At 39.3% G+C, this 111017-nt stretch overlaps 4 protein-coding genes, 1 long non-coding RNA gene and 1 pseudogene across 7 annotated transcripts in view; 1 reads left to right on the top strand and 5 right to left on the bottom strand.

Moving 5' to 3' along the window:
* Positions 1-19463, top strand: part of olfml2a (olfactomedin-like 2A) — a 27532-nt gene extending 8069 nt beyond the window's left edge. Inside the window, exons 2-8 of the mRNA XM_088301386.1 lie at positions 4030-4293; positions 4699-4806; positions 4920-5090; positions 7775-8006; positions 13685-13972; positions 15224-15409; positions 18578-19463. Of these exons, the coding sequence (XP_088157512.1) occupies positions 4030-4293; positions 4699-4806; positions 4920-5090; positions 7775-8006; positions 13685-13972; positions 15224-15409; positions 18578-19182 (1854 nt within the window). The 3' untranslated portion in view covers positions 19183-19463. The remainder of the gene's footprint in view (positions 1-4029; positions 4294-4698; positions 4807-4919; positions 5091-7774; positions 8007-13684; positions 13973-15223; positions 15410-18577) is intronic.
* Positions 8842-11428, bottom strand: LOC148344664 (uncharacterized). Its single transcript, XR_015844301.1, has 2 exons — positions 11210-11428; positions 8842-9022 (listed from the first exon to the last, which is right to left on the bottom strand). It is a non-coding gene; the product is annotated as an uncharacterized LOC148344664 (long non-coding RNA).
* Positions 19464-40020: 20557 nt separating the features above from the next.
* LOC148344662 (uncharacterized) lies at positions 40021-54545 on the bottom strand. The gene is made up of 6 exons (XM_088307476.1): positions 54226-54545; positions 51001-51110; positions 50695-50913; positions 49431-49570; positions 41280-41321; positions 40021-40035 (listed from the first exon to the last, which is right to left on the bottom strand). Exons 1-6 carry the CDS (start codon positions 54543-54545, stop codon positions 40021-40023), a joined length of 846 nt encoding a protein of 281 aa, XP_088163602.1.
* Positions 54546-55862: 1317 nt separating this feature from the next.
* rpl35 (ribosomal protein L35) lies at positions 55863-59042 on the bottom strand. The gene is made up of 4 exons (XM_088301374.1): positions 58884-59042; positions 58126-58262; positions 57180-57261; positions 55863-56051 (listed from the first exon to the last, which is right to left on the bottom strand). Exons 1-4 carry the CDS (start codon positions 58884-58886, stop codon positions 55902-55904), a joined length of 372 nt encoding a protein of 123 aa, XP_088157500.1. The 5' UTR covers positions 58887-59042; the 3' UTR covers positions 55863-55901.
* A 937-nt stretch (positions 59043-59979) lies between these two features.
* On the bottom strand, positions 59980-89249 carry golga1 (golgin A1). 3 transcript variants are annotated; one of them, XM_088301350.1, is made up of 24 exons: positions 89078-89249; positions 85154-85437; positions 83692-83782; positions 77980-78054; positions 75477-75574; positions 74220-74252; positions 73991-74119; positions 73235-73404; positions 71650-71761; positions 71487-71570; positions 71197-71322; positions 71007-71102; positions 69535-69630; positions 68521-68616; positions 67915-68055; positions 67353-67427; positions 67160-67249; positions 66956-67058; positions 65670-65830; positions 65373-65531; positions 64048-64107; positions 62095-62319; positions 61920-62006; positions 59980-60729 (listed from the first exon to the last, which is right to left on the bottom strand). In XM_088301350.1, the coding sequence occupies exons 2-24, from the start codon at positions 85280-85282 to the stop codon at positions 60649-60651; spliced, it is 2517 nt and encodes an 838-aa protein (XP_088157476.1). In that variant the 5' UTR covers positions 85283-85437; positions 89078-89249; the 3' UTR covers positions 59980-60648. The 3 variants fall into 3 exon arrangements, 2 of the variants coding, with proteins under 2 accessions (XP_088157476.1, XP_088157485.1); XM_088301359.1 differs by lacking the exon at positions 77980-78054 and having other exon boundaries at positions 60144-60729; XR_015844299.1 differs by lacking the exon at positions 59980-60729 and having other exon boundaries at positions 62095-62237.
* Positions 81183-83612, bottom strand: LOC148344660 (28S ribosomal RNA; annotated as a pseudogene).
* Positions 89250-111017: the final 21768 nt, after the last annotated feature.

Below are 111017 nucleotides of genomic sequence, written 5' to 3'. Positions count from 1 at the left end.
TAATGGAGAGTAACGTGCCCTTGATCCACCTGCTGTGTGAAGGAAGTAGAGGATGTTTACGATTTAAGAGTTTGAGTCGTCTGGCCTACAGGGTGACAAGGAGAAGAAACACCTTCATGATTTTAGAGGCAATTCAAAATCCTAAATTCTTTTTACTGGCTCTTTAATGGCAACGTGATTCTCACAGTCCTTGACGAAACCGCAATCCATGATGTAACAGTGCTGCTTCATACAGTACGCAAAAAGAAGGCCTCTGTTTCAAGTGCCAAACAAAGCCAAGAAAGATTCCAGAGAGACGGCCGTATCATATGCAGTGTTCAGCGTTCTGACTAGAATGTTAGTTTGGTTGGCTGTATATTGCTTTGTCCGTCAGTTATAAAGAGGTAAATTTGAGATCCAAATTAGTTTTGTGTGTAGTGTTCTAAGAATACAGACCACGTAGGGAAAGTAACTATCGGGAAAAGTGGTTTTGATCTCTTACTACCAGGACTCTTTGGGTGCAGATGATTAGGACCGTCAAGTACAAAGTAGTAGCAATAATAGAACTGAAATTGTTGGAAATTACACTTTTGTTCAGGATCAAGGGCAAGTAAGGAGTCACCCAAAGTTATTTTCATTAAAGTGGTTTTCTTTAAGAAGAAAGTATCTTGACTGGGAAAAAAAGTAATGGATGGGAAATTGCAAGTCAAACTACATTCAAGAATCCGCAAATTCCTTTGAGAACTTTAGAAAAATGCATATGTCCCTCTGTTGCAGTTGTGCTTGAATTCAGTCAGAAAGTATATGAGGGCAGAAATCGTTGTCTGTTTGGAATTGAAAAACGGTCCAAGACGGCCCAGAATTTTGAAACCAGATTTTAACAGTGTTAATTACCACTGGTTGGGAATTAACGCTGGAGGTAGTCAAAAGGAGCTGAGAATGGATGCTAGTTCCATGTCCACCCTTGAGGATCACGCTTTGCCTGCTGTGTTATGAATGCAATAGAAAGTTTTATGAATCGGAAAGGACAAATAAAAGTCTAGGATTTAGGCAAGGCTAAGCCAGCAAGAGCTTTTCTTCCCCGCTCGAGAAATTTGGTCTGCTAATCCACTCTGTTTTCAAGTGGTCGTAGCAGTTGTCAACCTGCTGTGTTTTCACTTGACATGGGTCAGGTTGGGTCTGGTTCTGCACACAGGAGTCCTGCTCTGCTTCAGACATACCCCTCCTCCTCAGTATTCGTGCAGTAATGGATGGACGGCAAGTCACCCCGCTACTCAACTTCCCCCATTACTCAGCCTGCATTCCTTCACTAATGAGCCTCCAACCCCACCAATCACTGGCCCCCTCCACCACTTTCTCTGCTAAGCCTGCCGTTCCATCGCAAATGCAGGGACGGAGGCTAAAACAAAACTACATTTCTATGTAATATATGTGTGTTCTATGCTTTATGAAAATATATAATAACCCATCAACCCCTTAATATTGTGCATCCTCTAATTAACTTAATTTTGTCATTTAGTTAATACTATTAGCAAGGTCATCAAATCCTTTGATACCTGACTTCATTAACTGACTAAACTGCAATTGCCCTTTCGGGATGTGACATAAAATTCCCAGCACGGGTGTCACAAAATATATCTGTCAAATCCGAAACTACAACTTTTTTTTTAGTACTGCCTGAAGTCTGACTCCCTTTCCCTGCCTTTTCTGCCATACCATTCAAGTAATCAGTAAAGTAACTGTCACTTTTTAAAACAAGTGATCAACAAAATACCTAAAGTTTTAAAGGTAACCGTGGCAACAATGAATAATGGCACCTTTGGGCAGGAAAATATCAAAATATTGCAAACACCTCAAAAAAGACCCAAAAAGATACTATACCGCAAAGGGATGGAATGGACAAATATTTGCAATGTATACAATAAGCAAAAAAATACTATTAGTCAGTGTTCACATAAATCTCAACACATCAAATTAGAGACTATGTTTCTGGTCGTTCCATGTCCGATGTTGCAATTATTGTGTGGCTTGACAACATACACCTTTATGCAAATTATCTGATGGGTCAACTTGACTTCACAACTATCTGATTGGGTGTATCGAATTGTTCGAAATTTTGCATTTTATGGTGATCCGTTATACCGTCATAATTTGCTGAACGATGAATGACGTCTTTTTTTTCCCCCAATGAATTTCATTTGCCCGTAATTACCGTATAATTACCGTATTTTCCGGAACATAGGGCGCACTTTAAAGTCACAAATCTTCCCCAAAACAACGAGGCGCCTTGTAAAGCGACGCGTCCATTTGAACATCACTCTCGAGCATCAACCCTTTTACTCATTGGGCTGTTCGGAGTGCATGTTAGCACACCCTGCTGGTCAAAGTCTGAGTCATCTATGCTCCGAATTGACTGTGACTATACATTATGTGACTATGGTGTTTGGGTGATGGTGTAGGAGAAAGCTGGACGAAAGGGCAGCTGTCCACAATGTTGTAGTCTGTCTTATCATTTATGTTATTGCAAGCAAGAAACGTCCCAGGTTTAGACAACAGACTGCAAAAAGCCCAAAGCACAACAGCACATCTCTCTAAACAGCCATGTGATTGGCTGAGTCTGAGTGGCTCCCAAGAAGCCATTGCTGTAATTGGCTAAGGCTGAGTGGCTCCCAAGAAGCCATTGCTATAATCTTTTTGTGTTATTTCTATTTCTTTTGGGTATATAGATGGCATGAGAGATACATGTTTTGTGTTAATCTTATTTCTTTGTTTCATTGTTTGCTTTTATGCTGTGTTTTTTTTGGTTTTGATTTGAAAACGTGACTCTAAGGAGTGTGGTGACTAGTGAAGTCCCTCCCCTGACGTTGTCTAGTAGATGTATTACCATGACACCTCTGATTGGGTAAAGTCAGTCTTACTGGCAGTGATTTCTAATAGTTTCAGGACATCTGTCGTTGACTTGGAGTGATACTTTTGGCAGCAATCCTTTAAGGGATTGGGTCCTGGTGAACTGGCATCAGCTAGCAAGCTGAGCTCAGCTTGAACTGAGCTAGCTAGCGCGAGAGAGTTGAGTTACCACTAGCTTGCATTAGCTGGCTGAGCCCAGCTGTCACCTGAGCTATCGTTAGCTCGCACTAGAGCTCGCGCCTTGTAGAGCGGCGCGCCTAGTATATGCATTAAATACTGCAATAGCACCCTCAACTGGTGTTGCGCCCTTTGATGCAGCGCGTCGTCTTATGGTCGTAAAAATACGGTATATGCGAATTTTAGCTATTCATGAATTGGGCCAGTCCCAATAACCCAGCGATTACGGGGGTCATTTATATAGATTGGATACATTGGTCCATCTTCTAATCAGATTGGTGATCAGTTATTTATTTTATTTATTTTTTAACTCCCTGATCGTCTTCAAAATCCTGATTGTGTAAAGCCTAGTTAACTTTGTGGTTTTGCTCTCGTTCTTGTTGCTGGTGGTGTCTTTGACATCATATGTCACTGTCCAGTATAAAAGAAAGAATATATTACAAGCTGTTCTTTTACATCGTGTGTTTTTTTTTTTGGGGGGGGGGGGGGGGCTCCTGTTTTTAAGCAAACCACCAGTCAGCACACAATACATGACAAGTGAAGCTCATCTGGATATAAAGTCCTTGCAGTATGTCAGTCTTTTTGTTTGAGGCTTTCTTCCGATTCACAACAGTGAACATTCAAAAAAGAGGAAGCATGCGTGTTCTTAGATGTTGACTTTGCTTCCTTTGCTTTTGTTCTTCTTTCATAAAATATGGAGAATCACTTGCGGTCATTCAAAAGCGCTACAATAGCAGAGGGAATGACAAACGTGAGCATCAGTTGCTGTAAGGCACAGTACTTGTAGTGGTACATGTTGCCTTTCTTGACACTTCAAAAGAATTGTGCCAGAATAATGGGAGAATATGTCATTGTGTCCTTTTATTGTTTTGTAAGGAAATCCATCAAAATGTGTCTATCGCAAAACATGTATCAGTCTGCCTACCCACTGTCATTCATTTTCTGAAATATTATTTCCACTTTCAGATATTTGGCGAGACAGAGCCTGTTCGTATGGTATCCGAGGGCTCCGACTGCCGCTGTAAGTGCATCATGCGGCCTCTGAGCAGGGATGCCTGCATGCGGCTGCGCAGTGGCAGCGTACGCGTGGAAGATTTCTATACAGTGGAAACGGTCAGCTCAGGATCTGACTGCAAATGTTCTTGCACGGCACCACCATCCTCCCTCAACCCTTGTGAGAATGAGTGGAAGATGGAGAAGCTAAAGAAACAGGCCCCTGAGTTATTAAAGGTGAGTCGATTAAATTGAAGCCCCGACTTCTGAAAATGACACAATTTGAATGTATATTTTTAACAAGTGGACACACACTTTCGGATGTGTGTTCTGACTACGCCAAGTGGAGCAAAAGAGCAAAAGCTGACTAAATTTTAATTTTAGTATGAGACCAGACCGTGAAAGCGGGGCCTCATGATCCCTCTGACCTAAACTCAAAGATCATCTTGAGAAAGCTAAATGGGCTCTGAAATTAATCCCTCTGCTATATTAATTATTATAGTAATCAGAGCCAATGGCATGCTAATGTAATTCAGTGCAGTATTTAGTATGTTAATGTTTGTGTCAGACTCAGATGAACTGATTCCACAAAAAAGAATGAATAATTATTTGTAACACTACTTTTATGCGATTCACCACCAGCTCCAATCTATGGTGGACCTCCTCGAGGGAACCCTTTACAGCATGGATCTGATGAAAGTCCACTCATACATCAACAAAGTGGTGTCTCAGATGAACACCCTAGAAGAGGTAGACAACATCTTTCCATTGTGGTTTTCAAAAACTGTTGCCGAGAAGTGTTGGATAGCGACGTTCTAATTCATTTATCACTGCTATTGTAATGACGATGTTACCTTTCGCAGACAATCAAGACCAACCTAACTCGAGAGAATGAATTTGTCCGTGACAGCATGACGAGTCTTACCAACCAGTTTAAGAGATATGACAACTACTCCAACATTATGATGAGCATCAAGAAAGAGATCTCTGGTCTCAGTCTCCAGCTGCTTCAGAAAGATTCTTCTGAGACCAAGGTGCACGTTAGAAAACCAAAACAAAAACTGGTTGTATTTGATGTCTGTTGTACTCCCTCTCTCTCGCATCACCATCATCAACTCTAAAGTAACTCAAGATCATTTATAATGCATATCACATTTCATGTTCTAAACTAGCTGTATTTTTCCACTTGCAATGACTTCAAGTTGGCACTCGTGTCACTGTTCACTGTAGGATCACCATACAGTCCACCCCAGAAGTTTGCCGCATAGATCACAGCAACCTCTCTCATTACCAAATAACCAGCAAGTGGCCATGTTGCACTACTTGGACCACAGCTGCAGATTGATTAATCAGTTACAGGACACACACTGAATGTTCTGCCGCACGAGGTTTAGGGTTGGTTAGTTAGTTAGTCAGTGGTGCTGCTATATGTACGCCCATGCATGTTTTCGAGCATAACCCACCATACTAATTCCAGGTCCACCTCTTCCAAACATGCTGGGAGCTAGGAAACTTATCATGCTTGTACCTGTAGTTTGAGTGCACCTATTGGGCTGTGCTGACAGAGGAACCCTTTTGAGTAAAGTGCACGTGTCGTCTCGTTAAAGAACACTTTCAAACAAACTACATCGGGAGCTAGATTCCATACTAGCCTGTTGAACAGCACATCTGTTGGCCCAATAGGAGTCACAGACCCACTCACACTGCATGACAAAGCTACCAAATAAGACAGACTACAACAACAACACAGGACTGAGTTATGCTTTCAAGTAGGTTCCACAACTTCTGACACCTCCAAGAAGGGGAAATCACAGTTTTTCAGTCATACGAGACAAACGTTTTTCTCCCCAACTGTCCCTAATGAACTGCTCCTCATGGGATTTATTTTTAACGTTAATAGATACTTGTCTGTAAAGATCACTGTCGATCTGTTTCTGAAATACTTTTATAAGGCGCTCAAACATGCCGTGAATTGGGGAAAAGTTGACGTGTGTATCTGATGATATACAGTGCCTTGAAAGCGTTTTCATTACCCCTTGAAGATTTTCACATTTTGTCACTTCAATGTTTTTGTTTTTAGGGGGTTTGGAGGTTATTTGCCTGACAAAGGCAAAGTAGCACATGGATTGGAAATTACAAACTATTTCAAACTTTAGACAAATAAAAATTTTAAAAATGTGGTGTGCATTTTTATTGGAATTGATATTTTTCCACTCAATAAATAATCCCTGACTGTAAACCATCAATAAATTTATGAAGATACTCAAATGAATTTACACACAAATAATATTGATTGATGATGTATTATTGATCATAATTGGTCTCAGGAAATAGATAGATAGAAAGGGCATATGTAATAAAAGCATGCAAAGTGAAAAGTAAAATATGTATTGATAAAGTAAAAATTGACCGACTTTTTTTTTTAAATAAAATTAATTCATACAAATATTTCAAAATTCAGTTAATAGTTCTTCTCTTTACTACATGGGGAGCAATGTTTGAGGTGAATCGAACAGCAAAAAAATAGAAATAATAATTTTTAGTTTGTCCAATTGGAGGTGCCGTAGTGTAATATTCTAAACCATGTCATTATAGCTCTGTTTTTATGTTTGGGGTCAATGTGTTGCTGGATGATGAATCTCCATCTCAATCAAGAGTTTTTTGCAGCCTCCAATTGGTTTGCTTCCAAGTTTCTTCCATTGTTAGTTTTCCGGCACACATAGCACTAAACCTTCAGGCCAAGATGTTTAACTTTGCTCTCCTCTGATCAAATGACCTTCTTCCACATCACCTTCACGAAACAAGTGTATTTATACTGCGACTAAATGACATAAAAGTGGACCGTATTGACTAATTACGGTGACTCCTCAAGGAAATTTATTGCACTGGATTGGATTTAGGGGTATCAGACTACAAAGGGCTGAATACAAATAGACGTCGCAGTTTGCTTAAAATAATGCATGATGGTTGTTCTATCCAATCTTACAAACAATACAACTTTATTCATATAGGATCTTTCATAACAGTTGCTGTTTAACAAAGCCCTTGAAATAGAATATAATATGAAGTAGCAATAATTGAATAACAAAGACAGTGAAAGCAAAAAATAAAATAAAATTCTATTAATAAATTCAAATACAAATTAATGATACTATCGCATGTACAGTAGACACCAGAAAACCGCAGAACAGTGGGCAGTCTCAAATTGCGTCGAAATCAAAAGACTAAAAATGTGTGTTCAAACCAGTTTTAAAAGTGGACAGAGAAAAGGGGGCTTCGCTAACAGGTATGTAGTGGTATAGGAGCTCATAAAGGTAGGCTGGGCCGAGGCCATTTAAAGATTTGAATTTAAAATGCAGTGGGAGCCAGTGAAGAGAGGCCAGAATTGGAGTTATGTGCTCCCTATTCCGAGCGCTAGCTAGGGGCCAAGCAGCAGCATTTTTCACCAACTGGAGACCCTTGAGGGAGGCCAGGCTGACTCCAAAATAAACTACATTACAATCATCTAGCCCAGATGGAACGAAGATGTTTCCTTTTCAATCCACTTCACCATTATGTAGTACTTTGCGTTGGTCTATCACACAAAATCTCAGTAAGGTACACACAAGTTTGTGATTGTAGGGTCAAAAAATGTCAAGCGGTGTGCATACTTTCTCAAGTCACTGTAGCTGTTACTCATTGAAGTACACTTATATGACCTCAGTATTCATGTTTCCAGCATAATAACGATGAGCCCAAGACCAAGAGCGTCATAAAGCCCCCCAGCAAAAAGCCCCCTCCCAAACCCAAAGAAAAAGTCATCAGGCCCAAGAAGGAGATCACCAAACCTGTGAAACCACTGAAGCCAGATCCTACAGCCAAAACCAAGGTGGTTGGCCACCAGCCAGGTGTGGTCAGAGGCATTACTTACTACAAGGCCTCCAAGACGGACGAGGATGAGGTCAGAGGAGGTGAGAGTTTTCATCTTTCAAGTTACACCTCTTCATTGAAAATAAACTTCTTAGACCTGAATTAAATGCAATTGTTATCTGTTATGCTTCTCTTCACAAGGGTCACTAAGGGGTTTGTGCAAACTCCCCACAGATATCGTGCTTATTGTTTACTCCTACTTTTCTCACCTATCGTTTTGTGATCATCTGTGCGTGAGCCACTGTGTGTGCTGAAAATGATCCAAATGATTTTTTTCAGCAATTTTATTTGACCCCACTTAAGGCTTTGTTGGATTAGGATCAAACAGCAGCTACGCAATTAAGATCTTTATTAGCGTAATTTGAAGGCACGTCAATCAGACTACAGCGTAAACATTGTCTGAGAAGACTGTTGAAATTGTAAACTTAACAGCAATGCAATAAATGTATCCATGCTTTGCACATTATTTTTATTTATTATTTTTCTTAATTAAATGGTCGAGACTGCAGGTTTGGATTGCCGCTGTGCATTCAGAGAGCAAGAAATCCAAATCTTTTATTGACAAAATACATGGAGCAAAAGGAATGCTGTGTCAATGGATCGCTGCCATGGCCATGACATGCCTCAGCTTCGCTCTACACAACAATTCTCGGAGACCCTCACATTGCAGAGAAAACATTTCCTGACTCCTTCCAATCCTCTTTAAGTCTAGTTGAGTGAATAGGTATGCTGCGTTTGCACAGGGCACACGCACATGACGCTGTCAGTCCGGGTGTTCTGCCATGTTTGTGAGGCTCAAAGTGCTCAGCCATCCCTGTCAAATCAGCGAAAACTTGTGCTGCATATCCATAATCTCTAACAAAGAGAAGGACGCTCTTTTAAAACGAAAAGCTTTATTTATCCTTAAAGGTAAAGAGCCTTAATGCACTTACTCCCATTTTCTCTGAGAGCTGCCAAGTGGTTCCGAAGCTGTCTGTTGACGACAGTTCCACACCACAGCAGCTGGGCTTCAGCATTTGCTCAGGGGCGTTGTTGGAGGAAGTGTACGCCATTTTCACTGTCAAAATAGCACTTTTCTTTAACAAAATGTTTAGGACTGCAAATGTGAGCTAAACGTTCAACAACAAACATAAATCCTAAATAAACAATGAAGCATTTGCATAAGTAAAACGGATTAAATCACCATTATGTTTCTAGAGACACAACATCCCGGCAATAAATACTCTCTTCATGTGGATCATAATGTTCCCTTTGAGTTGAATGGGTTTCAGAGAGGTGTTTATTTATTTTAGTGGCAATGAAGGCTGTAATTCGTGGTGCTATATATATATATATATATATCAGCACCGCAAATTATAGCCGCCCACGAATGGGTCGGTCAAAATCCAGCTGGGGACATTTATTCCAGGGCCCGTTCCCAGTCTCTAGCTTTCTGTAAAGGAGATGAATGGGATAGAGAACATAATTTACATTCTACACATTTACAATAAGTGTTCCCATTGGTATTAAGCAACTACTTTGTCAATTCCTTCAGTGAAAATGGTGTAGCGAAGACAAATTGATGACCGATTTTAATATTCGGGCTGCGCAGATGGATCAAAGTATCAATAGAGTCGATACTAAAGTGTTGCATCGATACCAAAGCACTAGCATGGATTCTATTTCTTAGCTTTCTCATGGGTTTCTTGCACATTCCCATTTTAGCCAATTACAAAGGTGGGCAGCACCGGTGATAACAGGACAAGGAAACATGAGAGAAAGAAGGATGGTGGAGAGCGAGACATCATCTTTACTTTGCATTTTGAAATAGTGACCTGTGCCAGACTAAGCTTCAATAACATGTGAGCCATGGGTCAGTTTTATGTGAGTTTGTCACATTTTATTACTGGTAACGGATCACTATTTGTATTTTTCGTTTGTACTTTGAAAAGAGTCAGTCACATTTAAATTCAGTCTCAGTTTTAGTCCAGTTTAGACCTCGCTTTTTTCTATCACATTTAGGCAACCTCATTCCATTTTTTTACTTACTCAAGTTTTAGTCGACCATAAGTTGGGCATTTTAGCCTTCATTTTAGTCCAAGAAAATAGAATTTTATTTGTCTTGTTGTCGTCAACTAAATCAGTGGTTCTCAAATGGGCGTACCCTTGGGGGTACTTGAAGGAACTCCAGTGGGTACATGAGATTTTAAATAAAACAAATCAACGTGCAGAAATCCTTTCAAAATGTTTCAGGAAAGTATAAGGTCATAAAAGAACTTTTATTTTCAGTAGGTTATTCAATTGAATTATTTTTAAAAAACGAATTCTCCCCCAAACTAAAATGGTTCGACCCAATTTGCCTCGTGCCAACTCTCGTTACCAGTCAATCACTTAAAGATGCAAACGAGGGAGTGGTGGTTGAACACTAAGTGTTCCGAAAAACCAGAGGGACAAGTGTAAAAGAAGGCCGAACCAGAGTTGACAAAATTCCGGTTGTATGTTGAAGATTATATTTTATTTAAATTTACACCCACAAGTTGCAGGAATTGTGGTTTTTATTTCTGTGGGGGGAGAAACTTGCTAACAGTTGCATGAAGGCAGCGCACGTGCAGTGCCATCTTGAGATGAAATGTGGATCTCACATTGGTAACGAGAAAAAACTCTGCATTCAGATTATCTCAAGATATGATCCGGAAGCCTCTTATGTGGTCTTTGCTCGTAGGTAAAGCGAAGAAGCCATTCACTATTGCGGAAGACACAATAAAAAATGTCTTCTATGATCCAAAATAGGACACTTTTTTGATTTTTTTTTTCTTTTGTGGCTCAATACAAATGAAGTTTGAAAGGTTCTAAAGTTTAACAAATCAGACATTGATGGCATCTTTAAAGTCGTTTTTTTTTTTTTTCAACCAAAAATGTTTTGAGCTGGTCCAGGGGTACACCACTGAAAAAAGGTTGAGAACAACTGAACTAAATTGTCAACATTTGAGTATAGTTTTAGTCAGGACAATATTATTTACGAAACAAAAACTGAGTATCTATAAAAACGACATTTAACATGACAATACCATAACATATTAGTATTTTATTCTGACACTTTTCAAAGTATCGATACTTTGGACAATACTAGTCTACAGCATGTAATGTTTATGTTTAATGGAACCTCATTAGCTGTTGTAATATGCAAAATACAGCTAATCTTCCTTGGGTGCCTACAAGCAAAAGGCAAAACAATATGTGCAAATGTGCGTTAGTCATAACTCACTCCTTGGAATACTCCAGCAGGGTGCTCGCCGCTGAGTTGGCAGCTCAGGCTTTTCGTTCAGCGGTTAGTGCACTTGACATTCAACCCAGGGTACTTTGGTTTTATCGTTTTGAGCATGACCTCGTTACACCGACAGTTGGACACCAAAAAGGAAGCCACTGCTGACAAAAAGAACATTGCTGCTTGTCCGAAGTTCACACTACAGCACATTGACACTCCATAGCGGTGTTGGCAAATATTTTCTGGACTGATGAAACTAACCTTTGGAACTATTTGACAAATCACAAATCACTCCACCTGGTGTAAAAAGGGCACAGTATATCATCAGAGAAAAACTGGTGAAGGAAACGTCATGATATGAATCTAATTTGCTACATCAGGACCTGGCTAGCTTGGAATCATTGAGGAGAACATATTCAGCATAATATGAAGGTGTCTGCATATCAGCTGGAACCGTGTAGTGGGTCACGAGTGATGCAATCCAACAACAAAAGACAAACAAGTCTTAAGTTGAATGGCTTCAGAAAAACAAAATCTGCCGTTTGGAGGGGTCAAGTTAGAACCTAGACCTCAACCGAATTGTATGCTGTAGAACAGGGGTCCTCAATCCTGTTTTCCATCCCTCCCTGCTGCAACACACATGATTCAAATGATCAGATAACCAGCAAGGTCTGCAGAAGCTAGATAACGATCCTGATGATTTGTATCAGGTGTGTTGCAGCTGGGAGAGATGGATAATAGGCAGGAATAAAATATAAATTCAAATGCCATCTTATACTTTTAGCCAAATTATTCTGGTTATATACCCCTTGACTTGAATCAAGACCACATCTGACAATGTTTGTCCCCAGAATGATTCAGGACCCAATGAAGTTGGCAAAGCATGCGCTATTCCTTTGATTACATGTGACAGAAAGTCAGCAAAACAACAAAAAAATAAGTCTAGAACTACAAACCAAGTTATGATATCTTGTCATCCTCTGAAAAGCCAATGCCTCCTGTTCTGACTGCAAGATTAGCTCAATATAATATTTGATCACTAATTAACAAAGCACCATCGATTAATGACAATATTATGACATGTTCTTGAGTTATTTCTCCTCAGCGAAGCTTGGCTTACTGAAGGTTGCCCAAACACTATTATGAATGAGACCAGCGAATTTTAGCTTTCTGAACAAATGCCGCAGGCAGGAGAGTTGCTGCCATTTTAAAATAATCATTTCGGTGTAAAGAAATTGTATTGGGTGATTTGAATTCATTTGAAAGCAAACAAATTTTTAAGAAATGCTGTTTGTAATCTGTTCTGACTATGACTTACCTGGTCATAAGTAGAGACTTTAACATTCATGTTGACCACAATTTGGATGTAAATACCAAATAATTTTAAACTATACTTGATATTTTTGGTCTCTGTAAACATCCAACACACCAGGTCTTGTCAATGTACTAAATGACATGAGATTGAATACTGACACAGGCAAGGTGTTGGTGCTCGTCTTATTGGATGTCAGGGCAGCATTTGATACAATTGATCATAACACACTGTTGAACACGTTGGACTAAATGGAACTGTCTTGCAGAGAACAAATTTGTTATTTTGTGACCATTGGTAATTTTGAGTCAGATTGAATGGCCATGACATGTGGGGGGCAATCCTCAATATCCCCAAATGACAGCAGCTCAATCAACGTATTGTGTCACTTTCGTGAGCAAATGATCAATCAGAATCAGAAATCCCTTTATTGTCATTGTACAGTGTGCAACGAGATTAGAGAGCTGCCTTCTCCAGTGCAATACAACAATAATTTAATTAAATATATAAATTAGATAAATAAAAGTCGGGCTCTGAGATCTGCTGACTCGCGTGAATAACTGCAGCCCAGAGTTCAAAATAAACCTGGTGAAGCTGTATTCAGCCGTTATGCTGCACACAATTGGAATAAATTGCCAACAGAAGTGAAGTCAGCCCAGATCAGAATCAGAATCAGAAATCCCTTTATTGTCATTGTACTCAAGTGTGCAACGAGATTAGCCCTGAGTGTAAATACTCTTAAATTCAGGTTAAAAATGTAGCTTTTTTCCTCAAACCTTTAGTTAAAAAAAAAATATATATATTTTATATATTTTAAAAACCCACTTGTATTTTTTTAATTAAAATTTTTTTTTTAAGTTGTCATCATACATTTCAGTAATTTTTGCAAGATTCTTTTGTTTTCTCTGCTTTGGTTTTGAATGATAACTATAGGGAAATCCTTGTTAGGCGTTGGTTCGTTGCTTATGTGAAGTACATTGTGTTGCTTTGTGTATGAAATGTGCTGTATAAATAAAACTGCCTTGCCTTGTCTTATGACAAATTTATTCAGGAAACAATGACATTTCAAGATCGCCATTCTTTTTGTAGCCACTTTAATTTGTACTTGTTCCTATGCAGTTATGTCACGGGGCTGACCAGCTATTGTTTCTGCTTCTTGTCAGACAACCCAGCCAAATCATACACACGCCATCAGGTCACTGAAACTGAGTCTGAGGACGGCGGCGCTGAAATGGTTCTTGAAACCATAGCAACCGCACCCACTGCATTTCCCACCGGTATCACGCCTACCTCCAATAGGACTGCTTTCATCGCACCTACCACTACCACTGTACAAACCACCACGATTGTCACCAGCCAAAGCACAGCAGCTGCAGAGAGACCTGCGCCCACTATTGTCCTCCTGCTGGACAACAGCAACAACAACAGTCGACCATCTCTCCACAGAGCAGGTTACATTTTGAATATGTTGCATCTGACCAAATTCATTTAAACCCTCTCAGATTATCTTAATAGGTACCAGAAATTATTTTATCTTGGCATACCATGAGTATACCCCTTCATGCATACATGATGATACTCTGAAAGTCATTATTTGAAAATATAAATATAAATAAATAATAATTTAATAATAAATATTTTGTTTCCTCAATTTGAAAATGCGATTTTTAGGCATTGTCTTTTGCCTAAAATCCTAAAAATAAATATGTTGACTTCAACATAAAGAAGTATGGAAATTTTAAAAGACTATTCCGAATAAAAAAATAAACGTGCATTTGTTATATCTACAGTAACTCATATAACAGTTACCACACAAAAAAATGAATAAAAAATGGAACTCCTGTGAATAAGTCCCGTTTAAACAGGAATTTAAACTTTAAATATAACAAACACCTAGTGAGGATGAGCGATTCAGAAAATGGACGTATGCAAAACGCGAAACAAGCACAATATTGAGACCCACTATAGCAGTTTTCTTTTTTTTTTTTAATCAGTCATCTGCGCTTTAATGAGAACCTTGACTTGACACAAGGCTGCTGTGATTTTGGCGCGACTGTGTCACAGTTTATTGATATGGGCGATAAATTGTTTTCACGCACCCCTGGCAATGTGCTCACGTACCCGTAAAGGTTTGCGTACCCTTGGTTGGGAAACACTGCTGTACACATACGTAGGCACATGTGAGCTCCCAACAAAAAGAAACTGATTTTCATTTGTTTTTAATGTTCCTTTCAGCCAATTTTCATTGGTTGTTTGCATCGATGGGCACATTACCCTATTTTGTTTTTTTCCATCCTCCGTCCACGACCTGAGCAGCCTTGCGTGCACCTCCTCCGTCCTTTTTCATAAAACGAATCGTTCTCCGTCGTCATCAGTCTTCTTCCTTTTAAATCACTTCTGTCCTAAGTTTTTACCAGTTATACTCCCCCGGATGTGCTGACGAATCGTTATAATCATTCAATGTCTTGCAAAATATTTGTTTTGTTAGGATGGATACAATCACACCCCACTAAAACACACACACACAAAATTATTGTTGAGCATTGTTTGAATGTTTCACAGTGCAACAAATATTGGGAAAAAGATAATTGAGGATAATTGAGTTGGTTCTCTGAATATGGAATCATACAATAATTGGTAAATATGAGTTCAAACGGGAATCACAGGTCTATATGCTGAATGTTCAACATGTTCTTTTACAGGGAAAATCCTTCACTGCGAAGGGACTCTATCATCAATTGAGCAGCCAGAGAAGCAACACAGTTACGGCCGCAATGAAGGAGCCTGGATGAAGGATCCACTGGCCAAAGACTCGAAGATTTATGTCACCAACTATTACTATGGCAACAATTTGGTGGAGTTTCGTAACTTGGAGAACTTCAAACAAGGTGTGTTTTCTTAGCAATTTTATCACAATGTTGATGCATGAAGAACACAGATGCAGGTGTGATGACTGAAACAAAAAAAAATATTTCTGGGTCAGAAACCATCTGAAGGGGCAAATAGACTGTTTCGATGCCCCCAAAAACTTTTCTTGTTGACGAATGGGGTGACGGTGGAGGCTCAATTTTTACTATTGCGCCGCCGCGACCACCACATCTCCAATTTTAGAGCGCCAAACAATGGCCGCTAGCTAGAAGTCCGGTCTGACTGCAGAGGTGATAAAGCTAACAGTTTTTCCGGCCTCGACTTCGGTTACCAGCGTCTCCAGCTTCGGCTATTTTTTCTTTTTTGACTGGTGACAAACTTCTAATCTCATGTCCCACAAACTATAATGACGTGTCCCTTATTGTTTTTATTTCACCAATCGCCTCAGCGTGAGTGTTTGTGTGTCATTATTTTGTTCATCTTTATTTAGCTGCGTGTGACGTGGAAATTATATTCTCGACACCAATTGGCCAACGAGGGAAAAACTGAGCCTGCGTTGGTTGGCCTGAAGTGCTGACGGCAACTTAGCGACAGAGTGACGATGCCCAATTTGCATTTTCATAAGGGAGTTTCGTGGTTCACTACAGGCTTGGGGCAACTCCTGCCAAAGATTGGCCTGTCCTCACTCAAAGGGACTGTCTCTGGAGACCAAACTGTGTGTTGGAGCCAGTACGACAGTATCTAGTCGGACCCTATCAACATTGCACACCAGATCAACCTCTTTCCCAGACTGAGAGGTGAAATTCCAAGAGTCAGGTTCTGTCATCCCCCCCGTTGGATCACTTACCCGCTCAAACTACACTTGATCCCCTTGCCAGCCACCCCACACATGGAAGAGTCCATTAGAAGACAAATTAGTTTATTTAAAATTCATATTATATTTCCATATTATTATACCAAGACTGCAATAACCAAGATACTATTCTCCAAACTACAAAAGTGTGTCGTTGTTTTGAAGTACAACAGGCACATACACTGCCCTGTTAAAACCTTAACAATAGAACTTGATTGGATGTGGGGTTAATGGAATTAAGCTCACTCTGTGCACGCGCTTTGTGAAACTCCTTGGATCTGAGGAATTTAGGTCTTGGTTGTTTTATTCAGAGGGTGGGAAAATCAACTCCTTCAACATGCACGTCAACCGAGGAATTGGATTACACTCTTTTAAAAAGTTAAGATGATCTGCCTTCACTGGATTTGGCTTGTTGATGTAGATGTGTTTAGACAATGGGCTTTCGAAACTCACTTCCATTCAAAGCATCCTGCAGTGAGGTAAGCTCACAGCTGTTTGCGGATGACTAGCTACCTTGGTGAGTGGCGCTGATGCCTGCTGTTCTCTGACATGTGCTCTGGCCTTCGCTTTGAACAAGGCCCAGTAGGAAGGGATTAGCGGTGTGGGTTGGCTCTGGTGATGTGGGTGGTTGGCGTGTTCAACCACCCTGCTTTTGTCCTTCTTGGACTTCCTATATTATCAAATCTATATCAAACTTCCTGAGGTTGAAAGGTTAGCGGGACCAAAAATGGCACCAGATGTACACGATATGTTGGTTCAGTGGAGAATGACTAAACAAACATTGTTCATGTGACATAATACCAGTTCCTAGTCACAGTCTGGTGTTGCGCAAACATTGTCATTGGCACCGTGATGATAACATTATTATGCACACAACAGCGGAACATATTAATTACTATAATACGGTAGAAGAGGTCCTGAGCTTCCTGAATGCTATGCAGTATGCTTGTCCCAAATGTGTCAAGAGAATTAGATACCACATGGTCTGTTATTTTGACTGATTAATTTCCAAGTTTTAATACCCACAGAAAGTGAATGTGGGCCTAATAAATCATTGCTCTGTTCAAAAGATTAGTCCTCCTTGCCAATGCCAATACCAGTTTTAATCAAACATGTAGTTAATTTCCTCATTCATCTTGTTTGATGGGATTTAAATTTTAATTTTCTGAAACAAATCTACTGTACAACAGTTCCCAAATAAACAATCAGCTAAGAAACAAATCAAGTGTTACTCTCAGGCAGGGTTGGGCAAACTTTTTGATTGGCGGGCCACAATGGGTTCTAAAAATTGACAGAGGACCAGGAGCAGATGGATGGAGTGTTTTGGTAACCTCACCTGATCTGAGAAAATAAAATACATTAATTTTAAATAAAAGTGAACAAAAGCATTACAACAATATATATGTCTTTGAAAAACCACAGTATTTTGAAAATAAAACATTAAGGTTTATTCATTCAATTTTTTTCAATTTCAGCGGGCCGGATTAGAACGTTTAACGGGCCACGGGTGGCCCCCATGCCGTAGTTTGCCCATACCTGCTCTAAGGGCTCTATATTTGTAGCCAGTGCAGGTATGTGCAAGTGTAGGAACTGGTGAATCTTGAGTTCCGTGCTAATGCTTCCCTTATTTAGTTCATGTTTGGGACTATGGTAGATGGCTCTGTGCCATACTGGGCATTGCAACAGACCAAGGGTGTTTTCTTTTACACACCCCGACTCTCTTGACAAGTTGGTGGCTGGAAGTCGACTAAACTTTACACCTACTAGAACCACGTCTAACTGTTGAAGCGGGGAGTGGAATGTGATTTGGGCGACTTTGATTGTGGCGCTGGGAAACACATTCGGAGCTCCGCGGATTTGTATGTCGGAGATGGAAGAATCTCATTTATAAATATGACAACAGCGTGCATTAAACCCTTTGAATCATTGTAGAAATCTATTCATTAACATATTAGTATTCTTATCTGAGTGGGTGGGACTGATCACATATGACATTTACTATCAAGTTGGAAGGTGCTCTCCAACTTCACAGTGGCCAACTTTACATAATCTGCCCGTGGCGGTCTGCTTGAAGTGCCTTATAAATGGCTTTTATGCTCTTCAACCTCCAACATGAACTGAGGCAAATCCATTTCTGCATCCACCATGTCAAGGACTGCCAATTTTAAAGGAAATTTGAATTTAAATTTGATTGTGGCGAAGTAAGTCCGCCACAACGAAGCAGAACTCCCGTTTTGAACTACGGACATGTAAAAAAGCACCAAAACACCCTTAGTGTATATGTGGGTGGTGTGTCGTCTCATCTGATACTAATACAATGTTTTCCCTGCTGTAGGTCGCTGGAGCAACCTTTTCAAACTTCCTTACAATTGGATTGGCACAGGTCACGTGGTTTATAATGGTGCCTTCTACTACAATAGAGCCTTCACCAAGAACATCATCAAGTATGACCTGAAAATGCGATATGTGGCTTCCTGGACACTGTTGCATGATGTGGTTTATGAGGACACCACCCCATGGAAATGGAGAGGCCACTCTGATATTGATTTTGCGGTGGATGAAACTGGACTGTGGGTGATCTATCCCTCCATAGACTACGACTACAACCAACAAGAAGTCATCGTCATTAGTAAACTTGATCCTGGAGACTTGTCCTTAAAAAAGGAGACAACCTGGAGGACAGGTCTCAAGAGGAACTCTTATGGCAATTGTTTCATCATCTGTGGTGTCTTGTATGCTGTTAATGTGTACAACCAAAAGGAAGGAGAGGTGCGCTATGCTTATGACACCCATACCAACACAGAAGCCATCCCACGTCTGGCCTTTACCAACGAGTACTCATTTACCACGCAAATCGATTACAACCCGAAAGAGAAGGTTTTGTATGCCTGGGACAATGGCCATCAAGTCACTTATCGGGTAAACTTTGTTGACCAGTGAGAGCAGCCCCAAGTACAGTAAGCTCACAACATGCCTGCTGTTCTGGACCAAAAGTTCTCAGTATTTTATAGAGTCATTGTCCTAAAAAGACCAAGGACATTCCATAACTTCCAGTATCAATGTACATTATTCAAAGAGCTGACCTTGCTGTGACTTGGGTGGAGACTATGGACATAATCCTACAGGTTGAGTTGAAAGTCAACTGGCAGAGCTCATGTAGATATATTATATCATGTTCATTCATAAATTGTCAGCGGGCTGGCTAACTATTTGAATTGTGGGGGAAAAAAAACAAATAGACCCATTGGCAATGATTTCACACTGACACAACGTGAAATTGACAGACAACAATAAACAATAAATACAACATTGACTTCCTAGTTTTGATTACAAAACAGCATGTGCCGGATGCTGCGGTCTTGTCCAAGTTGATGTGACTTGCCAAAATGTTCCAGTTTTGTTTCATCTTTCGAAGGACCTTCTCACAGAAACTTTGTGGCTTGACCACATGCAGTTCGGCAACTTCCTGTGTCATTTGTTTCAGATTAATTCAGTCAAAATTGAAGCTTTTTCTTTCTATAACCGAAGGTTACCTACAAATTTGCGTCTAAAGAATTTGTGACATCAGCCACTAAAAGGGAATTCCAGGCTTGCATTTAATAGCATGAATGCCATTTTCATAGTTTCGACTGCCTTATAACGTCTGTAAAGGAGGGTGGAGAGTGAGAAGCCAAGAAGGAGGACTATTTGGAGCTCAGATGATTAAGTAAAAGCCTTCATTAACAGCTTTAGCTCTACATGTATTTACGGGACGCTTAGCATGCATGAAAAAAACAAACGTATTTTTTTAAAAAACAATTTTTAACCAATCCATCCATCCATCTTCAACACCTTCTACCCTACTCACGGTTATGCCTTGCTCAACTGACTTCAGGAAAAGGGGGATCGCACCCTGGACTGGTGGCCAACCAGTTGCAGGACACAAAATATCAGGCAAATGTAAGCTAAGCCAAAACAATTGTAATGTTATTCTTTAATGCAAGTAGAAGCATTCGTTTACATGACAGAATGATAACAATTTTTCGTAATGGCAATCGTTGTCAAAACAATCACAAAGACATGAGAAAACAGCTGAAAGCGCTGGAATATGCATGCCAGCCCAGAAGTTGAAGCTGTCTTTTGTTGCAGGAACACAATACTCATGACTAATCCTTCCAGGTGGTACTCCTAGTCGGCATAGATAAGGTTTAAAATTTGGCATGTCTAAGTAATGTAATTCGACTGCTTTGGACAAGCATAATGAGCAGAAATAGTGCAAATGCATTGTGGTCGAACCTTTCTGGAACAATTAAACACGCATGCGGCATCAACAGAAGCCATGTCTTTCAACGTGCCACTTTTAGACACTTAGAAATTCGCAAAGTTTTCACACTGTGAGAACTTACTTTTTGCTTGCTTTCAAAAAAACATCACTTTCAATTAGAAATGTTTTTAAGCAGATCTGATTTTATTATTCAAAAAGTGAAAGCCAACAATTTCTAAGATTTCTTTGAATGGACTGCCAACATTTCAGTCAGCAAAAGCTGCTTGTTTCTGTCCCTGCCATTTAACTCAACCAATAAGATTATTTCTGCTTTCAAATGAATTCCACAACAGAGAAATGTTTGCCAAACTTAACAAGTGACTTTTATCATTGAGTCCGCCCGATCACCAAGCACTTTGTTCATAAATCTCTTGCATTTATCACAATTCCGCCCAATGAACTTTTCTTGATGTGCTTTATGGCATGTGTTATATTAACAAAAACAATCATGACCATTTAGACAAGTTTCTAAGCGGAGGAATTAGTTATTGTGGTTTTCTAGTACCTGAATTCATATTAAAACTACCACAATCGACTGTTTTTCCTCATTTCCATGAAACATTTAGCCTAGAGGTTTTTCAGCTTTGTTGATAGCATTAAATCGTTGTTTGGTAATTGTTAAATGCCACCACACAGGAATGTTGACCTTTAGGCATTGTAAAGCACCACTAAACCTGAAGTGACCAGTGTGCAGGATGCACAATATTGATTTCCAACAGGATACTTGATGCCCCTCTCCATATTGTAGCTTGAAAATAATGTAACATCACCTGCAGGATCAGGAAGAAAAAAAAAAGAAAACTTTGTGAGTTTTTCACTGTCCCTGTTTGTCTGCATCTGCTGTAAGGATTTACGTATTAATTGAACATCGAGCAGCTATACTTTGCCCCATTCCGTTTCAGCTATTGCTCTTTGGGGTTTAAATTACTTTGCAAAAAAATATGAACAGCTATGGATGACGGGTTGTGTGTATGAAACATCATATTCCACGAGGACACGTCCTGGATTCTACACATTGGACCTTTAAGGCTATCAGGCTCATTCTTAACGGCATTGTATGGTGTTCTTTTTGTATTATTCAATCATGTTTACTCTTAACTAATTGCATTGCAACTTTGCAATGTCATGTTTTTAATAATATATATGTCATGAACCTGTTGTATGAATAAAAATTATGTGACAAAACAAAAAGTGTGTTGTGAACCTGACAAATGAGTCTGTGACGAACCAGTAAATTCTGAGTGACAACCAGACGGCCTTGCCCACCTCCTGTTGAGGAGATAATGACCTATGACTCAGATCTTCTGATTTGTAAATAACTAAGTGCACATGAGCTGCGTTGTGGCCCTGTGCTCACTTTGATCTCAATTCCAAATTGCACTGCAAGGAACACGGCTGCGTGATTTCTTGGCAGAAGATTTGAAAATCCCAAAATTCATTTCCATTTCAAGCAACTCAGGAGGGAGGCATTGGAATAAGCCAAGAGCTGAATGCAGCGGGGTGTGGTGGTTTCATGCATGTGCTCTTCATTTATTCTGTCTATTTAAAGATCTCAGCCTTATTACACACAATAATGGAATCATCCATTCATTACTACGAGGAAACAATTTAACCTTGATGAGTGTAACACGATGTGGCTGTCCTATTTGAACTCTGTCACGAAATGTTGACATGTTGTTGTCATGGAACAATGCTGTCCAAGATGGCAGTGATGATGAACAGTGACAATTCACATGACCCGTGCTAACTCCGGCCAGCACCTCACAGAAAAACAAAAGCTCTCCTGTTGCTTAACACCATTCCACTTGATCTTGCTCACATTAGCAGGGCCTCTTGTTCATCACCATGACCATCTTGTCCTCACAGCCGGGGCAGCAACTAAAGCCATTAACCTGGTGTAAATAAAGAAAAAGCCATCCAACCTTGTGTAGACTCAACATTAATTGTAATCAGAATAAAAGAAGAGGCCAAAGTCTGAACAAAGAACATTATGGGAACCAGTTTTTTGATTCCACATTACATCAAAACATGTGAAAAATTAATGAATCACATTTTTAACTCAAATACGATTGCCACTTAGACATGGTGGATCTTTCTGACTGGAGTTTGAATTTTTTCCCCATGCTTGCATACGGTTTCTCTGGCAAATTTGTTTTCCCCCACATTCCAAATGATAATTTAAGATTATGGATTGTCCATCGGGCAAGTGTGAACATTAGTCAGATTGTGCCCTAATTCCTCCAGTCATGAGTGTTCTCCGACTTCAACTAACTAATGTTGGGTCGTTCTTGAACGATACGTTCAAATAGAACGAATCTTTAGTGAACGTGAGTGAATGGATCACTTTCTCAAGTGATTCGTTCTTTGATCAGTTCATTTGAGCTTGGGCACGCGCATGTCAACCATTGCGAATAACCAATAAGCAGCCAGAGTCAGATGGACTTTACTGAACATACTGCCACGCTATTCCATACCTGAATAGTATTCACGGAATTCGTCAGGTAATTTGCCATTCGCAAACGATTCAGTGAGTGAATGTGATGCGACGCATGATTCGGTGAATGAGTCTTTTGAACGATTCTTTTTGATAAACAGATTCTAATGATTCAGTTGACTTAATCGAACTGTCATGCCCATAACTACGACAAACCCTAACACAAACACAAGGCTCGATCTAAGCTGTTTTGCAACACTTTGCGACGTAAAATCTGTGTTTTGCCTCTCAAATGAACCCAGTGAAACACAAAATTGTGTTTATTTGGCAAAACGCAGAGTTGCCAAATGTTATGGAATCATTGAGTGAATGCTAATCTGTCACACATCGAGATAGTTTTCGAATATTAAAAAAAAAAAAAACATCAGAGTGGCCACTCCAAGCAACAAGTGCTTTTTTTGCCTTTTTTTTCTCTTCTCACTCCCTTTATGTGTCCCTCCTAACCAATCAGGGAAGAGAACTCATCTCATGTGAGCCAGTCATCACGCCGAGCTGAAGCATGTTACTGTGGCATTAGCTGCTAAACACAAAGAAGCTATGTTTAGCCGCAGACTTATATATGAACGGCACTCGCGAATGAAGCCCGAGGGCAGCCATCTTACATTGCCACTGTTAGCAACAATGTTTGTTATTTCTTTCACTGAAAACACTGAAGTATTTTATTCTAGCACCCCTGTATGGATTAATGAGAACCTCTCAAAGAATTGAAAAAAAAGTTTGCATCGGCTATACAGCAAGTCTAGCCTTTTCCAAATCTGACTAGGAAGAGCGCACTTGAACTACAAGGTCCGAGTTGCAAAGTCGGAAAAAAAACGACCCAGAGTTCACTGAAAGACTTCAATGTGACGTCATTCGATAATGGCCCCCCCATGGATCATAACATTCACAGATGCCAACGTGATTTGCAGTGAAAGCGGGCAGCGGGTGGAGGAACATTAGAAAGGTGGGAGGCATGCCTTGGAAAAGAGAGGAATGCCGATTAGCCAAAGTAAGACAAAGATGATATATAGATCAGGTATGTGTGTGAATGAGAGGGATGGAGGAGGAAGAATGAGACTTCAGGGAGAAGAGGGTGGAGGACTTCAAATACTTGGGTCAACAGTCCAGAGCAATGGTGAGGGCGGTAAGGAGGTGAAGAAACTGAGCCAAGCAGAATGGGATGGGTGGAGGAAAATGGGTGCAGGTGGTATGTAATAGAAACATCTGCGCTAGGATGAAGGGAAACATTTATAGGACAGTGGAGCGGCCATCCATGACGCACTGAGAGATAACAGGAAACAGGAGGTGGCAGAAATGAAAATGTTGCCGTTCTGTTTTGGAGTAGTAGAGTGAATAGGATTGACATTTTTTTTTTAGGGAAAGCCAAGATTGGCTGGTTTAGAGACAAAAACTTGTCCAGAGGAGCGATGGTGAGTAAATTGGTAGAATGATGATGAATATAGAGCTGCCCGGTATGATAGAAGTACACAGGGAATGAATACATGAGGAAGTTGGTGGAAGACCGATTTAGATGGTAAAGGATGATGTGCAAAAGTATTTTCAACATAATTTCAGCCCCATTTCCAGAAATGACAATGTGGCTGTGCAAGATCCGTGTTCATGCAATGCCACTTTGCACAGCAACACACTCGAGACATGCTGCCCCCCGACTGCACTTGTACTTGCACTTGCAGTTCTACATTTAGTTCTTTTGTTGATTTCTAAATCATGTTATGTGGTGTGTTATTGTTTCAATGTTGAGCTCTCCTCCGTAATGCGGTGCAAACAGAGCAGAGCCAAAGTAGTCTAGTCTTGTAAACAGAACACCCACATGACAAGAAATGAGACACTGTGAGCAACTTCCTCAACCAGACTCTCTGAAGAGCAGGATGTCACACTACAAGAACAACAACTCTGCAGTGCCATCCTGGACAGCTCAAAAGAAAGTTACACTTGGTTAACCTTTTGTTAATCGCTTTATCTAAACGCAGTCGGATGCAAATCAAAGCAAAGGCTATACGTCACTCAATAACAACCCAATTGACTGTTGGCCAGTACCTTTACCTCTCTTTTTTTGCGTGAGTTGGCTCCCCATTCTCAGTAAAGGAGGCTTTCCAGTGGTTTAGGCCAATGAGGAAAGAACACACCAAGGAAAGTCTTTATACACGATTGAACAGAGGTCATTACGCACTGGTCTTGTCCAGACCTCACACCAACATTTTGAAGTAGCGGAACAACTACAAAACATCCACATTCATGGCATGTGAAAGATAAAATGAAAGATAAATTATTCTGGAAAAAGTTACTGCATATCCGTTTTCTGACAGCCGGTATTTTTTTTATCAATCAAATTAACAGGACATGCTGGAGAAATAACGAGCTTAATTTAGTGAGGTTTTTCACGTGCAATTGACTGCTCACGCAAACAGATTTGACAGTTGTGTACTTTTCAAATCAGTGTTGGGGTGGCGAAAGACAGATTTGTATTTAAATTTGGTGAACATATAGTCTGCTTCCTATTTTACCTGACATACAGACAGACAACGTTATGTCATCCGCTTTCCAAGGCTGGAAAGCGGTGGAGAGTGGACCCTTAAGCGCAGACTCAGGAGGTAGGATTGACAGGGTGTTTATTGGAGGCCGTCAAGCAATACACAATAATCACTATAGTGTCGATATCTATGAATTTGTTAACCGCAAGGGTTCTATGATTACAACCGCCGGGAGGGCGAAACGAAAAACGCTGGGAGACCGAGTCACTCCAGGAAACAAATAACGAGTTAACCAAAAACGCTTGCAACGCAAGGTACCGAAAAACAATGCTTACCACGAAAGGGTGAAGACAAAATCCAATTGAAACGGGAAACTTAAAGCGAGCCGTAAATAGCTGAGAGAAAACAAGAACACAAACACGCCAACAACAGAACGAGATCCAATCACGAGACAAACAATCTATGAACGAGAACATGAGCAAGAGCATGAGCAACACAGGATAATAATCCGACGCGGGTATGTCCGCGTCGGCTGCTTAAATAGTTCAGTCATTAGCGTCTTAATGACGCGCAGCTGTGGTGATCGGAAGCGCGCCCCGCTCGTGGCCGCTTCCCGGAGCGGAGCCGCCGGGCCACGCCCACTCGCTGGGGACGCAACAGACGGATCGTGACAGATTCTTTTATTAATTTCAGAAATATTTCAATTTATTTGTGCAACCACACATTTCTTACTTGATTATCCGCTGCCATTTTTGTGACCAAAACGTTGTGACTGGTTAACGTATATTGAGGTATTTGTTACAATGCAATAATTTTTGAATATTTTAGGTCTTTTTTTTTTTATGAATATCTTGGATTTCCATTCATTTTTATTTTCGTAAATTTGAATGAAAAAACATGGTGGGAAACCCACTGACCCATTTTCCTCAATAAAAAAAAATGTTCTTTCTACTGGAGTCTTATTTACTGGTCAAATACATAAACTTTGTTACAGCTGCAGCTGTTGTAACAGTGCTATATTTAAAAAGAAAAAAAGTATTGTATTGTATTGTATTGGGAAGTTCCAATAACTCATCCTGTGTTTGAGCTTTCCAAAGAGAAACCCCCCAAAAAATTCCAAATGAAGTCAGTGTGAGAGCATCATGTGTGACAGGAAACTTGATATTGGATGTTGTACATGGCCTTAGAGGTGTCTAGAGTTTTGGTTTTGGACCAACAACAATGTACGTGAACGACACACCACCCACCTATTGGCTCAGAGTAGCTGACAAAGAAACACAACCGCAACAGCTGCGCTTGGGCACTTAACTACCACACCACATTAGAATCTGCAATCCATCACAATGCCTCTCCTAATTCCAGACAGCAACTCCAGAGAGCAAATTGCAACACCTCATTCCAGCTGTTGGAATCTGAGTCGGAGAAGAAGTGATTTGCTCAAAATGTCAGTCAGTTAATTAGCCTCAGCTGTCAGGTCCAGAACTTGTGAACTTACCAAACAGTAATTAAAGGTAGCCCTGTCTTGCAAATATTTACTGTAATGGGGTTTCCTACAAAATGTTTTAAATGTTTTAAGTCAATTTAGTGAAGATGCGTAAAACGAACATGCGACTTGTGCCCGTTTCCATTTGCTATTATTTTGCAAAGACTTCCAGCGCCATGAGTTGAAGTCATATGAAAGCGTCTCTCTGCCACCAGACACTCGGCTGACTGTCGACTGAAGTGATCATGGACAAATTGGTTATTGAGCTTTCGTGACTTGGAAGAAGTTTGGTCACAATTGTGTCTGTTTTCACTACATACCAAGCCCTCATGAAAAGGAGACAGCTGGGAAGATGGTTTCAACCGCGTGGTTCTTCGTCTGCATGGGATGGGAGGCGCATTCCCGCGGTAATGCTCAAAAGGAAAAAATATTTCAATTTCTTCTTGTATTCAATCCTAACAACAATATGGCCGTGTGATGTATTATCCAGTCAAAAAACCTGCAACGTGGTATCCGCACTTGTTATTGTTTATTTGCAAAACGTGTTCCTTTTATTGGATAACGTGAAAATCTCCCCCCTCGAAAAGTAAAAACTTCTTTGAGAATTGTAGGCCTTTTCTTTTATTTTTGCAATTGTTCACAAGTTTAATACAAATAGGTGGATGGAAACCCACCTAGGGTTTTAAAAACAAAAATACATTTTTTTTAGTTTTGGGAAAAGACACCATTATGCTTTTAATATAAAAAAAAGAAGTAAGTGATCATCTATGCAGCTACATGGAAAGACGTTATTAAGACTGAGGCAAATTCCAGGTAGACGACAGACATGCAATCGGTCAACGGTCAGTAAAGGCAACAACAATGGTGGAGCACAGAAATATATTTATGCTTTCCAGGGTAATCCATCAAGGCGTATGTTTACTAGTGCCATCGCAACCTACTGTGCTGGCCTCCATTTTACAACATTTAAACATTTCCCTCATTCTGTGCTTCTTTTTCGGTCTTGTAGGAAGTGGCTGATCATTTAAGAAAAAGAAAATCTGAAAAAAAATTGAAGATTGTTCTCTTTGAGAAGAAGAAGAAGAAGTGATGTATATTGATGTAGACTGGTGGAAGAGCATGGAACATATTATTGTAAATAAAAAAAAAAATTTTAAAAAGTCTCCGTTAACATTTTTATTCTCTAATGGTAACTACACAAGATTTATGGCAATCAGTTCATCTATTTGGTATAAAACTTAGGTTTGCGGTGTGTTAAAACCTCTCTCCCAGCTGACTTGCGGCAAGAGTCAGGTTACACCTTGTACTGGTCGCCACCCGATCGCACGACACAAACAAACAACCATTCGCACCTAAAGTTAAATTAGAGTCTTCAGTTGCACATTGTTGGAATCTGGGAAGTAATCCGCGTTCCCGGAGGAAACCCTCGCAGGGCTTGGGGGTGAACATGCAAATTCCACAGAAGAAGGTCGGAGCGGGATATGGGATAAGAAAATGGATGTATGGGCGCTCCAGTGCAGAGGTGTCAAAGTCATTTTTGTGAACGGGCCACATCGTGGTTCTGGTTTACCTCAGAGGGCCGTTATCACCTTACCTTATCACTTACAGACAACACATTGATACAAAGCTAGTTTTGAAATTAGAAGCCAGTTATAAATGGCAATATCTCACATCTCAATGTTGTTAAAAGTGAAGAAAATGTGCTAGAAGCAGCAAGTTGAAGCACATGATTTTCCCTTCGTGGGCCACATAAAATGAGCCCGCGGGCCACATCTGGCCCCCGGGCCTTGAGTTTGACACATGTGCTCCAGTGGAAGATAAAGACTAGTCCAAAAGCGTAGTTCAGTTTCATGTATTTGTCAGCATCTTCTGCCTTGATGATAGTTTTTCTTCTTGTTGGGCACATTGTTAGACCCACAAAAACTCTACTTATATCGTATATTTTTATGTTCTTAATCCTCACTTGTCTTAACACACCAAAGCCTTCATAACCAATAATGTAGACTGTGCAGCAGTATCATAGGGAAATTGCTCACAGAAAGTTTTTAACTCCAATTACTTTTATGCTTATGCTTTGCAAGTTTTTTATCGCTGCAAAATATTCTAAAAAATGCAATGAATATGATTATATTCTATTGTATGTGTGAATTCATTGTTGACTAATGTCCTGAAACGGAAATTATTGTATCAACCTCCATCAAAGTGTTTTGGATGATTTCAAGCAAGCACAGCACACTTGGCGCTCAGCACAAAGCTGGTTTCTCCCGTACTGTGGGGAATGCTGGCTTAGTGACAGCAGCCTGAATCGCAACACATAAAGAATGTGGCCATTGTGGTGGCGGTTAAATCTTCTCTTTCAGTCAAGCGCCAACGCTCCTCGTTCCACAGACAGCTGTTGTCTGGAGGCTAAAGGGTACGACACATTTCTACCACAGTCATCTATAATCACACAGGCCTTTATTCTTTCAAGAGCAGCAGCAACAAAAGGATGCAAGCGATCTTGGCGGCATTCAAATTACTAATGGAAATGCTGAAAGGTCCGCGAGAACAAAAAAATGCTTCGCTCAGTCGGATGAGTGTCCCACTTGTGGCGACAACGCTACCACATAACAGTCAACATAAACACTTTGGTTCACACATTGCAAGCGCCTGGTGGTCTGTCACAGTATTTTTGCTCTGTTTGCATCTAACGGCTCGAACGAGCCATATGTGCACATAGGAGCAGCATAGTTATGATCACCACAGGGATGGGAGTCATGTGTCTGTCTCTTCTCTAAGCAACAGCCAAGTAAACGAAACTTCAAAGCTTAGGTTCCACTTTCCATATGTATTTGATGTACTTTGACCCCCCCCAGACATCCTGTGACGCGCAAATGCCTCAGTCGAAAAATTCATTGATGACTGTAAAGCTGGCTAATACATCACAGCATATCAGAGCATGTGTGCGACATACATACTGTTGAACGAACTTGAGAGATACCATGCATTATTGCTGCAATCGTCCGTCCACATGCATTGATGAAAATTCAAACACTAGAATGTTTGTCTTGAGATACCCTCTTGGAATTTAAAAACAAGTCTATATACCCCATGGAATTAGTAAATTGGCAGAGCCATTCAATTTTCACCGCTAGTTTGTGATTTGACTACTTTAGAATATACACCAAAATAAATGCTGGGTTGTTTTACCTTCCCAAGTGCAGGGTTGTGCAATTTTTAATCGGTTTTGGTTTATTTTCAAGATGGCTCAAAATCTCTCAGTGGGTCTGTTATTTGAGCTACTCAACTGATGGGTAATAAAATGTTTGCCAGTTACCTTGGTTTGGTTTGTTAACTTACTGGCTAATTTGCTAGCCAGTTAGGCTGCTAGGTAATTATGCAGTGCAAGTTCAACCTAGGGACATTTGCACAAAAAAAAAAAAATTCAATTTATTAGGCCTGCTACAAAAAGATTTTTACACCACCGATGCACCCTTGCTATGGGTTTTAGTTTTTATGCAAGTCAATATAGAAAGACAAAATCACTGCCAGCTGTGCCATTCCATTGCTGCGTCCAAATTCGTAGGCTGCGTCCTGCAAAGGCAAAATTTGAAGGTCACATGACAAAGTCACGACGGTGTCCGAATTCATGTGGCCAGGGTGCGAAAGACCTTCTGAGTTAAAAATCTGTTTCAGGTGAAAGAGCTAAGTTTAATTATAAATGAGAGACAGAATGAAGTGTATTCAGTTGACACTGGAACTTATTAGTTGTTTTGCACTGATACGGTTAATTGTTTTGTTTGACACAGATGTGAATTCCGTGTTCTTGACTTTAAGTTCATTTGATAAATATTTTGCATACACGTTTATCAAATGTTCTAGTGTTGTTAATTGCATAAATTATGCATTGGGTGCAATATATATATTTATATATATATATATATATATATATATATATATATATATATATATATAAAATAGCATAATAAAGTAGTGTTGCTGAGGTAACCAGCCCAAGAGGCAATCTAGCAACAAACTCTTTAATGAGAACACAGGAAAGATTAATGTCGATCGTAAAGCCCCTCCAGACTAGACAGAACTAGCTACTATATTCATCAAGGGTTACTGCAATATATTTGGGGTTTGGTTTGCACTTGAACAGTTTTTCAGATGTTGGTAAACTAATGTTTTTAGAAATTGCACTGTAATGTTCATCCAACCGTTTTCTGAACCGCTTATTCTCACAAAGGTCGCAGACTCGCTGGGGCCTATCCCAGCTGTCAGTGTAATGTATTAAAAATGTATTTTGCATATTGGTTAATGTGCTCAAGCATTTTGAAAATGTATATCACTGAAAGAAAAAGTCAAGTCACGTCAAAAGAATCTCAAATCAGGACGATACGTAATTTGACAAAAATGAATACCTTGGAGCTGCTCAATTTGCCCAACTAAAATTGCTCTGCGTTCTGGAAAAGGAATTCACTCTAAAAGCAATTTCATTGTTGTTGTTATACATTGTGACCAACATCTGCTGTAATCCCTTTTTTTTACCCTGTCACATGGAAAGGGACCTTTCAGAAATCCCTTTGCTGAGCTCACACAGACATCAATCCAATGGCGCCGATCTTTTTCACTTCTGCGTGAGTTGGCATGCTCTCTGCACATTAATGTCTTGACGTATCCAAAAATTCGATACGCAATGCTGTCTCTCACATGATGTTAAATGAGCATAACCCAAGTAAAAGCGCTCATCTGATGTACTGATGTTGCAATGAAATAGGAGGTGTTAAAGTTTCGATGAGTAATGCTTGTTTTGTATCTAATATATGAGGGTGGATTTATCACATCACCATCTTTCAAGCTTCTTGTTTGAAAATAAATATTGCTTATATAGCAAAGCCTGCTCTTAAAATGTAATCTGATTCATATGGTCTGTAACAGAGAGCCTATGAGCACATATGCTGGATTATGAAAAAATAAGTGAAACATCTCGCGTTGAAAGATCTAAAGAAAGGTCTTAAAGCCGACTTATGACCAATATTCTAGTCATCCATATTCAATAAATCCATGAGTATATAGCGAAAGCAATGATTAATTCTGTAGAGACAGGCAAAAAGTAATTGTGCACCATGTGGCAGCTCTCATCAACATACTGTTCACGACATCAAGTTTGACTACAAGTCAGATGTCTGCTTAGCTTGTATCACTTCACGTCCACCATCCGGCGTCTGAGGAGGGGGAAGCATTCCACCATTAAAACATAATGTAAAGTGGAGATGGGGTCCTGTTGACCTCAACCCGACGTTATGAGTCGGTGAGGTGAATACTTTAAAGACCTCCATTCCCCTGACGAGCCGGCCATATATTTTCAGCTATATTAAAATGACATATCTACACAAACTAATGATAAACCTTTTCCAGATGTGCCGAAAGTCTTTAAATTAATTCATGAGGTCTGGAAGAAAATGAGCACCATACAACCTCTGGTGCTTATATGAGGACCACGCCAAGATTTTGCACACACCTGATTATGATCCTGATTTTTGTTTCTCTGTTACTTGGTTCTCATTTTGTTTGACTTTAATCATTTTTCACATCGTTACCTCACGTATCTACTGATGACACAACATCAGGCGCAACTGGGGGTTCAGTATTTTGCTCAATGACACTTTAACATGGTCACACTGGGCGGGGATTTGATCGCCCAACCTCTGAGTTGGGAGACAACCACTCAACAACTGAGCCATGCTGCCCATTCATTTGCATGAATTACAAATTTGCATCCATCGTGTCATAGGACCAAAGTATTGCTGCAACTGCAAGTGTAAATAACGGTTGCAACAAGAGACTGTATCCCAAAGAGTGGCACTTTTGACCCTTGATGCATAAAAAAAAAAAAAAAAACACAATACGTACTACAAAGCCGTTTCACTATGACAACTGTGATCGGTTGTTACACTAAACTGCACACAGACTTTACGGGTGCCTGTGTAATTGAGACAGAGCAGCTCATTCAAAGCTGCGAAAGTGCTGACACAAACTCCATTACACCTCCATTACGGAATGTCATGCCACTGGTGCAGCATTTTTGCGACCAATGATAAATTCTGCGTGAGCCAGCAAGGCTACATTATAGTGGGCTTAATATTGCAACAATGTCACACAATCCCTGTGTAAAAGAGACTATTGAGTCAGATCCTGAATACGGAATAGCATTTGATGCTTTTCACTCAGAATGTTTGGGTCATGAGTTGGAAGACTCAACCCGTCATCACGGCTAGCTGTTTTTCTTTTTCTTGGAATGATTTTGATCCTAGATATATTTGTAACGGACTGTGGTTTTAGCTTTATTCGTGTAATAAATCTTATTTGTGTTTGATCCCCGGCCATTGTGATACTGAATCCTCAGTTGCTCCTGATTGCATGTCATCAGTATGTAGATGAGGTAATAATGGGAAGCGCTTTGAGTTAGGTAAGAAAAGCGCTATACAAGTGACAGCCCATTTACCATAGTTAGAGAGATAGATTTTGTGAATATGTGAAGAGCATCTCAATATCCGGAACGATAAAAACAGTAAACAACAAATAGATTTTGACCTTTTAAATAAATGCTGGCAAAATGAGAAGAAATTTGAATGGGAATTCGCTTTGATATAATTTCATAACATTCAGATTTTGTCGATGAATACATCAAATGTTTGCTATTTTGTGAAAGAAATAACATACAGTAAATAAAATAATTGTCCTGCGTTCCCAACTCTGGGTCAGAGGTGGACAAGCACAATCTCCGGTCATGGATTTGAAAAGGGAAGGAAACTCTTGTAGACAGGAGGCTCACATAAACGACTGAAGAGGAAATAAGAAAAATAAGCGTAGTAATGAGTTAAAGATCTTTTCTTTTTTTTTCATATTTTTTAAAGTGTGTAAAAAACATTGTCCAGGGTGAAAAAATTATTGGCATAAAGTCTGCTAAAGATAACCAAAAACACAAATTGCATAAGAAAGTTGTACAAGATCAAGACCGAGTGCAGGAAAAAAATAATTGCTGAATGTTGCAAAAGCACAGAAACAACACTTTGTAGAGTTAAGCACTAAAAGAGAATAAAAAATATAGAAAAGGGACCTTAAATGGGTTAAATTATATTTTTCACTTAAATAGATGACATATCTGAACATCCAAGGTCTTCTAAAAACAGTGTTAATATTACAATAGGCAATTTCGAAGCTACTGCTAATCTCTTTTTTTTACCACGTTGTAGAAAATTAATAGAAATTTACCAGTTTGCCTTTTTTTTTTATTTAAGTTTTTTTTTATTACTATTATTTAAAATTTATTTAGGAAACAGTTGGATCGTTTTTTGTTTTGTTTTGTTTTTTTACTAAAAATTTAATCTTGACTGAAGGTCAGTGTGGGTTTAGGGAAAATACAGCCAAAACTTACAGAATACAGTGAATGCAACAAATGAAAATAATAAATTTGTAAAACACCTTTGACACGCTAGATCACAAGTCATTCCTGAGGAAGTGTGGGACACAAGGTGTCGCCTACTCATGCAGAACGCTGTTTAAAAAACTGACAGTAATATGTAAAAATGAATGATATTGTGTGAGTTTCAGAAGGTTATCTGTGGAGTACCTCATAGATCAGTGAAACTATATATATGCTTCACATTAACAAAATTTGCAGTGTTACGGATTTCTTCATGTAGGTCTATGCTGTGCCCTTTTTGCAGATGACACAATGTGGTTAGTTGTGGTTAAAAAAAATAATTATTTTATGTAGAGTAGAAAGAAAGAGAAATTGTCATAATGTGGTTTGACATAAATACCTTTTTTCGCTTAACACCGGTAAAACTAATTCATGGTATTTGGGAATCCAATGAAAATAAAAGGGAATATCATGTAAAAAATTGAAATCCTGAAGAGGTTTTTTGGAACAAAATATCTTGGAGTTGTGAATGATGATAAACTAACAAGGAAACAACATTGAAATATATTATAGGTAGAATTTCTAAAAAAATAAAATAAAATAAAAAAAATAGGAATACTGTTAGATGTAAGTTACTAGTCCGTAAGTTTTCCCTCTCTGTACTATTGTGTAGAGTTATGGAGAGCTACTCACAAAACAAAAATAACTGTAAATATGGTTCTGCAAAAAGGAGCTATACATATTAATAGACTCATTATTATGCACACGCTGACCCACTTTTTCTTAACTCACATGTCAGAATCAGAATCAGAATGCCCTTTATTGTCATTATACTCAGTGTACAACAAGTTTGGGGAGCTCCATTCTCCAGTGCAAATATCAATAAAATAATAATAATAAATAGAAGAGATAAACATAAAAAAACAAACAAGAGTGTCGAGAAAGTGCACTGGGTGCCACATTATGTTCCAATGTCATGAAGTTTGAAGATAATTGATTTTTCTTCATTTCTTTTTTTTTTTTTAATTATTATTTAAATGTTGTGTATTGTATTTCAAATAAAAGTGATACATCAAAATGAGTTGTCCTGCCCACAGATTAGGGTTATGACATGTTTCTATTTGACAATTCCAATCCTTTTGTCTTTTGCTGTTGTTAATCATTTAACTAACCTTTATCAGATTTGCCTTTTAATGATGCTTTTTTTGTGTGGTTTATGCTGAGTGACCTAAAAAAAAAAAAAAATCTAAATAAAATAATCTCATACATTTCACTCTTAGCACACTCGAATCCGCTTTGGGTGGTTGTGAACTATGATTTTGAAATAAAATTCACGAATCCATCGGAAGAAAGCCATTCATTTCACACGGAATTACGACATGCATTTATTGACACCTGAATTCAAGAGGACATTGTTTATTTTGGATTCCAAAGTCAAACACAAACATTCCTTCCAGTGGGCAATCACCACCTCTCACTTAACTCTTCAACAGAAATCGTGACCCCCCCCAACTCTCCCTGCAGAACTGACCTCAGGGTGAGAAATAAATCATGCTGATAAAAGTGGATTTGGAATGTGAACTGTACCATGTAAAAGGTTAAGTTCCCAGAGCATTCAATGCACCAAGGAGGCATTACACTTCCCAAGTATCACATCCAAGTCAAGTTCTTCCACTGGCATCCCGTCGGGGCCTTGAAAGCCTCTGTACAGATTCAAACATTATCAGAAGCACAGACCTATATTCATAACTTACATGAAATTGTAATCATTTATTTACAACACAACAGTCGTCATTTCATAGCACCTGTCTTGGCCATGCGACGTCCAGTCATTTGTGGTTTTCTTTTTTTTTTTTTATTATTATTTTTTTTTTGGTCCAATACGATTTCAGCTTCAAAGTGTTGCCATATTATTCGATCCAACGCCTTCACAATCTCAAGTGCCGGCGTTGACCACACACACATGCACACACACACGCACACGCACGCACACATGACTGAAATCAGATTATTAATTCCTTCTCGGCTTCCTGGTGACCAGTGATGTTCTCCCTCCTCTCATTGGTTCAGCTACCTTTAGTTTCTGATTGGTTGAGCTCTATGTGCATTATTAAAGCTTCATTTACCATGGAGGACGATGTCAGAGCATGTTTGAAAATTCACTTTCATGGGGACACTTTTCAAGGAAAACTCAAGGCTAGCTCACACTGTCTCAAAACAGAAAGAGAAATTTCGGAGTGAACTATTTAAATTTTCAACGATAAAATTGATTGTGAACTGTTATATTGTGGTGTCGAGGTTTTCAGCTGTTGAGATGATGTATTGGAAGATAAATGTTACTTTTTTGGGGCGTGTTGTTTTTTGCTTTAGTAATAATGGTATTCATTCTCAAATATGTGAAATGCTCTTCTTGATGCCGCACATTGGCCTCTTTCGTATGTGGATAGAAATATGTATGCGATGCATCTGCAGCGTGAACGTAGCCATAGTAATATAGCGTTTTTTTTGTACATTTTTTGTGATGACGTTGTGAAGACTAGGATTAAGTTAGTAAATACCCACTGAACGCACAGGTCCAAAACGCACCGCCCATTGAGTTCTAAATGAATATGAAATGTACAGTGTCCATTCTTAGGGCAGCAAAGTATTGAACTCTTTCATCACAACAAGAAGACTCAGGGTTCGGATTTCACAGTATCAATCTGGAACTGCTCCAATATGAGCTGCTCGGGAAAGGCGAGACATTCGGTACGATACTTCGAGCTGACTGGGTGATGTCGCAACTTGTGCACTCCTACCAAACTCCAATCACGGCAACGGGTGAAAATGTCGTCACCGGCGTGGGCCTTGTTTTGACCAGCTGAGTTCTGTTATCTCAATGATTGGCACAGATGGAATTGTGACGTCGAGAAATGTGTGTCTAAAGGGCATCTTAAATTTGGGATTTTTGGATCAAGCCGATTGTCAGCCGAGAAAAGCTTTCATCACAGCCACAAGTCCCGCCTCCAGAAGCTCTGTTGCTTTGTGGTTGGTCCACGCCACAGTTGCACATGAGGCCACAAGTGTTTTAACATATCTGCAACAAACATAACAGTGCAATATACTTTGTATATGATTTTTTTTAAGGCTCTTAAATGTCAACTAATGATTCTCATGAAAAAATGAGACACTGCTCTGCTCAGTCTTCCCCCCCTGTACTGCTATTTTGTTACCATAATGAATAGGGACGAGTTATGGTAACATGTTTACAATGTTCAACACTTGAGGAAAATCTGGACGGGTTTCTCTATCAGGATAATTGCAGCCTTTGAGTTTCGGAAATTTGGAAGCATTTTGAAATGTTCTGGCAGCAACATAAGTATTGCGTTTGCTGCTGTAAAAAAATAGACATCTTTCTCTTCTTTATTTTTTTCTTTTAATTGGGGGCCATATTTCCTGTTCTTGTTTACAGTTCAGCGTGTATCATATTTAACGTCACTAAATCTACTCTTGACGCACAATAAGACTCCAAAGTGTTGTAAACTGCTTCTTTATACCCGGAATATAAAACAATTGCGAGTGTGACACATTTTACATCAAAGTTATGTCGCTGCATTTTGCAGTCGCATAGGCTTGCCTGTAGTGTAACGTCAACACGTGCAATGCTTTGTAGATGCAAGAGAAAAGGGCAGGTGCCGCAGTGGCTCCCACCCACAGAGACTAATTTGGACACTCACAGCTGCGTCTGAGAGAGCCATGATGTCATCGAACCAGGAAAACCCCCAAAACCACAGTGACATCAAGATCCTTTCAACAAGGGCAGCAGTGTGGTGGAATAGTTCCACATTCGCTTGGATACTCAACCCATGGGGAAACCTTACCTCCGTCAATCTATGCAGTCAATTATTTCTCATTTGCTTTGGATGTAAGACTCCCCGCTTCATCACACCAAATTATAATATGCTTTTTTTGGTGTAGGAAAAGTCAGAGTAGTCTCATTTCAGTCGAGTATTTAAAAAGAAACATTTTGTTGAACATTTACTTCAATTATTGCTGCACAAAAAAAATAGAACAGCGCTCATCCGTCTATGTTCCCTGCAGATTTATAAACATTGATGAAAAAATACAACTATGTCAGTGTGCCATCTTACTTGGCTCCCGCAGTAGTTCCTGAACTCTGTCCTTTGATTCCGTAAGTGTTATCTAAGAGGTTCACTGAAATGACACATTTTTCAACATTGAAATTTCAAATCAGCAAATGGCAGAATTACAAGAAATGAACGATCCTCTTTTCAGAAAAACATCAGTCTACAAACACATCTCAAAAAAAGAATGAGTGGATCAAATGGGAACATGACAATTTGCAGTCGTATGATATGAACGAATTATCGTCAAATCAATGTTTTCCACAAACAAAAGCAAGTATGTTACCAAAGGTGATTCATAATCTGCTTGAGCTAAATCATAAACAGAATTTAAAGTTTCACAAAGGAGGGGGACATTTGTCAAGAGTCTCTTTTTTTATTTAGGTAAAAGAGTCTAACATGTGATCCAGTACAAGGCATGAGATTAAGGAGCAAATGTTCAGAGGTGTGAGAGTTATCTCCATTTCAATTATGATTTAAAAAATGATCAAAGTAAAGACTTTACCCACAGCACTTAATCCAAACCCTCAACTTCTGTCCAACACTATATTTGAATTCAGACGAAAACCAAAGCAGTACCAAACAGCTCCAGCGAGCAGCTGGTCAGCATGTCTGGTTCTCTATTGTTTTCTATTTTGACCTCAAAGGATGTGGCTGACGAGAACAACTGGAAATTGAATGTGGGCGTATGGTTATGGAATATTGTAGGAATTGGGAAATGGATGAAATGATTAATTCGGATTGTATATTTTTAAAGAAAAGTTCCCACAAATATTCCAAAGGGTCACGCTCACAATGGGTATTACAAATAAGGTCTGCTCCCAGCCTTTCACTCTAAATCTATGTTGCTGTTTTTTATTCCGAAGCATTTTATTCTTTGACTGTCCCAAGTGCCTGACTTTGCTAACAGCAGGTAAGAAACATTGCTAAGCTGTCTACATTTGGCAGCAGCAGCAAAAGGGCACGTGAAACATTGTCCCCAGTGGCCTGAGGGAAAAAAACACACGCACATGCTTCTCATTACAAGCATGTGGATGAGGCTATGATTCGTTTAAGTGCAAAATCAAAACATTGCTTTTCAGCTTGTTCTAAAAGGTGTGTGCCCAAGAAACATGGCGTGGAAAAGTGTAATCGTTTCATGACACAAAGCTGGACAGATGGTGTTTTTTCTCCCCAGTCATGCAGCTGATTTATTCTATTTTTATTTCTTTTTCAGTTTGGCTATAGACGTGCAGTATGGCGGTATGAGAGAGGTGTGGAAGCAAGATCAGAATTGCTGTGCGATGGAGGAGTTTTATTTTCTCGTAAGGCCAAGCCAACACAACTCCAGAGTTTCTGCGAAAGAGAGGCCAGAATCTCAACCCACGGAACAGTCTGCCTAAAGCTGACTGGAATGACCCACCACACCCCGGAAGGGGGAGAGTCGGCGGCCACAATGGCCTCCACTCCATTGAGGACCCCAAAGGGACATGGAGATAGCAAACTCACAGTTGGATCAGAGACCAAACGCCTGACGGGTGCAGCAAGAGCTTGAAACACCCAGACCAAGCGAAAAATAAAGTACAGTTCAGTTAAGTTTGCCAACAACCGGATCATTAAATCTTATGTCACATTGCAAGATGGTGGGAGCTGGGTCCACTATGTAACTCCTGCAGTCTGACATCTTAACAACATGGCCATGTTATGCATATTGATGTCCACATAAGCCAGACACAAATGTCATAAATTATTTTACCAGTCATCAAACGCAATATATTTTATCCAATTTTGGATATTGGAAACATTCTTAACACATTTTGGTGTCAATCAGTCAATGGGAAGTAGCATGTTGAGCTGCTGTAAAATCCAGTCATTATTTTTAAGTGCTATTATTGAAAAGTGGACTGGATCGGATATCTTGGTATTCTATAATGAAAATATCTTGAAAATGTGGACCGTATAAGATTATAGTAGTTGATGAAAAAAATAACTAAAACTCGGGGGGATTATGAAATAAATAAAAAATTAAAATTCTTCTTAACGAAAATGAAAACTAACTTTAACAAAGTTTTAAGTTTATAAAACTAACAAACTAATAATTATCGCGAAAATGTTCTTTGGTTTTGTCTTTGTCAATTAATATCAAACATGAGTTTTCAGGTTCCATTTGAAATGTTTGGTTTTGCAACAGAAAAGGGAAGGTCAAACGGTTGTTTGAGAACTGTAGATTACTTTATTACACAATGCATTTTTCAAAGAATAAAAACTAATAGACTAATAAATTATTGTTACTAAAACTAATTTGATTTTAAAAAAGTCAAAATGAAATTTAAAAAAAATATCAAATATCTATGATAAAAAATCCCAAATCCCCCTAGAGCCATAGTGAATTGAATCAAACTATACCACTGGTGGGAAAAGGGCTTAATTACTGGTCAATTATTGTTAAAGTTTGCATTATTTTCTCTATATATTATAAACAACTGTCATGGTCTGTGTTTGTTTATTTTGGTTTTGGAATTTAGTTTCATGTTTTTCCTTGTGTTCCTTTCTGTGTCTGTCTCGTTAAGTTTATGGTCTCCAACTGGCCTTGTCGTCCCACTCTCTAGTGTTAGCCACCTTTGTCACTTGACCAGGTGTTCCTTATTGTCTCGTCACTTTGTTTGTATTGTATTAGTCCTTGTCTGCTGTCTAATGTCCTCTGTCCTGTCTCCCTTAGTCAAGTCAAGTCCAATCCAAGGCTACCTTTTATAGTTTTTGTTTGTTACTTTGTACCTTATTGTTTTGCACTTTGATGTTTTTGCTCATTCCAATTTCCTTTTTTGCCTTTTTGTTTTCTTTACATTAAATACCCCTTTAGGTTACTCCTCCTTCGCTTCCCTGCATGTGGGTCCTCCTAAACCGAAATGTGACATCAGTGACTAGGTAACTTACTTTTATTTTTTTACAATTTTCACTGTGCAGATCAAACATTTGCTTACTGAAAATCTATGACATTTAGTGGCTGATCTCAGTGCTTTAACAATTCTCATTCAGAATCAGAATCAGAAATCCCTTTATTGTCATTGTACTCAAGTGTGAAACGAGATTAGAGAGCTCCCCTCCACTCATTGCATCCTATATAGCTGATACAACATCACGGACATTCAAACATACTTGAAACAATTCTGATCTGCACTCCCACACACGAGGGAAGACTGGCACAGTGCGGAATAAACTGATTCCTTTCTGCACTTGTCATCCGTTTAAGTTTTTTAACCTCACAATGGGAAGATATCACTGAGCAGGTCTAAATCCACTAAGGATTACTATAAACTGAGGTCATCTCTTTTGCCGCTGTTGCACACCTTGTGAGTTATTACACAATACAGACGGAATGTGGGTTCATGACCCAGACATCTCCTGTCCTCAGTCAGCACAAAGTAGAAGACATGGACATGAGGATAAACACTAACGGCAACGCTCTCCTCAAACATCTGGAGCCACTTTGGTGCCGGTGAATGATTACACCCGTCAACAAATTTTTTACTTACTGTAATTCTTTTAATCAAGATTTCAAGTAAACTTTGTAGATGAATTGTTTGCGCTGATTCCGAACCTGCCCTAGTTAGTTCCCTATAACATTAGGTTTTCATGAGAAGAATAAGAAAATATCCACATTACTATATGTAATTTAGTAATATTTATGAACTAAGGTTTAGGTTCAACAAAAGGTGCAAATCCACTTAACTTCATTCTCTATGTAAGGGCATGGTTTTCAATTTCAAATTGACACCAATACCGGTCCAATCCAGGCAACAGTCCATTTTAACAAAAGATCAGTGTTATATCCTAAACTATACAGATGTTTTAATATCTGTGTGGTGTTAATGCAAAACTGACTTTCTGTTTTCAACATTGTCCCCAAACTTTCAGTCACTTCTCCAAGTCAGTTAACAAGGGAAGCAATTAGAAAATTGATGGATCCTTTTTTTTTTTTTTCTCAAATCTTGTGGTGCATCCTCTGGTGCCCCTTGGGTGGTGCATACTTAATACACCACTGTAGAACAATATCTTATAAAGACATCATACTCTCTCTGCATCCAATCCACAGTTTAATTAGACCCACTAGCTCCCTGATTCGTCATCTTGGTCATTTTTGTGTTTCTCCAAGAATTCATGGAGGCTCCATTAACACTCTAATCATCCTGATGAAACATTTTTCCCAAATGAGAGTCTGACGGAAACAGCTTCCGCAATGGCTTTGGGAAACTGTCCCATAGGATTTGCAAAGTTAGAAATATTACACATTGAAAAAGGCTGTGGGTTTGTTATGGACCAGGCAGGCTGGGCCATGTGTTTGCCATACTACGTTGCTTAACCGAGTGAATGTAGTTTAAATCCTGGTTTCACTTTGAAGAATGAGGAGTCAAATTAATTGCAGATACATAAAAAAGAAACCATGTGTTACATATAAACTGTCACAGTCTTAGCATGTCCACAAATATGATTAAAGTGTTGCTTTGCATTCGCTTGCAAACACTGCCTGCTTTTTCCTTGCCTGGTTCTGATGAAGCATGGATGAGCAGGCTGAACAAAGAAGGAGTTGCCAGCACAGGGAGTTTCATGCAACTATAACATCCAGTCTCCTTCCAACACGACAAGGGTCCTTTGAAGACACGGCTGGGTTGTCCACCGCACGCTTGGAGCTTCTCGGCCTGCAACCTGACAACAAACATCCTACTCTGACTCAACCTTCACATTTCTTTTATTTGATGTAAATGTAGATGGGCAGAATAGTCCGGCCCTTTGGCCCAGCCGGCCGGACGTCCGTTTTTGGGGCGGTTGGCGACAAATTTTAAAGAAGGGTTCGATTAATCAAATCCGAAGGTGGATTTTAGTCCGACTCACGAATCGGCCCTCGGGCGTGCGATGTGGTCGCGGCCAAATGGGCCACATTTTATGAATAAGGCCAGAGGGTCGAGGCCGGAAGGCTAAGCAGATTGCGGCCAGAGGGGGGACTGACTGGCAAAAACGGGTCAAGTGCCTAGCTCTGCAAATTACACAAACGTAATGTGAGGCTTTTGGTCAACTGAATTGTCCATCGCTCACATTTTAATCCATAAGGGTTAGCTTGATTTTCAGACGAGAAGGTCCAGAGAGCATGACCGCAACGCGAACCCCTCAGGAGCACCGGCGAAAATGGTGCTCCTGGCTACCAACTGGCGGTGGCAAAGACGGCACAAGACTTACATGGACGGCAGGTTTCTGCAACATGAAGCCCATGTCAGAACTGTAAGAAGATCGTAAGCTAGCGGGAGCTAATAGCCATGCCTGCCTGCCTGCCTATGGAGATATCATGAAACATTAGCGTTGCTTAATGTCCGAAAACTACGCCCGGTCGCCACCGAAATCCATACGCCCATTCCTACTATTTTCCACTTCAATCCATTAAAAAAAAAAAAATCAGCACAATATTTTTGATTTTGTGAGGTGGCTTTTCCTCATAGAGCTCACATTTAATGTCAATAAATCCCAACTATTGTGTGGCTTGCATCTATATTTTCACAAGTTGAAATGGACGAGTAAGAATGAGCATATGAATTTTGGGGGCAATTAATCACGCGAGGTGAGAACGGAGCATGACAAACCAAGCCAGGAAACAACACGTATGACAATGCTAGCCTCTGCGTTATGATGTGGGCAGGCTGAGATGGAAAAATAAAAAGCAAGCTGCGCACCAAAATGGGGCGTGCCAATCTGTGGCTTTAGCCAATAAATCACTACAGATTCTTTGAGGGGGTGAATTTTATTATTGACATCATTTTTACAGACCTATGAAATCCAACTGTACACTTAAGTGCCAATATTCAGCCCACTCTAGTGCCTCTTTGGTCTGAGGATTCTTATTATTTCTGTCTTAGTCGAGGGATTCTGGTGCCCTTCAGCGGAAACCAAACGGTGGGTGGCTGACACTGCAGACCAGAAGGACAGGAAATGAAGAACTGAAATGGCTAACCAGTAACAATGGAAGGCTGATAGGGGAGAAAGAACCTGTGCTGAGGTTTGAGAGACAAGAGATCAGCAGGATGTGAATCAGTTAGTCAAAATACAGATGAATGAATTTGCAAAATGAATTGTAGCACTTCAAACTTCTTGGATATGTGTTATGTAGTTTGTTAGTTAAGATTAAAAACAAGACTAAAGTCATGTTCTTTTTCTTTTATGATGCAGAATAAATGATGGAATTACTAAATTGTCACATAAACTACGGTGCATAAAAAGACGTGCGTCAAATGCCACTATGTACTGTAAATGCGTTACTCAAAGTTAAGAGCAGCGGTTATGCAAATTAAGCAAGTGTATCGATGTTAATTGCAAACGAAGGATGCCGCTAAAAAGTTACTTCCATCCAATCCATCCCTTTACACAAAATTCTACCTGTGCAAATTCTACTCACAGTTAGACTGCGCTTTGCGCAAGAATTGTGCTGGGCATAAAAATAGGACCTCAAGTGATTGCTTTGGATGAGTTGAGCTGCTAACTGACCACATATGTGCCTATCCAACCGTGACTGACTTTCTGAATTTGCTCTCAGAAGCTCCCAAAACGAACATTACAATGCATGTTCATCACAAACAACCAGGCGGTGCAGGTGTTCCTCCAGAACTACATCTGCATGGGGTACACCCTGAACTGGTTGCCAGCCAATCATAGGGCACACAAAGGCAAAGAACCGTTCACACTCAAGGTCATATGAAATTTACAAAACTGACTTATGATGTTTAAGCTTGACGAAAGGTTGTTGAACTCAAGGCCACTTCTATAGTTTCTTCATCCATAATAAAAAGTAGAACGGGGGTTTAGAAGTGATGTCATCCTGTTTCCAAGGAACTGCATGCCAGCGGCCTACTTGGAATCTGCTCAAGTCATGAAATTGTTCCATGTAACGGAAAGCAGCCAAAGAGGATGAAGTTACAGAATTTTCAGGGAAAGTGCTCTGTGAAACATCACGACCCTTAGTTTTTTTCCTCCAAGTTCTGAGGGACATACAGTTGAAAACGATATTATTAATAACCGGGCCAAACTTCAGGCTTCACGCTGGGAAAAAAAAAAAAAAACTCATAGCACTTAAAACGCATCCTTTCCATTTCATGAGGAAGATGCAATCTTTTGCACCATTCTCGAGAAAACTGGTCACAAAAAAAAATTCAATACAAAACACTACAACACAATACTTAAATAGATACTATTTATAGTGACATGACGACGGACAAAAGCAAGAATAGTCAGCCGCCTTACTTAAAACAAAAAAATGTCCATAAATATTCCTAAAGAATATGTATATTATATGCATATAATTAACTATTAATTATAAACAATACCATAGGCCTACTTTACATGCAGATTGTGAACAACCAGCAAGAATGGCAGCTGCATCATATGCTAAGACTATTGTTTGGATATATACAATCCACCTTGAGATAAATTGAAACAGAGAACTGAAAACAATTTGCGTTGACATCAGAAGATGAATATGAGGACTTGCCGTTATGGATCCTCTGTAGAAAAATGTTGAGGACAACAATGGCAATACATCTTCTGGACAAAAGAAATTGACAAGGTATGTGTGGAGTCAAACAGCACCAAGATGTGAATGTGAATTTAGCGAAGCAAAGCGCAATTGTGGGATGTAAGGGACAAACTACAAAATTCTTCATAACTCTACGTGAGTAGAGTTTCCAAAAATAAATGTAATATTTACATGCAATTGTCACTTTTCACAATTCCGCAATTGCCAGATCCACCTTGCAAAACAATGAAACTTATTGCAGTCATTATCATCTTTTTGTAAACTAAAATGCACACACACTAACCTGAAAGTAAAAATCAACTTTTAGATGAAGTTCAATTCTATTGTTTTTTTGTTTTTGTTTTTGTGTTTTTTTGCTGTTATTATTCTTTTGACACTGATTCAGTATGCGAAATGACTGAGAGCAGTTTGCATATTGAATCTGGCTCTTTCATTCAAGTCATACCTTAAAAGTACAAATACTGGGAAAAAAAGAAAGAAGGCAGACCAGATATGAAAATCAAATGTATTATTTGGGGAAATGTCATTAGTTTATTTCAAGAAATCCTTACTGTGGATGCTATGATAAACAATTTGTCATTGTAAATTATAAAACTAAACTTCATTTTTCCTTTAAAATTTTAGCATTTGTGAATGACTAAGTAATTTACTATTTACACTTTTTTTTTTAATTTCCTTGTTATTTTTTTAAATGCTAATATATGGACTTTTTACTCCTTACTTTGTCAAAATAGTCTCATTACATTTTTGAACCTCTCTCGATTATGGCAGTGTTAAAAAAACTAAAGGGTTGAAGCAGAAACATTTTGAGAGCTGGAAAGAAAGACACTAAAACAAGTGCAATTGTGAGTAACGTGGGATTGGCCTTGCATGGCTTCATCTGGAGCTCACAAATCTTCATTGACGGAACAAACGTTGACCGCAGCTAAATGAGCTCATATGTCTTCAGAAACATTGTGTCTGCCAATTTAAAGACGAAACCAAATTGATTGGGATTCATCGGGCAACAAGATGATGACTATAAAGGCGCTGCCAAAACAACAGAGGAGTTCAATAGTGGAAATTGTGAAAACTCAATTGGCCGAGTCAATCTCCAAACTTCAATCATAGAAAGAATGCATAATTTGTACTTTAAATGAGACTGAGGGGAGTGAAACGAAATTGTGGAAAAGAAAATTGTCATAGGCTCAGTATCATTAATGCAAACAAAGGGTTTATTATTAAAAGTCTATCATAGCCAAGGCAAAAACCCTTGTCCTTCATATAAATAAGAGATTCAAATGACTTCAAGAATATATATCAGTTAATAAGAGGTGTCTTTTTAGGAGTCAAACCAAATGTTTGTGGCTAAAACTGTTGTAGAGCATAATTATATGGATTTTACAGGACGATGACAGCTATTTCAAAATCCAGAACTGTAACAATATATGTTGTTGTCATGAATGACACCATGGGGGGCAATCTTGCACTGTCATGGGCAGTTGAAGCCAAAATGTGTGACCAGGAGTTGACGCTGAGAAGCTGCATGTTCAAATAAATACAGACAGAGTTGGGCCAGAGCAAGGAAGCTGGATGTGTTTTTATTTAAAGACCCATACTTTAACATGGTGGCAGATTATTATTTTTTTTGACATGTTGCTTCAACCAGAGAAGACGGAAAGGCGTTAACGGTTTGTAGAAGTTAACATGGCAAGACAAGCTACCAGCATGGGCAGGCTAAAAGCTCCAAAGAAGTTGTGTTTAACTCCAGGCGGCTCACAGAAGATGGATGATGTAGAGGGATGAGTTTCAACCTTGTGTTGGATGAACTCCTGCAGAGGATGACGCTGAATGGGCTGTCACTTGTATAGCGCTTTTCTACCGACCGTACTCAAAGCGCTTCACACTATTACCTCATCTACCTACTGATGACATATCATCAGGAGCAACTGGGGGGGCATTAGATATATATATATATATATATATATAATTTAGGATGTCTGATTCATCTCTGTGTGTCCAGTGTGGAGGAGCTCGAAAACCAATATGTTTAGTCTTGCTTGGTAAGCAAGACCAGTGGCAGGAAACCAAAACCAAACTCCTGTAAAATTAGAATGTTTTGAGGACTTTACCACCACATTATTGGATGCAGACGTCCAGAAGTTAGAGGAATTCCAAAAAAATCATAGCAGTGGAGAGCAGATCAAAATGAGGCAAGACACCACATTCAAGTTTGTTTTTTTTTGTTTTTTTGTTTGTTTTTGCTGCACTTCTACTGAGAGTTGTTTAATTACCTTCCCTGGTGGCAAACAGCTTGTTTTGGCCACTTTTCCTGAGTAATGATACAATAATTGTCGGAGAAATGTCAGGACTGATTTTTATTTCCGGTACATTTTTTTTTTTACTTTTTTTTTTACATTCATGCATACAATAGCATTTCCAACCGATATGGGCACTGGGACTGAAAACAACAACAACAGTCTTTTTTTCCAAGCTTTAGATATAATATTTGCAATTGGAAAAAGATGGAAACCAAAAAAGCCATTTAATGTTTTCCTCATCTGACCAACAATGCATATCATGGTTATGTCATTCAAGATTATGAACCATATACTCTCTTCGGTCATCATAAAGTGTACAAAATAAAAGAATAAATTCACTTTACGCATCATTCAAACCAACCACATATTTCACATAATCTGTTAGTATCAGGAATATTCGTAAATCGAGAAAGTTTCAATGGCCAGAGGGAGCAAAAAGATCTTTGACTTCCAGATAAACGCGCTAAAACGTATTGTTCAGTGGTAAAACTTTCCTTGATCTGCATGTGCTTAGTTTGGGTTTTAACAAAACACTTTGAATTTGAGATTTTTTTTTTCAAGATTAGAATGATTATTACAACAGGTTACTCGTGTAAATGAATTTCATATCACCCTCGTCAAAGTTTTTTGACCAAGGGGACTCATGTAATGTGCTCCACTCAAATAATTTACCATCGATTCCATCAACGTAACATTTCACTTATCGGTTGGATAAACCCAAGGACCGAGCCCATGTCTCCTTGAATTTCTCTAACTTTTTTTATTACATGCAGGTGTGGTTGTGTGTTGTGTTTTTTAGATAAAGTTAAGTTGACTTGAATTGAACTGAGTTTGGAGCTTCGACTGTCAGGAGACTTCTGTTTTTGGTTCATGCTTATATGCTTTAGATACTTACCGTGTATGCTGTTTATGTTTAAATTAATATAAATGTGCATCAATTATATTATATTATTATAATTCTAACAGTTTAGGAGTTAACACAAAACACCCAAAGTGACATCTTACATTATTCAAAAGTTAAACCTGCGACACCATCCGGTCTTACAACATTGCTTCAGAATGTTTTATGTCTGTATATTGTCTTCTTGCTGGCCTTTTCTCAGTGAAGAGGTAGCAGATCATACACCACACACTGTGTTCTGGAGCGATTTGAACTCCGTTGCTGCTTCGAAAAGGTCTTAGTGCACAGGAACCTGTCAACAGAGTACAGGACAGAATAGAAAGTGACATTCTAAGAAGAATTTAGCAGTTTACCGAAAGTTAAACAACAATAAGAACTGCTGTCCTTAACCAGTCACCTTATCGCAGTGTGGGGGAGTGTAGGGATTTGTGTGTCCCAATGATCCTAGGAGCTACATAGAGTCATCCGAGGCAAGCGGGTCCTCAGTGAGGAACTAGACAAAGTATGGATGGCTCAAAACCCCTGATGACGAACAATATTGGACCAGGTTTTCCCTCGCCTGGACATGGGTCACTGGACCTCATCCTGGGTCCTGGCATGAAAATGGGACTTGATGGCAAGCGCCTGGTGGTCAGGCCTGCACACCGTGGCACCCATGATCAAACCACCTACGGGAGCAGCCAAGGTGCGATGTGAGCGGGGTGGTGGGAAAACACCACTTGGGTGGTCTGAACCACGACTCTGAATTGTCAGCAACTTAGAATAATTGTTTAAGTCATTTTGATATTTTTGGAAGACGGCAAAAAAAACTTTTAAATAGTTTATATAATTATTAGAACATTTATTGGTAGTTTTTTTGGGGGGGGGGGGGGGTGCTGTGTTTAAATGCAGATTTCAAACTGTAAACAAGATGACAAGTCATGTACTTCAAATCTAAGTCAAGTCAAGTCATTAAGTTACCGAGTCTCAAGTCAAGCAAGTTGCAAGTCCTAATAATCACAACTCGAGTTCCCCATCTCTGACACCACTAGATGGCAGACATGGCTGTGTTGTGCTTACAACTTGCACTACCCTAAATTAGAACATTTTTATTGATTTGGAATGATATTGTTGTATTGCACTGGAGAGGGGAGCTCTCTAATCTCGTTGCACTCTTGAGTACAATGGCAATAAAGGGATTTCTAATTTCTAATTTCTAATATGCATGAAAAATAAAGTTCCTCAATAACATTGCAATTAAAAAAATGTGATATAAGTTCTTGCAATTGCAATGATCCCCCCTCTACCTAGCAGTAATCAGAGTTCTTTTGAAATTGAAATTGAAATTCCCCATTCATAAGCACTATAGTATATGTGGCATAATTTAATCTCCATCTCCTTTTTTAACTCTCTACGTTACACAGACAACATTATTACCAAGTATGAAGTAAGCAGCACCACTGAGAGACAGGATGATAAGGAAGATGGATCCAAGACCCAGATCTCCTATGGCACAGGCATTTGGACAAGCACAAGGACTCTCCACCCAGATTTGCAGGGGCTCCTCCACTTTCAGCCTCTGGTCCCGAATAAAGGATGAAGACTCATTTGGATTACAATGATAATGCACAATTGTAAGTGGAAGTTCATTGGGCCCTGGGACAAGAGGACAAGAGTGGTGCTCTGTCAAGTGAGTGGCTTGAGACTTGAAAAATTAACCCAAATATGTGTCTAAGAGCTCACCGAAGTAGGAGACAGAAAGTGTCCTCAGAGTGTCATTGTAATGGAAGTCATTGCCGTCATGGCTCCCAAAGCTGATGTAGCGGTGAATGTATCGGTTGAACCTTTGAGACCTGTTCTCACAGACAAAGGACTAATACAGTATTTTAAATGTTGAATTGCGTCACATTTTGCAGTTATGCAGGATTTGAAATATGAGAAAATTTTGAATATTAGGAAAACAAATTGTCACGGAACAAAATTGTTTTGGGGCAAACTGTCATAAAAGAATTTGAAAGCATTTGAAAGGCTGTACTTTACTGCCATTGGCATTTACACGACTGTATGAAACAAAACCAATACACTAGAGTTTAATTTGGTCTTTAAAAAAATGTTGACAATATTATTGTTTCTCAGTTGTAAATTGGGGGACAATATATTGTTAAAAAAAATGTCTTATTGTTATGTTGTTACCCCTTGCTATTAGTATTTACACTGGTTAACAAATTTGCAAATTGTTTTCGACCTCTGTCATTACATTTTTGCGCTGATTCTGAATCTGCTCTAATTTTTCTACTGGCGCATCAGGTTTTCATATGAACAATAATACTGTATGTATTAAAGTATCATATTAAGCAATATTTCTGGATTAAAGGTCAGGTAATGCAATAGGTGGATTTTATTCTGAAATGTTGTAGCTATAAATTACAAAGCGTTAAAATCCGTATGGCGGATGATTTTAAAGAGCAAATTTATAAACAAGAAATGAAAATATCTCAAAAACCTGATGTGCTAGACAGTTTTGTTGTTGACCAGTGTTCTGAATTGGTTTATATATATATACTCCAGAGCTTTTCTAGATAAGCAAAGACATAATTTACAAATGAAATAGTAACATTATTTAGCCCCTGTGACTGGCGTCCTTTTCAAAAGCAAAATCGGTTTCCTCCACTTCTTGCTCCATGTGAAGGTCCAATTTATGAACATATCACAATAATGATCTTGGAGCTTCAAAGGGTATAGTTTACTCAAGAGCATGAATTGTGTTTGTATTTTGTCCATTATTGAAATAGCATTTTTGTTATACATCTAGTTAGGAAGTATGTGGTCCAATGTGGCCACCAGTAGCGCTGAGAAAAACAAATTGGTTCACCCTTTAATGTTAAAGGGATGCTTTACTAATATTGCCATTTTTATTTGAAAACAAAAAAGTAAGATTTCATCTACAATACGTAACATTTTTTTCCCATGTACAATTTACACTTTAATGCATATTGCCACTATGATCAATCACGGCTCATGTGAAATTCACAAGCTGAGCCGTAATTGGTTCTTACCTGAGCCTTGAGTACTTGTGATGTCATTTTCAGTCCACAGCAAGTAGCAAGATGTGATTTAAAGGTGTTCATTGTAGTTGAAAGATGGAGTTATCAAATGTCTTGTATTCTAATTATAAACATTTCACTCCTGAAAATGGCAAAATTAGTAAAGTAACCTTTAAGTTGCCAATTCCAGCTGTACACCATACACGTGTCCCAATAGCTAGTCTTAGAGCATAATACGTGTGTTTAGGGGGCCCCCTAGTGGACACCTGCGACTTAATACTAAAATATTAATACTAAATATTTATAACTGATGTCCAGTCGGTGTGTGAATGAATATGGTAATTACATGGCCTGTAGAGTCTTTTTGTTTTGTTTTGTTTTGTTATTTTGTTTTAGGACATACCAACCAAGAGTAACAAGGGGAAAATCAAACTATCATTGCATACAGCTGCAAAGAGCACCAATGCCAGAAATGTTGCTGCAGGATTTAGCACAATTGCTGAATATTCAAGTAACTTTCTCCTCGAAAAGCACCTAGCTAAAAAAGTACGTTCATAATTAGTTTAGATACTTTAAGTAGCTTTTGATGAGTGTCTCAAATGTAAAAACACATGTATCTCCCCTCTAAATCAGTGATTCTTTGATGGGTCGGTCGTCAGAACTCGTATGAACAGTTTATGCACAGCGAGTAAATTACAAGTGCTTGTATTCATATTTTTTCAGAACAGTGCTGAGATATGCCAAGCAGTGGCGCAAAAAGTATGTGTGTGGCATATGCGGCGCAGAGGGGCGCCACGCTAGAGGCGGCGCCAACGCGAGTGGCCCAAAATAATTTTCGGGTGGGCATTTTATGCATTGGAGCTGGAGCCTATCCCAGCTATCTTCGGGCAGTAGGCGGAGGACACCCTGAACTGGTTGCCAGCCAATCGCAGGGCACACAGAGACGAACAACCATCTGCGCTTAAACTCATACCCAGGGGCAATTAAGAGTGTCCAATCAACCTGTCACGCATGTTTTTGGGATGTGAGAGGAAACCGGCACCGGGAGAACATGCAAACTCCACACAGGAAGGCTGGAGCTGGGATTGAACCCATGACCTCTGCACTGTGAGGCCACCTTGCCACCCTAAAAGTCTTATATTCCCCACAAAAATGTATTTATAAGGCTACACATAAAGAAATTAAATATTTATATATTTTTTTTCATGATGTGTCTGCATACCCCCCAAAAAGTAGGTAGTTGCCCCCCTGTTGCCAGGTTCCCACAAAGACGATCCAATATTGAGTGACTTCTGCTGTCGTCACACGAGCTGCGGATGCCATAGGTAGCCAATATGCTTTTGAAATTGTATTTTAAAATACTGTCATACACTGTCCATGTATTTTCAAAAGCTATTTTAAACAAACAAAAATAGATTTGTCGTTCTTCACGTTTTTGAAACGTGTTACAAAATTATTGTGTCAGTCTCACAAGCCTAGCTGCAAAAGTGCTTTGTGAGAAGCGAAATTGACTTGATACATTTAAACAATCACAGCCAAATCATATGAAGGTAGAAATAAATATGCAGTATAAGATAAATATGAATAAAACAAAACTACTGTGTAGGGTGTTGTTAAACTTTTAGAAATGAGAAATGTGTATCCATCCATCCATTCATCATCCAAACCGTTTACTCTCACAATGATCTACATTATTGTGAAACACCATCATCACCCAATAGCAATTTCAGTGAGCAACGTTAAGACATGTCTGATGCAAAAATGAGTTGGCAACACTGGTAGAGTTCTAAGAAACTAGAAGTAATTGGAGGGAGAGAGGATATGGTTGCATGGAAATTGCATCTGACCGTGGAATGCTGCAACATTCAAATATTTGTAATTTGTGATTATTCGCTTTTTGAATCTCAGCAGTGGAAGTTGCTACCTGACAATGAGACATGCAGCAACACCGGTACAGTCGCTTCCTGTCAGGTCCTCCGGCTGTGAGAAAGGCTGGCAAGGGCTGAAGGTCAACAGGAACTCGGCATTGACTGGCCCGTCGTCGGCATGGAGAGGCGACATCCGCCCCAGGAAACCGTCAGCATCACCCATAGCTTGCAGGTTTATTACGCCGCTGCCATCCTTCATGATGCATTTGCAGTTGTTGACTCGGAAGCAGCCGGTCTTCTTGGTGGAGGCCAGATGTGGCCACACAAATAAGGGGAACACGCAAAAACAGACAGAGAGTCTGAGGAGAAAGCTCATGGTGGCTGTCGGGCGGACACCAACAAACTGTGTGTCGTTGGTTAAGTGACGGGCAGTTGACAGTACAGTGTTACGAGGAAAGTAATTAGAATAAAGGTGGCTGTCATTGCAGACATTCCTCAGGTCCACTTTGCTCACAACACCATCTTTCAAAGAGCAGCGTTTTTGGTTCAGGAATTACTTCACGGACTGCGCATGCATTTTTGGTACTAAACGACTCGTACAAAAGGTGTTTGCCCTCCTCTCAAATTCTTAACTTTTTGTGTTTGACATCATCAAATAATCGTCAATAGCCCACAAAGATAACACAAACAAACACAAAAATTCAGTTTTTAAATGATTTGACAATAAAACAACTATTCAAAACTTCCTGAAGCCTGTGTGAAAAGTACTCGCGTAACGTTGATTATGGCTAATTACACTTTTTGAAAAACAGTTCATTTGCAACCGACACCACAAAAAAAGAAGAAATCACTCAGAAGTTAGAACTAGTCCGACTAAATAAAGTCAGTCAAAAGATCGCAAAAAACAGGCCATGATCCCAAGAAATTCAAGAACAGAGACTAAGTCTGCTAAGTTACAAAGCTATACCTTAAGCTTTCAGACTCCAACAAACCACGGTTGTTATTGAATCTAATCATTTTACTGAATTGAACTATGTCATAATCCACATGACAAAGTTGCAAGGGGTGCTGGTGCCTTTCCCAGCTAACTATAGGCGAAAGGTACACTACATACACCCTGAACTGGTCGCCAGCTAGTCGCAGGGCACACACAAAGCGTCACTGATTCGGAACTGACCCCACATGAATCAGTGACTTGTGAATTTTACCATAGAGTGATTCCGCCTGAAAATGTAATGCTCTTGAAAGGCATCCTATCCCGCGCATGGAGATGGGTATCACATATTTTATTGGAGAGCTTTAGGAATAACCCAAGAGAACAGCAATGAGTCACAAAGCAACACAGGACGTCGTCTAAAGAACGGTAGGCCTCCCTTGCCTTAATTGAGGTCCCTGTTCTCGAGAGATTGGGCGAAAATGGCATCCATGGCAAGGTAAAAACCACTATGGCCTAAAAATAAAATAAAGGTACATCTTAATTTTGTGTTAACAGCAAAGTATGGAATGATCAACCCCAAGACATCAGGGAGAATATTCTATGAAATCATTTTAATGTATTGCATTAGCAGCGAATTTAGGCACCAAGGACTTTTTTGGGGGAATACACTGACTGACGGCTATTCACATTCTATTAGTATAGTTTTTTGCAGCAAACATGGCCAACCAAGTGAACAGTGCAAATAGGACAAAAGGCCCGTCTTTAACCAGTTTTATTTAGCACATAGAAAACGCTTCAAGCTTTGACAGCAAATTTGCGGATTGAGTAAAGGAGATCTTTCTTCTGCTGTTTCTTTGTGCGCAGACTCTCTTCATGCTTGTTGAGGCGGCGACGCAGAGCTCTGGTCTTCTTGGGCCGCAGATCCAGGGGCTTGTACTTCTTGCCCTAAAAATCAATCAAATAAGACCTGATGCATTAGTAACTGAAGAGCAAGAAAACTTTACATTCGTATGCAAGTGTGTAAAGAAATATATAAAAAAGGTTGTGGGTATATAATATTCCCCCCTCCTCCTCTCCTAGTATATGACAATTTGTATGAGCATGTGAATGAGCATATGAACTGTCATACAGGTGAAAAACCCCCATGTTTCATTGCCTAAAAAGTCTGCAATCAACCAGCAACTTTACATGTTATATTCACCCCACAGGGGCAATTAAATCACAACACAAACAGCAATATTCCCACATATACACTAAGTAAAAAGATTGCCGTGGAAATGTATTAAAATTACAGCTATAAAACTACCTTTCATGAAATTACTTTTTCCATTGAACACAATCCATTTTCAAACAAAATCCAAAATATTTGGTAAAGAAAAATTTACCATGTTAAGTCCAAATAAATGTTAACATTCTCTTTCTGTTAGTGTCCCATCACCGGTGAAATATTTTTTGAACAAACCTATGGGCTAATCATGGTGTTCTTGGGGCTAACATGTGCCCAAAGGCACAATTAAAAAAAATAAAAACAAAAAAAGGACAATGCCCAACGGAGCAAAAAGGCATCCCTGTTTGCACAGGGATTCTTTCGTCCTGTTCACTCCCCTCATTTCTTGTCTTGGAGGTGGAGGTAAAGTTAATTGGAGGTAATTAATTTCAAAGAGGTGGCTCCTTTACCCAACTCCGCAAACAACAATCGTATTGTGCCCTGCTTAAACACTCCTGCACCCTTGTTGGTGACAGCCAGTATTAACGGTTATTAAAACACTGACTTTTCATCGTTCTATGCCAATATACACTACTAACATCATGAAGTAAAAACAAAAGCATAGCACTGAGGAAATTTAACTAATCCAAGTAAGAAAACGTAATGAAATACAATGCAAACAACAATATTGGAATCATTGAGACTGCAGTGCATTTAGGCGAAGTATGGTTATGAAAAAGATTGACATAAGGCCTCAGATTTTTAGTAAGCGGGCATGCTCAACAATTATCATAAACAAGATTGTCAACGTGAAACCTCCAAGTCCCATGCAGACATGTTGGTGCAAATGCTCATTCTCAGTTCACCTTGTAGAATTTCCTCAGATTCTCCTTTTGAGTCTGGTTGATGACCGTCAGGACTCTGGCGATAGATTTACGGACAACACGGCTGCAAAAGATAAGCAAAGTATAAACCAGTGCTTCACACTTATAGTCCGTTATTTTAAGCCAATTGGTATAACGTTGCTGCTTCTGTTTAGTACAGACACATATTGTTGCATCTACTAGGGATTATGGAGATATTGATCAGTGAACTAACATTTATTAACAACCAAACAGTTTTTCTATTCTCGTAGATGACATAGAAGCAATAAGAGTACACTCATTCTCTTGCAAATAGAGTGATATGGTTCAAGAACGAGGAAAATACATTACATTAAAGTGCTTTAAAAAATTTAAAATGTTCCTCTAATAGTGATTTTTTTTTATTCAGGTGCATACCACATTTTGATCGTGTAACTCAGGGGTGGGCAAACTTTTTGCCAAGATGTCCAGATTTGGTGAGGTGAAAATGTGTACCAACCATTCAGCTTCCAAGTCACTGGGTAGTGACTCGATACTGAAACAACAACCTGAAAACAGCCACAGTCTCTTCGCAAACTAGGCTGAGACAGTTGTTTTTTTTTCCAGATAAAAAAATATTGCAATTTCCTTCTCTTATTTTTTTTTTAATAAGAGCAGATACTAGCGGGTGTGTTATGCCGTGATTCACACGTGATCAGTCAACATATCAGGACTACAATTGGCGTTAGCCAACAAGCAAAAAATAATTGTTTGTGGCGGTGCTAACTGTATATTAACTCAGAATGCGACGGTCTCTCAATTCTCCACACTACATGAAAAACGGTGTTAAGCCTAGTCATTGTTATCTTATCTTCCACCAAAACCTGTTCATACTGAATTGATCGCATGTTAACATGGAAAGCAGCATTGCACCAAGTCATCTCAGCAACATTAATTTCAGAGTACTCACATCTTCGACAACTTAGACGCAGCTCCGCCGGTTACTTTGGCCACACGGAGTTGTGACAGCTCATTTTTCAGGTCATCCAGCTGCTTGAGCAGTTCCTCCTTCTTCTTACCACGCAAATCTCTTGCCTTGATCTTAGCCTGGGTGAATGAGATTTTAACAGAATGTCAATTACAACTCGTTATAATAGGGCGTATGTTGGAGCCTTGACGGCTTCAAATTAACATAGCTCTTAAGGGGGAAAAGGATGCAGGAGGATAGCTCAATGCCCAAAATTGACATCAAGTCTCAGTCTTATGGTAAGCAGTAGTGAATGCATCAACAGAACATCAGATCAACACTTTTCATTTCCGACTAGAATGCCAAGTGAAGCTTGCGGATACTTTGCCCCCTTCACACGAGCGCTTCGGTGTCGACATCACATGTAACACACATCGTTACACATGAATGACGTATCGGGGCATACAATTCAAAACACACAATTAAATTAATGGCCGTGCGCGAGTCTAAAATCAGCTATCGCAACATGAAAATAGTTTTGACGCTAGCAAGGCCGTCATTACATTAGCAACTTAGCTAAGCGGCGCTAGTGCCGTTTTTAAATGAGCATTTTACACACTGTCGAGTGTAGCCTACTTAGCCAAACACAACCACACGGCACTCTAAGTTGCTTACGCGCTTATATTTGACATCTGTTATTGAGGTCAAAATCGCAACGCAATAAAAGGTACGAAATTACAAGAGAGCCGAATATTACCCACCATGTTGCCTCTCGCTACACTGCTAGAAAGGCCGGACGTACCGCGTGGTCACAAAAAGGAGCTTCCGGACATCTTCTTCGTTGCCTGTCGAGGGTTCTGAGTCAACGTCATACAATCAACAGCGCCGCGGTCTAAAATTTAGGAGCAATGTTGACCTGCCAAAGCACTTCAACTATTTTACATTTAATAACATTTTACTCACTGGCGTAGTTAAAAAGTAAAAAAGAATGGTGAAAAAAATTGGTTGTATTTTATATGTAGTAGCGGTTGGCGTATTTACATAAATAAAAAAGGGCCACAATAACTTCAGAATTTGGATGTAGTGGGCATGACTTATAATTCTCCTATCAATAAGTTGTAAAAATAAAGGCATATATATATAATGAAATGTGTGTGTATTATCTTTATAGTGTTTAGGGATTTATGTTAGTCAGAAAAATTTGTTTTGATATCATGGTTATTTTCCTATAACAATATCAATACGCACATCATATATGTTCAGTAAATCATGCTACAACACAAATTCTTAAATTTTAAAGTGTTTAAAGTGAGACATCTGAATATATTTGGTATATTATAAATAGTTTCCATTGTAGGGTATTCAAGCTCTCCCTTAAAGATAAGATGAGAAATTTCAAGACCGGTGAGGGTCTCAAGCTGCTGCTCCTCCACATTGATAGGAGCCAGATGAGATGCATCAGACATCTGGTTAGGATGCCTCCTGGACGACCCAGGACACCTGGAGAGACTAACCTGGCTTTGCCTGGGAACACCTCGAGAGTCCCCCAGAGGAGATGGGTGAAGTGGCTCGGGAGAGTGAAGTGTGGGATTCTATGCTTAAGCTTACATATATACACACACAACTAAATATATACTCTCCATTCAGTGCACATGCACACGCACGCAGACACACACACATTTTGATATTGTCAAGTGACACAAAGGTTGCATGTTAAACACTTCCCTAATATGTATTGTGGGGCCAGAAATGGGTTGCTTGTAAAGGGCCTGTTTCTCTATCTACTTATCTAATTACCTCCTAATCATATTTCTGTATGGAATATGTATGTTCATTTACTGTAAAGAGTATGTCATCTAATTGTCATGAAATTCAATTTAATTAAAGATCTTACAAAAAAAAGGCTTTGGTTAGAAGATAATGTTTTTTCCTCGAATGCCTGGCGGTCAAAACAGGATGAACCCTTGCTCTTGCACAGTTCAAAAAAAAAAAAAATTAAGCTAAAATGATGACATAGTGGATGATTTTGAAATGACATTTTAGGGTGGAATCTCTTGACTTTTGATTGTTCACAAAATTAGAGCACATTTGATTTTTTTAAGAGCTTAAAAGATCAATCAGGAAAATGAGACCGTCGGCTGCATCTGAGAAAAACGGGAGGCAGTTCCCTGAACGCCAAGTTGGTCCAGTAGGTTTTTTGTATGTGAAAACAAATAGGACAACTCCACTTCCAGTGTAAATGTGTCTTTAACGTTGACACTGGCTTCAACCTTTGTAGTGTCATTTTAAAAATCAACAACTGATTAGAAAAAAAAATCCATGCAGCCCTTTTCCTGAAAATATTTAAAAACAACAGTCCTTTGTCCCACAGAGCCAGGAATATGCGTGTCAGCAGGTTACTGCTTAAAGTTTTGGAGCAAGCTTCCAACTTAATGTTTAGAGCGACACAATGGGGACTTAAGTGAATTCTTCCTGATGGTGGTCCTACTATTTGTGTCTCTTCATTCGTGCATTCCTAGTAGTCCATCAGCTCCAGTGGGTTGAAGAGCCTGAGACTGAAGGCCGGATAATTCCCTTTGGAGAGGGCTTGGAGCCAAACCAGGACATCTGGAAAGCAAATGAGCATGCAATTAATTAAGATTTAAGTTAAAGGAAGACAAGATCGAAGATGGCCCATTTTTCACTTACAAGCTCAGTTTATCTATTTTTTTGATCAGGAAACTGAAATTAGTTATCATTTTCTTTATTATCTATTAATTTTGGAGAAGTTAGGAAATAAGTGACGACTTGAAAAACATACTTTTAATGAGGAATAATGCCGCGCCCCCCTCCGCTCCTACCCATGGTACTACAAGAGTCACTAAAGGGATTATTACAAACTCTCCATTGGTAATCATTCTACTTTCATTGGTTATAACGTCCAAAAACAGTGATCAATTGGCAGCAAAATTCATGTGGACAACCCTACCTATGACCACTTCAACATATCAAAAGGATTCATATCTCTGTGGCTGATTTATATGACAATGAGGAAATGGGGACGTGAGCAGAGGTACATAGAATATACTGTTAGGATGTGGCACACTGCTTCTTTGCTGATCACGGAGAGGATGAGCAGCATAAAAGCACTATTCGGGATATTTACAGAGTGGGAATTTGGAGTAAGATTGGCCCCCGTTTTTCGACTGTAGGCGACGTAACTACAACGCGAATTCGTATTCTCCAACAGCTCTGGGCTACACGTACATCACTCAATGTAGCGTTCCAATGCGGCCACACTTGGCCGTGGAGTCAACCTTCTCGCTGGAACTTTTTGTTTGCTGAACATTGCGCTCCCGAAGCGGCCCGACCTAAAAACACATGCCGCTCCGCGATGCGCACCATTAAGGAATACCACCTCCAGGGTTCATCAATGAGGAGTTTATCCCAAATCGACGCCCGACGCGCGCCGCAATGCTGACAGCTACATGAATTAGCTGCAAGCGGTGGTGTCCGCGAACATTCATGAGTGGCAACAGCCAGGCATCCCCGGCACCAAGTCACTGGTAAAAAGCTAATTTTGTTGTGCTAAAGTCTGTTTAGGGACCAAAGGCTGTTGTTACCGTGGAGGAAGGTGTAAACATCGATGCCGGACTGCCTCCTCACAATTAACAAAACATGAGTTGAAAATATGCCTAATGGTAATACAGCTGTGGTAGATGTTCTTAATCACTTCTTTGATGAAAAATGAGAACAACTACATTACGTTTTCATATGATCAAAATGTGGAAAAAACTTTTTTTTTTTTTTACACTGACTTTATACTCCAGGGTTTGCTTTAACATGTCCTCTTCCTCGCGAGTGAAGTTCAGCAACACAGACACAGCTCGTATTAGCTGAAATGCCTAAAAATAAAACAGATGCATGTATAGTTTCTAAATCTGCATTCTAGTTTGGAATTTGATTAACTATTTTATAGGACTGGTGCCTTACCTCAGCCTCTCTGGATGACATGAATTTGAGAACAACGTGCTTCAGGTATTCAAAGTTGATTTCTCTTGAGTCGTTAAGGTCTGAGGTGTTAGTCACTGTGGTGTTTGCAGTGGAAAGGCTTGGACTTGACGCTGGTGGCAGTTCTGCACAAACCATTTCTTTTTTTACAACTATGCTTTGTGTTATCTTTTCCTTTGCTTCCTCTTCCGGCTCAGATTTCAGCTTCTAAAGGGCGCATAGAAAGCACACAGAAAAAACATCTCAAACTGTCAAAGAAAACAGTGAGGTGCTACAGGTTATGAACAATCTGATTGTTTTGCTCCAGAGCTTCCCTCCCATTTTGAAGTGGAAGTGAAAGTGGTACATAAATGCATTTTCTTTTGTAATTTAAAAGTAACCCATAGCGGTAAACCAATAAGCAGCAGTAATCATGTATCAAAACCTGGATAAACACGGTCAAAAGCGGCAGCAGACATGCCCAGAGAAAACCCATGAACTGCCACAACAGAAGGACTCGGCCATGATTCAAACTCAGAACCTCTCGACTGTTAGGCGGAGACGGTAACCACGATTCAAACTCTAAACTCTAAAGCTTCGTAGCAACCACAAATTACACGCTTAGTTTTCCAACTTAGCATATCCATAAATTTCACAGAATGTTGCCCTGCTTCAAAGTGGCAGAAGTGCACTTCCCTCCAAGTATTGCAACAATCACAACTTCAAATAATCAGGATTGTTTTAAGCTTCTACAGGGCCTCCTGATGTGCTGATCATTTGAAACAGTTTTTTGGGATTTGAGAGAGATCTAAAACGGGCAAGATATGGCTCTCCAGGAACCGGAGTTCGCTACCCATGATGTATATTGTGCAAAAAGTTGCAGATAGTTGTTGCAATAATTGGGGAGGGGGGAGTGCACCACTGCCACTCTGGAACAAGGCAACATTCTGTGAATTTTATACAAATGCTGTGCGCTAAGGTGCAAATTGCTAACACCGTATACCAGTAGATAAATAACACCTAATATTTGTGCTCACTGAATATTTTAAGAGTTGAAAAAAGTAAAAAAACAGCAGGCACAAATAGTCAGATTTTCCTTTACTTGTTATTGCATTTAAGTTTATACTGGTGTGTCTTAGTTTTGCACTTAAATGCAGCATGTAAATACGAGTATTCAGACCCCTTGACATTTTTCACTTTCTGTGTCATTTCAGTCATTTGCCAAAATCAAAAACGCTCATTTAATTTCTCATTAATGTACACTCAGCATACCATCTTGACAGAAAAAAACTGAAATGCAGAAGTATTTGCAAATTTATGAAAAATTAAAAACTGAATTATCAAATGATAAGTATTCAGACCTTTTGCAGTGATTTTCACATTAAACTCACATGGTGTCTATTTCTTCTGACCCTCCTTGAGATCATTCTGCTCCTTAATTGTGGTGTAGCTGTGTTTAATTAAACTGATTAGACTTGATTGGCAAAGGCACAAACCTGTCGATATAAGACCTTACAGCTCACAATGCATGTCAGAGCAAGTGGGAATCAAGAGGTCAAAGGAACTGCTCAAGGAGATCAGAGACAGAATTGTGGCAAGGCCCAGATCTAGCCGAAGTTACAAAAGAATTTCTGCAGGACTTCTGCAGGTTCATAAGAGCACAGCGGCCTCCACAATCCTCAAATGGAAGAAGTTTGGGACGACTACAAGACTACCTAGACCTTGAAAAAGATTTTGCATCATTCCCCAAGAAGTCTCATGGCTGTACTAGCTCAAAAGGGCTCTTCTAAGCAATACTGCGCACAGGGTCTGAATACATTATGACCATTTTATATTTCAGTTTTTCTTTCTTACATGAAATCAGGTGATTTCAAACAAAAGGTGCATCTTCTAAGATGAAGAGAATTTTTATTCCAAGCAATTGAAAAAAATCCAAAATGATTTACTTTAGCTTACCAATTCTTTTTGCAACGTTCTTTTTAGTTCTGCCATTCGCTGCTGCAGTTGTTTGATAGTCTGAAAGACAATCACAAACATTCTTAACATGGTGGTTGCAATTTTTTACAAAATGCTATTTTCATCATAACTGTTTTTATAAGGATGCACTTGACAAGAGATTAACAAGTCAACAATCATTGTAAGAACTACTGAGCATAAGGCAGAGTGATATGGTTGAAAAGGCTAGCACAGCATAAATATTTCACATCAGTTTCATATATACATTGAGTATAATTTTTTATTTTTACTCTTCAAAATAAAGACCCGGAAAAAGAAGCTAAATTTTTGCTATTTTATTTTAAAATATAATATTTAACCTTTCATAGGTCTAGAGGAAATAAATGTGTTTCATAGGGCTGGGCGAATCACAAATGTATTTAGTATCAGTCTATCAATAATTATTCATATTATTTTTTTACCTCTTAAATAATAATAATAATAATGAAAAAACAATTACATTGATTAAGAAAAAATAAAAAAAACAACTATCAGGAAAATACCATCCAAAATATCTGGCAGTAAAACAAATTTTCAAGGAATGTACACTGTTGTTGTGTACATTGTAATGGAGCGCAACATAAAGTTCAAAGTTAACATCCATTGCACCATATCCGTTTTTGTAGAAGACACGCTATAGCCGAAAGCTGCATTGCTATGCAGTTACATTCATATTTCAGACAATGCAAACATTGCGAAGTAAAGACTTTCTAGGAATACATGCAATCAAATTGACCATCCCTCTCTGGACTATTTGATGTTTTTAGTTGGCTCATTATCAGTCAATCAATCAAATTTTATTTATATAGCACTTTTCAGACATAAAATGTCATAGGACATTTATTTACTTGCCTGTGGCGTGAGATGCTGCGAGGGTCAGCGCTAGCATGTCCTTTACTTTGACATCACATATCCAACGGAAGGTGTTTGATTGCGTTAGTGTACACAATATAATCTATTTGTAAAACTTGCATTGAGGTGACAGGGCATTTATTTGAGCAAAGTTGGGGTTATGCCACATTCTCATTCAGCAAAAACACCACGCATGGACTTGTTTGTGGAAATCTAACATCATAAGCAGCCGTTGCAGAGAGCACGCATAATGTCGGGTTGGCATTTACTTCAGATTTTTTATTATTATTATTGTTTTTATTTTTAATCAATATTATATTGAGTGCAATTTCGATTGCTATTGACGAGTCTATCGTGACACATATTGAAAATAAATTATCACCCAGCCCTAACTGAGCATGTCGTATGACACACTGAGAAGACGAATATCATACCCTGTTCTTGTCACTGAGCTGCTGCTCAAGCTCTTTGTTGACCTTCTGAATGTGATCTATATCATTCACTGTCACACTGCCGTTGTGGTCCTCTTCACACACTGCAGGGCTGTGAAGTTGCTCTGTCAAGGTCTCCACCTCTACTTCTAAATATGAGATCTGGAAACACACGCACACATACGCTAAATGTCTCATTTTTACTTATTTGCAGTTGGGAGTCTCGGCAGTGTGACTGTGGCAATTGTTGAATGTGAGAATGTGAATTAAGTACAACGAATTTATAGGCTAGGTACTAACCCGAGCCTGACAAGCGTCTTGCTGTTGAGTCTGGCTGAGTAGCTCTTCTCTCAGGTGAGACAGCTGGGAATCTTTGTCCAGCTCAATCTGCTCCCGCTGGACCTGCAGCTGCTCAAATTCGGCCCGCAGCTGGACCAGTGATGCCTGCCGACTCTGCACTTCTGTAACAGGTTTTTAAGCAATGCATTTCCACGAGAGACAAAATGGATCACAGCACCGGTGAACATTGAAAAAAAAAATCAGTTGGTGTAAATGACCATTCGGGGTACATGAATTCAAGAAACGAAAATCATGAAGAAATGGGCTAAGCAACAGCATGCCAGTTATACTGTGATGATAATGACCTTTAAAGCTGCAGTCTTCACTTCAAGTAAGATCATCATCATCTCCGAGAAATATAATAAAAATATAATTATAATAATAATGTAATATTATAATAATATAATATCATGATAATATAATATAATAATATTAATAATAATAATAATAAATCATAATTGTAAAAATTAGTTATGATTAATTATAATAACAATAACATAACATAACATAATATAATAATATAATATTTACAAGCCAATAACTATAAATTCCTGTGTCTCGAGACTGATAACGACACCATTACCAATAACTGATAACATAATTTTTTTTAAATTTAGCGCTACCTTTAGTTTGTGCACACCTAAATGACAGAAATATTAAAAGATGTGTCCTAATAAAAATGTGACCACTATTATAATAAAAAACAAAAACATCTTCTTAGAATTGCACATTTATTATTATTTTTAAAAGAAATTATTTGTTTTGAATGCGTTATCAAATGTAAACCTTTAGCCGTAGTTCAGTGAATAAAAAAATGTCAAATGGAGTGTAGCGATAGATATAGACCTATGACTAAGCATGAAATGTTTTCCTCAAAAACAATGAAGAATGTCTACATGATCAATGCCATATTTGTTTAATGTGAGCTCAATGCACATTTTATTCTGTAGAAAGCAGCACTTGATTTGGTCACAGCAAAGCCCTACATGACCCATGCTATGTTTGTTATGAGAGAGTTTAGAAAGGCCTAATCCGATTTTATTTTTTAATGTTATCAGATCTACTGGTATGGGGTCAGAACTGCTAATATCGGCCCAATAATTAGTGGGTCGATAATTATTGTGTATCCCTACTAGTTAAGGTCCACTGCCAATTGCGTTAACCCATTTGTTGGAAATAAATGTAAGTAATTAAAACATGGAAATGTGATGGTCTTCCTTTAATGGACTGAAAGTGTGTGTATGTACCTTCACGTAGCCTTTGGATGTCATTTTCCTTCAACATTAGCTTCTCACTGACAGTTGACAATTCGTGTTGTGTTCTGTCAAGCGATGTGGTCGACACTTCAACCTGAACTCAAGCACATATTAACACTCTAAATTTCATACAACAAAGACACGGTACTCACAGGAAATTGGATCAGGAGAACGCAGCATGTGATGCCAACAGACCTGCGTTTGTAGTTCCTCTCTCTGACGCCTGCTTTCTTCGAGAGCTTTTGCGATTTCTGTGCTAACCGTCTGCCTGCCTTCCAATTCCACCTGCAATGGAATGTAAGCATTTTTTTCATATTCAATTCTAAAGTTCATTTTAAAAATAAATATCCACTAGACAAGAGACGTTCCAAGCATTAGCGGCTATGACCTTGCACTGTTCCAACTCTTCCATCTGCTGTCTCAGCGTGACATTTGCTTGATCTCGTTGCTTCTCTAGGTCAGCCTAGGGCAAAAGAAAGTGATGGGATTGACTCAGCTAATGGTTCTCATATGATCCATAAAAAGAGCTGACAGCGCCAAGAATCAGGATTGGAACAAAACTTAACAGATAGACCATGAGAACTCAGTTTTGTAGTAATCTCATAAATCCCGCTCGCCCCAATCCAATCTGATAATATTGTGGCTGGTCAAAAATAGACTAATCCCAATCCCAAATAAAATTGTCATTTATGTTCTGTACAACAACAAATCTTCAGCAACAAACAAGGAGAACGGACTACAAAAACCATGGACCTGTATGAACTGTTTCTGTGATGGAAAAAAGGTTGGGGACAACTGCATTAAAGCATCTCTTAATTGCTACTTGGTCATTTGGAGGAGAGTTTTCATTTTTCAAACTGGAAAAGATAAGTCTCGCATTTTAGCAATGCAGGAGTTTATGTGCAAAGAGCCCATTGACAAACCAAACCCTTTTTTTTCCAAGAGCTTACCATTGTGTCTTGCATTGTATGTTTATCTGTTTGTAAAGCAGTGATGGTCTCCTCTAGTCTGTTTTTCTTCTCTAGACTCTGCTGCTGCAACAAGCACAAACACTGATCCAAAAAGGCCTTCTCTGCACTCCACTCTGCTTGCTGAAAAACAAAATGAATCACTTGATTTATACACTCTATTTGTGTAATGACTAAAACTAAAGAGGTAGATGTATCTTTTCTAATATCCACAAAGGATCTTTTATAGGAAAGTCTCTTGTCACAGATTTGATCGCCAATTAAACCAAAGACTCAAGACTACAGTGCAATGAAAAAGTATTTGCCGCCTCTTCTAATTCTTATTTAACTAGAATCATTTGTCATGTACACACACACACACACACACACACACACACACACACACACACACCCCCACACATCACCAGCATTTCAATCTCAATTTCTTCAATATTTTTCATATTGTCATAATTTAAATAGTAGAATTTGAATGCAGATTGTTAGACAAGTCAAACCATCCGGATGCTCAAAAATCATGTATTACATAATTATTCATTAATTTTACAGATTTACAAAATTAAGATGTGACTTTGTAGAATGGGAACTTACCATTTTTTCCGTCTGCTGTTCTTTCACTTCAATCTGCTGCTGTGCACTCCTAAGTCGATCACAACTTGCTTGGACTTGCTGCTCCAAGGTTGCTATCTGAAGAAGGAAGCAGCATAATTAAGCCATAGAATGCAACATTTCAACAATATATATTTTGCAGTTCCATAGAATGCATGTTTGCAGGGGTTCTCGTTGAGCTATACTTGCCTTCATTTTTTAGAAAGCAAGACGCTCTTCTGCACTCCAAATTCAAGATAGACCGAGTATCGGCTAGGCCGAATATCGGGCCGATATTTGGCATTTTGCAGATTATTGGCATATACCTTCTTTATTTTTAAATTTAAAGGACGATAAATTAAAAGCTGCTTTATTTTGGCTTGCTGCATCACACTGCTGTGCTTGTGCCCCTGGATGCAGAATCAGAATGGCCCACCCACAGCAACATCTGATTGGTTCGTCCCACAGTAAGATGCCTTGCCTTGAGGCTAAATCTAATCGTTCCCCCATTAGAACATTGCAGAGGTTATCTGCTAATTGAACGACATGGCTCCGGAGATAATTAAAGTTGATGATAATACTGAGAGTGAAATGGTGATAAAAGTAATAAATGAGTGAGTGGCAGTGTATATGTCTGCGAGTGAAAGTATGTCATGAAAAGCCAAACTCAACTTTAATTTTAGAGCACTTTAAAAGAACCATAAAAAGTGGTGCAAAAACTGACTGCAAAGTACTGCAAGTGAAAGAAACATTGAGAGCAAAAACGTTTTTTACGAATGAATATCGGCTTCAAATATCAATTTTTGGCTTCCATGATTACTAATCATCGGCATCGGCCTATCGCTACTCCAAATCCCAGATTTCACCAGGATTTTAAAATTAAACTGTACAACACTTTTCACAACATATGGAAATCATACAGCCATTACTCATGGAGGATATAGGCTGACAACACAGAATTCAACAAAAGTGAAAAACTTTGTGTGGGGAACATTTTTTATAGATGTCCTTGCTCACTTGTGTGTCTGTTCTCTCTCGGTAGGACCTGGAGGATTCATCTTTATGCCGGAGAAGTGTCTGCAGCTCGGTAATGCAACATGTCATTTTGGATACCTGAGACCAGACAGACAAAAAACATTCAGTGAGCTGGAGAAGAGCTTGCACAAGAATAAGGGTGGGCAACTTTGATGATTGTAATTTTTTTTCTTTTTGTGCTATTGTGTGTACTGGCCCTTTAATTGAGCGTCCAATAGTGAAAAAAAGAGAGCATGTGAGCGAGAGTGAGAGCAGGCAAGACTGAAGTGGACAAAAACAGAGAAGTGATATGCGTGACTGTGTGTAGAAGCAATCGAGAGCCAAAATAAGCACCTTAAGTTGCATTTAATTTGAGCAAAGGCATGAAGTGGAACAAATACAGCCATCTCAACAGTGCGACCCCGATCTGATCTTAAAAAGGAAATAAAGACAACAATGTGGGCATTCTGATTATTGTCCTTGAACGATTGCACTTGTGTATTAAGTACACCTGTTTTCCTCTTTTTTTATGCAGCATTGTGGATTTGCCCAACGGCAATGCATCCACCATCCGTTGAATAGGAATTTAGCACGCTAATGAGATATGAATAATGTTCATGAATTATGAAACCTCTACCGCAAGCCTCTCGTCATGCACAGACACTTTAAATCTTTTATTTTCTTGGGGCGGGGTAACAAATTGGTGAAATGCAAGGACGGAAGTGGTTTAAAAGGACAAGAACGGATGGGGACGGACAACAATTATTTTTATCAATAAGGACGGAGGGACAATGACGGAAGGGTGCCCAAGTCGCAGACGGAGGACGGACCGGCAAAACAGGGTAGAGTGCCCATATCTGGCAACAACAATGAACGCAAATCCATAGTTTTTTGAGTACACTAGTGCAGTGGGGCCCTGGACCTTAAATAATGGACTCGACCCTTCAATTCCTTGAAAACGCTTTAGTGAAGTCCTTATCAAAAAAGTATTTCTCTGTGTGTACCGACAATGCACCAAATATTCTTGCAGCAATATATTTACATAGTACTGAAGTGAACAACAGGTAGCACGGTGGACGACTGGTTAACACAATGGCCTCACAGTGCAGAGGTCGTGGGTTTGATTCTGGCTCCGGCCTTCCTGTGTGGAGTTTGCACGTTTTCTAATGCCCGTGTGGGTTTCTGCCAGGTACTCCGGTTTCCTCCCACATTCCAAAAACATGCATGGTAGGTTGATTGGACACTCTAAATTGCCCCTAGGTGTGAGTGTTAGTGTGGATGGTTGTTGGTTTGCATGTGCCCTGCGATTGTCTGGCAAACCAGTCATGGTGTACCCCGCCTACTGTCCGATGACAGCTAAGATAGGCTCCAGCACCCCCCGCAACCCTTGCCAGGAGAAGCGGTATATATAATGGATGGATGAAGTGAACCACAACAAGACGTGTGAACTATGGCTTGTCGAGTTTTGTGAGCACCTCTGCCTCCAAGGAGTTGACTGTATCAGCATGCTTTGTCCGAAATCCAAGTAATTCTGTTCTGGTCTCTTCCAGGCTTTGCTCGAGACTGGACTTCTGCAAAACCACAATTAAACAAAGGCGTTCCACACACAGACTGCTCGAATTCATCAACACTGTAAGGGAGATTAGGTTGCGTTTGTTAATTCACCTCCTGGAGAAGCTCAAGTAGATGGTCATCCTGGCTCAGGTTTCCTTGCAATTGCCTCTCTAGTGAGGTCACTTTCTTCTGAAGGTTCCCCAACATGCGCTCTTTGTCCTCCTCTGTAACAGCAGCCTAATGAATTCAAGAAATCATCTTCAAACTTACATTACAGTATATTCATTATTACATTCAACCTATTAAATTAAATGCTGTTGCCTCAAGAGCTAACTAGTACATCAAATACTTCAGTAATGACCTGAAGTTGTTTTGAAAAGCACATTTGTTTGTTCTTTGACCTTTTGGTGTTTCAACTTCAGAGCATTATGTTCAGTCTGAAGATCCTGGAGAGAACACTCTGAAAAGGACACCATACTCTGTGACTGAAAGAAAAACATGTTGCATTGTAGTGAGCTATACATAATAAATGACCATTAAAAGACTCCCCATATTTAGACTGACCTTCTGCAAGTCTGCTGAAACCTGTTGGATGACCAACTGTAGTTTCTGGTTTTGTCCCTCCAACTCACTAATTTTCTTATCTGCCTCTTCTCTGAGCAGCATCAGTTCCTCTCTGCACAAATCCAGGGTCGTTACACATACGAGGGATGTAACAAAAACAATTTTAATCGTTAAATCGCTTTTGATTTCAAAGATGTGCATGCACTGAATCATCTTTTATTGGAGAAAATTGGCATGTTTACAGCAATAACAAGTTCATTCATATGTACGTAAAATGACAAACTCATCCCATCATACAATACAATACAACTTTATTTATATAGCCCATTTCACAACAGCCCGAGCTGTAACAAGGCACATTGCATACAACCTCGAACTGAGCCATACCATATAGAATCAAATTGTAGTCCCATGGAATCAAACCAAATCGATTAGTTCCATTGTAACATCTGATCCTCCTTGAATCGAATCGTCTCGTATTTCGAATTACATTTTTTTGCAAAGATGTACACCCCTGCAACATGCATATCCGAACCAATGTTCATGATTTAAATCATCTTCTAATCAGATTGTTTTATTTCTATTTTAGAATCTGTGCATTATTTTGTGTTACATCAATTTTTATCCATCCATCCATCATCTGTACCGCTTCTCCTCACTAGGGTCGCGAGGGGTGCTGGAGCCTATCCCAGCTATCTTCGGGCAGTAGGTGGGGGACACCCTGAACTGGTTGCCAGCCAATTGCAGGGCACACAGAGACGAACAACCATCCGCGCTCACACTCATACCTAGGGGAAATTTAGAGTGTTCAATCGGCCTGCCATGCATGTTTTTGGAATGTGGGAGGAATTTTTATTTCATGATTATTCAGTTGGGTGGGATTGGGGGCGACTGGTGAGCACATCTGCTTCACAGTACAGAGGTCCAGCGTTTGAATCAAGGCTACGGCTTTCCTTTGTGGAGTCTGCTTGTTCTCCCCATGTCTGAATGGGGTTTTCTATTCATTTCACAAACAACTAATGCACATACATTTTTAAATTTTTGATATAACTTACAGTGTCTTTGACCATAAGTGTTTTGACTTAAAAATAGATCACCAGTAATGGAACATTGTGATTTGCTAGGAATGGGGTCGAATTGATCATATGAAACTATAAACCCTGCCAGCGACTGATAGCCATAATGTGCAGCATATTGATATTTTTTGTTTTTGCCAATTACTCAGAGAAATCATGAACATTAAACATGTCTTCATATAAGATTTACTAATTATTAATCATAGAATTTAATCAATATATTAGAGGGAATTTGAGCAAAAGTATGTTAATTTGTACCCAAGAATAAGATCTCAGTTTCAAAAATGTTGGTGACCCTGACTTTGCACATATAACAGACGACAACCTGGATTGGTCACCGGCCAATCTTTATAGACATACACACTAGACTCCAAACCACACCTACAATAACAGTGATTTGACGCTGGATGAGTGAAAAGCAGCCGTAAACTACTACACCCCTCCTCATGGTGACTTCCTGGCTAAAAACAAACCACTGATTGCTAAAATTAAAAAAAAAGCGTATTTACCGTTCTATTTCTAGCTCAGCTGCGAATCTGGAGCTCTCTTCATGTTGCTTTTGTAAAGCTTGAAGTTTCCCCTGAGTTTCTAAAATCCTTTGCTTCGCTGAATGAAGTTCAGCCTCCTGTTGCTGGAGGTCCCGCTCTCGTTGGCCAAGCTGTTCTTCCTTTCTCAGCAACTGGTAGACACAGCAGACTATCACAAACTGGCAATGTTAGCTTCAAGACTATACCTATAGACGGCAATTGCAATTACAAAAACAAAACCAAAAAGAACACACGCTATATAGAAAATATATATAATATAAAATCTTAAACCATAAAAAAGCTGGTGTACTACCGTAGCAAAGTTGCAAACAATTTAGAGGAGGGGGCTGACGACTAATAAGCAGGAGGGAGGGGGTGAGCAAGACAGGTTGTGTAGTGCATAGCTCGCTGCTTTTATGACGCAAACCAAAAGTTTGCTTGTTCTAAGAATAATTTTTAAAAAATGTGACCGTCGCGCATGCGCTAATCGCAATAGCGATATTGAAACGACATCGTTCAGGCCTGCTTTTTACAGTAAAATATTTTGCAAATATACCTGGTGTCACTGTCAATTTTTATATCATATGACATATGCCAATTGAGAGAACAATACATCAACAGCAAATATGTTTATGCTTTACCAGCCCAAAAAAAGTGTGCAAACAAAACTGTTAGATCACCCAATAGAAAACGTTGGTAGCGCCAGTGCAAAAGATCGTGTAGAGCTTGGAGACATACCATGTGTTTGATTTTAGCAAGTTCCTGTTGCTGGAAGCCCTCCAACTCATCCATATTATCCCTCTTCTGGAAAAGTGTCAAACTTTGTTCCATCATCTCATCCAGTCTTGCTGATAAGGCAGTCTTCTCCTAAACAAACACACGAAGAGAAGTTTCTAAGATTGGAGATTAAGTAAAATTAGGAAAGATTCTATTGAAAAATAAGAAACGATCAGAACACAGTGCCTACTTTTTCCACAACAGCCAACTTCTTCATCCATTCCTGTGAGTAAAGTATATACAACAATGATCAAGTCAGACGGCCATAATGTGACAATTGCTATGTATGTAAAAAGAACCATGAGCTTTTGGAAGGCCAAGTTCAATTTCACTGGCCTCACCCAGGCATTATTACAGCCAGTCAAATTAGATTGATGGAACCTTTGAACTGTGATCATGAATGTCCATCCCAAAAGGTCAAAAGATTCATGACTGATGTGACCTTTAATCATAAACCTCACCTGTATAAATAACCCAGGACAAGTTTTGAAAAAAACATGTCTATCTAACCAAAAATTAAAATGTAAAATTCTATCTTCCTTCATCCATCCACCTTCTCCACTTAAATGAGATCTGGTCCTGGAGTAGTAGTCTAGGCAGGGCAGCCCAAGCTACCCTCTCTCCAGCTGGAAACTGAACTTTGGCCATCTTTTCCGGGAGATCCCGACACATTCACAAGTCAGTCGGTAGCCAGTCTCTCCAGCATGCCGCACGCTGAGCTCTTCACGAGGTGGGATTTTTTTTTTTTTTTAATTTTAGTTTTTCTTATTTTGTTACTTTCCCAACCCACCGGACTCATGCTTTTGTGAATGTTGATGACATGGTGATTATTGATCTTTTTTTTTTTTGCTTTTTATTTTTCAACTTTTTTTTCATTAAATTGTATTTGTTTTGTTTCCTAATTCCAACGACATACAGTATATCAGGACTACAGAGGTGTTAGCTTTTATTTCAAATTTTACCTCTGAAGCAATTGTTGTGGCAGCTAACATGACTTCGACTGGAGCTGTCGAACTAACGAAGGTGTATTGTATTTACACTTGTATTTACTTTAAGGGCAGTTCTTTGATTGACCACATTCTGTTCCCATCACCATTCATGGCGCCAAACAATTTGAGAGTAGATGGCTGTCGCCGCACACATGAATGCATGGTCAAACATCCTTGCGAAATTCAAAGACTTATCACCAGTTATTGGAAACAAATGATTTCAATTGCTTTGTTTAGTCTTGGTTTCCCTTCACAAATAAAGTAATAATTTCAAAATAACGTTTTTATTTTCATATTAAATTGTGTCGTGTTATCTTTCATTTATTAATTTCTTTTGGTGATCTGAAACATTCAAGTGACACGTCCAAAAATAAATAAATAAATAAATCTGAAATCAGGGATGGGATGAATATTTTTCCACCACAGTCTATGTATGAATAGGTCAGATTAACATTTACCTGGTCCTTTTTCTCCAGTGCTAGAGTCGTCCCCTCCGCCATTTTGGCTCTGTTAGTCTGGTGAAATTCATTCTGCTCTTGAAGTTTTTTTATGGAAGCTAGGCATAAAAGGTGAGATAAAAGTAAAACAAAGGGCACAAAAAAAAGAAACAAACACAAAGTTGACTGCAAGCAGGAAGTAAAACTGCAACTACCAAAAAGCAAAAACGGTTACCATATTTTAACAGTTGAAAGTGTTAGAGTGAGACACAATCCAAAGCAAAGGCTGACGAATGCCATACATGCTTTCTCCCCACTTGATCCTGGCTTGTTTTATTGTCGACAGTAGAAGAGCAATGTGTTGTACAATCGTGACATGTATTGATTTGGACACTGATGATGACAGTCACCTGGAACAACCAGGTACTGGTACTTTACTTTTTGTGATGGAGAGAATTAGGTCAGAATCATGTGATGGGGGAAAGCAGCATGAGAGAAGCTGCGGTGCCACTGAAATGTCGGCGGTAATTCTTTTGAATTTATGAAAAATCAATACTGATGGCAGAGCGATCCAAAGAATGCAGAAACTGCTAAAACCGGGTTTCTTTCACACACTACTGAAGTAGGGATTATCCAACAATTCCAGCAATGTGAACTCTCTGAGGCAAAATGATTCCCTTTGCAAACGAAATCAAAACAAAGCTGTGAGCGGATCGTGATCTACAAGCTCGGACGATTACGACGGAACGTTGGCTAATAACTACGTTAAGGTTTGAATCCTAAAATTGGTTTCCCTTAACTAGAATCCCGCGATGCATTTTTGTGAACGGTACAATCCTGGTGGATTAATGCACTTTTAAACCCACGAAGAAGAACTTTTACTTTGTACACCAACAAGGACCTTTAGATAAAATGCAAAGCGGGATTCTTGTTAAGTTGAGCTGTTTTAAGAAAAACTTTAACAATTTAACATTTTACTTGCCAATGTTTTGTCGTCCTTGTCCAGCTGAGCGAGCCGTGCTTGTCAAATGGCTCAGCACGCTCAGCTCACATTTTCTGAACACAGATGTTTAATATCCACTAATCGGGCAAGACTCTGACTCGCTGAACGGCATATTTGAATAACGTTATGCGTTTCCGAATAGGACATTGTTCAAAAGTGCCGTTCGTTCATTAATGTGGACGAGACTGGTGAGATACAAGTGAAGATGCTGAGTCATTGCGGCCAATCAGTTAACAGGAGTAATCCACTTGTGCTCTCATTGGTAGAAATCGCGCAGGGAGCCAATTACGTGTCTTGGATGAGTGCCCGTGAGTATGTACAAAGCCTCCGAGTCAACGAATCTCTTTGAAAGAACGCATCTTTCCGCAAAATGTGTGGTGAGATGGCTGTATTATAATTTTTTTCTGATGAATATTTTGAAAAACCCACAAAGCATTGAAGCCACAAAACCTTAACAGAAATTTGGAAATAACATTTTTTTGACTTCTCCTTGAATTTGGGTAGTGGATCATCCCGTGACTGGATTGACGGCCAACTCGAGCTCAGTGCCCGTGAAATATTTAGGGTTGACCACTTGACTTTTTGGTTTCATAACCCTTAGGATATTTCGAGAAATGTTAGCTAGATTTCATTATTCAACCTCAGCAGCAATAGACTGATAAGTGAGGCCTTGGTTATTTATGCTTGTCAAGACTATGACCACGTTCAAAAAGAGAATGATTTTGTGCCCCTCCCATACATCCACGCTGATTTTTGCTTTGAAAGTGTGTGGTCTTAAACTTTTGGTCAGCGGAAGAACAGTCTATTTCAGTTTGTTGTTTGCGATAAATTGCATACTCAATATTTTTTTTTTTGCCTCACTCCCATTTCTTCTTTTTGCATTTTGAATCTGTACTTAAAACTCAAATTTTGTTGTGCACTACAACAATAATAAATGCTATCCAATTTTATCTACTTTGATCCTGATCCCAATTCATGAAAATAAATAAATAAATAAATAAAGAATACTTGTTTCATTATTATAGGACGTTTCGCTTGGAGAAATGTATTTGTGTTGTAAGGTGCGTCTGGGCTTACGTATGCAAGCAGGCCGTCTGAATTTTTAACAAGATGAGAACAGCCAAAAAAAACATTTTCACTTCTCTTTTTAAGAAGGCAGAAAAGGACAAAGCATTACATGCATAGACACTGGCTCATGATCAGACATGAATATAGCACTCACATTTAAATCGTAAAACACGGAGAAAAATAAACAACCAGTAAATCAAAGCATGCAGAGCACCGCTTGACTATAGCCATTTCCCGAAGCATTAGATATGTCAGAATAAAAAGCTGCGTGGTTTCAAGTTCTTTCAACACGACCACACAAAAAAAAAATGTACAAAGCATCTGACAGTAATGCATGAAATGAACTAATTTTAGGCAAAAGGGATGAAGCGGTGCGTTGGTTAATACAGCTGATCGACAGATAAGAGAAAAGTAGCTCACTCATAGGAGGGGAGCGAGAGGAGAGGTACGTACAATCCTGATGATTTTCTAATGCAATTTCAAGCTTCTCCTTGGTCTTCTGCATTATTCGCAGCTGTTCAGCGTAGTCTAGTGTTGTTGGAACGCAGGGAGATGAAATGGGTATCAATGGCACACACGTGCACACGCACACACACACACGCGCCACACGATGGAACAGGGACAGCATGATAGAGGACAAAAGAACAAAAGGAGAAAACAAAAGGTAGAATATGATTGACAAATAATGAAAAATGAACCTACCAATGATTTTCGAATGTGAGAAAAATGTCAAGGATTTAAATCATTCTTTGAACACCATGCTCCATGACTGAAGACCGGTATTTTAATTTTCAAAACATCTGGGGGTTGGTTTTCACCATCAGTCAAACCTTGGCTTCACTTTTTTAACATTCCCGCATTCGCAAACATCTCAATTCCAATGCAAAGTACAACAAAGGCTATTAGAGAAAGCACTGTGGAGCGTGAGCAAAAAATAGTGACTTAGTACACCACAAAACTCATTTTCCAAAAAAACGTTCTGGACGGATGTGGCAAGAGCTAAAAAAAAAAAAAAAGAAAAAAAAAACATTTTCGTGAAGATCTGAAGAGCAGTTTGGGATATACAATTATCTATACTGAATTCTCATATTTATGAAAGCATATTGATGCCATCTGCTGGAGACACACATGCATAGAATGGGCTGTGGCAGGAGCGAGACGCGTTTGCAACTGCATTTGCAGAAGTACAAATTTTACAGTATTCTTTGTATTATTGTCATCTTTGTATCGATAGCATACTCAACAACAAAATAGTCCCAAATTATATTTCTTAATGGACACACCGACAATTATTTCTTTATAAAAGTGAGATTCAATGTTAGAAATATTAATACACACCTGACTAAGTAACAAAAGTGACTATAATATATAAGTCAAGCTAATAATAAATTCACACTAAAACTTGAAATTCCCAAAAATGTGAGAAAAAAATCACCATCAAAATTCTGAAACTGAAACTTTGCCGAGAACTACCATTGAGGAGATGATAAACTAAATTAAACCGAGCTAAGCAAGCATAAGAAAATCCATCCATCCATTTTTGATAACTCTTTTGCACAATTCGAGCCCGAGATGGCTCAGGACACTTTGGGAAGTAGTTGGTTTATTTACACGAGTGATTCTCAACCAGTGTGCAGTGGCACATTAAGTGTGCTGTGTAAGATCATCGGGTGTGCCGCGCGAAAACAGTATTTCTTCGACAAAAAAATACATTTTCTATTAAAAAACACTGCTTTTGTTAAATACAAACCTATCTGGCCCTATGTGAAAGCTCCCCTTTGTTAAATCACAAGCAAATGTGACTCACCAGTTTTGGGAAAGCTGAGTTCAATTTCACAGGCAACACACAACCACAACCTTTGTTGAATCAAGAAATCAAGTAGGCTACAAAATCAATGCATCACGCCACGATCCAAAGAAATTCCAGTCTGGAAAAGGTGACAAAGCCTTGGTCAGGGGCTGCTTTGCTTCCTCATGACCAGGACAACTTGCAACTTGCTTCGGTGCTCTAGCCAATCACTATCAGAGCCATTATTAACAAATAGAGAAAACTGGGAACAGTGAAAAACCTTCCCAGGAGTGGTTGACCAACAGAGATTACTTCAAGAGTGGGATGACTACACATCCAGGAGGTCACAAAACAAACTAGAAAACCATCTAAAGAACTACAGGCCTTGCTGGATTCAGTTAAGGTCAGCATTTACAACTACTCTACATGAAAGTGGTCAAAAATGGCATCCATGGGAAGGTTCCAGGGCAAAAACCACTGCTGTCACAAAAGGACACAAAGCTTCGTCTCACATTTGCGAAAAAACATCCTGATGATCCTCAAGACTTTTGGAGAAATATTCTGTGTTGAGTCAAAAGTGCAACTTTTTGGAGGGTGTGCCACCCATTACATCTGGCGCAAAAGTGACACGGCATCTGATAAAAAGAACACAATGCCAACAGTAAAGCATGGTGGCGGCAGTGTGATGGTCAACGGCTGCTTTTGTGACAAGTGCGGCCGCCAACAGGCAGTCAGCATCTCCGAGTTCCAAAAAGGACGTCACCAAACGAAGAGTTAGTGTCACTGGCAGTTTGCGGCAGGCTTAGCTTGCCACGGCATCAATCACAAACGAATTAAGGAGTTGACAAACTGAACTCAGACTGGCTAGAAAATGGTACGTTTGAATTAAATAGCAAAGAAAAACTAAATTGGCAGTTGGATTGTGCGTCATTGAGGTCCCAGCAGGATTTCAGAGTAGACAGCATCTCTCTCTGAAGCTCTTCTTGTTCTTCTTGTTCTTGCCTTTTCCGTTTTTGTCTTTGTTCTCCGACATTTTCTTCTCCCGGATGTCGCGCATCAGGTCAAAGAAAACCTTATCCACGTTGGCTCTGGTTTTGGCAGACGTCTCGACGTACTGGACGGCCCACTCCTCGGCCTTCCCGCGGGCCTCGTCCACAGAAACTTGCCGACGGTCCTCCAAGTCCGACTTATTTCCCACCAGCAGCAGGGGGATCTTGTCCTCCTCCGCCTTCACTCGCAGGATCTGCTCCCTGAATTCAGCGGTGGCCGTGAATGACTTGTGCTAGGTGATGGAGAAGACGAGCAGGAAGCCCTCCCCGCTTCGAAAATAGTTGTCCCTGATGGCGGCGTAGTTCTCCTGGCCGGCCGTGTCCAGGATGTCGATCTGGACCTCCTCTCGGTCCAGAACCACTTTCTTCCGGTAGCTGTCCGCCTTGGTGGGTTCGTAGTCCTCCACAAACTCATCGTACATAAACTGGAGGGTAAGAGCCGACTTGCCCACGCCGCCGCTGCCGACCATAATCTGCCAGGATGGCCGAGTGGTCTAAGGCGCCGCGTTCAGGACCCAGTCTCCCCAGGAGGCCTGGGTTCGAATCTCGAATTTCCCCATTGTGGGACTAATAAAGGGAATATTATAATTATTATTATTATTATTATTATTATAATCACTTTGTGCAGCGCGAGAGAACCCTGGTTTTTACTTTTACCGGTCGCCATCGTCGCAGCCGTCTTGGCTTTGCTCGGACACGCGCGCTCGCAAGACTTCTACGCGCTCTTGACGCAACCAATGCAGGATTTGTATTTCCGCTTGGGTTGATGTTATCTGGACGTTTGGGTTAAGGGACCATTTCGACGCATTGGTTCCCCCAAAATAATAAAATAAATTAATAAAAAAAACGAGCACAAGCAACAAAAGCCCCACCTTCAGGATGTCAAACACCAACGGCCTGGCGCGAGATTTACACCTTCTCCCCCGGATTTTCAAGGGCCGACGGGAGCTCACCGGACGCCGCCGGAACCGCGACGCTTTCCAGGGCGCGGGCCCCTCTCTCGGGCCGATTCCATTCCAGGGCGCCCTGCCCTTCACTAAGAAAAGAGAACTCTACCCGGGGCCCCCGCCAGCTGCTCCGAGATCGTTTGCGTTACCGCACTGGACGCGTGCTTGAGTGCGCCTCGCCGTTCGCCACCCGCGCGGGCCCGCGCTACCCTGCCCCGGCCCGGGGGGGGGGAAGACCCGCACCGGAGGACAGGGGCGAGGCCCGGCGAGATGAGGGTCACGGCGCGCGCCCCCGTCACCGCGCGCCCCTTTCCGCCATTCCAGGTTCGGGGATCTGAACCCGACTCCCTTTCGATCGACACGGGGCGACGTAGGCCATCGCCCCCCAGCTTTTCCAACGGCTCTTGCCCATCCCTTAGGACCGACTGACCCATATTCAACTGCTGTTCACATGGAACCCTTCTCCACTTCGGCCTTCAAAGCTCTCGTTTGAATATTTGCTACTACCACCAAGATCTGCGCCCGCGGCGGCTCCACCCGGGCCCACGCCCTAGGCTTCCGTGCTCAACGCGGCGGCCTTCCTACTCGTCGCGGCATAGCCCTCGCGGCTGTCCGTTGCCGGCGACGGCCGGGTGTGGGCCCGACGCTCCAGCGCCATCCATTTTCAGAGCTAGTTGATTCGGCAGGTGAGTTGTTACACATTCCTTGGCGGGTTCCGACTTCCATGGCCACCGTCCTGCTGTCTATATCGACCAACACCTTTTCTGGGGTCTGATGAGCGTCGGCATCGGGCGCCTTAACCCGGCGTTCGGTTCATCCCGCAGCGCTAGTCCTGCTTACCAAAAGTGGCCCACTGGGCGCTCGCATTCCACGCCCGGCTCCAAGCCAGCGAGCCGGGCCCCGTACCCATTAAAAGTTTGAGATCGTTTCGGCCCCAAGGCCTCTAGTCATTGTCTTTACCGGATAAAACTGCTGCCGATTCGAGCGCCGGATATCCTGAGGGAAACTTCGGAAGGAACCAGCTACTAGATGGTTCGATTAGTCTTTCGCCCCTATACTCAGGTCGGACGACCGATTTGCACGTCAGGACCGCTGCGGGCCTCCACCAGAGTTTCCTCTGGCTTCGCCCTGCCCAAGCATAGTTCACCATCTTTCGGGTCCCATCGCGCGCGCTGAGGCTCCACCTCCCCGACGCAGCGGGCGAGGCGGGCCGGTGGTGCGCCCGGGTCTTTCGCATACCCCGCAGGGCCGGGATCCCACCTCCGTGAGGGGACGGTGCACGGCAGGCCGGAGCTGCCGACACCCCCCCTCCATCCTTCACTTTCATTGCATATTTGGTGACGAGGGACTTCGTCAAGGGTTTCGTTCAGGCCCTCCGACTCGCGCGCGCGTTAGACTCCTTGGTCCGTGTTTCAAGACGGGTCGGGTGGGCGACCACAATCACCGCAGACCCCTGACGCCTTCTCGTGGGCCGCACCCCGCCCTGGACGGCGCGACTCGGCCGGCGCGCACTGAGGACAATCCGCGCCAGTGATCGGCCGCTGCTACGGCGGAGGGCGCAGAGAGCACATCCACGACCCCGGGGGAAGCGGCAAGGTCCGGGCAGGAGGCGCTGTAGAGCGCAGGAGGGCCGCAAGGGCAGGCGCGGCCGGGTTTTATTTTAGTGACGCTGTCGATCTGGGTTCTCCTATAGTTTGTAATAAGAACAGTCTGACATCGAGCATTATGTGACAAAAACGTGTTCCTGTCTCAAACAGAAAAAGCCGTGCTGTGAACCGAAAGCCCCATTGACAAATATTGTGACAACACAGCCTTTTGAACTGGTGTGTATCGATTTCCTCCATCTTGATCGATGCACAGGAGGATATGAATATATCCTTGTGATTGTAGACCACTTCACACGTTTTGTCCAAGCATACGCCACTACCTCCAAGTCAGGAAGGACTGCTGCGAATTTCATCTTTAATGACTTTGCCCTGAAGTTTGGATTCCCCTCTCGTATCCACCAAGAGGAAAGCAGTTAGTTATCTCTCTTCCTAGTTAAGCCATTTACTAAACTAATCACCACAATCCGAAAATCTTAACTCAATGGGAACGTAAAGCAACAAAGTTGAATAGATTGCCCATTTACACTTAATATTCAGACACTCAATGGCAGTTTACTTTATTTCCATCAAGCATGAACTAAGCTATTAACATTTACATGACAATAAACAGTTACACATTATGATCTTACAGTCTTTGCTTCTTCTTGAACTAGACCAATATATGTTTTACTTGAATTCCCCTGATTTAGGGTACTTTCAGACTTACAGGCTTCTACATTGACCGACATTTCAAGACCGACCGCCTCATGTAACAGATAGAGTGAATGTCCCACCTGATAGCTTTGCCTCTAGTTTACGGATCTGATCATTCCTCCTGAGCAGTTGGGCAGGCATGTCATCCCTGGAGCTGCTCCCATCAGATGCCTGCGGACAGAGAGAAAATACAGTAGTAAATTTGAATGTGAGCACTGAGCAGTAGTTTTAAAAACCTTGATATCCATTCCAATGCCTATGTGTTTCATTTTAGGCTTAAAATATTCTAAAATGGCAAACACTCCTTTATTATAAAAATATGAACACTTGCATTGTTCAATAAACAGAGTCTTGTATCACTTGGCATCATTGCTTGGACAATTCTAAATAATTCATGCATGATATACTACAACCTCAGGGATATGGCTTCCACCGAAGGGAAAGTAACTATGATAACGCTAGAAAAGTAGAGTTACTATGGAGAATTGTCTTTATAAGCATGATAATATTTATCTAGAACAATACCATCACATTCACAGCAGCATTTCAACAAGTTGACACATAACACAAACGTCACAAACGTTACACCACTAATGGTAAAATTATACTCACAAATAAATCTTTATGACATATTTCTGAAAATGCAGCTGTGAGCAAGATGCCCTGATTTTTTTCTGATTGTGGTACAACAGTGGGAGTGGTTTACATGATATTGCCCCCACAATGACTTTCCCCACCTGTGATGACCTGGCAAGCACGTCCGGGCAAATAAATGCCACTTTCACACGATGACTCGACTAGAGGCCACCGGACTACAACAAACCCCAATATTCCACATTTCCACCCCCCAGAGTAACATTTACATAAATGTGTGTGTAAATTAACAATTTGATGCGCAATCCAACCAAAAAAATATGATGTGGCTGTGAGTGTGCTATGCCCATTCCCCGACACAAAGGGAAAGTACGGTGACCCTAAATCAGGGATGACGATTGCAAGAGCAAGAAATTATTCATCCACACCTCCCAAGACTTTGAACATGCACGCTTTATGCCAGAGGTGTGATTCAGCACCCTTACTTTTCCTGGTGAAAGTGCTCAGACGGCAAATCTTGACAAAAGTAACGTCAAAAGTTTGGGCAAATGTTCTTAAATTTAACAAGAGGCCAGAACGGGTCAATTTGCCACTGGGAGTCAACTGAAAATTATATCACAGAGCCAAAGGGCTCAGGTAACAACTGCCACGGCTCACCTGTTTGGTCATGTGACATTGCTAAACTGAGCCCTGAGGCTCTGTGATGTCATTTTCATTCAACAGCAAGAGGTAAAATGGCCGCTCCCTGAGATGTATACAAACGGGTGGATTTTGCAGCTGAATTCAGATTCCACAAATGCAATGTTAATCAGAATACTGTGTTTAGAGTAGTGTTTAGCATATGGAACATAATATTGATCAAATCTTTCTTTTTTTTTTTTTACTTGACTTCCCTTAACTACAGGTCACTGAACCATTAAAAAGGTGACAATCTTAAAGACAACTTACAAAGTCATCCCCTGAGTCTGCGCCCACTGAGGTGATGGATTCCTTGCTGATGGTACGGGGTAATCGAATTCCGCTCCGTGGAGCCGTTGCTGCCTCGTCTGCAATCTTTTTCTTTAGCTTGGCAAACATGTCTATATGAGCAGCGGCTTCTTTAACAGAAGCTCTTATTGAGTATGGAACACCACACAGTGCAGGGAATTCATTGCTTCTTTGTGTGACAAACACGTGTCCTTCTGCCGTACTTCTCAAAAGAAGAACACCTCAGTATTGCCATTCTGCCATATCTGGAGGGGAAAAGAGAATATCCACAAAATATAAATATCGTAAACACATTGGCAGAGTATAAGTGAATGGTAAGCACATCGGATTGCAAAAAAGTGAGTGCAATTATTGAATTTGAATGACCAGCACCATGCAAACAGACTGGTAAATATTTTATTCAGCAATTATATGATATATAAGACAGGAAATTAATTGTTGAGCAATGTGACTTCTGAACAATGCCCCTGTTATTTTAAGTATAACATTTTAGTGGTTATTTTAGCCGTGACAAAGGCAGTGATTATTTTATTTTATTGTTTTACTACATTTTCAATTTCTTGCAACCAGTCGGGAATTGTAAACAAGCACTGTTGTTTCATGGATTTATTGAAGAATTTACCAGTTGAACAATTTCCATTTAGCTTGTGAAACAAAATCTATTGGCAGAATGATTAGGGCCCAACAGAAATAAAAGGTTATGGTTGGGTAAGGATAGGGAGGAGGTTACGTTAAAAAAAAAAATTGAGAACTAAGAAAAGTACAAGAGTTGAACTTATAAAAAAACAAACAGAGTTCAGGTAAGGTTATGATTAGGAAAACAAAGTTACTGGAGTGACATTGCCTTTAAGGCCACAGCTGGAACCGCGAGCCAGTTAATGTGGAAGCTCAAACATATATAACTCGCCATTAGGAGGAGTTAAGCCACTGGTGGCAATCTTACGTTCCCAATCTCTAAGCCTACCTAAATTGAATACATTAATTTCTCTGTGGCATTTTCACGTTTTTTTCTGTTTCAATGGCAAAAATTCTACCATTAATGGCATGCAGTTGTACCAATAAGTCTGGGAAAAGCAATACATGCTCATTTCATCTTAATTTAACTGTTCATTTTCTCTTTTAAGGTAAATCTTTTTTATTCAACTGCATCATGCTGTCAGAAGCATCAACAATATAACCAAGGCAAAGCCAATCGGGACAGATTCGCCGCAAAATGTAAACCTAACCTCTGATGGGCACCATTCACAATACTGGTTCTTTGGGAGGCTCTCTACTCCAGACAGGAATCCAAGCCTAAAATGCGCACTGAGAACAGTGTTTTGAGAGAAATAATGACAAGAGTTGTCAGTATCAGTGGCAACGAAAGATGGCTGCCCTCTGGTTTCAGCCACAAGGGATGTATTTGTTAGTGCATTCTATATGACCACATGCAGAAGCCAGGTCACGGCAGCCTACACGGCATCCTAAAATCTCCTAGATGGACCAACTACGGTAATCACAGTAAATGCTACAACTCGGGCTCTCGTTTCGAATGCCACATTTGAGACCTCTGTCCATGTTCCTTGTTCCGCAGTGTTGGATAATGTTGAGGCAGTTTACTTGTCATTTTTGGAGGATGTGGTTTGCCAAATTAAAGCGCTTGTGTGAGGTAAGTTCAGAAAATGGCAAATCTATTTGTGTCATTGGTAAAGTAACTACACATAAGACAAATAACAAAGCATGATATTTTTTTTTTATTTGGTATATTTGCCAAAATAATAGTTTTCCCGAAGTTAGATTCTGCTGAGCGACAAACTCGGAAGTGTGACATCGAACAAAATTGATGCATTTATGCGTCCTATTTTTTTTTTTTTTTTTTGCTTCGACCACTCAAAAAGATGCTTGCCAGAATGCGAACAATGCATCGCCACACAGCGCTGAGGCATTTGGACAAAAAAAGCAGCAACGTCGGCAATTGAGCAGCTCACTGGACAATAAGCAATGCATTACAATGGCGACTGGTTCTTTGAGTGACGTCATTCCCGAAAAATACCGGTGAAAGGTGAGCAAAATCATTTTCGTGTTAGGGCCTTGCTATGGGTCTAACTATGAATCTAGGACGTATATGTTAAAAAATTAAAGTGTGTATTCTTAAAATACATTTAATACTCAGAATACGGTTGGTCAAGCTTACCTCATACAAGCATGGTAAGCCATCTGGCTCCCCTCATGACTCTGCCCCTGCTCACTTCTTTAAGGGTTTTTTCCCCAGAGTATTGTTTTTTTTGGCCATTATCAACAGCATTCTGTCTTCAGGTGTACTCCCCCAAAATGTTAAATCTGCTGCTTAATAAACATGACCATGATCAAGGTGTGCTCTCAAAATTTAGACTCATTTACAGGATAGCTTTTATTTCTATAATTCTGGAAAGAGTGCTGCACATGCAGTTAATAATGTCGAGGAGGTTTTCCGGTCATGTTTCAAGATGATGCATAGCACAGAGTAAGCCCTGTTACGAGTTTTTAATGTCACTGGAGACTATGTATGTCTTGTTTTGTTGGATCTAACTGCAGCATGTGATACAGTGGACTACAATATTTTTCTGGTTCATTTGCAGCACCAGGTGGACATTAGTAGGGGTGCTTTAGAGAGGGTTTTGATCCTATTTGGCTGGCAGGAGTTTTTGTTTTAGCTTAAATTGCTCTCAGTCCCGCACTGCCCCTGTCACAGGGTTATATTTCTTCGCTTTAGCTGTTTTCACTGTATTTGATTCTATGAGATTCCATCCTACAAAGACACTGAAAACAATTTCTTCTTAAGAACACTTTTGTACTGTCTAGAAATCAAAGCCCGGATGTCACTGAATTTCTAAAATTTAAACGAAAAGAAAACTGAAGTTATTGTGTTTGTTCCCAGTAACCCTGTACTTTCCATTGAACTGACCTGGGCCCCCTGGCTCCTGATATAACGCAGGGCGCTATTACCTCAAACTTGGGACATAAAGTCAACAGGTATTTCAAAATCTACCAGCAAATTGGAGCTGTTGTTAAATCCAGTTATTTTCATATTGGGCACCTGGTTAAGATGAAGCCCTTTCTTTCTCATCAGCACTGGGAAACAGTAGTCCATCCCTTCGTAACAACTCGGCTAGATTATTGTAATGTAGTTTATTTTGGAGTCAGCCAGTCCTCCTTCAAGCGTCTACAGTGAGTGCAAAATGCTGCTACTCGCCCACTAACTGGAGCTCGGAAGAGGGAGCACATAACTCCAGTTCTGGCCTCTCTTCACTGGCTCCCATTGACGTTTAGAGTTCATTTTAATATGTTGGTATTTGTAATCAAATCTTTAAATGGCCTCGCCCCAGCGTACCTCTCTGAGCGCCGCCACTACTACATACCTGCCCGGTTCCTCAGGTCTGCGGACCAGACGCTACTGGAGGTGCCGGGGACCAAGCGCAGCTTTTCCTGTTGCGGTCCTTTCACTATGGAATGCCCTTCCATTAAATGTTAGGCAACCCCCCTTTTTTCAGCCCACTTTTAAAACTCGTTGAAAGACGCATTTTTATTCCTTGGCGTTTATACGGTAGCTAAAGTGCTTTGGAACAACTGCAGCTGTTGGGAAAAGCGCAATATAAATACTATAATGTATTTTATTGTATTGGATGAACATGAAAATGACGGGTGACAGCTTTAGCTTCGTTTTCGGGATTTTATTAGTCATACTTTATAAACGACTAAAATGATGTATAGAATGTTGGTAGATTGTTAAATTATTTGGCAAAAAGCTAGCCAACTTGCGCAAAAGCGGTCATATGCTAGTCATAACAATGAAAGTTTACATTACAACCACCGGGTAAGGTTAGCAATTGTTAGCTTGTTTGCTCTTTCGAGTGGACTTTATCTTACCATAACCGCAAATTTTGTTGTTGCAGTTTGCGCGTGCCTACTGGATCTGCCTTGTCTCCTCCAAGAAAAGTGTCGTTGTGATATTCGCCAAGTGCTTGCTTTTTCGTCTGTCAAGCTAGCCAACCCGGGTGGGTGAGCTACACGTAATCGCCCAACACAACCGACCGATGACATCACGACTGTGCCTCGCGTTCATTGGAGAGCGGCGTCGAAAAGATTAAGGGGGATGCGCCCCCTATTGGGGAGAATTATATAAGTATTTTGATCTCTTTCTCGATTCAAAACAAGAGAAAAATGAAATGGATTAAAGATAAAGTTCCATCTCTATGACGTGAAGCTCTGGTGACCTTTAATTCCTATTTTGGCTGAACACCGGTGTGAGCTGCCCCGACCCTCAGCATCACTAAAGCAGACCCGTCACCAGACCTCAGTCTTTAGGGGGGGTACTTAAAATGCATTGGGGGGGAATTGTGATTTCCCAATAAACAATTGCATGTGTGCATGGATTAAGTTGAAATGCAACAGTGCAAACGTCCATGCCTACTTTGCGGGATATTAAACTGTTGCACATTAGATTCCCATCAGTCAAATAAAACGCCATTATTTCTTTGTATTTTTAAAGGATTGGTGATGAACAACTAAACACAAACATTTCTTAACCTAAAAATAGAAACAAGAATTGTAGGGGAATTCTGTTACTAATTCACTCACATTTATTCAGGTAAATGAGCTGTCTTTACACCAGTGTGTCTGCTAATCACCATTTGAGGCCAACTCAAAATGACTCCCAATAAATGTAACGTGAAAAGTGCATTTATTGGGAGAAATCTTTGCGGCGGTGGGACTGCTGACTATACCGTTAATATTTCCCTTTTTATTATTTATTTTAATATTGTTTATATTTTGTAAGTTTTTGCTTTCTCTATACACGTTTATAAATACTGTTAATGTTTCCCACCAGCCCGCGCCGGGATTCGAACTTCCTCCGTTTCCGCGTCCTCTCCCCTACTCCTCCGGCTTTCCCTCCATTATGCCCCATCCTGGAGAAATCTTTGCGGCGGTGGAACTGCAAAACTTTCCTAACCAAGTCCTAACAGTTCCGAACCAAATCCGAACAGTTCCGAACCAAGTCCGAACAGTTCCTAACCAAATCCGAACACTTCCTTACGCTTTCCGAACGTGAGTTCCTAACACGGAAGGATTTCCGAACAGCGGGACAAAGAGGGCTAAAAGAGCCAATCATCTTTCGAGTTCGTGATTTGACTTGGAGGTTTTACAGCAGCAAAGATATAGATCACACAGAGGCGGCGGCGTAATGTAGCCGTTAATGTATAACATAAGCAGCAGACATTCATAAAAAGCATGCAAATATACACAGTATATATATATATATACAAATCCATGGTACAGAGGGGTGATAAAAGTATTGTCATGGTAAAAGTACTGCAATGATAAAAAAAAAATATTGCAATGACAGAAAATACTGCAATGATAAAAGTACTGCAATAGTAAAAGTACTGCAATGCTAAAAACAATGATTTAATTTATAATTGTTTATATTTTGTAATTTTTGCTTTCTCTATACAAGTTTGTATTTACCGTTAATATTTCCCTTTTTTATTAAACAAAACACAACAAGAACACAACTCTTGTGGTGTAACAGAAACACGCTCATCCTTTGGGGTGGGAGATTCCAGGTGCAAATCCTGGCAAGAGTGTGGAACTTGTTGGTTAAACCAATACTTCATTTAAACCGTATTTCTATTCAGAGAAACAATGAATTTGACATTAGATTTTGATACAATGTATTAGACTTTATAATTGTTTATATTTTGTATTTTTTGCTCTCTCTATATACACGTTTGTATTTACTGTTACTATTTCCCTTTTTATGATTTATTTTATAATTGTTTATATTTTGTAATTTTTCCTTTCTTATCTATACAAGTTTGCATATACTGTTAATATTACTCTATACAAATTTGTATTTACTGTTAATATTTCCCTTTTTATTATTTATTTTATAATTGTTTACATTTTGTAAGTTTTTGCTTTCTCTATACAAGTTTATATATACTGTTAATGTTTCCCACCAGCCCGCGCCGGGATTCGAACTCCCTCCGATTCCTCGTCCTCTCCCCTCCTCCTCCCTCTTCCCCCCACCCCTTTTTTTTCCTCTTTCCTTCCCCCGCGAGTCAGTCCATTATGCCCCATCCTGAAGAAATCTTTGCGGCGGTGGGACTGCAAAACATTCCTAACCAAGTCCTAACAGTTCCGAACACTTCCTAACCAAGTCCTAACAGTTCCTAACCAAATCCTAACACTTCCTAACGCTTTCCTAACGTGAGTTTCAAACACGGAAGTATTTTCGAACAGCGGGGCAAAGAGGGATAAAAGAGCCAATCATCTTTCGACTTCGTGGTTTGACTTGGAGGCGGGGCGGATGAAACAATGACGGCTCGTCTCATTGCGCTATGCCCCACAATCGCTTCCGTGACTGGAGGCTCTGGTGAGTAACCCTCGAAGAAAAGAGAAAGGGAGAAGAGGTGAGCCACATAAGAAGCGGAAGAGGAAGGAAGCATATCAGTATGAGTGCAATCTATACGGTTAATATTTCCCTTTTTATTCTATAATTGTTTATATTTTGTAAGTTTTTGCTTTCTCTATACAAGTTTATAAATACTGTTAATGTTTCCCATCAGCCCGTGCCAGGATTCGAACCGCCTCCGATTCCTCGGTACTGCAATGCTAAAAACAATGATTTATTTTAGAATTGTTTATATTTTGTAATTTTTGCTTTCTCTATACAAGTTTGTATTTACCGTTAATATTTCCCTTTTTTATTAAACAAAACACAACAAGAACACAACTCTTGTGGTGTAACAGAAACACGCTCATCCTCTGTGGTGGGAGATTCCGGGTGCAAATCCTGGCAAGAGTGTGGAACTTGTTGGTTAAACCAATACTTTATTTAAACCGTATTTCTATTCAGAGAAACAATTAATTTGACGTATTAGATTTTGATACAATGTATTAGACTTTATAATTGTTTATATTTTGTATTTTTTGCTCTCTCTATATACACGTTTGTATTTACTGTTACTATTTCCCTTTTTATGATTTATTTTATAATTGTTTATATTTTGTATTTTTTGCTCTCTCTATATACACGTTTGTATTTACTGTTACTATTTCCCTTTTTATGATTTATTTTATAATTGTTTATATTTTGTAATTTTTCCTTTCTTATCTATACAAGTTTGCATATACTGTTAATATTACTCTATACAAATTTGTATTTAATGTTAATATTTCCCTTTTTATTATTTATTTTATAATTGTTTACATTTTGTAAGTTTTTGCTTTCTCTATACAAGTTTATATATACTGTTAATGTTTCCCACCAGCCCGCGCCGGGATTCGAACTACCTCCGATTCCTCGTCCTCTCCCCTCCTCCTCCCTCTTCCCCCCACCCCTTTTTTTCCTCTTTCCTTCCCCCGCGAGTCAGTCCATTATGCCCCATCCTGAAGAAATCTTTGCGGCGGTGGGACTGCAAAACATTCCTAACCAAGTCCTAACAGTTCCGAACACTTCCTAACCAAGTCCTAACAGTTCCTAACCAAATCCTAACACTTCCTAACGCTTTCCTAACGTGAGTTTCAAACACGGAAGTATTTTCGAACAGCGGGGCAAAGAGGGATAAAAGAGCCAATCATCTTTCGACTTCGTGGTTTGACTTGGAGGCGGGGCGGATGAAACAATGACGGCTCGTCTCATTGCGCTATGCCCCACAATCGCTTCCGTGACTGGAGGCTCTGGTGAGTAACCCTCGAAGAAAAGAGAAAGGGAGAAGAGGTGAGCCACATAAGAAGCGGAAGAGGAAGGAAGCATATCAGTATGAGTGCAATCTATACGGTTAATATTTCCCTTTTTATTCTATAATTGTTTATATTTTGTAAGTTTTTGCTTTCTCTATACAAGTTTATAAATACTGTTAATGTTTCCCATCAGCCCGTGCCAGGATTCGAACCGCCTCCGATTCCTCGGTACTGCAATGCTAAAAACAATGATTTATTTTATAATTGTTTATATTTTGTAATTTTTGCTTTCTCTATACAAGTTTGTATTTACCGTTAATATTTCCCTTTTTTATTAAACAAAACACAACAAGAACACAACTCTTGTGGTGTAACAGAAACACGCTCATCCTCTGTGGTGGGAGATTCCGGGTGCAAATCCTGGCAAGAGTGTGGAACTTGTTGGTTAAACCAATACTTTATTTAAACCGTATTTCTATTCAGAGAAACAATTAATTTGACGTATTAGATTTTGATACAATGTATTAGACTTTATAATTGTTTATATTTTGTATTTTTTGCTCTCTCTATACACGTTTGTATTTACTGTTACTATTTCCCTTTTTATGATTTATTTTATAATTGTTTATATTTTGTAATTTTTCCTTTCTTATCTATACAAGTTTGCATATACTGTTAATATTACTCTATACAAATTTGTATTTACTGTTAATATTTCCCTTTTTATTATTTATTTTATAAATGTTTACATTTTGTAAGTTTTTGCTTTCTCTATACAAGTTTATATATACTGTTAATGTTTTCCACCAGCCCGCGCCGGGATTCGAACTCCCTCCGATTCCTCGTCCTCTCCCCTCCTCCTCCCTCTTCCCCCTACCCCTTTTTTTCCTCTTTCTTTCCCCCGCGAGTCAGTCCATTATGCCCCATCCTGAAGAAATCTTTGCGGCGGTGGGACTGCAAAACATTCCTAACCAAGTCCTAACAGTTCCGAACACTTCCTAACCAAGTCCTAACAGTTCCTAACCAAATCCTAACACTTCCTAACGCTTTCCTAACGTGAGTTTCAAACACGGAAGTATTTTCTAACAGCGGGGCAAAGAGGGATAAAAGAGCCAATCATCTTTCGACTTCGTGGTTTGACTTGGAGGCGGGGCGGATGAAACAATGACGGCTCGTCTCATAGCGCTATGCCCCACAATCGCTTCCGTGACTGGAGGCTCTGGTGAGTAACCCTCGAAGAAAAGAGCAAGGGAGAAGAGGTGAGCCACAAAAGAAGCGGAAGAGGAAGGAAGCATATCAGTATGAGTGCAATCTATACGGTTAATATTTCCCTTTTTATTCTATAATTGTTTATATTTTGTAAGTTTTTGCTTTCTCTATACAAGTTTATAAATACGGTTAATGTTTCCCATCAGCCCGTGCCAGGATTCGAACCGCCTCCGATTCCTCGGTACTGCAATGCTAAAAACAATGATTTATTTTATAATTGTTTATATTTTGTAATTTTTGCTTTCTCTATACAAGTTTGTATTTACCGTTAATATTTCCCTTTTTTATTAAACAAAACACAACAAGAACACAACTCTTGTGGTGTAACAGAAACACGCTCATCATTTGGGGTGGGAGATTCCAGGTGCAAATCCTGGCAAGAGTGTGGAACTTGTTGGTTAAACCAATACTTCATTTAAACCGTATTTCTATTCAGAGAAACAATGAATTTGACATTAGATTTTGATACAATGTATTAGACTTTATAATTGTTTATATTTTGTATTTTTTGCTCTCTCTATATACACGTTTGTATTTACTGTTACTATTTCCCTTTTTATGATTTATTTTATAATTGTTTATATTTTGTAATTTTTCCTTTATTATCTATACAAGTTTGCATATACTGTTAATATTACTCTATACAAATTTGTATTTACTGTTAATATTTCCCTTTTTATTATTTATTTTATAATTGTTTACATTTTGTAAGTTTTTGCTTTCTCTATACAAGTTTATATATACTGTTAATGTTTCCCACCAGCCCGCGCCGGGATTCGAACTCCCTCCGATTCCTCGTCCTCTCCCCTCCTCCTCCCTCTTCCCCCCACCCCTTTTTTTCCTCTTTCCTTCCCCCGCGAGTCAGTCCATTATGCCCCATCCTGAAGAAATCTTTGCGGCGGTGGGACTGCAAAACATTCCTAACCAAGTCCTAACAGTTCCGAACACTTCCTAACCAAGTCCTAACAGTTCCTAACCAAATCCTAACACTTCCTAACGCTTTCCTAACGTGAGTTTCAAACACGGAAGTATTTTCGAACAGCGGGGCAAAGAGGGATAAAAGAGCCAATCATCTTTCGACTTCGTGGTTTGACTTGGAGGCGGGGCGGATGAAACAATGACGGCTCGTCTCATAGCGCTATGCCCCACAATCGCTTCCGTGACTGGAGGCTCTGGTGAGTAACCCTCGAAGAAAAGAGCATGGGAGAAGAGGTGAGCCACATAAGAAGCGGAAGAGGAAGGAAGCATATCAGTATGAGTGCAATCTATACGGTTAATATTTCCCTTTTTATTCTATAATTGTTTATATTTTGTAAGTTTTTGCTTTCTCTATACAAGTTTACAAATACTGTTAATGTTTCCCATCAGCCCGTGCCAGGATTCGAACCGCCTCCGTTTCCTCGGTACTGCAATGCTAAAAACAATGATTTATTTTATAATTGTTTATATTTTGTAATTTTTGCTTTCTCTATACAAGTTTGTATTTACCGTTAATATTTCCCTTTTTTATTAAACAAAACACAACAAGAACACAACTCTTGTGGTGTAACAGAAACACGCTCATCCTTTGGGGTGGGAGATTCTAGGTGCAAATCCTGGCTAGAGTGTGGAACTTGTTGGTTAAACCAATACTTCATTTAAACCGTATTTCTATTCAGAGAAACAATGAATTTGACATTAGATTTTGATACAATGTATTAGACTTTATAATTGTTTATATTTTGTATTTTTTGCTCTCTCTATATACACGTTTGTATTTACTGTTACTATTTCCCTTTTTATGATTTATTTTATAATTGTTTATATTTTGTAATTTTTCCTTTCTTATCTATACAAGTTTGCATATACTGTTAATATTACTCTATACAAATTTGTATTTAATGTTAATATTTCCCTTTTTATTATTTATTTTATAATTGTTTACATTTTGTAAGTTTTTGCTTTCTCTATACAAGTTTATATATACTGTTAATGTTTCCCACCAGCCCGCGCCGGGATTCGAACTACCTCCGATTCCTCGTCCTCTCCCCTCCTCCTCCCTCTTCCCCCCACCCCTTTTTTTCCTCTTTCCTTCCCCCGCGAGTCAGTCCATTATGCCCCATCCTGAAGAAATCTTTGCGGCGGTGGGACTGCAAAACATTCCTAACCAAGTCCTAACAGTTCCGAACACTTCCTAACCAAGTCCTAACAGTTCCTAACCAAATCCTAACACTTCCTAACGCTTTCCTAACGTGAGTTTCAAACACGGAAGTATTTTCGAACAGCGGGGCAAAGAGGGATAAAAGAGCCAATCATCTTTCGACTTCGTGGTTTGACTTGGAGGCGGGGCGGATGAAACAATGACGGCTCGTCTCATTGCGCTATGCCCCACAATCGCTTCCGTGACTGGAGGCTCTGGTGAGTAACCCTCGAAGAAAAGAGAAAGGGAGAAGAGGTGAGCCACATAAGAAGCGGAAGAGGAAGGAAGCATATCAGTATGAGTGCAATCTATACGGTTAATATTTCCCTTTTTATTCTATAATTGTTTATATTTTGTAAGTTTTTGCTTTCTCTATACAAGTTTATAAATACTGTTAATGTTTCCCATCAGCCCGTGCCAGGATTCGAACCGCCTCCGATTCCTCGGTACTGCAATGCTAAAAACAATGATTTATTTTATAATTGTTTATATTTTGTAATTTTTGCTTTCTCTATACAAGTTTGTATTTACCGTTAATATTTCCCTTTTTTATTAAACAAAACACAACAAGAACACAACTCTTGTGGTGTAACAGAAACACGCTCATCCTCTGTGGTGGGAGATTCCGGGTGCAAATCCTGGCAAGAGTGTGGAACTTGTTGGTTAAACCAATACTTTATTTAAACCGTATTTCTATTCAGAGAAACAATTAATTTGACGTATTAGATTTTGATACAATGTATTAGACTTTATAATTGTTTATATTTTGTATTTTTTGCTCTCTCTATACACGTTTGTATTTACTGTTACTATTTCCCTTTTTATGATTTATTTTATAATTGTTTATATTTTGTAATTTTTCCTTTCTTATCTATACAAGTTTGCATATACTGTTAATATTACTCTATACAAATTTGTATTTACTGTTAATATTTCCCTTTTTATTATTTATTTTATAAATGTTTACATTTTGTAAGTTTTTGCTTTCTCTATACAAGTTTATATATACTGTTAATGTTTTCCACCAGCCCGCGCCGGGATTCGAACTCCCTCCGATTCCTCGTCCTCTCCCCTCCTCCTCCCTCTTCCCCCTACCCCTTTTTTTCCTCTTTCTTTCCCCCGCGAGTCAGTCCATTATGCCCCATCCTGAAGAAATCTTTGCGGCGGTGGGACTGCAAAACATTCCTAACCAAGTCCTAACAGTTCCGAACACTTCCTAACCAAGTCCTAACAGTTCCTAACCAAATCCTAACACTTCCTAACGCTTTCCTAACGTGAGTTTCAAACACGGAAGTATTTTCTAACAGCGGGGCAAAGAGGGATAAAAGAGCCAATCATCTTTCGACTTCGTGGTTTGACTTGGAGGCGGGGCGGATGAAACAATGACGGCTCGTCTCATAGCGCTATGCCCCACAATCGCTTCCGTGACTGGAGGCTCTGGTGAGTAACCCTCGAAGAAAAGAGCAAGGGAGAAGAGGTGAGCCACAAAAGAAGCGGAAGAGGAAGGAAGCATATCAGTATGAGTGCAATCTATACGGTTAATATTTCCCTTTTTATTCTATAATTGTTTATATTTTGTAAGTTTTTGCTTTCTCTATACAAGTTTATAAATACTGTTAATGTTTCCCATCAGCCCGTGCCAGGATTCGAACCGCCTCCGATTCCTCGGTACTGCAATGCTAAAAACAATGATTTATTTTATAATTGTTTATATTTTGTAATTTTTGCTTTCTCTATACAAGTTTGTATTTACCGTTAATATTTCCCTTTTTTATTAAACAAAACACAACAAGAACACAACTCTTGTGGTGTAACAGAAACACGCTCATCATTTGGGGTGGGAGATTCCAGGTGCAAATCCTGGCAAGAGTGTGGAACTTGTTGGTTAAACCAATACTTCATTTAAACCGTATTTCTATTCAGAGAAACAATGAATTTGACATTAGATTTTGATACAATGTATTAGACTTTATAATTGTTTATATTTTGTATTTTTTGCTCTCTCTATATACACGTTTGTATTTACTGTTACTATTTCCCTTTTTATGATTTATTTTATAATTGTTTATATTTTGTAATTTTTCCTTTATTATCTATACAAGTTTGCATATACTGTTAATATTACTCTATACAAATTTGTATTTACTGTTAATATTTCCCTTTTTATTATTTATTTTATAATTGTTTACATTTTGTAAGTTTTTGCTTTCTCTATACAAGTTTATATATACTGTTAATGTTTCCCACCAGCCCGCGCCGGGATTCGAACTCCCTCCGATTCCTCGTCCTCTCCCCTCCTCCTCCCTCTTCCCCCCACCCCTTTTTTTCCTCTTTCCTTCCCCCGCGAGTCAGTCCATTATGCCCCATCCTGAAGAAATCTTTGCGGCGGTGGGACTGCAAAACATTCCTAACCAAGTCCTAACAGTTCCGAACACTTCCTAACCAAGTCCTAACAGTTCCTAACCAAATCCTAACACTTCCTAACGCTTTCCTAACGTGAGTTTCAAACACGGAAGTATTTTCGAACAGCGGGGCAAAGAGGGATAAAAGAGCCAATCATCTTTCGACTTCGTGGTTTGACTTGGAGGCGGGGCGGATGAAACAATGACGGCTCGTCTCATAGCGCTATGCCCCACAATCGCTTCCGTGACTGGAGGCTCTGGTGAGTAACCCTCGAAGAAAAGAGCATGGGAGAAGAGGTGAGCCACATAAGAAGCGGAAGAGGAAGGAAGCATATCAGTATGAGTGCAATCTATACGGTTAATATTTCCCTTTTTATTCTATAATTGTTTATATTTTGTAAGTTTTTGCTTTCTCTATACAAGTTTACAAATACTGTTAATGTTTCCCATCAGCCCGTGCCAGGATTCGAACCGCCTCCGTTTCCTCGGTACTGCAATGCTAAAAACAATGATTTATTTTATAATTGTTTATATTTTGTAATTTTTGCTTTCTCTATACAAGTTTGTATTTACCGTTAATATTTCCCTTTTTTATTAAACAAAACACAACAAGAACACAACTCTTGTGGTGTAACAGAAACACGCTCATCCTTTGGGGTGGGAGATTCTAGGTGCAAATCCTGGCTAGAGTGTGGAACTTGTTGGTTAAACCAATACTTCATTTAAACCGTATTTCTATTCAGAGAAACAATGAATTTGACATTAGATTTTGATACAATGTATTAGACTTTATAATTGTTTATATTTTGTATTTTTTGCTCTCTCTATATACACGTTTGTATTTACTGTTACTATTTCCCTTTTTATGATTTATTTTATAATTGTTTATATTTTGTAATTTTTCCTTTCTTATCTATACAAGTTTGCATATACTGTTAATATTACTCTATACAAATTTGTATTTAATGTTAATATTTCCCTTTTTATTATTTATTTTATAATTGTTTACATTTTGTAAGTTTTTGCTTTCTCTATACAAGTTTATATATACTGTTAATGTTTCCCACCAGCCCGCGCCGGGATTCGAACTACCTCCGATTCCTCGTCCTCTCCCCTCCTCCTCCCTCTTCCCCCCACCCCTTTTTTTCCTCTTTCCTTCCCCCGCGAGTCAGTCCATTATGCCCCATCCTGAAGAAATCTTTGCGGCGGTGGGACTGCAAAACATTCCTAACCAAGTCCTAACAGTTCCGAACACTTCCTAACCAAGTCCTAACAGTTCCTAACCAAATCCTAACACTTCCTAACGCTTTCCTAACGTGAGTTTCAAACACGGAAGTATTTTCGAACAGCGGGGCAAAGAGGGATAAAAGAGCCAATCATCTTTCGACTTCGTGGTTTGACTTGGAGGCGGGGCGGATGAAACAATGACGGCTCGTCTCATTGCGCTATGCCCCACAATCGCTTCCGTGACTGGAGGCTCTGGTGAGTAACCCTCGAAGAAAAGAGAAAGGGAGAAGAGGTGAGCCACATAAGAAGCGGAAGAGGAAGGAAGCATATCAGTATGAGTGCAATCTATACGGTTAATATTTCCCTTTTTATTCTATAATTGTTTATATTTTGTAAGTTTTTGCTTTCTCTATACAAGTTTATAAATACTGTTAATGTTTCCCATCAGCCCGTGCCAGGATTCGAACCGCCTCCGATTCCTCGGTACTGCAATGCTAAAAACAATGATTTATTTTATAATTGTTTATATTTTGTAATTTTTGCTTTCTCTATACAAGTTTGTATTTACCGTTAATATTTCCCTTTTTTATTAAACAAAACACAACAAGAACACAACTCTTGTGGTGTAACAGAAACACGCTCATCCTCTGTGGTGGGAGATTCCGGGTGCAAATCCTGGCAAGAGTGTGGAACTTGTTGGTTAAACCAATACTTTATTTAAACCGTATTTCTATTCAGAGAAACAATTAATTTGACGTATTAGATTTTGATACAATGTATTAGACTTTATAATTGTTTATATTTTGTATTTTTTGCTCTCTCTATACACGTTTGTATTTACTGTTACTATTTCCCTTTTTATGATTTATTTTATAATTGTTTATATTTTGTAATTTTTCCTTTCTTATCTATACAAGTTTGCATATACTGTTAATATTACTCTATACAAATTTGTATTTACTGTTAATATTTCCCTTTTTATTATTTATTTTATAAATGTTTACATTTTGTAAGTTTTTGCTTTCTCTATACAAGTTTATATATACTGTTAATGTTTTCCACCAGCCCGCGCCGGGATTCGAACTCCCTCCGATTCCTCGTCCTCTCCCCTCCTCCTCCCTCTTCCCCCTACCCCTTTTTTTCCTCTTTCTTTCCCCCGCGAGTCAGTCCATTATGCCCCATCCTGAAGAAATCTTTGCGGCGGTGGGACTGCAAAACATTCCTAACCAAGTCCTAACAGTTCCGAACACTTCCTAACCAAGTCCTAACAGTTCCTAACCAAATCCTAACACTTCCTAACGCTTTCCTAACGTGAGTTTCAAACACGGAAGTATTTTCTAACAGCGGGGCAAAGAGGGATAAAAGAGCCAATCATCTTTCGACTTCGTGGTTTGACTTGGAGGCGGGGCGGATGAAACAATGACGGCTCGTCTCATAGCGCTATGCCCCACAATCGCTTCCGTGACTGGAGGCTCTGGTGAGTAACCCTCGAAGAAAAGAGCAAGGGAGAAGAGGTGAGCCACAAAAGAAGCGGAAGAGGAAGGAAGCATATCAGTATGAGTGCAATCTATACGGTTAATATTTCCCTTTTTATTCTATAATTGTTTATATTTTGTAAGTTTTTGCTTTCTCTATACAAGTTTATAAATACTGTTAATGTTTCCCATCAGCCCGTGCCAGGATTCGAACCGCCTCCGATTCCTCGGTACTGCAATGCTAAAAACAATGATTTATTTTATAATTGTTTATATTTTGTAATTTTTGCTTTCTCTATACAAGTTTGTATTTACCGTTAATATTTCCCTTTTTTATTAAACAAAACACAACAAGAACACAACTCTTGTGGTGTAACAGAAACACGCTCATCATTTGGGGTGGGAGATTCCAGGTGCAAATCCTGGCAAGAGTGTGGAACTTGTTGGTTAAACCAATACTTCATTTAAACCGTATTTCTATTCAGAGAAACAATGAATTTGACATTAGATTTTGATACAATGTATTAGACTTTATAATTGTTTATATTTTGTATTTTTTGCTCTCTCTATATACACGTTTGTATTTACTGTTACTATTTCCCTTTTTATGATTTATTTTATAATTGTTTATATTTTGTATTTTTTGCTCTCTCTATATACACGTTTGTATTTACTGTTACTATTTCCCTTTTTATGATTTATTTTATAATTGTTTATATTTTGTAATTTTTCCTTTCTTATCTATACAAGTTTGCATATACTGTTAATATTACTCTATACAAATTTGTATTTAATGTTAATATTTCCCTTTTTATTATTTATTTTATAATTGTTTACATTTTGTAAGTTTTTGCTTTCTCTATACAAGTTTATATATACTGTTCATGTTTCCCACCAGCCCGCGCCGGGATTCGAACTCCCTCCGATTCCTCGTCCTCTCCCCTCCTCCTCCCTCTTCCCCCCACCCCTTTTTTTCCTCTTTCCTTCCCCCGCGAGTCAGTCCATTATGCCCCATCCTGAAGAAATCTTTGCGGCGGTGGGATGCAAAACATTCCTAACCAAGTCCTAACAGTTCCGAACACTTCCTAACCAAGTCCTAACAGTTCCTAACCAAATCCTAACACTTCCTAACGCTTTCCTAACGTGAGTTTCAAACACGGAAGTATTTTCGAACAGCGGGGCAAAGAGGGATAAAAGAGCCAATCATCTTTCGACTTCGTGGTTTGACTTGGAGGCGGGGCGGATGAAACAATGACGGCTCGTCTCATAGCGCTATGCCCCACAATCGCTTCCGTGACTGGAGGCTCTGGTGAGTAACCCTCGAAGAAAAGAGCAAGGGAGAAGAGGTGAGCCACATAAGAAGCGGAAGAGGAAGGAAGCATATCAGTATGAGTGCAATCTATACGGTTAATATTTCCCTTTTTATTCTATAATTGTTTATATTTTGTAAGTTTTTGCTTTCTCTATACAAGTTTACAAATACTGTTAATGTTTCCCATCAGCCCGTGCCAGGATTCGAACCGCCTCCGTTTCCTCGGTACTGCAATGCTAAAAACAATGATTTATTTTATAATTGTTTATATTTTGTAATTTTTGCTTTCTCTATACAAGTTTGTATTTACCGTTAATATTTCCCTTTTTTATTAAACAAAACACAACAAGAACACAACTCTTGTGGTGTAACAGAAACACGCTCATCCTTTGGGGTGGGAGATTCTAGGTGCAAATCCTGGCAAGAGTGTGGAACTTGTTGGTTAAACCAATACTTCATTTAAACCGTATTTCTATTCAGAGAAACAATGAATTTGACATTAGATTTTGATACAATGTATTAGACTTTATAATTGTTTATATTTTGTATTTTTTGCTCTCTCTATATACACGTTTGTATTTACTGTTACTATTTCCCTTTTTATGATTTATTTTATAATTGTTTATATTTTGTAATTTTTCCTTTATTATCTATACAAGTTTGCATATACTGTTAATATTACTCTATACAAATTTGTATTTACTGTTAATATTTCCCTTTTTATTATTTATTTTATAATTGTTTACATTTTGTAAGTTTTTGCTTTCTCCATACAAGTTTATATATACTGTTAATGTTTCCCACCAGCCCGCGCCGGGATTCGAACTTCCTCCGATTCCTCGTCCTCTCCCCTCCTCCTCCCTCTTCCCCCCACCCCTTTTTTTCCTCTTTCCTTCCCCCGCGAGTCAGTCCATTATGCCCCATCCTGAAGAAATCTTTGCGGCGGTGGGACTGCAAAACATTCCTAACCAAGTCCTAACAGTTCCGAACACTTCCTAACCAAGTCCTAACAGTTCCTAACCAAATCCTAACACTTCCTAACGCTTTCCTAACGTGAGTTTCAAACACGGAAGTATTTTCGAACACCGGGGAAAAGAGGGATAAAAGAGCCAATCATCTTTCGACTTCGTGGTTTGACTTGGAGGCGGGGCGGATGAAACAATGACGGCTCGTCTCATAGCGCTATGCCCCACAATCGCTTCCGTGACTGGAGGCTCTGGTGAGTAACCCTCGAAGAAAAGAGCATGGGAGAAGAGGTGAGCCACATAAGAAGCGGAAGAGGAAGGAAGCATATCAGTATGAGTGCAATCTATACGGTTAATATTTCCCTTTTTATTCTATAATTGTTTATATTTTGTAAGTTTTTGCTTTCTCTATACAAGTTTATAAATACTGTTAATGTTTCCCATCAGCCCGTGCCAGGATTCGAACCGCCTCCGTTTCCTCGGTACTGCAATGCTAAAAACAATGATTTATTTTATAATTGTTTATATTTTGTAATTTTTGCTTTCTCTATACAAGTTTGTATTTACCGTTAATATTTCCCTTTTTTATTAAACAAAACACAACAAGAACACAACTCTTGTGGTGTAACAGAAACACGCTCATCATTTGGGGTGGGAGATTCCAGGTGCAAATCCTGGCAAGAGTGTGGAACTTGTTGGTTAAACCAATACTTCATTTAAACCGTATTTCTATTCAGAGAAACAATGAATTTGACATTAGATTTTGATACAATGTATTAGACTTTATAATTGTTTATATTTTGTATTTTTTGCTCTCTCTATATACACGTTTGTATTTACTGTTACTATTTCCCTTTTTATGATTTATTTTATAATTGTTTATATTTTGTATTTTTTGCTCTCTCTATATACACGTTTGTATTTACTGTTACTATTTCCCTTTTTATGATTTATTTTATAATTGTTTATATTTTGTAATTTTTCCTTTCTTATCTATACAAGTTTGCATATACTGTTAATATTACTCTATACAAATTTGTATTTAATGTTAATATTTCCCTTTTTATTATTTATTTTATAATTGTTTACATTTTGTAAGTTTTTGCTTTCTCTATACAAGTTTATATATACTGTTAATGTTTCCCACCAGCCCGCGCCGGGATTCGAACTACCTCCGATTCCTCGTCCTCTCCCCTCCTCCTCCCTCTTCCCCCCACCCCTTTTTTTCCTCTTTCCTTCCCCCGCGAGTCAGTCCATTATGCCCCATCCTGAAGAAATCTTTGCGGCGGTGGGACTGCAAAACATTCCTAACCAAGTCCTAACAGTTCCGAACACTTCCTAACCAAGTCCTAACAGTTCCTAACCAAATCCTAACACTTCCTAACGCTTTCCTAACGTGAGTTTCAAACACGGAAGTATTTTCGAACACCGGGGCAAAGAGGGATAAAAGAGCCAATCATCTTTCGACTTCGTGGTTTGACTTGGAGGCGGGGCGGATGAAACAATGACGGCTCGTCTCATAGCGCTATGCCCCACAATCGCTTCCGTGACTGGAGGCTCTGGTGAGTAACCCTCGAAGAAAAGAGCATGGGAGAAGAGGTGAGCCACATAAGAAGCGGAAGAGGAAGGAAGCATATCAGTATGAGTGCAATCTATACGGTTAATATTTCCCTTTTTATTCTATAATTGTTTATATTTTGTAAGTTTTTGCTTTCTCTATACAAGTTTATAAATACTGTTAATGTTTCCCATCAGCCCGTGCCAGGATTCGAACCGCCTCCGTTTCCTCGGTACTGCAATGCTAAAAACAATGATTTATTTTATAATTGTTTATATTTTGTAATTTTTGCTTTCTCTATACAAGTTTGTATTTACCGTTAATATTTCCCTTTTTTATTAAACAAAACACAACAAGAACACAACTCTTGTGGTGTAACAGAAACACGCTCATCATTTGGGGTGGGAGATTCCAGGTGCAAATCCTGGCAAGAGTGTGGAACTTGTTGGTTAAACCAATACTTCATTTAAACCGTATTTCTATTCAGAGAAACAATGAATTTGACATTAGATTTTGATACAATGTATTAGACTTTATAATTGTTTATATTTTGTATTTTTTGCTCTCTCTATATACACGTTTGTATTTACTGTTACTATTTCCCTTTTTATGATTTATTTTATAATTGTTTATATTTTGTATTTTTTGCTCTCTCTATATACACGTTTGTATTTACTGTTACTATTTCCCTTTTTATGATTTATTTTATAATTGTTTATATTTTGTAATTTTTCCTTTCTTATCTATACAAGTTTGCATATACTGTTAATATTACTCTATACAAATTTGTATTTAATGTTAATATTTCCCTTTTTATTATTTATTTTATAATTGTTTACATTTTGTAAGTTTTTGCTTTCTCTATACAAGTTTATATATACTGTTAATGTTTCCCACCAGCCCGCGCCGGGATTCGAACTACCTCCGATTCCTCGTCCTCTCCCCTCCTCCTCCCTCTTCCCCCCACCCCTTTTTTTCCTCTTTCCTTCCCCCGCGAGTCAGTCCATTATGCCCCATCCTGAAGAAATCTTTGCGGCGGTGGGACTGCAAAACATTCCTAACCAAGTCCTAACAGTTCCGAACACTTCCTAACCAAGTCCTAACAGTTCCTAACCAAATCCTAACACCTCCTAACGCTTTCCTAACGTGAGTTTCAAACACGGAAGTATTTTCTAACAGCGGGGCAAAGAGGGATAAAAGAGCCAATCATCTTTCGACTTCGTGGTTTGACTTGGAGGCGGGGCGGATGAAACAATGACGGCTCGTCTCATAGCGCTATGCCCCACAATCGCTTCCGTGACTGGAGGCTCTGGTGAGTAACCCTCGAAGAAAAGAGCAAGGGAGAAGAGGTGAGCCACATAAGAAGCGGAAGAGGAAGGAAGCATATCAGTATGAGTGCAATCTATACGGTTAATATTTCCCTTTTTATTCTATAATTGTTTATATTTTGTAAGTTTTTGCTTTCTCTATACAAGTTTACAAATACTGTTAATGTTTCCCATCAGCCCGTGCCAGGATTCGAACCGCCTCCGTTTCCTCGGTACTGCAATGCTAAAAACAATGATTTATTTTATAATTGTTTATATTTTGTAATTTTTGCTTTCTCTATACAAGTTTGTATTTACCGTTAATATTTCCCTTTTTTATTAAACAAAACACAACAAGAACACAACTCTTGTGGTGTAACAGAAACACGCTCATCCTTTGGGGTGGGAGATTCTAGGTGCAAATCCTGGCAAGAGTGTGGAACTTGTTGGTTAAACCAATACTTCATTTAAACCGTATTTCTATTCAGAGAAACAATGAATTTGACATTAGATTTTGATACAATGTATTAGACTTTATAATTGTTTATATTTTGTATTTTTTGCTCTCTCTATATACACGTTTGTATTTACTGTTACTATTTCCCTTTTTATGATTTATTTTATAATTGTTTATATTTTGTAATTTTTCCTTTATTATCTATACAAGTTTGCATATACTGTTAATATTACTCTATACAAATTTGTATTTACTGTTAATATTTCCCTTTTTATTATTTATTTTATAATTGTTTACATTTTGTAAGTTTTTGCTTTCTCTATACAAGTTTATATATACTGTTAATGTTTCCCACCAGCCCGCGCCGGGATTCGAACTCCCTCCGATTCCTCGTCCTCTCCCCTCCTCCTCCCTCTTCCCCCCACCCCTTTTTTTCCTCTTTCCTTCCCCCGCGAGTCAGTCCATTATGCCCCATCCTGAAGAAATCTTTGCGGCGGTGGGACTGCAAAACATTCCTAACCAAGTCCTAACAGTTCCGAACACTTCCTAACCAAGTCCTAACAGTTCATAACCAAATCCTAACACTTCCTAACGGTTTCCTAACGTGAGTTTCAAACACGGAAGTATTTTCGAACAGCGGGGCAAAGAGGGATAAAAGAGCCAATCATCTTTCGACTTCGTGGTTTGACTTGGAGGCGGGGCGGATGAAACAATGACGGCTCGTCTCATAGCGCTATGCCCCACAATCGCTTCCGTGACTGGAGGCTCTGGTGAGTAACCCTCGAAGAAAAGAGCATGGGAGAAGAGGTGAGCCACATAAGAAGCGGAAGAGGAAGGAAGCATATCAGTATGAGTGCAATCTATACGGTTAATATTTCCCTTTTTATTCTATAATTGTTTATATTTTGTAAGTTTTTGCTTTCTCTATACAAGTTTACAAATACTGTTAATGTTTCCCATCAGCCCGTGCCAGGATTCGAACCGCCTCCGTTTCCTCGGTACTGCAATGCTAAAAACAATGATTTATTTTATAATTGTTTATATTTTGTAATTTTTGCTTTCTCTATACAAGTTTGTATTTACCGTTAATATTTCCCTTTTTTATTAAACAAAACACAACAAGAACACAACTCTTGTGGTGTAACAGAAACACGCTCATCCTTTGGGGTGGGAGATTCTAGGTGCAAATCCTGGCTAGAGTGTGGAACTTGTTGGTTAAACCAATACTTCATTTAAACCGTATTTCTATTCAGAGAAACAATGAATTTGACATTAGATTTTGATACAATGTATTAGACTTTATAATTGTTTATATTTTGTATTTTTTGCTCTCTCTATATACACGTTTGTATTTACTGTTACTATTTCCCTTTTTATGATTTATTTTATAATTGTTTATATTTTGTAATTTTTCCTTTCTTATCTATACAAGTTTGCATATACTGTTAATATTACTCTATACAAATTTGTATTTAATGTTAATATTTCCCTTTTTATTATTTATTTTATAATTGTTTACATTTTGTAAGTTTTTGCTTTCTCTATACAAGTTTATATATACTGTTAATGTTTCCCACCAGCCCGCGCCGGGATTCGAACTACCTCCGATTCCTCGTCCTCTCCCCTCCTCCTCCCTCTTCCCCCCACCCCTTTTTTTCCTCTTTCCTTCCCCCGCGAGTCAGTCCATTATGCCCCATCCTGAAGAAATCTTTGCGGCGGTGGGACTGCAAAACATTCCTAACCAAGTCCTAACAGTTCCGAACACTTCCTAACCAAGTCCTAACAGTTCCTAACCAAATCCTAACACTTCCTAACGCTTTCCTAACGTGAGTTTCAAACACGGAAGTATTTTCTAACAGCGGGGCAAAGAGGGATAAAAGAGCCAATCATCTTTCGACTTCGTGGTTTGACTTGGAGGCGGGGCGGATGAAACAATGACGGCTCGTCTCATAGCGCTATGCCCCACAATCGCTTCCGTGACTGGAGGCTCTGGTGAGTAACCCTCGAAGAAAAGAGCAAGGGAGAAGAGGTGAGCCACATAAGAAGCGGAAGAGGAAGGAAGCATATCAGTATGAGTGCAATCTATACGGTTAATATTTCCCTTTTTATTCTATAATTGTTTATATTTTGTAAGTTTTTGCTTTCTCTATACAAGTTTACAAATACTGTTAATGTTTCCCATCAGCCCGTGCCAGGATTCGAACCGCCTCCGTTTCCTCGGTACTGCAATGCTAAAAACAATGATTTATTTTATAATTGTTTATATTTTGTAATTTTTGCTTTCTCTATACAAGTTTGTATTTACCGTTAATATTTCCCTTTTTTATTAAACAAAACACAACAAGAACACAACTCTTGTGGTGTAACAGAAACACGCTCATCCTTTGGGGTGGGAGATTCTAGGTGCAAATCCTGGCAAGAGTGTGGAACTTGTTGGTTAAACCAATACTTCATTTAAACCGTATTTCTATTCAGAGAAACAATGAATTTGACATTAGATTTTGATACAATGTATTAGACTTTATAATTGTTTATATTTTGTATTTTTTGCTCTCTCTATATACACGTTTGTATTTACTGTTACTATTTCCCTTTTTATGATTTATTTTATAATTGTTTATATTTTGTATTTTTGCTCTCTCTATATACACGTTTGTATTTACTGTTACTATTTCCCTTTTTATGATTTATTTTATAATTGTTTATATTTTGTAATTTTTCCTTTCTTATCTATACAAGTTTGCATATACTGTTAATATTACTCTATACAAATTTGTATTTAATGTTAATATTTCCCTTTTTATTATTTATTTTATAATTGTTTACATTTTGTAAGTTTTTGCTTTCTCTATACAAGTTTATATATACTGTTAATGTTTCCCATCAGCCCGTGCCAGGATTCGAACCGCCTCCGTTTCCTCGGTACTGCAATGCTAAAAACAATGATTTATTTTATAATTGTTTATATTTTGTAATTTTTGCTTTCTCTATACAAGTTTGTATTTACCGTTAATATTTCCCTTTTTTATTAAACAAAACACAACAAGAACACAACTCTTGTGGTGTAACAGAAACACGCTCATCCTTTGGGGTGGGAGATTCTAGGTGCAAATCCTGGCAAGAGTGTGGAACTTGTTGGTTAAACCAATACTTCATTTAAACCGTATTTCTATTCAGAGAAACAATGAATTTGACATTAGATTTTGATACAATGTATTAGACTTTATAATTGTTTATATTTTGTATTTTTTGCTCTCTCTATATACACGTTTGTATTTACTGTTACTATTTCCCTTTTTATGATTTATTTTATAATTGTTTATATTTTGTAATTTTTCCTTTATTATCTATACAAGTTTGCATATACTGTTAATATTACTCTATACAAATTTGTATTTACTGTTAATATTTCCCTTTTTATTATTTATTTTATAATTGTTTACATTTTGTAAGTTTTTGCTTTCTCTATACAAGTTTATATATACTGTTAATGTTTCCCACCAGCCCGCGCCGGGATTCGAACTCCCTCCGATTCCTCGTCCTCTCCCCTCCTCCTCCCTCTTCCCCCCACCCCTTTTTTTCCTCTTTCCTTCCCCCGCGAGTCAGTCCATTATGCCCCATCCTGAAGAAATCTTTGCGGCGGTGGGACTGCAAAACATTCCTAACCAAGTCCTAACAGTTCCGAACACTTCCTAACCAAGTCCTAACAGTTCATAACCAAATCCTAACACTTCCTAACGCTTTCCTAACGTGAGTTTCAAACACGGAAGTATTTTCTAACAGCGGGCAAAGAGGGATAAAAGAGCCAATCATCTTTCGACTTCGTGGTTTGACTTGGAGGCGGGGCGGATGAAACAATGACGGCTCGTCTCATAGCGCTATGCCCCACAATCGCTTCCGTGACTGGAGGCTCTGGTGAGTAACCCTCGAAGAAAAGAGCATGGGAGAAGAGGTGAGCCACATAAGAAGC

Source organism: Idiotropiscis lumnitzeri, chromosome 1, assembly GCF_059441095.1.
Source record: "Idiotropiscis lumnitzeri isolate Australia: NSW breed Sydney's pygmy pipehorse chromosome 1, RoL_Ilum_1.0, whole genome shotgun sequence".
NCBI classification, from domain to species: domain Eukaryota; kingdom Metazoa; phylum Chordata; class Actinopteri; order Syngnathiformes; family Syngnathidae; genus Idiotropiscis; species Idiotropiscis lumnitzeri.
This window is presented reverse-complemented; position numbering and strand designations above follow the sequence as displayed.

What these genes read in the sequence shown, in the direction of transcription:
- LOC148344662 (XM_088307476.1), bottom strand. Translation starts at nt 54,545, where the DNA reads ATGAGCTTTCTCCTCAGACTCTCTGTCTGTTTTTGCGTGTTCCCCTTA. An exon ending in TGCTGCTTACTTCATACTTG is followed by an intron (nt 49,571 to 50,694) that starts GTAATAATGTTG and finishes CTCTGTTGACAG; the next exon opens with GTTCCTGTGCACTAAGACCT. An exon ending in CAGACATAAAACATTCTGAA is followed by an intron (nt 41,322 to 49,430) that starts GCAATGTTGTAA and finishes AAGGCAAAAAAG; the next exon opens with GAAATTGGAATGAGCAAAAA.
- rpl35 (XM_088301374.1), bottom strand. An exon ending in GCGTCTAAGTTGTCGAAGAT is followed by an intron (nt 57,262 to 58,125) that starts GTGAGTACTCTG and finishes TATCTTTTGCAG; the next exon opens with CCGTGTTGTCCGTAAATCTA. An exon ending in ATCTGAGGAAATTCTACAAG is followed by an intron (nt 56,052 to 57,179) that starts GTGAACTGAGAA and finishes ATTGATTTTTAG; the next exon opens with GGCAAGAAGTACAAGCCCCT.
- golga1 (XM_088301350.1), bottom strand. Translation starts at nt 85,282, where the DNA reads ATGTTTGCCAAGCTAAAGAAAAAGATTGCAGACGAGGCAGCAACGGCT. An exon ending in ATACAATGCAAGACACAATG is followed by an intron (nt 67,428 to 67,914) that starts GTAAGCTCTTGG and finishes CTTTTGCCCTAG; the next exon opens with GCTGACCTAGAGAAGCAACG. An exon ending in GAACGTTGCAAAAAGAATTG is followed by an intron (nt 62,320 to 64,047) that starts GTAAGCTAAAGT and finishes TGCGCCCTTTAG; the next exon opens with AAGCTGAAATCTGAGCCGGA.